The sequence below is a fragment of the Mobula hypostoma genome, chromosome 13 (genome assembly GCF_963921235.1).
Source record: "Mobula hypostoma chromosome 13, sMobHyp1.1, whole genome shotgun sequence".
NCBI classification, from domain to species: domain Eukaryota; kingdom Metazoa; phylum Chordata; class Chondrichthyes; order Myliobatiformes; family Myliobatidae; genus Mobula; species Mobula hypostoma.
This window is the reverse complement of record NC_086109.1, coordinates 5,478,210-5,586,817: the sequence shown is the minus strand read 5'-3', so window position 1 is coordinate 5,586,817 and position 108,608 is coordinate 5,478,210. Positions and strand designations below refer to the sequence as shown.

The 108,608-nt window shown below is 46.2% G+C and overlaps 1 protein-coding gene across 1 annotated transcript; it reads right to left on the bottom strand.

The window, feature by feature from the left end:
* Nucleotides 1–46,277: 46,277 nt before the first annotated feature.
* LOC134355384 (uncharacterized protein C6orf132 homolog) lies at nt 46,278–107,548 on the bottom strand. Its single transcript, XM_063065181.1, has 5 exons — nt 106,156–107,548; nt 74,861–74,970; nt 67,169–67,262; nt 61,814–63,935; nt 46,278–47,784 (listed from the first exon to the last, which is right to left on the bottom strand). Exons 1-5 carry the CDS (start codon nt 106,253–106,255, stop codon nt 47,682–47,684), a joined length of 2,529 nt encoding a protein of 842 aa, XP_062921251.1. The 5' UTR covers nt 106,256–107,548; the 3' UTR covers nt 46,278–47,681.
* Nucleotides 107,549–108,608: the final 1,060 nt, after the last annotated feature.

The window sequence follows — 108,608 nt, the reverse complement described above, 5'->3', positions numbered from 1 at the left end:
GTGCACAATGTGGTAGTTTTGTCTCAGACCTGCTCACCTGATTTGGAACATCTAGCGGACAAATGCTGTACATTTTATCTGCCAAGGAAGTTTTCCACCATCATCCTGGTAGCAGTGTACATTCCACCTCAGGCCAACGTCTGGCAGACAGTGGAGGAGCACAGCAGCATGATCAGCAGTCATGAATCAGCACTTCCAGATGCCTTCCCTATCATTGTGGGGGATTTCAACCTGGCCAGCTTGAAGAAATCTTTGAACTATCATCAGATGAAGCAGAGGAGCCAACATACTTGACCACTGTTATACCGCTGAGAACATTTACTGTGCCATCCCACGCTCACACTTTGGAAAGTATATTCTTCTGGCTGTATTTCTATTCTCAGTGTATAGGCAGAGACTTAACGGCCACAGCACTAGAGGTGAGGACCAAAAAGTTCTGGTCAAAAGAGGTGAAGGAGTGCATTTACCCATATTGATTCCCAAACCAAGAACCAAGAACTAGAAGGCCCAGGTTTAAAGCAAGAGTGGAAAGATTTAATAGGACCTTAGGGGCAATTTTTTCACAGACAGGGAGGTGGGTATATGATACAAGTTGCCAAAGCAAATGGCTGAGATAGGTACAAGAACATAATTTTAAAAGACATTTGAACAGCTAGGTGGATTGGAAGGGTTTGGCGGGATATGGGTCAAATGTGGACAAATGGAATTAGCTTTTAGAGATCTTGGTTGGCATGGATGAATTGGGCTGAAGGGACATTACTATGCTCAATGAGTCTGTCCCAAAGATTGGTAGGTCAAGTTGAGCAGACTGGGACTTAATTCATTTGAGAAGAGGAGACTGGGTGGGCCGGGGTGGGGGGAAGAATCTTAAAGAGGTATATAAAATCATGAGGAACATGGATGGGTGAATACACACAGACTGTTTACTAGGGTTCTGAAATCAAGGACTAGAGGGCCTAGGATTAAGAGAGGAATTAGTTAATAGGAACTGGAGAGACATTTTTTCCACAGAAATGTGTGTATAATATGAACTACCAAATGACCACTGTAAATCAAAGTTCAAAGTAAGTTTATTGTCAAAGCACATACATGTCATCATATACAACCCTGAGATTCTTTTTTTTGTGGGCATACTCAATGAATCTTTGGAATATTAACCATAACAGAATCAATGAAAGACCATCCAACTAGGACGTTCCACCAGAGTGCAGAAGACAACAAACTGCAAATAGAAAAAGAAAAATAATAATAAATAAATAAGCAATAAATATTGAGAACATGAGAAGAAGAGTCCTTGAAAATGAGTCCATAGGTTGTGGAAACAGTTCAGTAATGGGGCAAGTGAAGTTATCCCCTTTGGTTCAGAAGCCTGATGGTTATGAGGTAATAGCTGTTCCTGAACCTGGAGGTGTGAGTCCTGATGGCAGCAGAGAGTACGCCCTGTGTGGTGGGATTCCCTGATGATGGATGCTGCTTTCCTGACACAACATTTCATGTAGATGTGCTCGATGGTGGGAGGGCTTTATCGATGATGCAGGTGCATGATAGATAATGTGGAAGGATTGCTGAGAATGTGCGGAGAATCAGCTGGGATTGGTGTAGTGGTTGATATGGTCTTCAGCCAAAGGACTCGATAATTCCATGCTGTATTACACTATGGCTGAGACGCCAACAAAGTGCACATAACCCCCTTCAGGATGTTACTGCCATTGACAGGAGATGAATAGACCTATATCTGTGAACTGAAAGCTGATGCACGGAGTTTTGTGTCAGAAACAGAAACGACATACGAGTTCACTCCCTCTCTGCCATTTCATTTTGGTTCACCTGAAAGTGAGGGTGGGGAGCAGATTTACTGCCCCCCCTGAAAGATCTGCTCCAGTGAAAGGCTTAGAGCTGACTTGGAGAGGATATAATGTTACTTACAGATACAGCAAGCAAGCGAGTTATGCCACCCAGCAATCTGCTGATTTAACCCTAGCCTAATCACAGGACAATTTACACCGACTAATTAACCTGGTTATTATTTCGACAGTGGGAGGAAACCCATGTGCACACAAAAAGGGATGTACAAACTTGCTTTGAGAAGACACCAGAAATAAACTCCAAACTTTGACCACCAAGCTGTAATAGTGTCATGCTAACCACTAAGTTATTGCAGGCCCCAATGTTTCCAATAATGGGACAGTTAGGACCAGAGGACACAGGCTCGGAATAGGACATCCCTTTTGAACAGAGATGAGGGGGAATTCCTTTAGCCAGAGGATGGTGAATATGGGAAATTCATTGCCACAGGCAGCTGTAGAAGCCAAGTCATTGGATATATTTAAGACCATAAGACAAAGGAGCAGAAGTTAGCCATTCGGCCCATCGAGTCTGCTCTGCCATTTTATCATGAGCTGACCCATTCTCCCATTTAGTCTCACTCCCCCGCCTTCTCACCATAACCTTTGATGCCCTGGCTACTCAGATACCTATCAATCTCTGCCTTAAATATACCCAATGACTTGGCCTCCACTGCCGCCCGTGGCAATAAATTCCATAAATTCACCACCCCCGGCTAAAAAAAATTTTGTCGCATCTCTGTTCTGAATGGGCGCCCTTCAATCCTTAAGTCATGCCCTCTCGTACTTGACTCCCCCATCATGGGAAACAACTTTGCCACATCCACTCTGTCCATGCCTTTCAATATTCAAAATGTTTCTATGAGGTCTCCCCTCATTCTTCTAAACTCCAAGGAATACAGTCCAAGAGCAGACAAACGTTCCTCATATGTTAACCCTCTCATTCCCAGAATCATTCTAGTAAATCTTCTCTGTACCCTCTCCAACGTCAGCACATCCTTTCTTAAATAAGGAGACCAAAACTGCCCACAGTACTCCAAGTGAGGTCTCACCAGCGCCTTACAGAGCCTCAACATCACATCCCTGCTCCTATACTCTATTCCTCTAGAAATGAATGCCAACATTGCATTCGCCTTCTTCACACCAACTCAACCTGGAGGTTAACTTTAAGGGTATCCGGTACGAGGACTCCCAAGTCCCGTTGCATCTCAGAACTTTGAATTCTCTCCCCAGAATTTAAAGCAGAGGTTGCTTGGCTCTTGATTAGTAAGGGTATCAAAGGTAATGAGGACAACGCAGCAGAATGGGATTGAGAGGGATAATAAATCTGCCAAAACGAAATGGTGGAGCAGGCTTGATGGACTGAATGGCCTCATTCTGCTCCTATGTCATATGAACAGTGAAAGTGCTAAGTCACACCGGGTTACCCGTTCAGCAGTGGTTACAGTGAATCTGCTATTCAATGGCTTCTTTTAAATTTGTATTTATTTGGTGTCATTAATAAACTACAATGTGGAAGATCAGCAACCAATAGAAACCGCAGTACCATACCAGGCAGCAAGCAGAGCCAGCTAGCTGGCAAGGATCTGTAAGTACCTTTAAACCTCCCATTCCCATGGAGAACTGAGCTTCGTGATCACAAATCTTCTCTTTCTGCATTGTTACAATCAGCGTAAGCTGAAGTAATAACCACTTTACATGAAAAAAACTTTTTTAATTTATGCTAAAATTTTTAAATTTATATTTACTTAGAGTTACTTCCTTAGAAGTTTGCTAAGATTCAGCATGACATCTAAAACTTTGACAAACTCCTATGTGTGTGTGGTGGAGTACATTGACTGTCTGCATCAGAGCCTGGTATGAAAACACCAGTGCCCTTGAACTGAAATTCCTACTAAAAGTAGTGGATACAGCCCAGTCCATCACGGACTCACTCTCCACCATTGAGCACACCTATTTGAAACACTGTTGCAAGAAAGTAGCATCCATCATCAGGGACCCCCACCACCCAGGACATGCTCTCTTCTCGCTGCTGCCATCAGGAAGAATGTACAGGAGCCTTGGGACTCACACCACCAGGTTCAGGAAGCTACTACCCATCAGCCATCAGACTCTTGACCAGCGGGGATAACTTCACTTGTCCCATCACTTGTTCGCACAACCTGTGGACTCATTTTCAAGGACTCTTCATCTCATGTTCTTGATATACATATAGTTTATTATTTATTTATTTTGGTATTTGCAAGGCTTGTTGGCTTTTGCACACTGGCTGAATGGCCAAATCAGGGTGGTCTTTCATTGATTCTATTATGGTTATTATTAGAAACAGAAAACCTACAGCATAATACAGGCCCATCGACCCAAAAAGCTGTGCCAAACGTGTCCTTACCTGAGAAATTACCTAAGGTTACCCATAGCCCTCTCTTTTTCTGAGCTCCATATACCTGTCCAGGAGTCTCTTAAAAGACCCTATCATATCCACCTCCACCACTATCGCTGGCAGCCCATTCCACGCACTCACCACTCTCTGTGTAGAAAAACTTACCCCTGACATCTCCTCTGTACCTACTTCCAAGCACATTAAAACTATGCCCTCTCATGCCATTTCAGCCCCGGAAAAAACCTCTATCCGCACGAACAATGCCTCTCATTATCTTGTACACCTCTCATCCTCTGTCACTCAAAGGAAAAAAGGCCGAGTTCACTCAACCTATTCTCATAAGGCATGCTCCCCATTCCAGGCAACATCCTTGTAAATCTCCTTTGCACCCCTCCTATGGTTTCCACATCCTTCCTATAGTGAGGTGGCCAGAACTGAGCACAGTACTCCAAGCGGGGTCTGACCAGGGACCTATTTTCTGTGGATTTATTGAGTATGCCTTGAAGACAATGAATCTCAGGGTTGTATATGGTGACATAAATTTACTTTGAACTTTGAGCTTTTAATAGGCCCTTCCAGCCCAACAAGCCCATGTTGTCCAATGTCACCCATGTGACCAATTAACCTTCAAACCGGGACATCATTGAAATGAAAATTCTTAAGCCTATTTCTCCAAACTTGAGGGATAGCCATAGGCACTCGCATGGGCCCCAGCTATGCCTGCGTCTTCATGGGCTATATAGATTAGCCTATGTTCGAAGCTTTCCCCGGTTATTGTCCCCAACTCTTCCTCCACTACATTGATGACTGCATTGGTGCTGCATCATGCACCCATGCTGACCTCATCAATTTTTTCCATTTTTGCCTCTAACTTCCACCCCACCCTTAAATTCACTTGGTTCATCTCCGACAGCTCCTTCCCCTTTCTCAATCTCTGGAGACAAACTGTTAACTAACATCTTTTATAAACCTCCCAATTCCCACCTCTTCACACCGTATTGCCTGTAAAAATGCTGTTGTGGGCACGCTGATACGCAACGAGTGAAAGCAACACACTGAGTCGAGCAGGGTCTGGTTGAACTGTTTACTGTTTCAATCCGCGCACGCTTAAGTGCCCGCTCTCAGCATCCCCCGCCCTTTGCGGGGCAGAAGTAATGTCGGCCTCCAGGCCAAGGTCTGCCCTGCACTTAGAACCCACTCGGTTGCCGCTGGCTGCGGGCTCGCCCGCGACTGCTGGAGCCGGTTCGCTTGCCGCGTGGGTGAGCCACCACATGACCCCCCCCCACCCCCCCCCCAAGAACCGGCGCTGGGAGGTGCAGAGTCCACAGCCTGCACACTATCAGTTCTTTTAGGTGGCCGGCCTCGTCGTTGTGGGGGTGGTACCGCAACCAGGCGTTCAAGGTCTAGATGTGCCAGTTTGAGACGGTCAGTGGTAAAAGTCTCTTCACGACTGCCGATGTCGAGAACGCAGGTCGCTTCATTATGGCGCACCACCTTGTAGGATTCTTCGTATGGTCGCTGCAGGGGTGATCTGTGCACGCCTTGGCGAACGAACACATACTTGCTCTGTTGTAGGTCCTTGGGCACAAAAGAGGGTGTTGTTCCGTGATGGGACATCGGGACTGGGGCAAGTGTTCCAAACTGGTCCCGGAGTTTAGTTAGGATCGCCATAGGTGTGTCCTCCTGGCCACAGGGTGCTGGCACAAACTCACCGGGAACTGTGAGTGGGGCACCGTAAACCAGTTCGGTCGATGATGTGGCCAGGTCCTCCTTGGGTGCCGTGCGGACGCCGAGCAGCACCCAGGGGAGTTCGTCAACCCAGTCTGGCCCTCAGAGACGTGCCATCAGGGCTGACTTCAAGTGCCTGTGGAAACATTCCACCAGGCCGTTAGACTGCAGATGGTAAGCAGTCGTTTGGTGGAGCTGGGTTCTGAGGAGTTGTGCCAGCGCAGACCACAAAGCCGATGTGAACTGCACACCCCTCTCTGAAGTGACGTGGGCTGGGAGTCCGAACCGTGCCACCCAGGTGGTAATCAGGGCTCCGGCGCATGTCTCCGTGGCCGTGACAGTGTTAGTGAGTGGGATAGCTTCTGGCCACCTCGTGAACCTGTCCACCATGATGAACAGGTATCTCGCTCCTCTCGAAACCGGCAGTGGGCCAACGATGTCCACGTGGACATGTTCAAACCTCCTATGTGTCGGCTGGAAGGGTTACAGAGGGGCCCTCACGTGCCTCTGGATTTTGGAGGTTTGCCAGTGTATTCATGTCCTGGCCCAGTGCCTGAACTCCTTGTGTAGGCTGTGCCACACAAACCTGTCTGCGATCAGCTCGATGGTCACCTAGATGGAGGGTGGGCTAAACCGTGCAAGGCGTCGAAAACGCAGCGCTTCCAAGCAGACGGGACAATGGGCTAAGGTTGCCCGGAGGACACATCGCAAAGGAGCTCATTACCTTCGGGCCCAATGGATATGTCTTCGAGGTGGAGTCCTGAGACTGCGGTTCGGTACGCCAGCATCTCGCTGTCCAGTCGTTGCGCCTTAGATAACGCCGCATAATCCACCCCCGGAGACAGAGAGTGCACTGATTGGACGGAGGTGCGTGGCAGCGCCTCGGCTACCATGTTGTTCTTCCTGGAGATGTGCTTGATCGTGGTGGTAAACTCCGAGATGTACGACAGGTGGCGTTGCTGGCGGCCCGACCACGGGTCCGACACTTTGGCAAATGTGAAAGTGAGGGGCTTGTGGTCTGTTGAGAAAAACTGTGGCGTGATGATAGATGGGAACTCCGATAACACTCTGGCGAACTCGTTGTTGGAATTAGTGACGGAGTCCAGGTGCGGGGCCTCACCAAGGGAGAAAGTCTGGAACGTCTTCGCATTGACCAATCGTCGTCCCTTCAAATCCACAAGCAGGCAGTGCATGAGGAAATCCGCACCCATCAATGGCTGTGATACTGCGGCGAGCGTAAATGTCCATGTAAAGCGGCTGGAACCGAACTGCAAGGGGATGGTTCTTGTGCAGTAGGTGCAGATGGTGCTGCTGGAGGCTGCTGTAAGTTCCCGTCCTGTTCTTCTAGTTCGGGTATCGTGGCTCGAGGGGGTTAGGACACTGATTTCCACCCCCGTGTCCACCAGGAATCTTCGCCCAGAGAGCTTGTCCCAAACGTAGCAGAGGCTATCACGGTGACCAGCTGCCGTAGCCATCAGCGAAGGCAGGTCCTGGCATTTCCCTGGAACGAGCATGGCGGTCGGCAGCGGCGGGCCCCGGAACCCCACCTTTGATGATAAAAGCACCAGGACTCAGAAGCGGTGCCGTCCCTTGGTGTGGGTGTTCGGTGCTCCGCTGCTGGGGTGTGGGAGGGCTGGGCTTTCGGCCGTGCCGCAGCACTGATTCCGATGGTGGTTCTGCCATTTTGTTTGGCGCACCAGAGCACGTCCGCACGGGCAGCCACCCTGCGTGGGTCGCTAAAGTCTTCATCTGCTAGCAGGAGGCGGATGTCTTCTGGCATTTGCTCCAAGAAGATCTGTTCAAACAGCAGGCAAGGTTTATGGCCGCCTGCCAGAGCTAGCATGTCGCTCATCAGGGCTGACGGCGCCCGGTCGCCCAGGCCGTCCATGTGCAGTAACCGCGCGGCCCGTTCGCGGCGGGAGAGGCCAAACGTGCGGATTAACAGGGCCTTGAGCGCCTCGTACCTGCCTGTCGCCGGGGGCTGATGCAGAAAGTCGCTAACGCGGCCCGCTGTCTCCCGGTCGAGGGCGCTCACCACGTAGTAATACCTGGTGGTGTCTGAGACAACTTGCCCGAGCTGGAACCGGGCCTCGGCTTGCGCGAACCAGACCACGGGTTGGGCGGTCGAGAAGGTCGGCAGCTCAAGGGGAACTGCATTCTGCAGAGCCGAGTCGTTCGTGCTGGGTCCAAATGCCGTCGGACCGTCGGGGTCAGCGATGTGGTGGCGCTGATACGCGCCGAATGAAAACAACATACTGAGTCGAGCAGGGTCGGCTTGAGCTGCTTTCGGTTTCAATCCGTGCGCGCTTCTGCGCCCGCTCCCAGCATCCCCCGCTCTCTGCGGGGCGGAAGTGACGTCGGCTTCCGGGCCGAGGTCTGCCCCGCACTCCGAGCCCTCTCGGCTGCCGGGGGTTCGCCGGCGACTGCTGGAGCTGGTTCGCTTCCCGCGTGGGCGAGCCGCCACACTATTCCCGTTTCTCAGTTCCTTTGCCTGTGCTGCATCTGTTCACAGGACACCACTTTCAATTCCAGGAGATCAGAGATGTCCTCCTTCTTTAAAGAACGGTGCCCTCTCTCTCTACTATTGATGCTGCTTTCCCTCGCATCTCCATTTCTCGAATATTCGCACTCACCCCACCTTAACATAAACTCTTATCCTCATTTACCAGCCCCTCAGCCTCCTCACCCAGCACATGACGAAGGGTCTCGGCCTGAAACGTCAACTGCACCTCTTCCTAGAGATGCTGCCTGGCCTGCTGCGTTCACCAGCAACTTTTATGTGTAGTACATGATCCTCCATAACTTTTGCCATCTCCAGAGGGGTCCTGCCACTGAATATAACTCAATATACAAGTTTGCTGATGGCACAACAATTGTAGGCCATATCTTGGGTAATGAATGATGGGTTTGAGTACAGAGAGGAAATTAAGAACCTGGTGGCATGGTGTGAAGACAATAACCTATCCCTCAACGTCAGCAAGGCAAAGGAATTGGTTGTTGACTTCAGAAGGAGTAGTGGACCGCATGACCCAATTTACATCGGTGGTGCGCAAGTGGAACAGGTCAAAAGCTTTAAGTTCCTTGGGGTCAATGTCACAAATGACCTGACTTGGTCCAACCAAGCAGAGTCCACTGCCAAGAAGGCCCACCAGCACCTTTACTTCCTGAGAAAACTAAAGAAATTTGTCTCGTCCCCTAAAACCCTCACTAATTTTTATAGATGCACTGTAGAAAGCATTCTTCTAGGGTGCATCACAACCTGGTATGGAAGTTGTCCTGTCCAAGACCGGAAGAAGCTGCAGAAGATCGTGAACACAGCACAGCACATCACACAAACCAATCTTCCATCCTTGGACTCACTTTACACCGCACGCTGTCGGAGCAGTGCTGCCAGGATAATCAAGGACACGACCCACCCAACACACTTTTCGTCCCTCTTCCCTCCGGAAGAAGGCTCAGGATCTTGAAGACTCATACAGCCAGATTTGGGAACAGCTTCTTTCCAACTGTGATAAGACTGCTGAACGGATCCTGACTCGTATCTGGGCCATACCCTTCAAATATCCGGACCTGCCTCTCGGTTTTTTTGCACGACCTTACTTTCCATTTTTCTATTTTCTATTTATGATTTATAATTTAAAATTTTATATTTACTAATTTTTACTGTTTTTAATATTTAATATTTGTAATCCAGGGAGCGGGAAGCGCAGAATCAAATATCGCTGTGATGATTGTACGTTCTAGTATCAATTGTTTGGCGACAATGAAGTATAAAGTATCTTTACCTTCCCCTCTCTGCTTTCTGCAGGGATTGTCCCCTCCGTGATTTAGAGTTCCTCCGGCATTTTTTGTGTGTTGTTAAGCATGTTTTGCTCATTGTTTACAGTGTTTCTCTATTCTTCTCTGGACTGTGGGAATGCCAATACTTACTGGTGGTGTGGTAGTGTAGCAGTTAGTGTAACACTAGTACAGCCGATCTAATCAGTGATCGGGGTTCAAATCCCGCCACTGACTGCAAGGAATTTGTACAATCTCCCTGTGACCGCATGTCCGAAGACATGCAGGTTAGGGTTAGCTGTGGGGATGCTACGTTGACGTCGGAAGTTTGGCGAGACTTGTGAGCTGCCCCCCACACATTCTTGGACTGTGTCAGTCGTTGCTGCAAATGACGCATTTCACTTTGTTTTGCTGTACGTATGACAAAATAAAACTAATCTCTCAATTTGAGCAACACATGCAAAATACTGGAGGAACTCAGCAGGTCAGGCAGCATCTGTGGAGGGGAATAAACAGTTGATGTTTCAGGCCGAGACCCTTCATCGGGACCGGAAAAGGAAGGAGGAAGAAGCCAGAATGAGAAGGTGGGGGTAGGGGAAGGAGTACAAACCAGCGGGTGATCAGAGATCACAGAGGGGGAGCAGTCGGATAGGGTCTCACCGAACCCCCGTCGAAAAGAAAAATTAAACTCATTCATGGTAGACATACCTCGTAGAGACTTCGCAACGGAGCAGCAAATTATAAGCAAGAGATTCTGCAGATGTGGAAATCCAAGGCAACACACACAAAATGCTGGAGGAACTCAGCAGGTCGGGCAGCATCTATGGAGAGGAATAAACAGTTAACATTTCAGACCGAGACCCTTACGTTTAATCTTCATTGCCTATCACTACCTTCCCCTGACATATTGAAATGATTTGGAGCCACGGCAGACCGCGGGGCGGCGCAGTAGCGTAGTGGTACCAGCAACCGGGGCTCAATTCCCACTACTGCCGGTAAGGAGTTTGCAATTTCTCCCTGCGTCCACGTAGGGTTTCCTGCAGGTGCTCCAGTTTCCTCCCACAGTCCAAAGATGTACCAGTTGGTAGGTTAATTGGTCATTGTAAATTGTCCCAGGATTAGGCTAGGATTAAATCAGGAGATTGCTGGGTGGTATGGCTTGAAGGGCCGGAAGGGTCTATTCCACAATGTATCTCAATAAGTGAAGATGTGCCCAAAGTGTTTGAAACCCATAAAAAAACAACAATTAAATTTAAAAAAAAAACAAATGCTGAACATACTCAACAGATCAGGCAGCATCAATTAAACTAGAGCTGAATTTCAGGTTGATCACCTCCTCCAGTAAACGGTTCCAAGATGATAATGAACTGTGTGATGTCTTCAAGTTATGACTGTGTGTGACTTAGACAATGACGTGGGCAAGCTGTCTTCTCAAAGAAAAGATTTATTTACATATTTATAATGTGCATATTTCCAACAATATATTCAAAATTCAAATGAAAATGCCATCACACTCGTCCAGGATGCACGCCATCCTCTGTGACACCAACCCTTCCCAGAGAGAAGGCCTCCAGAGAGTCTGGGATGCTGCAGTCTCCTCCAGAGATAATCAGTTATAGATTGATTAATTGTCAGTTATCAGTAAAGGGCGGGCGCTTGCCTTGGCTGGAGCCCTCAGTGGCCTCACTGCCTGGACCGGCAAATGGTCACCTCAGCAAGGTCCAGGAGCAGGCTGATGAGGAGGTCTCCCGACCAGCTGATGATGAATCAAGTGAACATTTGGGATGGATACTGGGGAGCCGATGAAGAACAGACACGAGATCCTGCGGGTGCTGGAAATATTGAGCCGCACGCACAAAATGCCGGAGGAGCTCATCGGGCCAGGCAGCACCCATGAACAATAAACAGCCAACGTTCTGAGCTGAGACCCTTCATCGGGACAGGAAAGGAAAGGGGAAGAAGCCAGAGTAAGAAGGTGGGGGTGGGAAGAGGGGCGAATGGAAGGAATATTAGCCGGCACAAGTACAAGAAGGAGGGATATTGGTTTGTCATTGGGGTACGCTAGTGCAGCGGTTAACGTGACACCAGCAGCCCCGGTTCAATTCCCGCCACTGTCTGTCAGGAGTCTGTATGTTCTCTCTGTGACCTCCACTTTCCTCCCACATTCCTAAGATGAACACTGGTGTAATTGGGCTGCAAGGGCTTGATACTGTATCTCTAAATAAAATTTTAAAAATCTCCCTCAGTAGAAAGCACTTTTCAATACACTGCTCTGAAGTATTGGCCTTGATAGTTAAGGTGTAAACCACATCTTAATTCTGGAGGCGTGACTACAGTTACCGTGTCTGCTGTTAGCACTGGGTGCCCCTGCTTATCAGTACCGTCTCCCGTACGGACATTAAGCGCTTCCTGAGGAGAGCCTGAAGATGGCGCTGTTGAACAAGGGGTCACTGTAGTTAGTGCTGAAGTCAGCAGACTGGACAGCATCTGTGGAGAGACAACCGATGAATGTTTCATCTTCATCTCTCCTTCCACAGGCGTGGCTTGTCCTGCTGAGTATATTCAGCACTCTCTGTTTCGGATTTCCAGCACCTGCAAATTTTTGTAAAGTGTTCATTAGTAAGCTGGGTCTCAATAAATAAGAACCAGAGTGGTAGATTACATTTTGCGATGTGTTTCTGTGGCTTTAAGGCAAGGGTTCCCAATCTGGGGTCCACAATCTCCTTGGTTAATGGTATTGGTCCATGACATGAAAAAGGTTGGGAACCCCTGCTTTAGGTGATTTAATATCCATTTTAATTGCTAAAACAATCCTCTCAGTGCAACTTACTTGTTACTTGTGGCCAACCATAAAATATAATTTATTTATTGAGATGCAGAGATGTGGTTTTTGAGGAGGATGCAAAGAATATCATGGACGAAACAAATATCTAACGAGGATGCCATGAACAGAGCAAACACAAAAATAATGTATGAGATCATGAAAAGGCAACGTAACTTCATTGGACATGTGATTAGGAAAGAGGAGTTAGAATGCACGGTAATTATGGGAAAGATTGAAGGGAGGAAAGCAAGAGGAAGACAAAGACAAATGATGATGGAGACAGCAGCCAGAGAACTGGAAATGAATACCAATGAATTGATCCACTTGACCCGAAACAGGAGTGTGTGGGCCATGGCAGTCAAAGCTCAAACTGGGCACGGCACCTGAAGATGATGATGATGATTGAGATACAGTGTGGAATAGACCCTTCCGGCTTTTCAAGGCACACTACCTAGCCATCCTCAGATTTAATCCTAGAATAATCACAGGATAATTTACAATGACCAATTAACCTACTAACTGGTATGTCTTTGGATAGTGGGAGAACTCAGAGGACATCCACACAGTCACAGGGAAAACGTACAAACTCTTTACAGACAGTGATGGGAATTGAACCCTTTTCGTTGGTACTGTGAAGCATTGAGCTAAACTCTACACTGCCGAGCTGTCCAATATTCTCAAGATAAAAATGACATCTTAATATGTGTTCATGATACTGGCCTACCTGATTAACCCCTGACTTAACAGGCTTACTGCGTTCTTCGATCCCGTGGGCAGAAGGGGGTAAGTCACAGGTACACCGAAACATGGTGAAATGCATCGTTTGCGTCAACAACCAACACAGTCCGAGGATGTGCTGGGGGCAGCCTACAAGTGTCGCCATGCTTCTGGCGCCAGCATAGCGTGCCCACAACTCACTAGCCCTAACCTGTGGGTCTTTGGAATGTGGCAGGGAACCGCGGCACCCAGAGGAAACCAATGTGGTCACAGGAAGAATGTACAAACTCCTTACAGACAGGTCAGAACTCAACCCGGGTGCTGGCGCTGTTATGCTGTTACCTTAACCGCTATGCTACCGTGCAACCCATAGCCCATTGTCATTTTTAATGATAAATCAGAGGTTTGATCATCGCTTTCTCATTATCTTGTGTTGGGCACGTGGCCAAGTGGTTAAGGTTTTCGTCTAGTGATCTGAAGGTCGCTAGTTCGAGTCTCAGCTGTGGCAGCGTGTTTGTGTCCTTGAGCAAGGCACTTAACTACACATTGCTCTAGAGTCTGTGAGAGGACCACACAGACTTCCAATCTGCGCCTTGTGAGGCATGAAAATGCCCAACGCAGGCCTCTGAGTCGACGTTCCCTCCCTCCCTTCCCATTATCTAGTTTCATTTTTAAATACAAAAGCAGGCAGCTTTGTATGGGACCTGAGACCACACATGAAATACCGTACAATACTGGCCTCCTTGTTTAAGAGAGAACACAAACGCAGTGGAGATGGACATAGAACAGTACAGCACAGCAACAGGCCCTTCGGCCCATTGAGCTGGTGCCAAAATAACGTTAGGCGATGCGGTAACATCGCAGTTACCAGAAGCGCCGGTGACCTAGGTCCAGTTCCACCGCCGTCTGTAAGGAGCCTGTAATTTCTCCCTTGGGACCACGTGGATTTTTGCTGAGTGCTCCGGTTTCTTCTCACGTTCCAAACACGCATGGGTTAGTGCTGGAAAGCTGTGGACGTACCATGGCGACACTTGTGGGCTGCCCCCAGCACTTCTCCGGACTGTGTTGGTCGTCAACACAAACGACACACTTCACTGTATGTTTCAACGACTAAAGCTAATCTAACTAATCCTTTCGACCTACATATCTATCCACTCTCAGCACGTCCATGTTCCTATCTAATCTATCCGGTTGGCTGGGACCCAGCGGAGACTTGCGGCCAGTGAGACAGCGAGTTGGACCAATATGAACACATACACTCAGTTGCTCACTGATGATGCCACCTTGACTGATGATGAAATGTTTGCGACCTAACCTCCAGGCTTGGCGAACAACCCTACAAACAAGTCACTATCGTACTTACCTCCCCTACCAGCCCTGACAGTGCATTCCTCACATTCCTCAAGAATGGTTGAAAAGAGATAAATATTTAATGCTGGTGGCTGGTAAAAAGACCCTTACCAGGAAATGATTATCACAGGAGAGCCCAACTTTAAATGTATGGATGAAAATTACAAAGGACATTTACAAAATGGAGAAGATAACAGCATCTGTTAATCATAAGTTGGAACAATTTGATTCATACTGTGAAAAATGGTTTAACTACATAACATCTCATAGGCCTGATTTTATTCTCACAAGTTAATGAATACGTTGTAAAAAAAGATCACTCCCTACTTTGTACATAGTTTTCTTCTTTCGATTGTTCTTTCTTTCCTCTCCTTTCTATAAGTGTATACCTCAGATAAATATTATGTGGAGATTTGTGACAAATATGACTATATGATATATATGTACAGTATCTGAAATACATCTTATGGAAATGTTTGTTTGATGATGAACTTCAATAAAAAATAAATTACCAAAAAAAATTCCCTGCCCATCTCCTTTGAAATTACCCCTCTGAATTTGAAATGAATGCTCTCTAGTATGAGAGATTTTGACCCCAAGTGAAAGATAACCAGCTGTCTATCTATGCCTCATAATCTTATAAACCTCTCAATTTCTAATGATTAGACTAATACCAGGAATTACTCTAATCTTTAGGTTGTTGTTTTGAGGAACTGGGATTGGAGGACCTGAGTTATAAGGAAAACTAGAATAGGTTAGGACTTTATTCCTTGGAACGTAGAAAACTGAGGGAAGGTTTGATAGAGGTATACAAAATTATGAGGAGTATAGATAGGATAAATATAAGTAGGCTTTTTCCACTGAAGTTGGGTAGGACTACAACTAGAGGTCATGGGTTAAGGGTGAAAGGTGAAAAGTTTAAGGGGAACATGAGGGGAAACTTCTTCACTCAGAATATTATGAGAGTGTGGAATGAGATGCCAGCACAAGTGGTGCATGTAAGTTTGATTTCAACATTTAAGAGAAGTTTGCAGAGGGACATGGATGGTAGTGGTGTGGAGGGCTATAGTCTGGGTGCAAGTCAATGGGAGTAGCTAATTTAATTGGTTCGGCATGGACTAGATGGGCCAAAGGGCCTGTTTCTGTGCTGTACTTTTCTATGACTCCATAAATGTGTTTGTATTTTGTAGAGTTTGGGATATTAATAGGGTTGATATGGAGCTGGTGCTGGTTGAGTTGGTAGTAAGGAAGGCAAATACAACATTAACAATCATTTATAGGAGTATATAAGAGCAAAAATTTAATGTTGTTGTTTTATAAGGCATTGGTCAGACTACAGATGGACCATATTGAGTAGCTTTGGGCCCCTTATCTAAGAAAAGATGCACTGGCATTGGAGAGGGTTCACAAGAATAATTCAGAGAATGAAAGGGTTAATGTATGAGAAGCATTTGACGGCTGTGGTCCTGTATTCGCTGGAGTTTAGGTGAATGGGTGGGGGGATCTCACTGAAACCTATTGGATATTGAAAGTGCTTGATACAGTGAATACAGAGAGGATGTTTCCTATAGAGGGGGAGACTAGGACCAGAGTAGAGGGACTTCTGTTTAGAACAGAGATGAGGTGAAATTCCTTTAGCCATAGGGTGGTGAATCTGTGGAATTAATTGCTACAGGTTGCTGTGTAGGCCAAGTCATTGGATATATTTAAAGCCTCGGTTTATTGGTTCTTGATTAGTTAAGGTGTCAAAGATCACGGAGAGAAGGCAGAAGAATGAGACTGAGAAAGATGGTAACTCTGACAAGATTGAATGGTAGAGCAGACAACAGGCCAAATGGCCTAATTCTACTCCTATGTCTTATGGATATTTTTAAGACATGGCTCCTCAATAAGGTGACATCCATCACGAAGGGCCCTCACCACCTGGGACATGCCCTCTTCTCATTACTACCATCAGGGAGGAGGGATAGGAGCTTGAAGATTTTAGGAGCAGCTTCTTCCCTTCTGCCTTCCGATTTGTGAATGATCCATGCACGATTCTTCATTATTCCATTTTTGCACCCTGTTTATTTTTATGTAGAGCTCTGCACTGCTGCTGCAAAATAACAGATTTCATGATATTTGTCAGTGATTTTAAACCCTCTTCTCATTGCTACCATCAGGGAGGAGCTACAGGAAACTGAAGACACACACTCAATGATTCAAGAACAGTTTCTTCCCCTCTGCCATCTGATTCCTAAATGGACATTGAACCCATGAACCTCACCACCTTTTTTTTCCCTCTTACACCAGGACCTCGGCCTGAAACGTCAACTTGTTTATTCCTCTCCATAGGTACTGCCCGATTTGCTGAGTTCCTTCAGCGTTTTGCGTGTGTCACTCTGGATTTCCAGCAACTGCAAAATCTCCTGTGTTTACAGTATTTCGGTGTGTCACTAATCCAGCTGCACGGAGACTTGCTTAATGGTGAACTGATGACTCACTGTTACTGAATCGTGAGTAACAAACTGTGGTCAGATTTATTTATAGAATTGTAAGAAAGCTGCACTATCATTAGAACATCATATGTACATGGCAAATATGGCTGGGGAACATTAGTGGATGTTTACTCTGCGTATGTGAAATTCATTCCATATTTGGGGAGTGATCCTACTGTCTATGAGCTGTCGTGTAAAAATAAACCCAGTTGAATATATTCCCGTTTGCCATGGCAACATGCAAAGACTGAGGAGAGCCCGAGATCAGAGGCCTGACGTCTGTGAGTCTGGGGCCAGGGACTAGAACTTGGATGCCCAGTGTTGTGAGTCACGGCCAGGGACTAGAGGTTGAAGGCCCAATACCTCCTGAGAGTTTGGGGACAAGGCCTAGAGGGAAAGAGGGGGCCTGTGCCTGTCTGTTTGAGTGGATGGGTGGGCGGGAGAGTGGTAAAGAGGCTTGTTTTGCTGTTGTTATCTTACATAGAAACATAGAAACATAGAAAATAGGTGCAGGAGTAGGCCATTCGGCCCTTCGAGCCTGCACCGCCATTTATTATGATCATGGCTGATCATCCAACTCAGAACCCAGCCTTCCCTCCATACCCCCTGACCCCTGTAGCCACAAGGGCCATATCTAACTTCCTTTTAAACATAGCTAATGAACTGGCCTCAACAGTTTGCTGTGGCAGAGAATTCCACAGATTCACCACTCTCTGTGTGAAGAAGTTTTTCCTAACCTCGGTCCTAAAAGGCTTCCCCTCTATCCTCAAACTGTGACCCCTCGTTCTAGACCTCCCCAACATCGGGAACAATCTTCCTGCATCTAGCCTGTCCAATCCCTTTAGGATCTTATACGTTTCAATCAGATCCCCCCTCAATCTTCTAAATTCCAACGAGTACAAGCCCAGTTCATCCAGTCTTTCTTCATATGAAAGACCTGCCATCCCAGGAATCAATCTGGTGAACCTTCTTTGTACTCCCTCTATGGCAAAGATGTCTTTCCTCAGATTAGGGGACCAAAACTGCACACAATACTCCAGGTGTGGTCTCACCAAGGCCTTGTACAACTGCAGTAGTACCTCCCTGCTCCTGTACTCGAATCCTCTCGCTATAAATGCCAGCATACCGTTCGCCTTTTTCACCGCCTGCTGTACCTGCATGCCCACTTTCAATGACTGGTGTATAATGACACCCAGGTCTCATTGCACCTCCCCTTTTCCTAATCGGCCACCATTCAGATAATAATCTGTTTTCCTATTTTTGCCACCAAAGTGGATAACTTCACATTTATCCACATTAAATTGCATCTGCCATGAGTTTGCCCACTCACCCAACCTATCCAAGTCACCCTGCATCCTCTTAGCATCCTCCTCACTGCTAACACTGCCACCCAGCTTCGTGTCATCCGCAAACTTGGAGATGCTGCATTTAATTCCCTCATCCAAGTCATTAATATATATTGTAAACAACTGGGGTCCCAGCACTGAGCCTTGCGGTACCCCACTAGTCACCGCCTGCCATTCTGAAAAGGTCCCGTTTATTCCCACTCTTTGCTTCCTGTCTGCTAACCAATTCTCCACCCACACCAATACCTTACCCCCAATACCGTGTGCTTTAAGTTTGCACACTAATCTCCTATGTGGGACCTTGTCAAAAGCCTTTTGAAAATCCAAATATACCACATCCACTGGTTCTCCCCTATCCACTCTACTAGTTACATCCTCAAAAAATTCTATGAGATTCGTCAGACATGATTTTCCTTTCACAAATCCATGCTGACTTTGTCCGATCATTTCACCGCTTTCCAAATGTGCTGTTATCACATCCTTGATAACTGACTCCAGCAGTTTCCCCACCACCGACGTTAGGCTAACCGGCCTATAATTCCCCGGTTTCTCTCTCCCTCCTTTTTTAAAAAGTGGGGTTACATTAGCCACCCTCCAATCCTCAGGAACTAGTCCAGAATCTAACGAGTTTTGAAAAATTATCACTAATGCATCCACTATTTCTTGGGCCACTTCCTTAAGCACTCTGGGATGCAGACCATCTGGCCCTGGGGATTTATCTGCCTTCAATCCCTTCAATTTACCTAACACCACTTCCCTACTAACATGTATTTCGCTCAGTTCCTCCATCTCACTGGACCCTCTGTCCCTTACTATTTCTGGAAGATTATTTATGTCCTCCTTAGTGAAGACAGAACCAAAGTAATTATTCAATTGGTCTGCCATGTCCTTGCTCCCCATAATCAATTCACCTGTTTCTGTTTGCAGGGGACCTACATTTGTCTTTATCAGTCTTTTCCTTTTTACATATCTATAAAAGCTTTTACAGTCCGTTTTTATGTTCTCTGCCAGTTTTCTCTCATAATCTTTTTTCCCCTTCCTAATTAAGCCCTTTGTCCTCCTCTGCTGAACTCTGAATTTCTCCCAGTCCTCAGGTGAGCCACTTTCTCTGGCTAATTTGTATGCTACTTCTTTGGAATTGATACTATCCCTAATTTCTCTTGTCAGCCACGGGTGCACTACCTTCCTTGATTTATTCTTTTGCCAAACTGGGATGAACAATTGTTGTAGTTCATCCATGCAACCTTTAAATGCCTGCCATTGCATATCCACCGTCAATCCTTGAAGTGTCATTTGCCAGTCTATCTTAGCTAATTCATGTCTCATACCTTCAAAGTTACCCCTCTTTAAGTTCAGAACCTTTGTTTCTGAATTAACTACGTCACTCTCCATGTTAATGAAGAATTCCACCATATTATGGTCACTCTTACCCAAGGGGCCTCTCACGACAAGATCGCTAATTAACCCTTGTTTCTTTCTGTTGGTGTTGTTGTTGTTTGTGCTGTTCTGTTCAACATGGTGGGCACGTTGTGTTGGTAGCCGAATGTGTGGTAACATTTGTGCCCCCCCCACCCCCGCACATCCTTAGGTTGTTTTGGCTTTTCACACAAATGACACATTTCACTGTATGTTTTGATGTACATTTAATTTTAAAAAATCTGACTCTGAATCTGAGATTCAGCGGTAAGGCATCTTCCCACCCACCCACCCACCCACCTTCTTCTTCACCTGGTCTCACCTATCATCTGCCCGCTTGTACTCCTGTCCCTCCCCTCATCTTATTATTATGCTGTCTTCCCCCTTCCCTTTTCAGTCCTGACAAAGGATCTTGGCCCAGAACATCAATGTTTATTCCCCTCCACAGATGCTGCCTGACCTGCTGAGTTCCTCCAGCACTTTGTGTGCATTGCAAAGGATTTCCAGCAATCTGCAGAATCTCGCGTGTTTACATTTTGATATAGAACTGTGACGAGAATACACATAAATTAAGATGTTTGCTGGCCTGGGCTAGCATCAGTGGCATCAGCAGTTGGTCTGCCACCTGTCCTCAGGGGAAGGAGAGATAAGGAACAATGAAGCAGCATCTGGAGATGTGTAATGAAGGGACGGGAGAGAGAGCTGTCTGGAGCGGCTCCCCCTTTGAACCCTGAACTGTTTGAAGTGATGGACAGGCGATACCCCAGCAGGGGGATAAAAAGGGACAGGTTCACTAAGGCAGGGCACACACGACACTCGAGGTAACGAGACCCTGGAAGCGGTGCGCCTCTCACAAGTCGGTGGGAAGTATCGGGCCATAAACGCACAGGGTGGAAAGGTACGATCAGCAGGAACCCGACGTGTGTCCACCCTTGCTTGGGTGCCAGGTTCACTGCAGAGGATCGACCGCATCTGGAGGAGGGGTCACAGTCGGTGACCTCAGGTGACATCACAAAGGACCCGCCCGAAAGCTGCTTGTGAGCAATATCGCCGGTCTGTGAGTGGAAGCCGTTTTGAATGATCAGTCGTTCCCGTTCTCTCTCTCCCTCCCCCCACATTGTCCATCGCCATGGCAACGATTACTGCGAACTGAACTAAATTGAACTGGACTTTGTGTCACTTTGAAATTGGTCATTTACCCCTAGACAACGATAGAGCTTGATTGATGCTGTTACCTTAATTCTGTGCACATGTGTGTTTATCATTGCTGAACTGTTGCATTTATTATCCTGTCGATTACTGTGTTGCTTGTTTCTTTAATAAAACTTTCTTAGTTCTAGTAATCCAGACTCCAACTGAGTGATCCATTTCTGCTGGTTTGGCACCCAGTTACGGGGTACGTAACATAAGATAGAACATAGAACATAGAATAGTACAGCACAGTACAGGCCCTTCAGCCCACAATGTTGTGCCGACCCTCAAACCCTGCCTCCCATATAAGCCACCACCTTAGATTCCTCCATATACCTGTCTAGTAGTCTCTTAAACTTCACTAGTGTATCTGCCTCCACCACTGACTCAGGCAGTGCATTCCATGCACCAAACACTCTCTGAGTAAAAAACCTTCCTCTAATATCCCCCTTGATCTAACCTGTCAGAAGCACACTTCGTGGTTGAAACTTCCCTCTCATGGACATGTTGACTATTGGCCTCTCTCTGCTTTCAAAATGTGGTGCTTCAAGAAGGTGGCATCCATCATTAAGGACTCTCACCATCCAGGGCGTGCCCTCTTCTCATTACTACCATCAGGGAGCCTGAAGACACACTGTCAGTGATTCAGGAACAGCTTCTTCCCCAATGCTATCAGATTTCTGAAGGTCCATGAACACTACCTCATGATTTTTGTTCTCTTTTTGTACTACTTACGTAATTTTATATTTATCTATATATATAAATAATGTGTGTGTGTGTATTCAATTCAATTTAATTATCATTCAACCATACATGAATGCTCATGAATATATTATTAGATTAGATTATGAAGATACACAGTCCTCTTTTATTGTCATTTAGTAATGCATGCTTTAAGAAATGATACAATATTCCTCCGGTGTGATATCATAAAAAGGGCTAAGAGAGTTGTAAAAGAGCGCCTGAAGGCTTTATGTGTCAATGCAAGGAGCATTCGTAATAAGGTGGATGAATTGAAAGTGCAGATTGTTATTAATGATTATGATATAGTTGGGATCACAGAGACATGGCTCCAGGGTGACCAGGGATGGGAGCTCAACGTTCAGGGATATTCAATATTCAGGAGGGATAGACACGAAGGAAGGGGAGGTGGGGTGGCGTTGCTGGTTAAAAAAGAGATTAACGCAATAGAAAGGAAGGACATAAGCCGGGAAGATGTGGAATCGATATGGGTAGAGCTGCGTAACACTAAGGGGCAGAAGACGCTGCTGGGAGTTGTGTACAGGCCACCTAACAGTAGTAGTGAGGTCGGAGATGGTATTAAACAGGAAATTAGAAATGTGTGCAATAAAGGAACAGCAGTTATAATGGGTGACTTCAATCTACATGTAGACTGGGTGAACCAAATTGGTAAAGGTGCTGAGGAAGAGGATTTCTTGGAATGTATGCGGGATGGTTTTTTGAACCAACATGTCGAGGAACCGACTAGAGAGCAGGCTATTCTGGACTGGGTTTTGAGCAATGAGGAAGGGTTAATTAGCGATCTTGTCGTGAGAGGCCCCTTGGGTAAGTGACCATAATATGGTGGAATTCTTCATTAACATGGAGAGTGACGTAGTTAATTCAGAAACAAAGGTTCTGAACTTAAAGAGGGGTAACTTTGAAGGTATGAGACATGAATTAGCTAAGATAGACTGGCAAATGACACTTCAAGGATTGACGGTGGATATGCAATGGCAGGCATTTAAAGGTTGCATGGATGAACTACAACAATTGTTCATCCCAGTTTGGCAAAAGAATAAATCAAGGAAGGTAGTGCACCCGTGGCTGACAAGAGAAATTAGGGATAGTATCAATTCCAAAGAAGTAGCATACAAATTAGCCAGAGAAAGTGGCTCACCTGAGGACTGGGAGAAATTCAGAGTTCAGCAGAGGAGGACAAAGGGCTTAATTAGGAAGGGGAAAAAAGATTATGAGAGAAAACTGGCAGAGAACATAAAAACGGACTGTAAAAGCTTTTATAGATATGTAAAAAGGAAAAGACTGATAAAGACAAATGTAGGTCCCCTGCAAACAGAAACAGGTGAATTGATTATGGGGAGCAAGGACATGGCAGACCAATTGAATAATTACTTTGGTTCTGTCTTCACTAAGGAGGACATAAATAATCTTCCAGAAATAGTAAGGGACAGAGGGTCCAGTGAGATGGAGGAACTGAGCGAAATACATGTTAGTAGGGAAGTGGTGTTAGGTAAATTGAAGGGATTGAAGGCAGATAAATCCCCAGGGCCAGATGGTCTGCATCCCAGAGTGCTTAAGGAAGTGGCCCAAGAAATAGTGGATGCATTAGTGATAATTTTTCAAAACTCGTTAGATTCTGGACTAGTTCCTGAGGATTGGAGGGTGGCTAATGTAACCCCACTTTTTAAAAAAGGAGGGAGAGAGAAACCGGGGAATTATAGGCCGGTTAGCCTAACGTCGGTGGTGGGGAAACTGCTGGAGTCAGTTATCAAGGATGTGATAACAGCACATTTGGAAAGCGGTGAAATGATCGGACAAAGTCAGCATGGATTTGTGAAAGGAAAATCATGTCTGACGAATCTCATAGAATTTTTTGAGGATGTAACTAGTAGAGTGGATAGGGGAGAACCAGTGGATGTGGTATATTTGGATTTTCAAAAGGCTTTTGACAAGGTCCCACACAGGAGATTAGTGTGCAAACTTAAAGCACATGGTATTGGGGGTAAGGTATTGGTGTGGGTGGAGAATTGGTTAGCAGACAGGAAGCAAAGAGTGGGAATAAACGGGACCTTTTCAGAATGGCAGGCGGTGACTAGTGGGGTACCGCAAGGCTCAGTGCTGGGACCCCAGTTGTTTACAATATATATTAATGACTTGGATGAGGGAATTAAATGCAGCATCTCCAAGTTTGCGGATGACACGAAGCTGGGTGGCAGTGTTAGCAGTGAGGAGGATGCTAAGAGGATGCAGGGTGACTTGGATAGGTTGGGTGAGTGGGCAAACTCATGGCAGATGCAATTTAATGTGGATAAATGTGAAGTTATCCACTTTGGTGGCAAAAATAGGAAAACAGATTATTATCTGAATGGTGGCCGATTAGGAAAAGGGGAGGTGCAACGAGACCTGGGTGTCATTATACACCAGTCATTGAAAGTGGGCATGCAGGTACAGCAGGCGGTGAAAAAGGCGAACGGTATGCTGGCATTTATAGCGAGAGGATTCGAGTACAGGAGCAGGGAGGTACTACTGCAGTTGTACAAGGCCTTGGTGAGACCACACCTGGAGTATTGTGTGCAGTTTTGGTCCCCTAATCTGAGGAAAGACATCCTTGCCATAGAGGGAGTACAAAGAAGGTTCACCAGATTGATTCCTGGGATGGCAGGTCTTTCATATGAAGAAAGACTGGATGAACTGGGCTTGTACTCGTTGGAATTTAGAAGATTGAGGGGGGATCTGATTGAAACGTATAAGATCCTAAAGGGATTGGACAGGCTAGATGCGGGAAGATTGTTCCCGATGTTGGGGAGGTCTAGAACGAGGGGTCACAGTTTGAGGATAGAGGGGAAGCCTTTTAGGACCGAGGTTAGGAAAAACTTCTTCACACAGAGAGTGGTGAATCTGTGGAATTCTCTGCCACAGCAAACTGTTGAGGCCAGTTCATTAGCTATGTTTAAAAGGAAGTTAGATATGGCCCTTGTGGCTACAGGGGTCACGGGGTATGGAGGGAAGGCTGGGTTCTGAGTTGGATGATCAGCCATGATCATAATAAATGGCGGTGCAGGCTCGAAGGGCCGAATGGCCTACTCCTGCACCTATTTTCTATGTTTCTATGTTTCTAAAACACAGGACAGACCAAGACTGAAAAAAGCTAACAAAACCACATAATTATGGCATATAGTTACAACAGTGCAACAATACCATAACTTGATGAAAAAGTCCATGAGCACAGTAAAAAGTTCAAAGTCTCTCAAATGTCCCACATCTCACGCAGACGGGAGAAGGAAGAAAAACTCTCCCTGCCATACCCGACCACGGTCCTGTTCTGAGTAATCCGAAAACTTCGAGCTCTGATCAGCTCTCCGACACCGAGTACTGAGCGCCATCTGTATCTGAACGGTTCGACCTCCTTCTCGGTCACCAACAGTAGGCAGAGGTGGGGATTTTGAGGCCTTCCCTCTGAAAGATTCCCGACCGCGCAGTAATGACAGCAGCGAACGAGCGTTTCAGAAATTTTTCCAGATGTTCCTCTGTACTTTCACGTCTGTCTCCATCAAATCAGAATTGTCCACTGCCGCTATTTAACAGATACGATATCATTTTTCACCGGAGGGCTGCGCGCGCGCGGCGCGCTGCTTTTTCTCCTCCCACCATTTGTCTCCATACATTACTTATTTATTTTTCTTCTATATTACGTATTGCATTGAACTGCTGCTGCTAAATTAACAAATTTTGTGACACATGCCGGTGATAATAAACCTGATTCTGAAACGAGACAGCGTAACTCTGGAGTCAAGGTCCAAAACACAGTATCAATAGTCATACACAGCACAAAGCACACAGAAGGTTGCAAGCACAAATAGAATCACAATCACACAATAAAAGAGTCCAAACTCGCAGCATCTATCTAATTTGACCACAATAGAGCTTGCCTTCGGCCGAGCAAACGCTCAACATGAAATATACAGTATAGTTCCAGTTTGAAGTAACTGTGTATTGCACTGTTCTGCTGCTGCAAAACAACAAGTTTCACCACATTGGTCTCTGATAATAAATCTGACTCTAATTCTAATTCATTCAGCATTGAATTGCAATTGTTTTCCCTCTTGGATGTGTAACTTTGGGCTGGAAGATATGCTTCATTTATTATTTTAGTTCACTGTAAGCTTCCGAACTTCTAGCAATATGATCTACATATACATATTTAATCTCAGACTCTGGTCTAATGTAACAAATATTCTATCTCAAGAGGAAGCTTAAACCAAACTACTCAATCATGATTGAAGAAGATTAAAGATTAGCTTTATTTGTCACATGTACATCAAAAGATTGAAACATACAGTGAAATGTGTCATTTGCGTCAATGCCCAACACAGTCTGGGGATGTGCTGGAGGCAGCTCGCAAGTGTTGCCACTCTTCCGGTGCCAACATGGCAAGTCCACAGCTTACTAACCCTAACCCGTGCGTGTTCGGAATGTGGGAGGATACCGGAGCACCCAGAGAAAACCCATGTAGCCTCAAGAGAGAAATTACAGGCAGCGATGTAATTGAACCTGCGTCACTGGCACTTTTGGTAACCGCAATGTTACCGTGTTGCCCAAAGTTACTTTGGCACAACCTCATGGGCCGAAGGACCTGTTGCTGTGCTGTACTGTTCTGAATCTCCTGACAGAGAGCGGTGGCAAAAGAACCCTGATTGAGGTCATTGGCATTAACCCCTACGTCACCCTGCCAGTACCGTGCGTGGGTGGGTGATGGCTCTGGAAATACGAGCCAAAGCTCAACATAGGGAGCTGGCTTTTCATGACAGATGAGAAAGAATTTCCTATCCCAGACACTGGTAGATCTTTATCATTTGCTACCAAATTCTGAACTGCAGAGATCCATCACTGACCTTCCGAAAGGTCAAGGTCAAAGTCAAGTCAAGTGGTAATTGGCCACTCTAGATTTGTGTTAGAATCTGCAGGGAACTGATGGGAATGTGGGGAGAACTTGTTTATAAGGAAAGATTGAGCAAGTTAAGGTTTTTCTCTCTGGCGTGAAGGAGGAAGAGAGGTGACTTGATAGAGGTGTAAAAGATGATAAGAGGCATAGATAGCGTGGTCAGCCTTTCTCCCAAGGTGGAAGTGACTAATAGGAGAGGGCATAACTTGAAAGAGACTGAAGGAAGGTATTGGGGGGCTGTCAGAGATATTTTTTGTTTTACAGAGAGAAACTGGTGGGTACGTGGAACACACTGCCAGGGATAATGGTAGAGGCAGATACACTGGGGGACATTTAAGAGACACTTATATAGGCACATGAATGGCAGAAAAATGCAAGGCTATGTGTGAGGAAAGGGTTAGATTGATCTTGGAGTAAGTTAAAAGGTACTGTGCTATAATATTCCATGTTCTATAGAGTCATAGAAAAGTACAACACAGAAACAGGCCCATTGGTCCATCTAGTCCATGCCAAAGCATTTAAACTGCCTATTCCCATCAACAAGCACTCCATACCCCTACTATCCATGTACCTATCCAAACTTAAATGTTGAATCTGTGCTCTACGTTAAAAGGTTACTGAGAAAAATTAATAGAGGAAAGGAATGTGTTGTGAGGTAACGAAGTCTTGTGGGCCAAATGGTGTCTTTTTATGTTATATGGAAAGACTGACTGATCTGGCGGATGCTAACTGAATCAAAACGTTGGTGACGCTGCACATTGTGACTTGGAGCAATGGGTTGTGTTTTTGTTTCTCTCGTATAGGAAAGACGTTGTTATTTGGAAAGAGTGCAGAAAAAAGATTATAGACATGTTGCCAGGACTTGAGGGACTGAGATATAGGGAGAGGTTGGACAGGGAAGACTTCATTCCTTGGCGTGTAGGAGACCGAGGGATGACCTTATAGAGGTATTTAAAATCATGAGGGGTATAGATAGGGTAAATATACTCGGTGTTCTCCCCAGGGTTGAGGAATCAAGAACTAGAGGGCACAGGTTTTAAATCAGTGATAAAAGGGAACCTGAGGAGCAACTTTTTCACCCAAAGAGTGGTCAGCATGTGGAACGAGCTACTAGAAGGAGTGCTTGAAGCAGGTATATGGACAATATTTAAAACCAATTAAATTGGTTTGAAGGTTTAAAGTAAGGGTTCCCAACCTTTCTAATGCCATGGACCCTAAGTTGGGAACCCCTGGAAGCGATATGTGTTAAACAGGGGCAAATGGGATTAGATATGGTATGGATCAGTATCGATGAGTTGGGCCGAAGGGCCTGATTCTGTCCTGCCTGATTATATGACATAAGGTTGAGCTAAGAGATCAGTCATTATAGTCATAGTCATACTTTATTGATCCCAAGGGAAATTGGTTTTCGTTACAGTTGCACCATAAATAATTAAATAGTAATAAAACCATAAATAATTAAATAGTAATATGTAAATTATGCCAGGAAATAAGTTCAGGACCAGCCTATTGGCTCAGGGTATCTGACCCTCCAAGGGAGGAGTTGTAAAGTTTGATGGCCACAGGCAGGAATGACTTCCTATGACGCTCTGTGTTGCATCTCGGTGGAATGAGTCTCTGGCTGAATGTACTCCTGTGCCCACCCAGTACATTATGTAGTGGATGGGAGACATTGTCCAAGATGGCATGCAACTTGGACAGCATCCTCTTTTCGGACACCACTGTCAGAGAGTCCAGTTCCATCCCCACAACATCACTGGCCTTACGAATGAGTTTGTTCATTCTGTTGGTGTCTGCTACACTCAGCCTGCTGCCCCAGCACACAACAACAAACATGATCACACTGGCCACCACAGACTCGTAGAATATCCTCAACATCGTCCGGCAGATGTTAAAGGACCTCAGTCTCCTCAGGAAATAGAGACAGCTCTGACCCTTCTTGTAGACAGCCTCAGTGTTCTTTGACCAGTCCAGTTTATTGTCAATTCGTATCCCCAGGTATTTGTAATCCGCCACCATGTCCACACTGACCCCCGGATGGAAACAGGGGTCACCGGTGCCTTAGCCCTCCTCAGGTCTACCACCAGCTCCTTAGTCTTTTTCACATTAAGCTGCAGATAATTCTGCTCACACCATGTGACAAAGTTTCCTACCGTAGCCCTGTACTCAGCCTCATCTCCCTTATATTTTTGAATGCTGGAGGATGAGGGGCTGAATGGCCTGATCCAGTGGTTCTTCCTTGTGCTCTGCTATTCTGAGTTGAAGTAAATGGCCGTGACGTTATGTTCAGCCAAAGATTTGCATCACTTGGGTCACACGTTGTTTCTGCACGGGGTCTGTGTTGGGCTGCAACGTTGGCACTCACTGCTAGAGAGCGCAGTTTAACAACGAACCAATACCCGACACAGGACGTGCTAGGGCAACCTTTATCTCACGGGACCGATAAGATTAATCCCCACTGCAGCAGCAGGAGAAATTATCAGCTGTGAATTACGCAGTCTGGAATAATAGCTGGCAATGCAACCATCTGCGGTGTTCGAGGAGTTGTCTCCTACCCCCTCCTCAAGGCCAGTTCGAGTTTTGGCCTGATTAGTGGTACCTACCCTGATCAATGTTAGAATCACGTTTATTATCACTGACATATGTTGAAATTATATTATATTATGAAATTGTACTCCATTAAAATGTGAAATTTGCTGTTTTGTGGCAGCAGTACAGTGCAAAACATTAAAACCCTATAAGTTACGTCAAAAATAAATAGTGCAAAAGGGAAATAGTGTATTAAAAATTGTAAAAAGAAAAATAGTGTACATGGGTTTATAGTGCATTCAGAAATCCAATGGTGGAAGGGAAGAAGCTGTTCCTAAAACATAGAGTGGGGCTTCAGACTCCTGTACCTCCTCCTTGGTGACAGTATTGAGAAGAGGACACGTCCCAGATGATTAGGGTCCTGAGTGATGGCTGCCACCTTTTTGAGGCATTGCTTTATGACTCTGTCCTTGATGGTGGGAGGGTTGGGTCTACGATGGAGCTGGCTGAGGTTACAACCCACTGCAGCACGGGGTTCCCAACCTGTTTTATGCCCTGGAGCCTCGCCATTAACCGAGAGGTCCGTGGACCCCTGCTGGTCTGCAGCTTCTTCCTACCTTTCGCATTGGCACCTGCACACCAGACGGCGATACAACTGCTAGGATGCTCTCCACGGTACATCTGAAGAAATTAGCTAAAGTGTTTGGTAACAAACCAAATCTCAAAGCTCTAATGAAATAGAGCTGCTGGTGTGCCTTCTTCATGATCCTCTGAGATGTTTAAAAAGCTGTTTGGGATAATCTGGTGTTGGAGCTGGGTGACTGCTGGCAAACTGCTCTCTTAAGACTGCAAGACATTAGGTCATTTGCCATTCCATCAAGGCTGATTTATTATCCCTCTCAAACTTTATTATCCCTACTGGCAAAATCCAACCAATGCAGCAGCCAGGCTGACACTACAGTCCTGCAAGACCCGGCAAGTTCCGCCCTTGACACCTTTTCTCCGATTACTGGCAAACTCTGACCTAGCCGCCCACCAGACCCATTGTACAGCACCGCAGCACCCAGCAGATTTGCCCCCTAATGGAGATTACCCCTTTCCAAATACCGGCCAGTCATTCTATGACCATGGTTGTTCTTGGCAAATTTTTCTATAGAACTGGTTTGACATTTCCTTCTCCTGTGCAGTGTCTTTACAAGATGGGAGACCCCAGCCGTTATCAATACTCTTCAGAGATTGTCCGCCTCGCGTCAGTGGTCGCATAACCAGGACTTGTGATATGCACCAGCTGCTCACAAAACCATGGCTTCACGTGACCCTGATCAAGGGGTTGGGGGCTAAGCAGGTTCTACACCTTGCCCAGTGGTGGTCTGCAGGCTAGTGGAGGGAAGAAGCACCTCACACCTCCTTTGGTCGAGACCCCGCAACCCATTACATCAGTTATAATCATTGCACTATTTTAATTCTCAATACTATGACTTTAATAATTCCTAACAATGTTCACCTTGTCCCCCTACCTGCACCGCACTTCCTACATTCTGCATTCTGTTACCATTTCTCTTTTTGTATGACCTCAGTGTCCTTATGTTTTGAAAGATCTATCTGGATGGTATTGTGTACCTAATATACAGTAACAAACTACAACAAATTTAGAGTGGGTCAAATTATAAGCGTATTTTATTACTCGCAAGGGGAGATCTACCTCCATAAGTTAAGTCGTTTGGAAAGTAGCTTCAATCAGAACAAACCATTTTGTACATTTACAAAGTCCAGTAATTCATCAACACTTTATCTGGATCTGTCGCTGGTTCACGACATCTGTTCTTTAATCAGTCCATTTGCCTTTTGAGGTTTTTTCTTCATGATGGCTGTGTCCTGTTTTTCTCTGTTCTCAACACATTCCATTGCCGTATAACACACACAGACTTCCTGTAAGCCTCCATCCAAACCAGCAAAGCACTCTGAGCTCACATAGGTTCCATTTTGTCACATTTTATTTTACAAAGAAATCTATAAAGTCTTGAAGACTTAGGGTTACAGAAATATTTCCACAATGGCACGCAAACAAAAGCTTCTCACTGTATATGTGACAATAATAAACCAATTATCAATTCCAGCTGAGTTTAGTCATCTTGAAGACCAGAGGCTCCTCTTAGTAGAAAGAATCGCTAGTTATGACATTTACCACTGCCAAATGGTGATGTGGGTCTGATCGCAACACTTCTGTTTCGGGCACCGTGGGAGTGTGGCAATTAGTGCAACACTGTTACAGCTCCTGGTGTTGGAATTTGGAGCTCATTTCTGGGGCCATCTGTAAGGAGTTTGTACGTTCTCCCCATGAGTACGTGGGTTTACCCCTGCTGCTCCAGTTTTCTCCTACAGTCCAAAGATGTGCCAGTTAGTAGGTCATTATAAATTGTCCTGTGATTAGACCAGAGTTAAATCAGTGGGTTGCTGGGCAGCACAGCTTGAAGGGCTGGAAAGACCTGTTCTGCTCTGTATCTCTAAATAAATAAAGTAAATTGTTTATTTTAATTATTATAAGTAAAATATAAAAGAGAAATTTGGAGAGGTACATTATTGGGAGGGGAATGGAGGGCTATAGCCCTGGCGCAGGTTGATGGGAGTAGGTAGAATAATAGTTCAGCATGTACTAGATGGGCTGAAGGACCTTTTCTGTGCTGTAGTGTTCTGTGACTTAATACATATTTCTGTATTTTATTTACAGATAGACCTATATATCCAACATTCCCTCTAATTTTTTTTTACAGCTGCATGGACCAGCCATTGCTCTGAACAGGAAATACTTATGCAGCCCGAAAACTGCATGGCTCTTTAATTTTGACATGATACAAAAGAAAACTCCTGCTGTGCAACAACAAGGGCTATGTTCACAGATGCATTTCAGCTACCCTGCAGCCTTGCACCCGCCAGCTTCAAGGGAACATATCCTTCTGTGGAGCTATTTTGGAAGTATACACCTTAACGCTGCTTATCTGAAAGATATTCATGCAAAATAGAGTGCAGCACACTGCACCTCCTTGGTTCGTTAACCTCCTATCTCATCCCTTCGCTTGCGGCCACACCTCGATTTCTGAATTCCTGCAGTCCCACAATCTACCTTCTCCACCCTCCCACCCTGACTGCAGCCCTAGTGCCACTCCTTCCCCCTCTTCTGGTTCGAGCTCTAATTGTCACTCACCACTCTCCCCCCCTTGCAGAGTCCTCCTTAAAGCTGGCCTCCAGCCAAGCTTCGGGTTATTTCTGTGAGAGCAGAGATACCGGAGGAATTAATAACAAGAAGCAGTTTCGTTTGATTTGGTGCAACGGAAGCAGAGATTAACACTTCATTTGCTCTTTTCTCATCCGTAAGACCATAAAAGTCTGAGAGTCTGAGTGGGAGTGCCGAGAAAGACATTTTTGAAATTTTCGATATTTTTTTCTCCAATGGCGTTCTGAGAGGCGGGACTGCGCAGGCGTGTGACGTCGGGCAGTGCAGCGCGGCAGATTTAAAAGGAACAGAGCCTCATACAGTGGGCAGCGTAGTTTGCAGGCGGCGGAGTGAGCAGAGAGCAGAGTGAAGACTTAAGGGCTTCGGCTCAACGGGCTTAGGTGGAAACGGGCGAGGCGAGGAAGGTTTGGTATTCATTTTCTGTTGTTATTTGAGGAGAGGGGCAGTATGAGTGTGAGGGCAGTTTGCTGTTCTCGGTGTCGGATGTGGGAGGCCCTGGAGTCTCCAAGCCTCCCGGACGTCTACATCTGCGCCAAGTGCATCGAGATGCAGCTCCTAAGGGACCGCGTTACGGAACTGGAGCTGCAGCTCGATGACCTTCATCTGGTCAGGGAGAGTGAGGAGGTGATAGAGAGGAGTTGCAGGCAGGTGGTCACGCCGGGGCCACGGGAGGCAGACAAGTGGGTCACGGTTAGGAGGGGGAAGGGGAAAAGTCAGGTAATAAGGAATACCCCGGTGGCTGTGCCCCTTAACAACAGGTACTCCTGTTTGAGTACTGTTGGGGGGGACAGCTTACCTGGGGGAAGCGATAGTGGCCGTGCCTCCAGCACAGAGTCTGGCCCTGTAGCTCAGAAGGGTAGGGCAAGGAAGAGGAGGGCAGTTGTGATAGGGGACTCGATAGTAAGGGGGTCAGATAGGCGATTCTGTGGACACAGTCCAGAGACCCGGATGGTAGTTTGTCTCCCTGGTGCCAGGGTCCGGGATATTTCTGATCGTGTTCAAGATATCCTGAAGTGGGAGGGTGAGGAGCCAGAGGTCGTGGTACATATAGGTACCAATGACATAGGTAGGAAAAGGGATGAGGTCCTGAAAGGAGAATATAGGGAGCTAGGAAGGGAGTTGAGAAAAAGAACCGCAAAGGTAGTAATCTCGGGATTACTGCCTGTGCCACGCGACAGTGAGAGTAGGAATGCGATGAGGTGGAGGATAAATGCGTGGCTGAGGGATTGGAGCAGGGGGCAGGGATTCAAGTTTTTGGATCATTGGGACCTCTTTTGGCGCAGGTGTGACCTGTACAAAAAGGACGGGTTACACTTGAATCCTAGGGGGACCAATATCCTGGCAGGGAGATTAGCGGGGGCCACTGAGGTGACTTTAAACTAGAATGGTTGGGGAGTGGGAATCAAATTAAAGAGGCTAGGCGTGAGGAGGTTAGTTCACAACAGGGGGATGGGAGCCAGTGCAGAGAGACAGAGGGGTGTAAAGTGAGGGTAGAAGCAAAAAGTACTAAGGAGAAAAGTAAAAGTGGCAGGCCAACAAATCCAGGGCAAGCATTAAAAAGGGCCACTTTTCAGCATAATTGTATAAGGGCTAAGAGAGTTGTAAAAGAGCACCTGAAGGCTTTGTGTGTCAATGCAAGGAGCATTCATAATAAGGTGGATGAATTGAAAGTGCAGATTGTTATTAATGATTATGATATAGTTGGGATCACAGAGACATGGCTCCAGGGTGACCAGGGATGGGAGCTCAACGTTCAGGGATATTCAATATTCAGGAGGGATAAACATGAAGGAAGGGGAGGTGGGGTGGCATTGCTGGTTAGAGAAGAGATTAACGCAATAGAAAGGAAAGACGTAAGCCGGGAAGATGTGGAATCGATATGGGTAGAGCTGCGTAACACTAAGGGGCAGAAGACGCTGGTGGGAGTTGTGTACAGGCCACCTAACAGTAGTAGTGAGGTCAGAGATGGTATTAAACAGGAAATTAGAAATGTGTGCAATAAAGGAACAGCAGTTATAATGGGTGACTTCAATCTACATGTAGATTGGGTGAACCAAATTGGTAAAGGTGCTGAGGAAGAGGATTTCTTGGAATGTATGCGGGATGGTTTTTTGAACCAACATGTCGAGGAACCAACTAGAGAGCAGGCCAGTTGAACTGTTGAGGCCAGTTCATTAGCTATGTTTAAAAGGAAGTTAGATATGGCCCTTGTGGCTACAGGGGTCAGGGGGTATGGAGGGAAGGCTGGGTTCTGAGTTGGATGATCAGCCATGATCATAATAAATGGCGGTGCAGGCTCGAAGGGCCGAATGGCCTACTCCTGCACCTATTTTCTATGTTTCTATGTTTCTATTCTGGACTGGGTTTTGAGCAATGAGGAAGGGTTAATTAGCAATCTTGTCATGAGAGGCCCCTTGGGTAAGAGTGACCATAATATGGTGGAATTCTTCATTAAGATGGAGAGTGACACAGTTAATTCAGAAACAAAGGTTCTGAACTGAAAGAGGGGTAACTTTGAAGGTATGAGACGTGAATTAGCTAAGATAGACTGGCAAATGACACTTAAAGGATTGACGGTGGATATGCAATGGCAAGCATTTAAAGGTTGCATGGATGAACTACAACAATTGTTCATCCCAGTTTGGCAAAAGAATAAATCAAGGAAGGTAGTGCACCCGTGGCTGACAAGAGAAATTAGGGATAGTATCAATTCCAAAGAAGAAGCATACAAATTAGCCAGAGAAAGTGGCTCACCTGAGGACTGGGAGAAATTCAGGGTTCAGCAGAGGAGGACAAAGGGCTTAATTAGGAAGGGGAAAAAAGATTATGAGAGAAAACTGGCAGGGAACATAAAAACGGACTGTAAAAGCTTTTATAGATATGTAAAAAGGAAAAGACTGGTAAAGACAAATGTAGGTCCCCTACAGACAGAAACAGGTGAATTGATTACGGGGAGCAAGGACATGGCAGACCAATTGAATAATTACTTTGGTTCTGTCTTCACTAAGGAGGACATAAATAATCTTCCAGAAATAGTAGGGGACAGAGGGTCCAGTGAGATGGAGGAACTGAGCGAAATACATGTTAGTAGGGAAGTGGTGTTAGGTAAATTGAAGGGATTGAAGGCAGATAAATCCCCAGGGCCAGATGGTCTGCATCCTAGAGTGCTTAAGGAAGTAGCCCAAGAAATAGTGGATGCATTAGTGATAATTTTTCAAAACTAGTTAGATTCTGGACTAGTTCCTGAGGATTGGAGGGTGGCTAATGTAACTCCACTTTTTAAAAAAGGAGGGAGAGAGAAACTGGGGAATTATATACCGGTTAGCCTAACGTCGGTGGTGGGGAAACTGCTGGAGTCAGTTATCAAGGATGTGATAACAGCACATTTGGAAAGCGGTGAAATGATCGGACAAAGTCAGCATGGATTTGTGAAAGGAAAATCATGTCTGACGAATCTCATAGAATTTTTTGAGGATGTAACTAGTAGAGTGGATAGGGGAGAACCAGTGGATGTGGTATATTTGGATTTTCAAAAGGCTTTTGACAAGGTCCCACACAGGAGATTAGTGTGCAAACTTAAAGCACACGGTATTGGGGGTAAGGTATTGGTGTGGGTGGAGAATTGGTTAGCAGACAGGAAGCAAAGAGTGGGAATAAACGGGACCTTTTCAGAATGGCAGGCGGTGACTAGTGGGGTACCGCAAGGCTCAATGCTGGGACCCCAGTTGTTTACAATATATATTAATGACTTGGATGAGGAAATTAAATGCAGCATCTCCAAGTTTGCGGATGACACGAAGCTGGGTGGCAGTGTTAGTGTGAGGAGGATGCTAAGAGGATGCAGGGTGACTTGGATAGGTTGGGTGAGTGGGCAAATTCATGACAGATGCAATTTAATGTGGATAAATGTGAAGTTATCCACTTTGGTGGCAAAAATAGGAAAACGGATTATTATCTGAATGGTGGCCGATTAGGAAAAGGGGAGGTGCAACGGGACCTGGGTGTCATTATACACCAGTCATTGAAAGTGGGCATGCAGGTACAGCAGGCAGTGAAAAAGGCGAATGTTATGCTGGCATTTATAGCGAGAGGATTCGAGTACAGGAGCAGGGAGTTACTGCAGTTGCAACTACTGCAGTTGTACAAGGCCTTGGTGAGACCACACCTGGAGTATTGTGTGCAGTTTTGGTCCCCTAATCTGAGGAAAGACATTCCTGGGATGGCAGGACTTCCATATGAAGAAAGACTGGATGAACTGGGCTTGTACTCGTTGGAATTTAGAAGATTGAGGGGGGATCTGATTGAAACGTATAAGATCCTAAAGGGATTGGACAGGCTAGATGCAGGAAGATTGTTCCCGATGTTGGGGAAGTCCAGAACGAGGGGCCACAGTTTGAGGATAGAGGGGAAGCCTTTTAGGACCGAGATTAGGAAAAACTTCTTCACACAGAGAGTGGTGAATCTGTGGAATTCTCTGCCACAGGAAACAGTTGAGGCCAGTTCATTGGCTATATTTAAGAGGGAGTTAGATATGGCCCTTGTGGCTACGGGGTCAGGGGGTATGGAGGGAAGGCTGGGGCGGGGTTCTGAGTTGGAGGTTCAGCCATGATCATAATAAATGGCGGTGCAGGCTCGAAGGGCCGAATGGCCTACTCCTGCACCTATTTTCTATGTTTCTAAAATACAGGAACAGTAGTAGGCCATTCAGCCCATCTCTCCTGCAACACCATTCCATCATGGCTGATTTATCTCCCCTCTCAACTCCAATTTCCTCTCTTCTCTCTGTCGCCTTCAAGTTTCCCCAGGAGGGTTGCTGTCCCACTGCTCCTCAACAAGATCAGAATCAGAATCAGCTTTAATATCACTGGCATACGGTGCGAAATTTGTTAACTTTCCAGCCGCAGTACAATGCAATATATGATAATACAGAAAAAAACTTAATTACAGTAACTATATATATATAGTTAAATTAAATAAGTAATGCAAAACAGATCGAAATATGGAAAGTAGTGAGGGAGTGTTCATGGGTTCAACGTCCATTCAGAAATCTGATGGCAGGGGGGAAGAAGCTGTTCCTCAGTTGAGTGTGCGCCTTCAGAATCCTGTACCTCCTCTCTGATGGTAGCAACAAGAAGAGGGCGTGTCCTGGGTGCTGGGGGTCATTAATAATGAATGCTGTCTTTCTGAGGCATTGCCTTTTGACTGTGGCCTCAGAGATGGGGGTGGGGGTGGGGGTGACGGGGGGGTGCTCATGCCTATGATGGAGCTAGCTGAGTATACAACCCCTCCGCAGCTTTCTTCGACCCTGTGCGTCGGAGGCTCCACACAGCAGAGCAGACATGATGGGGTGAATGGCCTAATTCTGTTCCTATGGCTTGTGTCTCATGGTCATACCACGCGGTGATGCAAGCAGTCAAAACACCCTCCATTGTGCATCTGTAGAAATTTGCTAGATTCTTTGGTGACATAGCAGTAACGTCGACTCAGACCACGAGAGGCCTGCGTCGGGCATTTTCATGCCTTACAGGGCACAGATTGGAAGTCTGTGTGGGGCGCCACTCCTCGCACACAGACACTAGAGCAATGTGTGGTTAAGTGCCTTGCTCAAGGGCACAAACACGCTGCCACAGCTGAGGCTCGAACTAATGACCTTCAGGTCACTAGACAAACACCTTAACCACTTGACCATGTGCCCAACACTAACGCATAGCAAATCTCCTCAAACTCCAGGTGATCTACAGCCATTGGCATGCCTTCTTTGTAATTGTATCAATATGTTGGGCCCACGATAGACCTTCAAAGATGTTGACACCCAGAAACTTGAAACTGCTCATCCTTTCCACCGCAAACTCTAGACACTGGCCACTGATCCAAAAAGCGACTCGGGAATGGGGAGAAGATGGCGGTGCGATGGCAGCGCGCGCAGCCACTTTGGTGGTGATGTCTGTTATCTGTCAAGTAGGGGACCGTGTACAATCCTGATTTGATGGAGACGGATGTTAGAGCACGGAGGAACAGCTGGAAAACTTCTGGAATGCCCGCTTCGCTGCTGTTGCTACTGTGTGGTAACCGGAATCTCTGGAGCAGAAGGCCCCAAAATCCTCGGCTTTGTGTGTTTCAGCAGCCGGGGAGAGGTCGAAGGTGCTCAGCAGAGGATGGCGCTCAGGAGGCTGGTCAGAAGCCTGGAGTTTTCGGACGGATGGACTCAGTGTCGGCTGTGGTCGGCTGCTTCCAAGGCATCGGCAAGTTGACAGTGCCTGGAGGTTTATGGCAGGGAGTTTCTCCCTTTTGCCGCCTGGTATCGGGGACTCGGGAGTCGATCGACTTGGGGACTTTTGAGACTTTATTTACCATGCCCATGGTTTGTTCTTCATCAAATTATGGTGTTGCTTTGCACTGTTGTAACTATATGCTATAATTATGTGGTTCTGTCAGTGTTAGTCTTTGGTCTGTCCTGTTTTCTGTGATATCACTCCAGAGAAACATTGTATCATTTCTTAATGCATGTATGCATTTCTAAATGACAATAAAAGAGGACTGAGTGTTCTCATAATCTTAAAAAAAATTTTAAAAATAAATTTATTCCAGCTGTGTTTCGTCTGTGAGCTAATCCTTCATACATACTCAGAGCATGGAAACAGGCCACAGGGTTCATACCAATTAGAGGGCACCCATCCTTATTAATCACTGCATGATTGACTCATTGTTTTGCAGTTACTACCTCAACAATGTACAGCACAGAATTGTGTATTTAATATTTGAGTAATATTGTAAATATTGTTTGATTCAGCATTCTTTGTTGTTTGCATAATTCAGAATCAGTTTTAATATTACCGGCATATGTTGTGAAATTTGGTGTTATGTGGCAACAGTACATTGTAATGCATAAGAATAAAAAACTGTAAATTATAGTAAGTATATTATGTACATTAAATTCAATAAATAGTGTGAAAAGAGAAAAAAAACGTAGTAAAGTAGTGTTCACGTGTTCAATGACCATTCAAAAATCTGATGGCAGAGGGGAAAAAAAAGCTGTTCCTGAATCATTGAGTGTGTGCCTTCAGGCTCCTGTACCTCAGCCCTGATGGTAACAATGAGAAAAGGGCATGTCCTGGGAGATGGGGGTCCTTAATAATGGATACTACCTTTTCGAGGGATCACCCTTTGAAGATGACCTGGATACTATGGAGGCTAATGCCCATGATGGAGCTGACTGAATTTACAACTTTCTTCAGCTTACTTCAATCCTGTGCAGTGACTCTTCCATACCAGATGCAACCAGTTAGAATGCTGTCCATGGTACACCTGTAGAAATTTGCTGGTTTCTTTGGTGATGTACCAAATCTCCTCAAACTCCAAATGAAACATAGCCGTTGGCGTACCGTCTTTGTAACTGCATCGATATGTTGGGCGCAGGATCGATCCTCAGAGATCTTGACAGCCTGGAACTTGCTCAACCTTTCCACTTCTGATCCCTAAGGACTGGCATGTGCGTGCCCTCACCTTACCCTTCTGAAGTCCAGGTTAAGTATAAAAATACATGAATGTCCTATGTTATTATGACACCACATCATAAGTGTGCACCTCACTAAAGTAAAAATGAAACTAGAGTACACACATTATTCCCAGCTCTGCATTTTTCTTTCGGTTAGTTTTATGTTTCGGAGTTACAAAAGACGCGGTCCAGACCCTTTAAACTACTCCAAGATCAATCTAGCTCTTCCCTCCAACATAATCCTTCATTTTCCTTCATTATGTACTGTACTGTCAAAGAATTTCTTAAATGCTCCTAACGAATCTGCCTGTACTACCACCGCTGGTAGGGCGTTCCATGCACCCACTGCTCTCCGTGTAAAGAACCTACCTCCGGCATCCTCCCCTATACTTCCCTCCGATCACCTTAAAATGATGCCCCCTTTGTATTAGCTATTGCCGCTCTGGGACACAAAGGTGCTGGCTGCCCAATTAATCCAATGACTGCACTATCAATGTAGTCCAGTGTCTACCTAACAATGGGCATTGGGTAACTGGCCTACAGTTCCCTGCTCTCTTGAATAGCGACGTTGCGTGTGCAGTTTCCCGACCCTCACCGTCCTCCTGGGTTGAGAGGGAAATGGATTAGCTATGATGATTAGCCACGACAGAGCAGACTCATTAGAGAGCAGGTGCTGTCACAAGGGGGTGAATAAACTTGGGTCGTTTCCTCTGGAGCGTTGGAGGCTGAGAGGAGAGCTGATAGAAGTTTATACGATTATGAGAGGCACAGATAAGAGTGGACAGAGAGTATCTGTTTCCCAAGGCTGAAATGTCTAATACCAGAGGGCATGCATTGAGGGTGAATGGGAGTAATTTCAAAGGGGATGTGAGTACTGTAATAAGTTTTTTTTACTTAGAGAGTGGTGGATGCCTGGAATGCGCTTCCTGGTGTGGTGGTAAAGGCAAATACCTTAGAGGCTTTGGAGACGTTTGAATAGGCAAATGGATGTAAATAAGTTAGAGGTAAATGAACATGGTGTAGGTAGGAGGGATTAGTGTTTGGACGTTTTTCATTTGACTTTAGCTGGTTCAGCACAACACTGTGGGCCAAATGGCCTGTTCCTGTACTGTACTATTCTATGTTCTATGAGTGGCCCAAATCTGCTTCTGCGTCTTATGGGCTTATGGTCTCATTTTGTTAGATTACAACTACCACATTCACCATCTCTGGAGCTGTTTCCTGAATGACTACGATGCAGCCTATGAGGTTCTGGGAACTTGTTAGCCTTTGATCCTACCTGCTCGTAAAGAATGTCTTTTTTTTCTACAGTCGGTGTTGTAATATTGGGGCAGGGCACCCTCCATGCATAGAGTAACTTCTTCCAAACAAAGACTGAGTGATAAAGGTTAGCTTTATTTGTCACTTGTACATCAAAACATACAGTGAAAGGCGTCATTTGTGTTAACAATCAACACAGTTTGTCAATCCTTGGATTGTGTTGGTCAACGACGTAAAAATGATCCATTTTCACTCTACGTTTCGATGTACATGTAACAAATAAGGCTAATATTTTACAAATTTTAGACCAAGGATTGTGCTGGGGGCAGCCCACAGGTGTTGCCATGCTTCCGGCGCCAATGTAGCATGCCCATCATTTTACTAACCCTAACTCGTACACCTCTGGAATGCAGGAGGTAACTGGCACAGCCCGAGGACACCCACATGGCCAACGGGGAGAACATACACATTCCTTACGATTAGTGGCAGGAATTGAACCCCAACCTGTGATTGTTGGAGCTGTAACACAACAAAGGTGAAAAGTTTAAGGGGAACTTAAGAGAAAGGTTGAACAAGTTGGGTCTTTATTCTTTGGAGCGTAGAAGGTTGAAGAGGGGCCTGATAGAGGTATTTAAAATTATGAGGGGGATAGACAGAGTTGACGTGGATAGGCTTTTTCCATTGAGAGTGGGGGAGATTCAAACAAGAGGACATGAGTTGAGAGTTAAAGGGCAAAAGTTTAAGAGTAACTTGAGGGGGAACTTCTTTACTCAGAGAGTGGTAGCTGTGTGGAATGAGCTTCCAGCAGAAGAAGTGGAGGCAGGTTCGATGTCATTTAAAGTTAAATTGGATAGATATATGGACAGGAAGGGAATGGAGGGTTATGGGCTGAGTGCAGGTCGGTGGGACTAGGTGAGAGTAAGAGTTCGGCACGGACTAGAAGGGTCAAGATGGCCTGTTTCCGTGCTATAATTATTATATGGTTATGGTTATATAACATGAGGGGAGACTTCTTCACTCAGAGGGTGATGAGAGTGTGGAACCAGCTGCCAGCACAAGTGGCGCATGCATGCTTGGTTTAAGAGAAGTTTGGATAGGTAGGTGGATGGTAGGGGTATAGATGGTTATCGTCCAAGTGTAGGTCAATGGGAGTAGGCAGTTTAAATGGTTTGGCACAGATTAGATGGGCCAAAGAGCCTGTTTCAGTGCTGTACCTTTCCATGACTCTATAATGCAATATTATGTTCCTGCTGTTGTCTGTATGGAATTTGCATGTTCTCCCTCTCACTGCATCGGTTTTTCCGGGTGCTCCAGCTTCCTCCCTCTTTCCAAAGACGTACAGTCCAGGGTTAGTGAGTCGTGGGCAGGCTTCGTTGGCGCTGGAAGCGTGGCGACACTTGTGGGCTGCCCCCAGCACATCCTCAGACTGTACTGGTCCTTGACAAAAACGATGCCTTCCACTGTGTGCTTCGGTGCACGTGCGACAAATAAAACTAATCGATAAAGCTGGATGTGGAGAGGATGTTTCCTATAGTGGGAGGTGTCCAGGGCTGGCGGGCCCAGCCTCAGAATGCAAGGATGTCCCTTTACAACTGAGGTGAGGGGGAATTTCTTTAGATAGGGAGCGGTGAATCTGTGGAATTGATTGCCAATGGAGGCCAAGTCATTGGGTATATTTAAGGCAGAGGTTGACAGGTTCTTGATTAGTAAGAACATCAAAGAGTTCAGGGAGAAGGCAGGAAAATTGGTTTGAGAGGGACAATAAATCAGCCAGGATCGAATGGTGGAGCACACTTGATGGTCTAATCCTTCATCCATGACTTATAAATATTTCTTAAACACGAGAGGTTCTGCAGATATTGGAAATCCAGAGTAACATAATAATAATAATACACTTTATTTATGGAGCACTTTTTAAACAGATGCAGTTCAAAGTGCTTTACAATGGGATAAAGTGCAAACATGAAAATAAAAGACAAAAAGATGGTAGTCAAAAGCGAGGTTAAATAAATAGGTTTTGAGCTGGAGTTTAGAAGTGTCAACTGAGTCTGCATCCCTTATGGTTTTAAGGTTATTGAGTTCCACAGTTCAGGAGTGTAGTTCAAAAAAGCTGACCTGCCAATTATCTATTGAGGAAGATTGTCTAATTTTAAGAGAGAGTGGAAGAAGACCTGAGAGCTCAAACAGGCTTATAAAATGAAAATGATTCTGTGATGTTGTCTGGTCCCAAGACCATTGAGAGTTAAAAACAAGTGAGAGAACTTTAAGATCAATTCTAAATGATACAGGAAGCCAATGCAGAGTAGTTAGGATGGGAGCGATACGTTCTCTCTTCCTGGGTTTTGTTAAAAGTCCAGCAGCAGCTATCTGAATGAGTTGGAGTTTGTCAGTAGATTGCTTTGGAAAGCCAGTGAAAAGTGCCTTACAGTGATCTCTCCGTTTGATATAAAGGTGTGAGCTAAGACACTGGTGACCCCTGTTTCCATCCAGGGGGTCAGTGTGGACATGGTGGAGGATTACAAATACCTGGGGATACAAATTGACAATAAACTGGACTGGTCAAAGAACACTGAGGCTGTCTACAAGAAGGGTCAGAGCCATCTCTATTTCCTGAAGAGACTGAGGTCCTTTAGCATCTGCCAGATGATGCTGAGGATGTTCTACGAGTCTGTGGTGGCCAGTGCTATCATGTTTGCTGTTGTGTGCTGGGGCAGCAGGCTGAGGGTGGCAGACACCAACAGAATCAACAAACTCATTCGTAAGGCCAGTGATGTTGTGGGGATGGAACTGGACTCTCTGACGGTGGTGTCTGAAAAGAGGATGCTGTCCAAGTTGCATGCCATCTTGGACAATGTCTCCCATCCACTACATAATGTACTGGTTGGGCACAGGAGTACATTCAGCCAGAGACTCATTCCACCGAGATGCAACACAGAGCGTCATAGGAAGTCATTCCTGCCTGTGGCCATCAAACTTTACAACTCCTCCCTTGCAGGGTCAGACACCCTGAGCCAATAGGCTGGTCCTGGACTTATTTCATAATTTACTGGCATAATTTACATATTACTATTTAACTATTTATGGTTCCATTACTATGTAACGAAAACCAATTTCCCCCGGGATCAATAAAGTATGACTATGACTATGGCTATGAATGAGCTTTTCAGCATCATTACTTGACAGAAACGGGCGTAGCTTTGCAATATTAAGTGTAAAAATGCTGCTCTGGTCACTTTCTTTTTGTGGGATTTAAAATTCAAATCTGAATCAATATGCTGCAGGAACTCAGCAGGTCAGGCAGCATCTATGGGGAGGAACAAAGAAAGGCCTTTTTGGGTCAAAACCCTTCATCGATTTGTACTTCAGTAATGCTGACTCAGGATTGTCATTGCTTATGATATGGGGAAGGGGAATGCAGAACACCCCTGCTCTTTCTTGCCATAGATCTTTGAAAACTTTGCGAAGATAAATGGAAGCAACATACATCAAAGTTGCTGGTGAACGCAGCAGGCCAGGCAGCATCTGTAGGAAGAGGCGCAGTCGACGTTTCAGGCCGAGACCCTTCGTCACGAAGGGTCTCGGCCTGAAACGTCGACTGCGCCTCTTCCTACAGATGCTGCCTGGCCTGCTGCGTTCACCAGCAACTTTGATGTATGTTGCTTGAATTTCCAGCATCTGCAGAATTCCTGTTGTTTGAAGATAAATGGAACCTGTTTTAGGACAGTAAGTCATTGGAGCAGAATTATGCCATTCAGCCCATCGAATAGATCTTCTCTGTCAGTGGTGCACTACGGGAACCGTAGGTCCAGCTGTCTGCACTTGTCTGAAACCCAACAGCTTCTGGGCAAGAGGCGAGTTTTCAGTTCTACAGAAGAAAGAGTTAGACTCAGAAACTTAGTGAGTTCTGTTTGTGAAAAAAAAAATGAAGTCCATATAGGGATTACATTCAGACTCACAAGCATAGAAGGCAAAGAGCTGGGCAGAGGCATTGAAGAGCGGAAGACGTGTGGTGCAACTACATCCACAGACTGAGAGAAGGAGGACGGCCACCGATACAAAAATACCTAGTAGCTTCACGCAAAGTCTCCACACAAAGAAAGTTAGCCTTTCATCACGTAACAACAGGACCCACTGGGCAAAAAGATGTCATTTAAAGCAAGATCTAAGATTAGTTTTCTTTGTCACATGTACATTGAAACATACAGTGAAATGCGTCACTTGCATTAAATCAAATCAGCGAAGGTTGTGCAACGCAAATGTCGCCACACTTCCGGCGGCAACAAGCATGCCCATAACTCACCTACCCTAACCTGTCATTCTTTGGAATGTGGGACGAAAGCACAGCGCCCAGGAGAAACCCACACGGTACACACTCCTTACAGACTGCAGCGGGAATTGAACCCTGACCTTACAGCCAGTAACCTCAACATCAATATTCTGAAGCATGAACTTCTCTTATTTCTAATAGAAGTTTGGATTTGACAATTGTGGAGGACTTATATGTAAGGTGAGAGGGGGTAAGTTCAAGGGAGATGTGCAGGACAAGTTTTTTTTTGAATGAGAATGGTGGGTGATTGTGGTGGAGAGAAATTCAAAAGGGTATTCGAGATGCCCCTTCAAGCAGGCCACAGCCTTATCATTGGGTTTGGATGCCTGCGTCCCTCAATGACCCGGAGAGCTATATTGGCTGGAGTCAGGGTTTTATGCTTTGGCTCTTGGTAGGGTCACCCATGCCAAACAGGTCAAAGGGTGGAGGCCAGACTAAGAGTGGTCCACTGGTCCTCCAGGATCAGGGGTTCAGCTCAGGGCTAACAACCCTGACTGGTCAAACAAAATTGTTATGGAAACAGCACTGAAGAATCCTTCTTTATCAATGTGTGATGGTATAGACATTGGACGGATGGAGGACATTCATTGTTGCCTTAAACTCCAGTGGTGTAACGGGCGGTTAAAACAATTCAAGAGGCTCTTAAATAGGCATTTGAATGTTGAGGAAATTGGGGAATAAGGTCATCACAGAGGCAGAAAGAATTAACATAAGGCATTTAATTACTCGTTTAATTGGTTCAGCACAAAGGGCCTGTTCCTGTGCTGTTCTATGCCCCATGTCTTGTTACTGGGACATCCATGCATGTCAGAACGATGCAGGCTGATTGGTTTGGAGTTCTCCCATTCATCAAGAAGTGAAAGGCAGGCAGTATAAAATCACATTTTACCCATGATACCAAAAGCACGATAATAACTAGGGCATACATATGGCATTATAGCTGAAGCAGTTAAACAGTTTTGACTTTTTTAAAAAAATCATCAAAATTCTTGACCAATGTTTGAGACGTTATATATTTAATCAACAGCAAACATTACTAATGTAGAAGGGCAAAGGCTTTGTAAACGTTGAGAGCCTTGCACACTAAGTGCTTAATCAGTCTGACCTACCAAACTGTTAATTGACCTTTTAAAATGGAACAGGGATGTTCCTGTGTAGGACAACATCTTTGTTCAAAGCATTTTTCACAGACTTAGTCTATTACAGAGAGAGGAAGTAAAGTTAAGAGATTCATGCAAACTTGCCTAAATATACAATACATTGTTATATTTTGATTTTTATACAAAAGATAACATTTAGTAAAAATATTCCATTTGATCTTGTAATTTACATATCAAAGTTCTGGTTGGATACAGGGCACTTTCTGCTAACCCCTTTCCCAAGCTAAAGATATTTCTTTCCATTGTGATTTTTTTAACACAAGTTATAAGGTGAACAATTTTGTCATTTAATTACATGAGGATTGTAGAACAGGCTAAGCAAACAGCAATCGTTAACGATCTGCGCCATTAAAGTAGACTCACTTCACCAGACTTAGCTCCGGAGACGGATACATTGTACAAGTTAATACCTAATTACTGAGAAGTAAATTGTAATAAAAATAAATAATTTAATATATTACAGAACATTTTCATTGGTTACATGCTTAGCTTAAAAACAGGCCTACATGATGTATACACAGTGGTTCAAAAAGTGGGAAAAAAAAGAGATTTGATTGATTATATGTCAAAAATTGTACTTTTTCTATGTGGAGTTTACATGGGAATTAGGTTAAATCAACAGGTTATAAGATTATGGGCCAGAACCATGCTAAAATACTACACAGATTAGTGTTTTTGTGTTGTACAACCAGTAAAAGGGAAAATGTGCAGAAAGATACTTCAATAAATATAGTTGTCAATAACATACACCTTATATAATCCTCAGTTCAATACAAGCGGTGCTAAAAATATCTTCTGCACACTGGCATCCCATCTCATCAGGTCAGCAGGATTTTTGACCTCTCCTCAGGAAAATTGAAGCCGTTGGCACCATCCTCCGGTTAACAAGCTGATGTCTAGATGAAGCTGCCAGAAAATATCTTTCATGGCAGACTAGTTGCTTGCTCATTTGGTGGTTGAAGTGCCGACCACAGTAATTGGTTGTTTTGTACCAGGTCGGACCGTGAAGGTCTTTCCATGAAATTGTGAAAATTTTGTACTGTGGAAGCTGGAAAGAAACAAAAAAGATTTGTAAAAGCTTGCATTTTCTTTTCCAACTATCACCTCCCAACTTCTTACTTCGCCACCCCCCGCCCACCTTCTCACCACATCCCACCTTCCCGTCACCTGGTTTCACTGAACACCTGCCAGCTCCAAACACATTTTGCCTTGCGTAGGTGCTGCCTGACCTGCTGAGTTCCTCCAGCATTTCGTGTGCATTGCTCTGGATTTCCAGCATCGGCAGAATTTCACGTGTTCATACTTTCTTTTAAACTTTGTACATGTACCAAATCTTATCATCAATACAGTAGAGTGACAAGGTGAACTGGCTCAGTTACCGGTACTATGTACACAGTTAGTTCATAATTCCCAGTGAGATAAAACTCAGGACACCTTCACTTTTAGAAATTCTACAGAGATCGCTAATGTCGAAGTGTGAAAACCTATCTTTAAAATGAAAAGTTGGCGAGAATCATTTTGTATAATCAAGTTGTATAAATGTATGAATTATACATAATTATATAAATTTCAAGGCACAGAAGACTCCAGACCTAATGTGGGTGAATGAGATTACTGTATTTGGGTTCATGGGTGTTGGGGAGATACATAGAAACATAGAAAATAGGTGCAGGAGTAGGCCATTCAGCCCTTCGAGCCTGCACCGCCATTTATTATGATCATGGCTGATCCTCCAACTCAGAACCCCGCCGCAGCCTTCCCTCCATACCCCCTGACCCCTGTAGCCACAAGGGCCATATCTAACTCCCTCTTAAATATAGCCAATGAACTGGCCTCAACTGTTTCCTGTGGCAGAGAATTCCACAGATTCACCACTCTCTGTGTGAAGAAGTTTTTCCTAATCTCGGTCCTAAAAGGCTTCCCCTCTATCCTCAAAATGTGGCCCCTCGTTCTGGACTTCCCCAACATCGGGAACAATCTTCCTGCATCTAGCCTGTCCAATCCCTTTAGGATCTTATACGTTTCAATCAGATCCCCCCTCAATCCTCTAAATTCCAACGAGTACAAGCCCAGTTCATCCAGTCTGTCTTCATATGAAAGTCCTGCCATCCCAGGAATCAATCTGGTGAACCTTCTTTGTACTCCCTCTATGGCAAGGATGTCTTTCCTCAGATTAGGGGACCAAACTGCAGACAATACTCCAGGTGTGGTCTCACCAAGGCCTTGTACAACTGCAGTAGTACCTCCCTGCTCCTGTACTTGAATCCTCTCGCTATAAATGCCAGCATACCATTCGCCTTTTTCACCGCCTGCTGTACCTGCATGCCCACTTTCAATGACTGGTGTATAATGACACCCAGGTCTCGTTGCACCTCCCCTTTTCCTAATCGGCCACCATTCAGATAATAATCTGTTTTCCTATTTTTGCCACCAGAGTGGATAACTTCACATTTATCCACATTAAACTGCATCTGCCATGAATTTGCCCACTCACCCAACCTATCCAAGTCACCCTGCATCCTCTTAGCATCCTCCTCACAGCTAACACTGCCACCCAGCTTCGTGTCATCTGCAAACTTGGAGATGCTGCATTTAATTCCCTCATCCAAGTCATTAATATATATTGTAAACAACTGGGGTCCCAGCACTGAGCCTTGCGGTACCCCACTAGTCACCGCCTGCCATTCTGAAAAGGTCCCGTTTATTCCCACTCTTTGCTTCCTGTCTGCTAACCAATTCTCCACCCACACCAATACCTTACCCCCAATACCGTGTGCTTTAAGTTTGCACACTAATCTCCTGTGTGGGACCTTGTCAAAAGCCTTTTGAAAATCCAAATATACCACATCCACTGGTTCTCCCCCATCCACTCTACTAGTTACATCCTCAAAAAATTCTATGAGATTCGTCAGACATGATTTTCCTTTCATAAATCCATGCTGACTTTGTCCGATCATTTCACCGCTTTCCAAATGTGCCGTTATCACATCCTTGATAACTGACTCCAGCAGTTTCCCCACCACTGACGTTAGGCTAACCAGTCTATAATTCCCCGGTTTCTCTCTCCCTCCTTTTTTAAAAAGTGGAGTTACATTAGCCACCCTCCAATCCTCAGGAACTAGTCCAGAATCTAACGAGTTTTGAAAAATTATCACTAATGCATCCACTATTTCTTGGGCTACTTCCTTAAGCACTCTAGGATGCAGACCATCTGGCCCTGGGGATTTATCTGCCTTCAATCCCTTCAATTTACCTAACACCACTTCCCTACTAACATGTATTTCGCTCAGTTCCTCCATCCCACTGGACCCTCTGTCCCCTACTATTTCTGGAAGATTATTTATGTCCTCCTTAGTGAAGACAGAACCAAAGTAATTATTCAATTGGTCTGCCATGTCCTTGCTCCCCATAATCAATTCACCTGTTTCTGTCTGCAGGGGACCTACATTTGTCTTAACCAGTCTTTTCCTTTTTACATATCTATAAAAGCTTTTACAGTCCGTTTTTATTTTCCCTGCCAGTTTTCTCTCATAATCTTTTTTCCCCTTCCTAATTAAGCCCTTTGTCCTCCTCTGCTGAACTCTGAATTTCTCCCAGTCCTCATGGGAAGACCAGGATCGCCCCCGTCATACGACACGACACGTAATGATGATGATAATAGCTGGATGCAAGAATCTGGTATAGCACTGTAGGCTGAAGGGCCTGTATCGTGCTGTAGGTTTCCTATGTTTCTAGGTTGCTAGAGAATTTAGAACATCACAGCACAGGAACTGGCCCTTCAGCCCACTATGTTGTGCCAACTCAAATAGCCAGCTAAACTAATCCCTTCTGTCTACACAATATGCCTATCTAAGTGTCTCTGAAAAAGTCCCTAATGTATCTGCCTCTACCATTCCCGCCCCCCCCCGCCAGGGCTGCGTACTGAGTCCCCTCCTTTACTCCCCATATTACCATGACGGTATCGCCACCCACAGGTCCAATCTGCTAATTAAATTTGCCGACAACACTACATTGATTGGCCTTATCTCAAACAATAACGAGGTGGCCTACAGGGAAGAAGTCATCTCTCTGACACAGTGGTGTCAAGAAAAGAACCTCTCCCTCAATGTCAAGACTCTTTAGACTCTGGGCAGGTCCCGGCGGATTGGAAGACAGCAAATGTCACGCCACTTTTTAAAAAAGGATGTAGGCAAAAGACAAGTAACTAAAGGCCAGTTAGCTTAACATCTGTAGTCGGGAAAATGCTTGAAGCTGTCATTAAGGAAGAAATAGCGAAACATTTAGAAAGAAGTGGTTCCATTAGACAGACGCAGCATGGATTCAGAAAGGGCAGGTCCTCTTTGACAAACTTACTGGAGTTCTTGGAGGACATAATGAGTGCAGTGGATAGAGGGGAACAGGTGGATGTCATACTTGGATTTCCAGAAGGCGTTCGATAAGGTGCCGCACACGAGACTTAAAAATAAGATACGGATGCATGGAGTCAGAGGAGGTGTATTGGCATGGACAGTGGATTGGTTAACCGATAGAAGGCAGAGAGTTGGTATAAATGGGTGTTTCTCCAGTTGGCAGTCAGTGGTGAGTGGGGTGTCGCAGGGGTCGGTGCGGGGCCGCAGCTGTTTACCATTTACACTGATGATTTGGAAGAGGGGACTGAGTGTAGCGTAGCAAAATTTGCTGATGACACTAAACTGAGTGGAAAAGCAAATTGTACAGAGGATGTGGAGAGTCTGCAGAGGGATATAGATAGGTTAAGTGAGTGGGCCAAGGTCTGGCAGATGGAATACAACGTTGGTAAATGTGAGATTTGGAAGGAATAATAGAAGAGCAGATTATTATTTAAATGGTGAAAGATTGCAGCATGCTGTTGTGCAGAGGGACTTGGGAGTGTTTGTTCATGAATTGCAAAAAGTTGGCTTGCAGGTACAACAGGTTATTAAGAAGGCAAATGGAATGTTGGCCTTCCTTGCTAGAGGGATTGAATTCAAGAGCAGGGAGATCATGTTGCAACTATGCAGGGTATTGGTGAGGCCACACCTGGAGTACTGTGTGCAGTTCTGGTCTCCATACTTGAGGAAGGATATACTGGCTTTGGAGGCAGTGCAGAGGAGGTTCACCAGGTTGATTCCAGGGATGAAGGGGTTAACCTATGAGGAGAGATTGAGTCGCCTGGGACTATACTCTCTGGAGTTCAGAAGAATGAGAGGGGATCTTATAGAAACATACAAAATTTTGAAAGGGATAGATAAGATAAAAGTAGGAAAGTTGTTTCCATTGGTAGGTGAGACTAGAACTAGGGGACATTGCCTCAAGATTCAGGGGAGAAGATTTAGGACGGAGATGAGGAGAAACTGTTTATCCCAGAGAGTGGTGAATCTGTGGAATTCTCTGCCCAGGGAAGCAGTTGAGGCTTCCTCACTAAATATACTTAAGAAAAAGTTAGATAGGTTTTTACATAGTAGGGGAATTAAGGGTTATGGGGAAAAGGCAGGTAGATGGAGCTGAGTTTACGGACAGATCAGCCATGACCTTATTAATGGCAGGGCAGGCTCAATGGGCCAAAAGGCCTACTCCTGCTCCCATTTCTTATGTTCTTATGTCACAAAAACAAAGGAGCTGGTTGTGGATTACAGGAGGAATGGAGACGGGCTAACTCCTATTGACATCAATGGATCTGGGGTTGAGAGGGTAAACAGCTTCAAGTTCCTCGGCATACACATCACCGAGGATCTCACGTGGTCTGTACACACCAGCTGTGGGGTGAAAAAGGCACAACAGCACCTCTTTCACCTCAGATGGTTGAGGAAGTTTGGTATGGGCCCACAAATCCTAAGAACTTTCTACAGAGGTGCAATTGACAGCATCCTGACTGGCTGCATCACTGCCTGGTATGGGAGCTATATTTCCCTCAATCGCAGGACTCTGCAGAGAGTGGTGCGGACAGCCCAACACATCTGTAGTTGTGAACTTCCCATGATTCAGGACATTTACAAGGACAGGTGTGTTCAAAGGGTCCATAGGATCATTGGGGATGCAAGCCGTCCCAGCCACAATCTATGCCAGCTGCTACCATCTGGGAAACGGTACTGCAGCATAAAAGCCAGGACCAACAGGCTCCGGGACAGCTTCTTCCACCAGGCCATCAGACTGATGAACTCTCACTGATTTGAGTGCACTCTATATGACATTGACTGTTCTATTTATTATAAATTATTGTAAATTACTATGATTGCACATGGCACATTTAGATGGACACGTAACATAAAGATTTTTACTCTTCATAGATGTGAAGGATGCAAGAAGTAAAGTCAATTCAATTCAATTCACCCCAGGCAGCACATTTCAGGCACCCACCACTCTGTATTTAAAAAAAAGCACCCCTTTTCTTTGACATTAGCCCCTCTAATGTATAACCAGGCTTCACTATGGAAGACACTAGCAATATGGTGGAAGTTCCAGGTGTCAGGGGTCATGAAGTCTGTGAAGTTACCATAACTAGAGAGAAGGTTCTTGGGAAACTGAAAGGTCTGAAGGTCGATAAGTCACGTGGACCAGATGGTGTACACCCCAGGGTTCTGAAAGAGGTGACTGAAGAAACTGTGAAGGCATTAGTAATGATCTTTCAAGAAGCACTAGATCCTGGAATGGTTCTGGAAGACTAGAATAATTGTAATGGTCACTCCATTCTTCAAGAAAGAGAGGCAGAAGAACAGAGATTATAGGCCAGTTAGTCTGGCGTCAGTGGTTAGGAAGATGTTGGAGTCGATTGTTAAGGATGTGGTTTCGGGGTACTTGCAGACACATGATATAATAGGTCATAGTCAGCATGGTTTCCTCAAGGGAAAGTCTTGCCTGACAAATCTGTTGGAATTCTTTGAAGAAGTAACAAGCAGGTTAGACAAAGGAGAATTGGTTGACTTTGTGTACTTGGATTTTCAGAAGGACTTTGACAAGGTGCCACACTTGAGTCTGCATGGTATTACAGGAAAGATACCAGCATGGATAAAGCAGTGATTGACTGACAGGAGGCAAAGAGTCGGAATAAAGGAAGTCTTTCCTGATTGGCTGCCGGTGACTAGCGGTGTTCTATAGAGGTTTGTGCTGGGACCAATTCTTCTTACATTATATGTCAATGATTTCAATGACGGAATTGATGGCTTTGTTACAAAGTTTGCAGAGATATGAAGAAAGGTGGAGGGGTAGGTAGTTTTGAGGAAGTTGAGAGGCTACAGAAGGACTTAGACAGATTAGGAGAATGGGCAAAGAAATGGCAGATGGAATACAGTTTTAGGAAGCGTATAGTCATGCACTTTGGTAGAAGAAATGGAAGGGTTGACTATTTTCAAAATGGAAAGAAAATACAAAAATAATTGAGACACAAAGGGATTTGGGAATCCTTGTGCAGAGTTCCCTAAAGGTTAATTTGCAGGTTGAGTCTGTGGTGAGGAAGGCAAGTGCAATGTTTGCATTCATTTCAAGAGGACTAGAATATAAAAACAAGGACGTAATGTTGAAACTTTATAAAGTACTAGTGAGGCCTCATTTTGAGTACTGTATGCAGTTTTGGGCCCCATATCTTAGAAAGAACGTGCTGAAACTGGAGAGGATTCAAAGGAGGTTCATGAAAATGATTTCAGGATTAAACAGCTCGTCATATGAAGAGCGTTTGATGGTTCTGGGCTTGTATTCACTGGAATTTAGAAGAATGAGGGGTGACTTAATTGCAACCTATCAAATGAAACCTTGATAGAGTGGATGTGGAGAGATGTTTCCTATGGAGGGGGAGTCTAAGACCAGAGGACACGGCCTCAGAAAGAGGGCCATCCTTTTAGGACAGAGATGAGAAGGAATTTTCTTCTGAATTTTATTCAGAGAGTGGCAAATCTGTGGAATTATTTGCGTCAGGCAGCTGTGAAGGTTGTTTTTATATATAGTTAAAGCAGAAGTTGATAGATTCTTGACTGGTCAGGGAGTGAAGAGATGGCGGGGGAAGGCATGACATTGGGCTGAGAGAAAAAAATGGATTGGCTATGATGAAATGGCAGAGCAGACTCGATGAGCCAAATGGCCTAATTTTGCTCCTATACCTTATGGTCTTATAACAGTAATAATAATAATCCTACACATATTATGACTGATCTGTTATTACAGATAAGATAATCTATAATAACTGTCCAGATATAATACAGGATAAACAATCAAGAACAACTTACTTAATAGGCATAGCCATTCCAAACACACATTACTTACAGAAATCAATAATTGGAAAAACACCAGAAATATGCTGAATTAAAAGAGGAAATTGAAAGACTATGGAATATGAACAGGGTACACACTGTCCTGATAGTAATATCTACAAATGGTATCATCCCAAAGTCACTACACAATAGCATTAAACAATGAGGGCTACACAGCAATATCTATGTAAATCTCTAGAAAGCCACAATACTAAACACCACTAGAATAGTCTGAAAGTTCCTAGCACTTGAGAAATGAGTGTGCTTGCTATTAATGAGCCCGTACCTCAGGCTTTACCAGCTATAAGAATAATAACTTTATATATATATATATATATATATAGCACCTTTCATACATGAAGATGCAGGCTCAAAATGCTAAACATAGATTGCATGGTAGCGTAGTGGTCAGCATAAAACAGGCGATCCAGGTTCAATTCCCGCCGTTGCCTGTAAGAAGTTTGTACATTCTCCCCGTGACCATGTGGGTTTCCTCCAGGTGCTCCGGTTTCCTCCCACAGTCCAAAGACGTACACGTTGATAAGTCATTGTAAATTGTTCTGTGATTAGGCTAGGATTAAATTGGGGGATTGCTGGCCAGCATGGCTTGAAGAGCGGAAGGGCCTATTCCGTATTCTATCTCAATAAATATATCTATGTATAATAAATCAATATCGTCATAAAATGAGACAAAATTAAAAGTCACAACTAAAGACAAACATTATATATAATAAAATATAATCGAATATACCAAATTATATAAATATGTATAATCAACATTCACAAGTATTAAGTGATGCCATAAGTAGACCAAATTAGATTATACGTGCAAACACGAGAAATTCTGCAGATGCTGGAATTTCAAGCAACACACATCAAAGTTGCTGGTGAACGCAGCAGGCCAGGCAGCATCTCTAGGAAGAGGTAGAGTCGACATTTCGGGCCGAGACCCTTCGTCAGGACTAACTGAAAGGAGAGCTAGTAAGAGATTTGAAAGTGGGAGGGGAAGGGGGAGATCCAAAATGATAGGAGAAGACAGGAGGGGGAGGGATGGAGCCAAGAGCTGGACAGTTGATTGGCAAAAGGGATATGAGAGGATCATGGGACAGTGGCCACACATTTTAATTCCATGTACTATTCCCATTTTGGTATGTCTATCCACAGTCTCCTCTACTGTAAAGATGAAGCCACACTCAGGTTGGAGGAACAACACCTTATATTCCGTCTGGGTAGCCTCCAACCTGATGTCATGAACATTGACTTCTCAAACTTCCACTGATGCCCCACCTCCCCCTCGTACCCCATCTGTTATTTATTTATATAAACACATTCTTTTTCTCTCTCTCCTTTTTCTCCCTCTGTCCATCTCACTATACTCCTTGCCCATCCTCTGGGCTTCCCCCCTCCCCCTTTCTTTCTCCCTAGGCCTCCCGTCCCATGATCCTCTCATATCCCTTTTGCCAATCAACTGTCCAGACTCTGTGAAATGTTTTTATGGATTTTGGCCGTGTCATTTTCCAGTAATCTCATGGTCTTCTGTTAGTACTCTTTACATGCACAATTCTCCAGTCTCCAGTTCAGCGTCACTCACTTAAGATCTGCCACTGATCACTTCACAGCAGAAAAGGGCAAAGAGTCTAAAAGTAAACATTTCACTTTATTTATATTCAATAAATTATTTAGCTTTGGTAATCAAAAGTTTAAAAAAATGATGTTTCCACAATAAGTGCTAAATGTTATTTATGACTATTTGCAAAAATAGCCCAGTATGGAAGCACCAATGCTCCTGAACAGACAATGCTACAAAAAGTAGAGGATATGGCCCAGTCCGTCAGCGGTAAAGCCCTCCCCCATTCAGCACATCTACACGGAGAGCTGTCGCAGGAAAGCAGCATCCATCATCAGGGACCCCTGCCACCCAGGCCATGCTCTCTTCTCACTGGAAGGCAGTAAAGGAGCCTCAGGGACTCACACCACCAGGTTCAGGGAACAGTTATTACCCCTCAACCATCAGGCTCCTGAACCAGAGGGGATAACTTCACTCAACTTGCCCCAACCCTGAACTGTTCCTACAACCTATGGACTCAGTTTCAAGGGCTCTTCACCTCATGTTCTCGATGTTTGTTACTTATTCATTTATTATTATTATTTCTTTCTTTTTGTATTTGCACAGTTTGCTGTCTTTTGCAGACTGGGTGAATGCCCTGTGCAGTCTATCATTGATTCTATAATGATTATTCTATTATGGATGTATTGAGTATGCCTGTAAGAAAATGAATCTCAGGGCTGTATATGGTGACGTATACGTGATATTTGTTAATAAATTTACTTTGAACTTTGTGATAAAAATTACTTTTCATTATGAATATTTATAGTTTTTGATTCTTCCCCTTAATCAAAAAGCAAACGATTAAGAGATGTCCTAAACAGTAGTCACACCTCGTAATGACCTCACACCTGCCTCTGTCATGAAGCACTTCATTCTGAATTGTTATTGCTTTTCCCTTTGTGCTACCTCAATGGACTGTGAAAGGAAATGAGCTGTATGAACAACACACTAAACTAGCTTTTCACTGTTACCTCAGTACGTGTGACATTTATAAACCTATTCCAACCTGTTTGTTTGAGGACTGTTGATTGCGAGGTCAGCATGGGCCAGAACACCAAACACCACTTCTGTTCTTCATCAGAACAGCGCAGCATTTTTGTTACAGAAATCCATCTCCTGATCCGGTGATTAGGAGCTCAGCTTAACACCTCACCAAAAGACCATACGACATAGGAGCCCATCAATTCTGCCCCACCATTCAATCATGGTGATTTATTTTCCGTCTCAGGCTACGTCCACACTAGACCGGATAATTTTGAAAACGCCGGTTTCGTGTAAAAACGATAGGCGTCCGCACCGGGCGTTTTTGAAAATACCTCCGTCCACATTAAAACGGGTATTTGGGCGAATCTCCTCCTACTGGGCATGCGCAGGACACATCTACAGAAAACAAGTGAAGGGGAAACGGTATACTTGGTGCGCGTTTGCCCAGTTACAGACTAGAGAAACTTAAAAGGAAATTGCCAAACGACGGACAGCTGTCGGCCCTCGCGCAGGAGGACTTAAAACTGAAAAAACAGATACAGGAGCGTATGGAGGCAACCGACAGGGAGCTCACGGACAGTATGACCCGGCTGACGACGAACATTGAAAAACTGACTAACTCTGTTGCAGAGGGATTTGCAATGATGAGGAATATGATGGCTCCCCCCCAGTACTTTTCACCGCCACAATACCAGCCTCACAGCCACTACAATAGCTACACATACAGACACACGGACCCCCGCGTGGCCCCACCAACATCTTCCCCACTCCCACAGAGGGGTCACCCCAGAAACATTTCCTACAGCCATAGTCTCTTCACCGATGAAAGGGACGACAGGTTTTTTAAAACCTCCGGTTACCCCATACACACTACAACGCCCAACTGGCGTTTTCAGATTTAAACACTCTGGAGGGTGTTTTAGAAAAGCTCCGTTTTCGGGGGAGGAAAACGCTGTTTCAGTGTGGACGGAGGGTCAAAACGAAGAGAAAAGGCTTGGTTACAGATTTATCTGGTCTAGTGTGGACGCAGCCTCAGTGAAAGGTTTTTGCTTCTGTGCGATCGAGACAGATTTGAATCAGAATCAGCTTTTGTTATCACCGATTATGATGATGTAAAATTTGTTCTTTTTGCAACAGCAGTACAGTACAAAGACATAAAATTACTATAAATTACAAACTTAAAAGGAATGACAAGGTAGTGGTCATGGGCCGTTCAGAAATCAGCTGGTGGAGTCCATCAGACATAGGAGCAGAACTAGGCCATTCAGCCCCTCAATTCTGCCCCACCATTCAATCATGGCTGATTTATTTTCCCTCTCAACTCCATTACCCTGCCTTCTCCCCACAACCTTTGAATCTGCAAATGCAGGAAATCCACAGCAACACATAAAACACACAGATATGTAAGCAGATTAAGGAAATGTGTAAAAACAATAGGGTGGTTGTCTTGGGAGGTTTCAACTTCCTTAATATAAACTGGGACTTTCTTAGTACGAGGGGTTTATGTGGGCAAGAATTTGTTAAGTGTATCCGGGAGGGTTTATTAAATCAATATGGGACGGTCCAACGAGAGGAGAGGCTGTACTGGACCTGGTGTTGGGTAATGAGCCCAGCCAGGTGACTGATCTTTCAGTGAGTGAGCCATTAGGGAACAGTGACCACTACTCCTTAACTTTCAGGATAGCTATAAATAAGGATAGGTATGGTCCTTGATAAAGAGTTTTAAATTGGAGTTGGGCAAATTACAAGGGCATTAGACTAGAACTAAGAAGAATTAATTGGAACACTTTTTTTCTGGCAAATCCACAGCAGACATGTGGAGGGTGCTTAAAGATCTATAGCACAGAGTATATTGAAGGTATATTCCTGTTAGAAGGAAGGACAAGGGTGGAAAAATTAGAGATGCCCAGAGAGATGATGAATTTAGTCAAGAAGAAGAAAAAGTATATAAAGCTTCGGAAGTTGGGATCAAATGGAGCGCATGAGGTTATAAAGAAACCAGAAAAATACTAAAGAAGGGAATTATGAAAGCCAGAAGTGGCCATGAAAAATCCTTGGCAATTAGAAATAAGATGAATGCCAAACACTCTATATACACATCAAGAGCAAGAGGATAACTAGGGAGAGGGTAGGACCAACTCAAGGATAACAAGGGGAACACTTGCTTGGATGTGGGAATGTGAGTGAGATACTTAATGAGTACTTTGTGTCAGTATTCACCAAGGCAAAGGATATGGAGGACCAGGAGATCAGCGCTGAGGTCAAGGAGGAGGAAGTGTTGGGCCTCCTAATGAGTATTAAGGTGGATAAGTCACCAGAGCCTGATGGAATTTACCCCAGGTTATTGAAGGAGGCAAGACACAAGATTGCTAGGCCTTTGACCAGTATCTTCACGTCCTCTCTGGCCACAGGCAAGGTCCCAGAGGACTGGCAGTGGGCTAATGTTGTACCTCTATTTAAGAAGGGATCAAGGGAAAATGCTGGGAACTACAGACAGGTGAGTCTCACATCGTTAGGGAAATTGCTGGAGAAAATTCTTAGGGGTAGGATATATGAGTATTTGGAAACACTTGGCCTAATCAGGGAGAGCCAGCATGGCTTTGTGTGGGGCAGGTCGTGCCTTACCAACCTGATTTGAGTTCTTTTGACAATATGATGAGAGATGGATGAGGGTAGGGCAGTGGATGTTGTCTACATGGATTTTAGTAAGGTGTTTGACAAAGTCCTTCACAGGAGGCTAATCCAGAAGGTTAAGATGGATGAGATCCACGGTGAATTGGCTGCTGGGATTCAGAACTGGCTTGCGCATAGAAGACTGAGGGTAGTGGTTGAAGGGCCTTATTCGAACTGAAGGTCTGTAATTAGTGGAATTCCACAGGGATCTGTGCTGGGACCTTTGCTGGTTGTGATGTATATAAATGACCTGGATGAACATGTAGAAGGGTGGATTAGTAAGCTTGCGGATGATACCAAGATTAGTGGAGTTGTGGATAGCGTAGAAGTCTGGCAACAAATACTATGCAATATAGTTCAGTTGCGGGTATGGGCTGTGAAATGGCAGATGGAGTTTAACCCAGATAAATGTGAGGTGTTGCACCTCGGTAGGGCAAATGCAAGGAGACAGTACACTGTTAAGGGCAAGATCCTTATCAGTGTTGCTGAGCAGAGAGATCTTGGGATCCAAGTTCATAGCTCCTTGAAAGTGGCTACGCAGGTAGATAGTGTGGTTAAGAAGGCTTAGGGAATGCTTGCTTTGATTAGTCGAGGCATTCAGTTCAAAAGTCAAGAGATTATAAAACTCTAGTCAGGCGAAAATTGTGTACAGTTCTGGTCACCCCACTATAGGAAGTGGGTTGAGGCTTTGGAGAGGGTGCAGAAGAGGTCTAGCAGGATGCTGCCTGGTTTAGAGGGTATGTGCTATCATGAGAGGCTGGACAAACTTGGGTTGTTTTCGCTGGAGTGCTGGAGGCTGAGGGGAGATCTGATAGAGGTTTATAAGATTATGAGAGGCCTAGCTAGAATAGATAGGGAGCATCTTTTTCCCAGGGTGGAGATATTCAATACCAGAGGGCACGCGTTGAAGGTAAGAGGGAGTAGGTTCAAGAGGGATGTGAGGAGTAAGTTTTCTTACTCAGAGAGTGGTGGATGCCTGGAATATACTGTCTGGTATGGTGGTGGAGTCAAATACATTAGAGACTTTTAAGAGACGGTTAGTTAGACACATGAAGGTGAGGAGGATTGAGGTATATGGACATTGTGTAGGTCGGAGGGATTAGTTTTTGGAGGTTGTTGATTTACTTTTTAGCTGGTTCAGTGCAACATTGTGGGCCGAAGGACCAATTCCTGTGCTGTGCTGTACTGTTCTATGTTCTAAAATGCCAGACGAACTCGGCAGATCAGGCAACATCTAAGGAGCAGAACACACAGCCGATGTTTCAGCCTAGACTGGAAAGGAAAGGGAAAGGAAGCAGAATAAGGTGGGGCATGGGGAAGGAGTACAAGCTGGTAAGCATTCATGCTTCGCACGGTTGTGTCCTGGTGTGCTGTTTCTCTCCCTCAGCACTGCACCAGAGCCTCACAGATGTAAAGGACCTCCTTTAAACACAGGTAGAAGTTAGTCAACTCCTCGAGCACTGGATTCGATGAGTTATTCAGGAGTTGAGATGTACAGGATGTAAAGAGATGTAAAAGAACTTCCCTGAAACACAGGTAGAAGTTGCTCATCTCTAGCAGATGACCAAACTCACCTTTTAGACCCCGCATCTGACTGGGTGCTTAAAGTCTGCACCTTGGACTGCAGTTCACCAATAAGATTACTCTTCGCCAACAGACCGTTCGGTGATATTCTAGCCTCTGATTGCTTCTGCTCCAGTCTTGGCACATTTCTGTCGTGTGCTTTAGCCAGAAGGTGGTTGGAAATATGAAGTTTGCTGGAACTTGTATTCAGGGCTGCGTTGCTGGGCTTTGGTGCCAGTAATGGCTTCAATCCATTGGAGTTTGAGACAGAAGATGATGCATTTATTGATGGTCTGTTAGTGAGGTGGGTGCTTACACTGGCTGGGCTGTTACGGTGAGGGGATGTCCAGCGACCACCCCTTTCATAGGTAGGTCCTTGTACAGAGGGGCTAGAGCTGTCTGACCTGCCTCCTTCTCGCTCCGATTCCATGGAAGCACTCCCATTGTCATCGTCGTTGGAAAATTCCGCAGGCGGCGGCAGGAACGGGAGTGGGAATTCTTCGTTGTCTTCGTCACTGAAGAGAGGAGGAGGCGGAAGCAAGAGTGAGGACATGTCTTCGTCTTTGTGGGAGCTCTCGAGTTCAGTAACCCTGGGGAAGGAAAACTCAGACAAGTTCAGGCTCCTTTCTGCACCTCCGGGAGGAACGTCACCATCTCCATCCTCGCTTGGTGTCGTAATGTCTTGCTCTCCCAGTAACAACTGCTTCTGGTAAGTCGATCGTGGCATAATTTGGAACGAATTTGGATTGGTTGACTTAATGTACCGAGTGCCCCCCATGGATAGGGTCGGGGCATCCGAGGGAGATTTGGGAGTTTTGTTTTTCAGGTCTCGCTGCTTGGCAGCCATTAGAAGGGCCAGCGGTGAGCGTGCTTCAGCACTGTGCTTCAAGCCCCGTTGAGTTGGTTCTGACAAAGAATCTGGTAAATCTGCGGTTCTGGCTGCCGGGGCGCTCAACTTGACATACGGGAAATCTGACAAGCCACTTCCTGAGGAATTCCGGCTTCCAAAGTCACTCGCTTCGCTGGACTCTCCTCTCTCTTCTTCCCTCGGTTTCCCAGAAATGGGCAGATTGGTGAAAGTTTGATTGTTGTTTGAATCCTGAACTTGGTTTGAGCCCGCCTGTTGAACATCAGTGTTACCATTCCAATGGTTTTCAGTCGGACCTGAGACAAGGTAGTCCACAGGCAGGTAGGCGGGAATGTTTGGTCCTGATTTGGGCTGAACCACTGCCTGGTTCCTGCGAGCTGGTTTCTGCGGTCTGGATGCACTGGAATCTGCCTGTGCTTTGCTCATGACTGGATATTCACCACTTCCTTCTATCACCACCTTCTGGTGCATAGCAGACTCCACTGAGAAGGGCTTGGCATCTTGCATGACGATCGTAGATTTGCCTCTCACCTTGCGGTCACTTTCCGCCGAGGCTTCCGGCCCACTAACCGGATCGGAGAACCCGTAGAGCTTCGCTGTCGCCTTGGGGTTGAAGGTGGATGCAACCTTTGATGGCTCAGGTGGGTCAGCCAGAAAGGAAATGGTGTTCGAGATGGCGATCTGCGAAGAGTTGGGCCCAAATGGCGGGTGTCGCTCAGGTTTCGGGGGGTGCGTTAGATCCCTCTGCGGGGGAGGAGGGGGCTGTTTTTTAGGGGGCCTAATGTGACTGGCCCTTGAGGTTTCACTGTGCACCTTAACGTAGTCACTTGGCGGAAGAACAGGGGGGGTTGCCCTGGGGTACTGGCCAGTTGTTGGAAGGGTTTTTTGAGGGGCCATCAGCGGAGGTGCTGGGGGAGCAGAAAGGGGGGGCGCTGGGGGAGCGGACAGGGGGGGTGCCAGAGGAATCGCCGCTGGGGCCGGCAGGTGGATGTTGTCAGGGAGTGGACTGGGTGCCGGGAGGTTTGGGTGCTGCTGCAGGTGGCTGGAGTGGTGAGGGGGTGGCGGGGGTGGGGCCATGTTGGGTGGCGGTGGGACAGTCAAATCGTACGGCAGGTGGCCGCTGTGCGGACTCTGCACTGGAGGTGGCGGGGGAGGTGGGGGAGCCATGGGAGGAGGGGGTGGGATCCACTCATCGTCTGCGCTGGCGATTCCGTTGCCATAGCCTCCGAGGATTGGTTGGTCAATGCTGGACTTCCCGTCATTACCTGTGGAATAGGAACACTGTGATGAGTTCATGTTCCAGATTCAAAACTGCTTCAGTACACACGTGTAAAGGAGAACAAAATGATTGTTGCTCCGTGTCCGATGCAGATTAAAGATCACGGTAAGCATAAAGAAACTGATACAAAAGCGCAATAAATAAAAAAATTTTAAAAACCCTATAAATGACAATGTACAAATTCTATACATAGACTCACTGTATACAAGGGGTGATTGATAAATTCGTGGCCTAAGGTTGAAGGAGTCAATTTTAGAAAACCTAGCACGTTTATTTTTCAACATAGTCCCCTCCTACATTTACACACTTAGTCCAGCGGTCGTGGAGCATACGGATCTTGGACCTCCAGAAAGTGTCCACAGCAGGGGTGATTGATAAGTTTGTGGCCTAAGGTAGAAGGAGATGAGTTATACAGCTCTCGTTACATGCACATGCAGTTCAACTCTTTCAGTGATCATGCAGAAAGTTTGAAGTTAATAACTCATCAGTTAATAACACATCAGGGGTGATTGATAAGTTCATGGCCTATGGTAGAAAGAGATGAGTTATCAACTTCAAGCTTTCTAAATATCACTCAAAGAGTTGACCTGCATGTTCATGTAATGAGAGCTGTATAACTCATCCCTTCTACCTTAGGCCACGAACCTATCAATCACCCCTCATACATAAAGTGAAGCTAGGTGATGTGTGGCCCATTCACACTGATAGGAAAACCAATATTTCCTGTGGAAGAAGGGGGGGAGTGCGCATCCAGTCTACATTCCCCCACCATTGTCTCAGACAAAGACTGTTTTGTTAGATTCTGACTCGCTGCTTCCCTCCCCCACTGTCCTGGCTACCGTCGGGTTTCACAGGCCCACATCTCCGCTGATGACCCCCAGCCGAGGAATGGGCCATTCAGCCCGTTTCACACTGTCTGCACCCACCCTGTGTCCTGGGCCACCTTCCCCTAACCCCAATAAACTGATCCCAAGCAGTTTACTATTGACTTCAGGAGAAGGAAACCAGAGGTTTATCAGCCAGTCCTCATCAGGGGATCAGAGGCGGAGAAGGTCAGCAACTTTAAATTCCTCGGTGTTGTTACTTTGAAGGACCTGCCCTGGGCCCAGCTTGTAAGTGCTATTATGAAGAAAACTCAACAGATCCTCCGCTTCCTTAGGGGTTTGCAAAGATTCGGCAACATCTAAAACTTTGACAAACTTCTACAGATGTGCGTTGGAGAGTGTATCACAGCCTGGTATGGAAACACCAACGCCCTTGAACGGAAGATCCGACAAAAAGCAGTGGATACAGCCCAGTCTATCACGGGCAAAGCCCCTCCTAGCATTGAGTACATCTACATGAAACATTGTTGCAGGAAAGCAGCATCCATCATCAGAGACCCCCACCATCTAGGACATACTGTCTTCTCACTACCACCATCAGGAAGAAGGTACAGGAACCTCAGGACTCGCACCACCAGGTTCAGGAACAGTTATTACCTCTCAACAGTCAGGCTCTTGAACCAAAGGGGATAACTTCACTTGCCCTATCACAGACACATTCCAAAAACCTATGGACTCACTTCCAAGGACTCTTCATCTCACGTGTTTGATATTTATTGCTTATTTGTTTAATATTATTCTTTATTTCTTTCTGTATTTGACAGTTTGGTGTCTTTTGCCAACTGGTTGAACGCTGAAGTTGGTGTGGCCTTTTATTGATTCTGTTATGGTCATTATATTCTTTTGATTTATTGAGTATGCCTGCAAGACAACGAATCTCAGGGTTGTATATGGTGACATATATGTACTTTGATAATAAATTTATTTTGAACTTTGAAGAGGAGCCAAGGAGAGTCGCGGTAAAGAAGATCGAAATTCATGTGACTCAGTCGCCTTACTAACCTAATTCAAATAAGGTTCCTTTTGAACTTCTTCCTGAATTTATTTTAAATGTTAACCTTGTTCTTTTTTTTTAAATAAAGGTTTGTGGTCATACAGCATGGAAACAGGCTCTGGTCCATACTGACCATTCGGCCGTCCAAGCTCGCCCCATTTTGGCGCACGACCCCCCGAGCATTTCCAATCCATGGACCCATCCCTGAAGGTTTTGCTGATACCCTCCCCGTACCGGTGAACGCCCTGACCTACTTCTGCCACACTTCAGTACATCTGATTGCTGAAGGTGGAACTATTATACGGGGTGTCGTATTGCATCTGTAATAAGCCCAAGCTGACTCAACATTTTTCAGGATCACAATTCAAGGCTTGAGGTGGTTTATTGTACTTCATCAGTACACGAGTGTAAAGGAAAACAAAATGATTGTTACTCTGGATCTGATGCAGCACAAAAAACATGATAACCATAAAGAACACAATAAAAAACAGAATAAATATAAATTAAAAAGCTATCCTATAAAACACAATGTACAAATAACTCTTAGATATACAGACTGTATGTAAATAAAGTGACACCAGGTCAGGGGTTCCGAGCTTTTTTTTTATGTCATGGACCCCTACCATTAACTGAGGGGTCCGTAGACCCCGGGTTGGGATCTCCTGCACGAGGTGATGTGCACGTGGTGTGTGCGTGTCAGGGTGTTGGGGTGGGATGACGGGTTGAGGTGTTGATCAGCCTGAGGCTTGGGGGAAAGTAGCTGTTTTGGAGTCTAGTGGTGCTGGCGTGGATAGAACATAGAACATAGCATAGTACAACACATTACAGGCCCTTCGGCCCACAATGTTGCGCCGACCCTCAAACCCTGCCTCCCATATAACCCCCCACCTTAAATTCCTCCATATACCTGTCTAGTAGTCTCTTAAATTTCACTAGTGTATCTGCCTCCACCACTGACTCAGGCAGTGCATTCCATGCACCAACCACTCTCTGAGTAAAAAACCTTCTTCTAATATCCCCCTTGAACTTCCCACCCCTTACCTTAAAGCCATGTCCTCTTGTATTGAGCAGTGGTGCCCTGGGGAAGAGGCGCTGGCTATCCACTCTATCTATTCCTCTTATTATCTTGTACACCTCTATCATGTCTCCTCTCATCCTCCTTCCCTCCAAAGAGTAAAGCCCTAGCTCCCTTAATCTCTGATCATAATGCATACTCTCTAAACCAGGCAGCATCCTGGTAAATCTTCTCTGTACCCTTTCCAATGCTTCCACATCCTTCCTATAGTGAGGCGATCATTAACTGAGTTGCAGTTAGAACCTTTCCACCAATATATACCGTACCTGTGATAATCATTGTTCTTGGGATCTTCGAAAGCAACATCTGATCTTGCAGGTTTGGAGTTGGCACTGCAGGTTTTGGCCGATCAAGGAAAGGCTGTAACAGAAAGTTAGCATTAACTTCGTTTGCACCCGTTGGCTCTTAGCGCTTTATCGCAAGTGCTGGAGACAGGAACAGCCCAGTGGTATGGGCCCCCCTCCCTTCCGTTGGCTTTGACAGAACTGGAGGGTGGGGAGGGTGGTTCCCACTCAACCAGGAACAAAAACAAACTTTGCCCAACTTCTTCAATGTCATTTTAAAACGGATTCTGTTTGTAGTGGAGACACTTCCTGATCCACTTCAGACAGACATTCTGTGGATCAACACGTCCCTTCAGTTCTTCTCAGCCCCCTCCCATTCCGATGATAGGTCTTCAGCCTAAAATATTATCTGTTTCTCTCTTTGCAGACTCTACCTGACCTGCTGAGCAATTCCACATCTCCTGATCCCACCTTGAGGGCCTGAGTAATAGGGAAAGATTGAATAGGTTGGCATTTTATTCGCTGGTGCATGACAAAGAACAACTTTGCCAAGCTGTCGTCATTCCACACCATGAGCCTCTGTAATTTCTGGCCAAGAAAAATCTCCAGCCTCGCCCTACCCCTTCACTGTCAACACGAGGACATGGCCACAAATCATCGTGAGGTAGCGTTGGAGATGGACTGGGCACATGATGAGAATAGAGGCCCTCTCCATCATCAAGACAACACTTCATTGGACACCTGAAAGGCAGCGGAAATGCGGGAGACAAAGACAAATTGGTGCCGTACCGTAGAGGCAGAATTGAGGACCCTGAACCATTCTTGGGGTACAACAGAGACGATGGGCAAGGTCAGACCGAGATGGAGGAGCTTCATTGCTGCCCTAAACGCCAACAGCATAACAGGAAGTCACTAACTTATTTTCTGGTGCGAGGGAGAACGAGGGGGTAGTTGATAGAGATATACCAAACTCGGAGGGCTACAGAAAGGTGGACATTGAGGACTGCAGTAGAACAAAAGGACCTAGGAACACAGATGCATAATTCATTGAAAGTGGCATCACAGGTAGGCAGATTGGCCTTCATGAATCAGAATACTGAGTACAGGACATGAGATATTTTGTTGAAGTTCTATAAAACGCTGGTGAGACCAAATTTAGGGAATGTAGTTCTGGTCACCTGCCTACAGAAGAGATACAAGACTGAAAGAATACAGAGGAAGTTTACAAGGATGCTGCCAGACTTAAGGACCTGAGTTATAGGGAAATGTTGAATAGGTTAGGACTTTATTTTCCCTTAGGAGGAACAGAGGAGAATGAGGGGAGATTTGACTATTATGAGGGTTATAGATAGGGTAAATAGAACAAGGCTGTTTCCACTGAGGTTGGCTGAGACTAGTACTAGAGGTCATGGGTTAAGGGCAAAAGGTGAAATATTTAAGAAGAACTTGAGCGGTAAACTTCTTCACTCAGTGGGTGGTGAGAGTGTGGAACGAGTTGTCAGCAGAAGTGGGTTTGCAACAGTTAAGAGAAGTTTGGATAAGTACTTGGATGGGAGGGGGATGGAGGGCTATGGTCCAGTCGACTAGGCAGAATGACAGCTCAGCATGGTCTAGATGGGCCAAAGGGCCTGTTTCTGTGCTGCAGTTTTCTGTGACCATCAAAAAACGTGTGTTCCTGACTGTCCGTGAGCTGACAACAGCCAGCGACAAACAACACACTGAACTCCCACAGCAACAAGAGGGGTAGTTTATCCTGCCCCAACCCAATGACGGCATCCGGTACATCAGCTCCATCGTCACCAACCTCTGGATGCCTTTAACTAGGCCCTTTGCCTTCACCTCTCTCATGATTTGCTTCAGAAGTATTTTTAAAAAGTTAATTTGGGTTTTGCTTCAGGACAGCCTTAAAAGTTTTTGAACTAGTTCATTCTTTCGGCGATGACCTTACTCTGTTCTGTAAACTACTGATCATAATCTCACAGTGCAGTGATGTGGAGTTACTTCCGACCTTGCCCATATCAAAACTTCCCACAGCTTTTCACAGGAAGGTTACCAAACAACGGATGACAGGTCGTGAGCTGATACCAAGTCAGGTGAGAAAAACTGTAGCTGGGGGGTACGGTGAGAGGGGGGAAGAGGAGAAGGGTGTAGACGGTAGGGGGAAGGAGTGAAGAGGGGGTGAAGAGGAGAGGGGTGTAGATGGTAGGGGGAAGGGGTGACGAGGGGAGGGGTGTAGACAGAGGGGAAGGGGGTGAAGAGGGGGGTGAAGGGGGAGGGGTGCAGACAATAGGGGGAAAGAGTGACGAGGGGAGGGGTGTAGACAGAGGGGAAGGGGTGAAGAGGGGGGTGAAGGGGGAGGGGTGCAGACAATAGGGGGAAAGGGTGACGAGGGGAGGGGTGTAGACAATAGGGGAAGGGGTGAAGAGGTGGGTGAAGAGGAGAGGGGTGTAGACAGTAGGGGAAGGGGTGAAGAGGGGGGGAAGGGGAGGGGTGCAGACAATAGGGGGAAGGGGTGACGAGGGGAGGGGTGTAGACAGTAGGGGAAGGGGTGAAGAGGGGGGTGAAGGGGAGGGTGCAGACAATAGGGGAAGGGGTGACAAGGGGAGGGGTGTAGACAGTAGGGGGAAGGGGTGACGAGGGGGTGAAGAGGAGAGGGTTGTAGATAGTAGGGGAAGGGGTGAAGAGGGGGGTGAAGGGGGAGGGGTGCAGACAATGGGGAAGGGGTGACAAGGGGAGGGGTGTAGATAATAGGGGGAAGGGGTGAAGAGGTGGGTGAAGAGGAGAGGGGTGTAGACAGTAGGGGAAGGGGTGACGAGGGGAGGGGTGTAGACAGTAGGGGGAAGGGGTGACGAGGGGGGTGAAGGGGGAGGGGTGCAGACAATAGGGGGAAGGGGTGATGAGGGGAGGGGTGTAGACAATGGGGGAAGGGGTGAAGAGGTGGGTGAAGAGGAAAGGGGTGTAGACAGTAGGGGAAGGGGTGAAGAGGGGAGGGGTGTAGACAATAGGGGAAGGGGTGAAGAGGGGAAGGGTGTAGACAATGGGGGAAGGGGTGAAGGGGTGGAGGAGAGGGGTGTTGACAGTAGGGGAAGGGGTGAAGGGGTGAAGAGGGGAGGGGTGTAGACAATGGGGAAGGGGTGAAGGGGTGAAGAGGAGAGGGGTGTAGACGGTAGGGGGAAGGAGTGAAGAGGGGAGGGGTGAAGACAATAGGGGAAGGGGTGACTAGGGGAGGGGTGTAGACAATGGGGAAAGGGGTGAAGGGGTGAAGAGGAGAGGGGTGTTGACAGTAGGGGAAGGGGTGAGGAGGGGAGGGGTGTAGACAATAGCGGAAGGGGTAAAGAGGGGGTGAAGAGGGGAGGGGTGTAGACAATAGGGGAAGAGGTAAAGAGGGGGTGAAGAGGAGAGGGGTGTAGACAGTAGGGGAAGGGGTGAAGAGGGGAGGGGTGTAGTCAATAGGGGAAGGGGTAACGAGGGGGGTGAAGAGGGGAGGGGTGTAGATGGTAGGGGGAAGGGGTGTAGACAGTAGGTGGAAGGGGTGAAGGGGAGGGGTGTAGACAGTAGGGGAAGAGGTGAAGAGTGGGTGAAGAGGAGAGGGGTGTAGACGGTAGGGGGAAGGGGTGTAGACGGTAGGGAGAAGGGTGATGATGGGAGGGGTGTAGTCAATAGGGGAGGGGGTGAAGACAGAGGGGAGAAAGAGACTGGGGAAATTGATGGGAAAGAAAAATAGGGGAAGGGGGAGGGGGAGAAAAGAAAGAAAAAGAAGTGGTGTGGAGACTGAGGGAAAGAAATGCCAGGACTGGGGGCTGAGGACCCTGACATGACCGATCTCAGCAACAGGAAACTGATGGTCTGAGATCATCAGAAAGCAGTGGAAAGATACTTGAGGAGCTTCCAGTCTTGGAGTCGATTACAGAGATGGAGCTGAGTGAAATCATGAACTGAAGATATAGATAAACGTTAAAATACATTGTTATTTAGTGGAATCACATGGGGTAGCAGGGATGGGCCTTGCTGGCAGACTTTGAAGAACTCGAGCCTCTGGAGGGTGGACGTGGGAGTGTGGTATAGGGTGGTTATTACAGTAATCCAGTCTGGGCATTGCAAAATCAGGCTTTCAAATGGAGATGAGCTCAGACAGGCTGGAGTCAGATGACGTTATATTGGTCGCATTAGATCACCTTTCACGCGATTTTACGCGTTCACTTTTAACTCTCTGTAACCTTTGATCAGTTTATTCAGTAGCTTTCACCGGTGACTTCCCTAACAGCCACATTGCAAAATAAACTGTGTTTCCGTAACTAATTACTTACTGATGATTGGTGTAACCTCATTTACCACCATAACTCACAGGCAAATTCTTACACAGCCTACAGACTCCCGGAGGGCTTTGTCCAATTTCAACTCCCAATAAATTCAACAGCCGAAGTCTACAGTCAAATAAGGGTGTGGAACATCCCCAGCAGGTCAGACAGCATCCGTGGAGAGAGAAAGTTTTGAATGCTTTAGGGTGGCATGGTAGCACAAGACTTTGCCGTACGGGCGACCCAGGTTCAATTCCCACTGCTGTCTATACGTTCACCCCATGACCATGTGGGTTTCCTCTAAAGAAGTACCAGTTGGTGGGTTAATTAGTCATCGTGAATTGTCCCGTAATAAATAAATAAATAATCAATCAATCACCGGCCTTTCACTAGAACCCTTGTGAACATTTAGAACACTGCAGAACGTACAACCTGGAATGTGGGAGGAAATCAGAGCAGGCAGAGGAATCCCACAAGGTCATGGGCAGAACGTACAAACTCCTTACAGAGAACAGCAGGCTTGAATCATGATGGCGGGCACTGTTATGCAAGCCGCTAGGCTAGCGAGAGGAGAGGAGAGGAGCCGGGCGGGTGGGTTGGTTGTAAAGGGGTCTGGCAGTAGCTGCCACTGCTTATAAAAACTTCCCCGTTTTCAGCCAGTGAATGGAAGTGCACACATTGAAAGCCTACACATGTTTCACTGTGAGTGATTAAGATGAATTTCTGGTCCTTCACATGGATTTGGTACTGGAGTTGGTTTACTCAATACACTGAGCACAGTGAAAAGCTTTGTTTTGCATTGCAGGGTCATAGAAAGGTACAACACAGAATCAGACCCATCGGCCCATCTAATCCGTGCTGAACCATTTAAACTGCCCACTCCCATCGACCTGCACCGGGACCGTGGCCATCCATACCCCTGCCACCTAGTACCTATCCAAACTTTGCTTAAACGTTGAAATCGAGCTTGCACGCACCACTCGTGCCGGTAGGTCGTTCCCCACTCTCAGGACATCGTTACAGATAATTTCATTACAACAGCATATTGAGATAGCACGGGGTAAGAAAACAGGAACAGAGAGCAGAATAAAGTGTTACAGTTACAGAGAAAGTGCAGCGTAGCTAGACAATAAGGTGCAAGGTCATAACGAGGTAGATTGTGAGGCCATTGGCACAGCAAGGTCAGTCAGTGTGAGGTATTTACGCAGTGTGCCTTTCTGGGTCCGTGTTGTGTGAGCCTAGTTCACCCAGTCACAAAGCCCTCTCCACCATCGAGGATATCTTCAAGAGGCAGTGTTTGAAGAAAGTGGCACCTTTCACTAAAGGTCCTCACTATTTGGGACTTGCCTCCTTCTTGTTACGAGCACTGGGGAGGAGGTGCAGGAGCCCAAAGACCTGCACTCAACAATTCAGGACCAGCTTCTTTCATTCTTCCATCAGAGTTCCAAATAGCCCACAAACACAGACATAAATCCATCCATCTTTCTCTCTCCCTCTCTTTCCACTTATAAGCCACAACCCAATGTAATGTAAGGGGGTTTCATCTCTTATGTTACTGTGTAGGCTAATTAAAATGGCTTCTTTGTTATGTTATACTTGGGAATGCTTCTTTGTTATGTTAAACGCTAAGAAAATCCTTCCCGCCAGCAGTTTGTTGAATCACGTTACTGATAAGAAGATGTTATGAACCAATTGGGATAGTTGTTATGTTTTTGGTGTATTTGAAGATATTGTATGCGCGGGGTTTTGGACAGAAGGCGGGAGAGAGAGACAGAGAATGGACCAGGTGCTGTGAGTTCGCTAACGGGTTCGGCGAGGAGGGGAGACGGAGACGGACTCGTGTGGAGCGTCTGGTCGACCACCGTTATTGGTCCCAGGCGGCCGGTCGAGGTGGTCCGAGGGGTCGCAGGGTGAAGAAGAAGGGTCCCGAGCTCCAACTGTTTGTGCACGAAGAGATTGAATTTTTATAAGTGTGGTGCCTTTTATTTTCCTTTTATATTTTATTCTCTATTAATTATATAGTTCCAGCAATATCTATAAACAGTAAATCATTTAATCGTATCTGGGGTATTGTCTGTTATTTGGGCGGGGTGGGGTACATCACACAGCATCCACACAAACTAATTACCCAGTTTGGCAGGGCCGAGGCTGTTTCCCTAGACGACAGCGAGCCGAGTGACCCTGAGGGTGGCCAGGGGGGCTACAGTAACAAAAGTCAGCAGGACAGAACTGCCTGTGTGGAGTTTGCAAGCTCTCTCGGGTTGCTCCTCATCCCAGAGACATGCAGGATATAATTGTCTGGATTATCAGATGTTCGTTGGCTGGTGTAAATACACAGCTCCGTGTGGGTGGGTGAGAGAATCTGGGTGGGGGTGGTGGGGAGGGATGGGAGATGTTAATTGGTTAGTGTAAATAGCTCCATGTGGGTGGGTGATAGAATGGGGTGGGGTGGGGGGTTGCGGAGGGAGTGGGGGGGGATGTTAATTGCCAGTGTGAATAGCTCCGTGTGGGTGGGTGATAGAATTGGGGTGGGAGTTTATGAGAACGTGGGACAGAATACTTTACAGGGGAATAAGTGGGGAGGTGCATGGGACCAAAAGCCAGTAGAGAGTTGATGGGCTGAGTGGACTGCTATGTCATAAGGAAAACGAATCCGAGTCTTACAGAAACAGAACGGCATGATAGCATAGCAGTGTGTGTGTATATATACACACACACACACATATTATCTACATATCTATCTCTATATATACACACATACATACAACACACACAAATGGCCTTGCCTGGTGTCTCAGGGCTGGGTGTGTCTTGCACCTGTGCAGCCCCAACCCCCACGCCCCATCAATCCTCCTCTGCCACCCCTCCCATGGCGCCCCATCCTCACCATTTACAAACTCAATCTCAGCCCCACGTTGATAAATACAGTGCTGTGCAAAGGTCCTAGGCAACCTAGCTACGTGCACGTGCCTAAGACTTTTGAACAGAACTGTAATTGTCAGCGTGGAGTGGAGAGCGAGTTTGTAAATCTGGTTGCAGCAGAGGGTATTGGGAATGACAAAGGGTGGGGGACAGGTGGCAGAGAAGGAGTGGCAGGAATTGGGGGGGACGGTTCTGCACCCTAATAAGATGCCAGCCAAGGTCATTTGATTCCAAACAATTGATTTATTGAACATTACTGCATGTCTCTCTGGTGCTCCCCTCTCCCTTCCCCTTTTCCCAACCATGATTCCCCTCTCCCTGCTGCCTTCCCACTCTCAGTCCACAATAGAGACCCAGATCAGAATCAGGGTTTCAGTGAATGATAGGAAGGTAAAATGATCTGTATTTTGCTGTACAGTGAAAGTTGGAAATAGGAACTGAGATGAAACATTACAATGCCAAGCTTGACAGTTGGTCTCTGCTTCACTTTCGCAGTTCCGGAGTCCACGATCGCATTTGGTGCCCCTTCCCCAGACGTCAGCACTGAGATCTCATTCAGTTTATCTGAAAACAAGAACAGACCACAAACATCAATCACAGACACTCAAATTCTTAAGTTCACAACTGTTCCCAAACCCATTCCCACGCAAGGATCAGGAGAAGGTGTCTAATCAGCCCATCCAGGATGTCGGGGTGGGGCTGACAAGAGAAGTCAGAGCCAATGTAAAAGCAAAAGAGAGGGCATACAAGGATGCCAAAGCTAGTGGGAAGATAGAGGATTAGGATGCTTTTAAAAACTTGCAGAAGGAAACTAAGAAGGTCATTAGGAAGGAAAAGATGAATAATGAAAGGAAGCTGGTGACTAATATCATAGAATACACTAAAAGCTTTTTAAAGTATATAAAGGGTAAAAGAGAATCGAGGGTAGATATAGGACCAATAGACAATGACGCTGGAGATATTGTAATGAGAGATGCAGAGATGGCAGGGGAACTGAATGCATATCTTGCATCAGTCTTCACAGTGGAAGACGCCTGCAGTATACCAGACATTCAAGAGTGTCAGGGAAGTGATGTTTGTGCAGTGGAAATTACGACTGAGAAGGTACTCAGGAAGCTTAGTGGTCTGAAGGTGGATAAATCTCCTGGACCTGATGGAATGCACCCTTGGGTTCTGAAGGAAGTAGTTGGAGAGATTGTGGAGGCATTAACAATGATCTTTCAAGAACTGATAGATTCTGGCATTGTACTGGATGACTGGAAATGTTACTCCGCTATTTAAGAAGAGTGGGAGGCAGCAGAAAGGAAACTATAGACCTGTTAGCCTGACATCAGTGGTTGGGAAGTTGTTGGAATCAATTGTTGGGGATGAGATTATGGAGTACCTGGTGGCACATGACAAGATAGGCCAAAGTGAGCACGGTTTCCTGAAAGGAAAATCATGCCTGACTAACCTAATGCAATTTTTGAGGAAACTACAAGCAGGGTAGACAAAGGAGATGCAGTAGACATACTGTACTTGGACTTTCAGAAGGCCTTTGACAAGGTGCCGCACATGAGGTTGCTAGTGAGATAACAGCCCATGGAATCACAGGGGAGTTACTAGCATGGATGGAGCAGTGGCTGATCGGCAGAAAACAGAGAGTGGGAATAAAGGGATCCTATTCTGGCTGGTTGCTGGTTACCAGTGGAGTTCCACAGGGGTCAGTGCTGGGACTGCTGTTTTTTACGATGTATGTCAATGATTTGGATTATAGGATTAATAGATTTGGGGATAAATTTGCAGATGGTACAAAGTGGAGGAGTGGGTAGTGTTGAGGAAACAAAGAGCCTGCAGAGAGACTTAGATAGTTTAGGGCAATGGGCAAAGAAGTAGCAAATGAAATGCAATGTTGGAAAGTGTATGTTCATGCACTTTGGTGGAAGAAATAAACAGGCAGATTATTATTTAGATGGGGAGAGAATTCAAAATGCAGAGATTCAAAGGGACTTGGGAGTCCTTGTGCAAGATACCCTAAAGGTTAACCTCCAGGTTGAGTCGGTGGTGAAGAAAGTGAATGTAATGTTGGCATTTATTTCCTGAGGTATAGAATATAAGAGCAGGGATGTGATGTTGAGACTCTATGAGGCACTCGTGAGACCACTCTTGGAGTATTGTGTGCAGTTTTGAGCTCCTTATTTTAGAAAGGATATACTGGCATTGGAGAGGGTTCAGAGAAGATTCACGAGAATGATTCCAGGAATGAAAGGGTTACCATACAAGGAACGTCTGGCAACTCTTGGGCTTTATTCCCCTGGAGTTCAGGAGAATGAGGGGGGAATCTCATAGAAACATTCTGAATGTTAAAAGGCCTGAACAGATTAGATATGGCAAAGTTATTTCCCATGGTAGGGGAGTCTAGGACAAGAGGGCATGACTTCAGGATTGAAGGACGTCCATTTAGAACAGAGATACGGAGAAATTACTTTAGTCAGAGGGTGGTAAATCTGTGGAATTTGTTGCCACGAGCAGTTTGTAAGATCGAGTCAATGGGTGCATTTAAGGCAGAGACAGATAGGTTCTTGATTAGCCAGGGCACCAAAGGGTATGGGGAGAAGGCAGGGGAGTGGGGATGACTAGAAGAATTGGATCAGCCCATGGATTGAATGGTGGAGCAGACTCAATGGGCCGAATGGCCTACTTCTGCTCCTATGTCTTATGGTGTTGTAAGTCTCTACCAAAGGAGGTGTGAGATGCTCCTTCCCTCCGCTAGCCTGCAGGTCATGGTTAGGTACTGATTAGTCCCCCCAGTCAGGGTCATGTGAAGCCATGGGAACAGGTGGTGGATGGTCGTATGAGCAGCTGGTGCACATCACAAGTCCTGCTTATGCGACCACTAACATTAGGGAGACAATTTCTGAAGAGTATTGATAATAGCTGGGGTCACTTGTCTTGCAAAGACACTGCCCAGAAGAAGGTAATGGCAAACCACTTCTGTCGAAAGATTTGCCAAGAACAATCACTGTCATGAAAAGACCATGATTGCCCACGTTATATGACATGGCACATAATGAACAAATGAGCTCATTTCATCTTTGAATAAATCATGGTTTGTCCAACCAATCGTGGTGCCTCTCTTCTGTCCTACTCTCCCCTCCACTTGACTCCAGAATCTATCTGATTATGACCTTACACCATATTGTCTGCCTGAACTGCTCTTCATGTGCGAGTGGGTGGGAGGATGGGAGAGAGGCTTGTTTCCCTATTTTTGCTCTTGCTTGTTTGCTGTTGTTTTGTTGAATTTCAAGTTGCTGGGTATCAATATCTCTGAGGATCGATCCTGGATCCAAGATATCGATGCAGCTACAAAGAAGGCACGACAGCAGCTATATCTCCTTAGGAGTTTGAGGAGATTTGGTACGTCGCCAAAGTCACTCAGATTTCCACAGATGTACCGTGGAGAGCGTTCCAACTGGCTGCATCACCGTCTGGTATGGGGGTGCCACTGCACACGATCAAAATAAGCTACAGAGTTGTAAAATTAGTCAGCTCCATCATGGGCATTAGTCTCCGTAGTATCTAGGACATCTTCAAGGAGCGATGCCTCAGAAAGGCAGCGTCCATCATTAAAGAGCCCCATCACCCAGGTCATGCCTTGTTCTCTTTACTACCATCAGGAAGGAGGTCCAGGAGCTCAAAGGCACACGCTCAACCCTTCAGGAAGAGCTTCTTCCCCTCTGCCATCCGATTTCTGAATGGACACTGAACCCATAAACACTACCTCACCATTTTTTTAATTTCTCTTTCCGCACGACTTATTTAATGATTTTATATATATACACACACGCACTGCAATTCAGTTTTTTGCTATTATTATATATTGCAATGTACTGCTGCCACAAAGTTAACAAATTTCAAATTTCACAGCATATTCTGGTGATATTAGACCTGATTCTGATCCTGTTGTTGTTTGTGTTGTTCTGCTGAACGTTGTGGGTATGCTACATTGGCACCAGAATATGTGGCGACACTTGCGAGGCCGCTCCCAGCACATCCCGAGGTGCACTGGTGGTTAACGTGCTTCACTGTATGTTTTGATGTACATGTGATAAATAAATGAATCTAAATCTGACCCACAAGAAGTAGGGCATTTAGAATACAGAAATCCCTTCAGCCTACAATGTCTTTGAGAAAGTAATTAAATTAGTAAGCAAGTGTCTAACTAAACTAATCCCCTCTGCCTACACAATGAATCATAATCAGATTATTATCGCTGACATATGTCATGAAATTCGTTGTACTGTGGCAGCAGTACACGGCAATATATTTCTTTTTTAAATTACTGAAAGTTACACTAGGAAAATATATTAAACTTCATAAGTAGTGAAAGAAGAGCAAAACAGCGAGGTGGTGTTCAGAAAGCTGATGGCAGAGGGGAAGAAATGGTCCCTAAATCAACGAGTGTCTGATGCTTCCGGGTGAAAGTCCAGGAGTGGCCCGGACAATGCCCAGTGGTATGTGTTAGGGGAGCCAGGATGTTCAGAGGTTGAGAGAGGGAGCAGATCTACTCATCAGCTTCAGAGTGACAGCGCTGTGCTGGGGACCAACTGAACATACAAGGCCATTTCACTGTTAACCCACTGGTCCAACTACACCAATAAAAATCCTCCCAACGTCTGGACCTCCTCCACATCTCAGCTTCCACCATTAATAGCCCCAAGCTCCAACACTCCCTCCCACAGCCTCCCCAACAAATATTTTCACCAGCCCGTGTTCAGCTCGTGACTCTCTGACTGGTTTCATCAGGACCAGGTATGGAAACTCCAATGCCCAAGAATGGAAAAGCCTGCAGAAAGTGATGGACGCAGCCCAGTCCATCACAGGCAAAGCCCTCCCTGTCACTGAGCACATTTACAATGGAGCGTTGCCACAAGAAAACCACATTCATCAAAAACCCACACAATCCAGGCTATGATCTCTTCTCGCTACTACCATTGGGCAGGAGATAGATACAGGAGCCTTAGGTCCCACACAACCGGGTTCAGGAACAGTTACTACCCTTCAACCATCAGAGTCCTGAACCAACGTGGATAATTTCACTCACCTCAACTCCGAATCTGCTCCACAAACTACAGACTCAATTTCAAGGGCTCTACAACTCATGTTCTAAGTATTATTTATATTTTTATTTGCATAGTTTGTCTTCTTTTGCATATTGAATGTTTGTCAGTCTTTATACATAGCTTTTCATAAATTTTATTGTATTTCTTTACATTTATAAATGCCTGCAAAAATGAATCTCAGGGTAGTATATGGGGACATTAACGTCATTTATTAGGTGGTAATAAATTCACCTTGCACTTTGACAGTGAACATCATGGACATTGCATAGCAAACCATCCAGCCAGTAACACAAAGAAACTGATCATTGACTTCTAGAACGTGGTGGGGGTGGTGCACACACTCCCGCCTACACCAATGGTGCTGAGGTCAAGAGAGCTTCAAGTTCCTCGGAGTGGACATCATCAATAGGCTGTCTTGGTCCAACCACGTAGACACCACAGTCAGGAAAACTCACCAATGCTCCCACTTCCTCAGGAGGCTAAAGAAATTTGGCATGTGCACTTTCACACGCACCAGTTTTTAGTCAATACACCATAGAACACATCCTATCTGGATGCATCACAGCTTGGTACGTCAACTGTTCTACACGTGACCACAAGAAACTGCAGAGAGTTGTGGACACAGCTCAGCACATCACAGAAACAAGTCTCACCTCCATGGACTCTATCTGTACCTCTCACTGCCCCGGTAAAACAGCCAACATGATGAAAGACCCCAAACCCAGACATTCTCTCTTCAACCTTCTCTCATCAGGCAGAAGATACGAAGCCTGAAAACACGTATCACCAGGCTCAAGGTCAAACTCTATCACGCTGTTATAAGGTTACTAAAAAAAGTTCAAAATAAATTTATTAACAAAGTACATAGTTGTCACCATATACAACCCTGAGATTCATTATCTTGCGGGCATACACAATAAATCCATGATAGAATAAAGAACACAATAGAATCAATGAAAGACCACACTGGACTGGATGTTCAACCATTGTGCAAAAGGCAACCAACTGTGCAAATTGAAAAAAGAAAGAATAATAATAATAATATAGGCATCTGTTAGTCTTGTGAGACCATGGATTTGCGCCTTGGAAGGTTTCCAGGGTGCAGGCCTGGGCAAGGTTGTATGGAAGACGAGCAGTTTGCCCATGTTGCAAGTCTCCCTTCTCCACGACACCAATGTTGTCCACGGGAAGGGCATTAGGACCCATACAGCTTGGCACCAGTGTCGTCGCAGAGCAATGTGTGGTTAAGTGCCTTGCTCAAGGACACACGCGCTGCCTCAGCTGAGGCTCAAACTAGCGACCTTCAGATCACTAGACCGACACCTTAACCACTTGGCCACATGCCAACACAATATATTATAATAACAATAATAATAATAATACTTCCAGTTAAGATGGTGCCTGCGCACAACACTCCTTCAGTTGACATCTTCTGGAAAGATCACGAAACTATGTACTGATGTGTCTGTTCCATTTTTTGTTCATTTTTTGTGCAGGGAGGGGGATTTGGGGGTCAATGATCGTGCTGCCTTTCTCTTCTTTTTCTCTCTTGGTTTCATGGCTACCCAGGGAAGAAGAATTTCAGAGTTGTATACTTTGATAATAAATTAACCGTTGAACCCTTAGAATAAATAAATGAACAATAAATATCGAGAATGAGATGAAGAGAGTGAGTGAAGTTATCCCCTTTGGTTCAGGAGCTGATGATTGAGGGGCAGTAACTGTTCCTGAACCTGGTGGTGGGAGTCCCGAGGCTCCTGTACCTTCTTCCTGATGGTAGCAGTGAGAAGAGAGCATGGCCTGGGTGGTGGGGGCCCTGATGATAGAAGCTGCTTTCCTACCCCCACAGATGCAGCTTGGCCCACAGGGGTTCCCAACCTTTTTTATGCCATGGACTGCTACTTTTAACTAAGGGGTTCATGGGCCCCAGGCTGGGAACCCCTGCTTCAGATTCCTGCACCTCATGGGCTTTACTCTTTGGAGAAGAGGGTGAGAGGTGATTTGATCGAGGTGTACAGGAGGGTGAGGGGCATAAATGACGTGGACAGCCAGAGACTTTTCCCCCCCGGGGTGGAAATGGCCTAATATGAGGGGGCACAACTTTGTGATTGGAGAAAGGTCCAGGGAGGGGATGTCAGAGGGATATTTACTTTTTACACTGAGAGTGGTTGGGTGTGTGGAATTCTCTGCAGGCATGGCAGAGATGCGGATATATTAGGGATATTTAAGAGACTCCAAGATAGGCACATGGATGAAAGACAAATGGAGGGAAGAGTTAGATTGATCTCATAGTAGGTTAATAGGTCAGCACAATATCACGGCCTGAAAGGCCTGTTCTGTTCTATGTCCTACCTGTAGTCTCTTGCATCTCCACAACTCCCTTTGACAGTAAACCAAAAAACACAGAAACGAACAGTGTCGGCCACTCGGCCCAACAGGCACGTTCTGCCTTTAATACGATCAAACAGATTCAGCCCCATGTTCCTGCTCTTCCCCCCACCCCAAGCCCCCTCCACATTCCAACATGCCTTCAATTTTCAGACTTCTGTCATGACTTGGCCTCGACTGCCCTCCGTGGGGAGATTTGTACAGGTTGCCACAGATCAGCTAAGGAAACTTCTCCACATCTCAGTCCTAAAAAGACGACCCAATATCCTTACACTGTGACCGCCACCCGCCCCCCCCCAGCCCCACACCCTCCAAACTACCAGGCAGAAGCAAAGTCCTCCCTGCACCGAGTCCCTCCTCTCCTGCGCGGGGTAATTACAAGTTCTAGTAAGAGTCGCTCTCCTTCTGAACTCCAGCGAATGCAGTCCCAATGGTTCAAATCCCATCAGTCTAGTGAACCGTTGGCGAGCTACCTGACTAGGACAAACATCCTCCCTTAGACCCAGAGAGAAGTGTACGCAGTGCTCAGGGTGTGGTCTCAGCCGACACCCAGTACAATTGTGGTCAGACATCCCTACGCCTGAACTCATTTCCTCTTGCTGTGAAGGCCATATGCCTTTAACCACCTGTGTGCCTGTCCTCGGCAAGTGATTCCCAGGAACACCCAGGTCTCACTGCTTCTTCCCCTCTCCTTTAGATAGTAATCTGCTTTCGTAGTTCTAGCCCCTCACGTTCATCCCCAGGTACAGAGGGCACTGTAGCCCCAAGATTTCATCAGGAGGAGGTGAATCAATCTTGTCGTCACTCCAATCTGCACCAGGAACCTGACACGCATGGTTTATCCACGGGAATCACAGCTTGTTTCGGAGGCTGGGAAATAGTATGAGGGGTGGGGAGAGGAGGGGGGATATTCTGCACTGCTGTGGTGGGGAGAAGCACCGTCTGCCTCTCTTCTCGAACCACCCGCTCTCAGTAGGTGTAAAATCCTGTGGTGTCACTGGAAAGCTGCTGATGGAGAGATCCCGGGCCCCTGGGTTAGCGATGATCCCTTAAGCCAATGGTTTACCATTACAATGCAGGTTGAGGGAGCTTGCTGTGCCAACACTGGCCACTGCCCGTCCTGCACGGTGCCACGCTACTGGCTTTGAGGTCAGAAGTTGAGACTGACGCGGTACTTTTCTCTGCACGGACGGAGCCACGTTTGATGACAGGTGGTGTGCAGGAGGGTTGAGAATTCCCTGATGTTTGGCGGGGCAGGGATCACTTTTCCTTGCCCCTCCCCTCTTCTTCGATTCCCCACCCCGGCCTTCTACCTCTTCTCGGCTGCCTATCACCTCCCCCGGGCCCCCTCCTCCTTCCCTTCCTCCTATAGTCCCCTCTCCTCTCTTATCAGATTCCTTCCTCTTCAGTCCTTTACCTTTCCCACCCACCCGGCTAAACCTATCACCTTCTAGCTATCCCTCTTCCTCTCTCCCCACCTTTTTATTCTGGCGTCTTCCCCCTTCCTTTCCAGTCCTGAAGAGCGGTGTCGCTCTGAAACGTCGACTGTTTATTCATTTCCACAGGTGCTAGTCATTGGGTAGATTTAAAATGAAGGTCGATAGGTTCTTGATTAGTTGGGGCATCGTAGCTTCAGGGGAGAAGACAGAAGAAAGGTACTAAATCAGCATTGAATGGCAGAAAAGACTTGATGGGCTGAATGGCCTAATTCTGTTCCTCTGTCTAATCACCTTATGAAAACTCCTCTCCCTGCTGGTATAAACATCGATTCTAAAGTGTGGGCAGGGCAAAAATGCCCGTGGATTACAATTACAGAATTTCCTGCAGATTCCAACAAAAAACCTTTAACAAGAGTGACCTTTCAAACCCTTGGTTTAATAAATGGCTACGCCCTTTAGGGAACAAGGCTGTAAATCAGGCTGACGACTGCCGGTGACTCTACAGGCCAAATATGATACCAAAACCTCAGCAAACATTTGGAACTCGGCAAGCAGAAGCCACTCCCTCCACACTGCCACTTTGAAGATGAAAGTGCAGATCTTCTGGCGTCTAAACCAAGCGTGAATAAAGAGCTCAAATAACAACAAATTAACTGTTTAAAATTTTTAATAGCCCGGAGGACGCAAGTCCCCAAGTCACCGCTCACTGGTTCATTCCAATTCCCTGCTCACCTCTCAGCCTCACACCCCATGACTAAAGAACTGTGCTAAACTGTTGCGGTACATAGACCAGTGCAGGCCATTCAGCCTGCAATGTTGTGCCAGCCTTTTATTTAGCGAATCAGCACAGAGTGGGTCCTTCTGGCCCTTCGAGTCACGCCTCCCCAGCAACCCCACAATCCTGACTTAACCCCGGGACAATTTTACAACGACCGATTAACCAGCCTGGTACGTCACTGGACTGTGACAGGAGACCGGAATACCAGGGAAAATCCCATGCATTCCACAGGGAGAACGTGCAGACTCTTCGCAGCATGGCACCGGAATTGAACTCCAAACTCCGGAATGCCCCGAGCTGTAACAGTGTCACGCCACGGGGGTGCCCCCTATTTTACCCACTGCCATGCTGACGTTGCCATCAGATAGTGGCACTTCACCCAGTATTACCTCCTCTCCCTTCCTTTCTGGCAATTATTCGAGAGGTCTAGAATACAAGAGCAAGGATGTGATGCTGAGGCTTTATAAGGCACTGGTGAGGCCTCACCTTGAGTACTGCGAACAATTTTGGGCCCCTCATCTTGGGAAATATGTGCTGGCATTGGAGATGGTCCAGAGGAGGTTCACAAGGATGATTCCAGAAATGAAAGGGTTAACATACGAGGAACGTTTGATGGCTCTGGGTCTGTACTCGCTAGAATTCAGAAGGATCAATGTTGATCCCTTTGAAACCTTTTGAATGTTGAGATGCCTAAACAGAGTAGATGTAGAAAGGATGTTTCCCGTGGTGGGAGAGTCTAGGACAAGAGGGCACAGCCTCCGGATAAGGGAGCGCCCTTTCAAAAACAGAGATGTGGAGAAATCTCTTTAGCCAAAGGGTGGTGAATTTGTGGAATTTGTTGCCACATGCAGCTGTGGAGGCCAGGTCGTTGGGTGTATTTAAGGAAGAGATTGATAAGTTCTTGATTGGACATGGCATTAAAGGTTACAGGGAGAAGGCTGGGAACTGGGGTTGAGCAGGAGATTTAAAAAAAAGGATCAGCCATGATTGAATGGCGGAGCAGACTCGATGGGCCAGATGGCCTAATTCTGCTCCTATGTCTTATGGTCTTTATGGTCTTATAACACTTAGTTCCTGAATTGTTAGTTATCCAGCCATCTTTTTAGTTTGTTCATATCCATCCAGCTCCTCCCTAGGAATTATTTACTCTACAGATACAGCAGCTTAATGGTTCTCCCTTCTGTCTATTTTGGTTGGAGCTTGGGGTAGAAATTCACTTGAGGTACTCAAACTGTGTCTCTTACCAACTTGTACAGATCCATCAAGTCACATCACTTCTTTCTCCCTTTCAAAGGGAAAAGCCCTAGCTTGGGCCTAGGGGCGAGGCAGATCAGCCTCTTGAGTGGTGTCATAGCTACAACCTTGCACTCAATGTCAGTAAGACCAAGGAATTGATTGTGGACTTCAGGAAGAAGAACTTGAGGGAATGCACACCAGCCCACGTCAAGGGAACAGAACTGGAAAGGGAGAGCAGTTTCAAGTCCCTGGGTGTCAACATCCTGACGATCTATCCTAGGTCCAACATATCAATGCAGTTACAAGAAAGCACGACAACAGCTACATTTCATTACTAGTTTGAGGAGATTTGGTATGTCATCAAAGACACTCGTAAATTTCTACAGATGTACTGAGGAGAGCATTCTAACTGGTTGCATCACCGTCTGGTGTGGAGGGGCTACAGCACAGGATCAGATAAAGCTGCAGAAAGTTGTAAACTCAGCCAGATCCATCATGGGCACCGGCCTCCCCAGCGTCGAGAACATCTTCAAAAGATGATGCCTCAGAAAGGCAGCATCTATCACTAAGGAACCCCATCACCCAGGACATGTCTTCTTCTCATCGCTACCATCAGGAAGGAGGTACAGGAGCCTGAAGGCACACACTCAGTGATTCAGGAACAGCTTCTTCCCCTCTGCCATCAGATTTCTGAATGGACACTGAACCCACGAACACCATCTCATCCTCTCTTTTTGCACCCTTATTTAATTTATTTGTTATGCATACTTATTGTAAATTATAGTTTTCATTTACTAAGTATTACAATGTTTAACGTGCACTTGATGTTGCACTCCAAGAAGCACACGATACTTCATAAATCAACCAACTCATTCCAATGGCATGGAAACCACGACGACTGGAGCTGATGGATTTGTTGCAGCCTCCATCCACCTTCACAGCCGTTCAGTTCGAAGTAACTTCGTCCGCCTGTTCCACCGTTGAGGTCTTGGTTGGATTGTTCCTTGTCAGGGACCTCATCCTCGACCTTACCGCCATGGGTGACCCTACCAGGAGCATAGCTCCAGACGGCATTGCTCTCAGGATCTCAGGACCACACAAGCTTCTCCACTGCGACAAGGTGACAGTCCATGGAGAGGCGCCTTCGCTCTGTGGCCACTTCTTCAGAACAAAGACCATCATCCTCGACCTCGGGGGATAGCCACGACAACGACGATTATAATGTACCGCTGTCGCAAAGCAACTAATTTCATGACATATTAAACCTGATTCTAATTCTGTCCTCATAAGACATGCTCTCTAATCCAGGCAACATCCTGGTTAATCTCCTCTGCACCCTCTCTAAAGCTTCCTCACCGTTCCTATAATGAGGCAACCAGAAATGAACACAATTCTCCAAATTTGGTCTCATCAGGGTTCTGAAGAGCTGCAACATTACCTCGGGGCTTTTGAACCCAATTCTCTGACTGACAAAAGCAAACACACCATACGCCTTCTTAACCACCTGATCAACTTGTGCAGCAACTTCGAGTGATCTATGGACGTAGGGGGATGAAGAAGGGGCATAAAGCGAGGAGATGATAACGGACTGAAGGAGAGCGAATTTAATTGGAGAGGACAGTGGATCATGGAAGAAAAAGGGAAAGAGGAGGGTCACTAGAGACAGGTGAGGAGAAGGGGTAGAAGGGGAACCAGATTGGTGAATGGAAAGGAAGAGAACTAGGAGGGGAAGGAATTACCAGAAGTTGGAGAAATTAATGTTCATCAAAGCTGTCAGGTTGGAGGCCATCCAAAGGGAACATGAGGTGTTGCTCATGCAACCTGAGTGCGGTTTCATTGTGGCAGTAAAGGAGGCCGTGGACCGACATGTCAGAATAGGAATGGGAAGTCAAACTGAAAAGTGTGGCTGATGGGACAAGTGCTTGATGACGCAGTCCCCCAATTTGCGTTGGGGCTCACCAACGTAGAGGTACAGTGGATGACCCAGGGCAGACTTGCGGGTGAGTGTCGCCTCACCTGGAAGGACTGTTTGGGGCCCTGAATGGTGGTGAGGGAGAGGTGTAGGGGCTGGTGCAGCACTTGTCCCGTTGCAGGAGAGGCAAATGGGCAAGGGAGTCACAGAGAGAGCAGTCCCTCTGGGCAGCAGCAGATAGGGGGAAGGGAAAGATGTTCTTCCTGGCAGGATCCCATAGTTCAGGAGAACTAGACATTGATAGGCTGTTTCCCATGCAACTGAATTTGATACAAAAAGCCTAGGTTTAAACACTGAGAAGTGTGCACTTGTGATAAGACTACTCTCTATACTGATGAAACAGGAGAATCTGCAGATGCTGGAAATGCAGAGCAAAATGAAGCAGTGGAGGCTACCTCAGTAAATATCTTTAAGACAAGATTAGATAGATTTTTGCACAGTAGGGGAATTAAGGGTTATGGGGGAAAGGCAGGTAGGCACAGATGAGTCATGATCTGATTGAATGGTGGAGCAGGCTCGATGGGCCAGATGGCCTACTCCTGCTCCTATCTCTTATGTTCTTATGTTCTTATGTTCCTATGTGAAACACATACAAAATGCTGGAGGAGCTCAGCACGGGAGCAGAGTGGTTAGCACAATGCTTTACAGTACAGGTGACCTGCGTTCGATTCCCACCGCTGCGTGTGTAATTTGTACATTCTCCCTGTGGCCACGTGGGTTTCCTCCAGGTGCTCCAGTTTCCTGCATCTCAATGAACAAATAACTAAATCCAGAGAGAGGAATAACCGGTTAATGTTTTGGGCCGAGACCCTTCATCAGGACTGGTGAAGGGTTTCAGCCCAAAGCATGGGCTGTTTATTTTTCTCTGTAGATGCTGCCTGCCCTGCTGTGTTCCTGCAGCATTTTGTGCATATTTCTCTACACTGAAGCAAGGCTAAACCCAAGATAACGTCAGCATGGAGACACAAGTGGCTGCAGGTGCTGGAATCTAGACCAACAAACAATCTGTAGGAGGAACTTGCAAAGATAACGTTAGTGCGGCTCATTATGCAGAAATGGAAACCATCTCCAATGTTGGCGTCTTCTGCGAACAGAAGGCTGAAAAATGTTGCTAAACTAAAAATATTAGCTCATCGGAAGAGCATGTCAGAGGGTGAGAGAGAGATTCAATCTAGTCTGACTGGAAATGTTTCTCATAGCCAAGAATGGAGTCTAACCGGGTAAATCAGTAAGGAGTTGTGTACAACAGGCTCACAGCAAACAAGGAAAGATGTCCAAGTATGTGATTAGATACTAAACATTTCTGGTTGATAGCCTTCTATCAGAATGAGGAATAGTTAAATGTAAAGTAGATGGCTTTAGAGGGTAGAAGGTGGGAGGTGGGATGTGGATGTCGGGGAGAGGTGAGTGTTGGGAGGGAGGTGGGTTTGGGTCAAGGCCACAAGGGAAAGACTAAAATGGGAAGAGTCTGAAGGGCAGTCATTCCTGTCAAGAGGGGAAGGGGAAAAATCAGGGAAACAGAGACTGAGATTGGTTTGAGATTTGGTTTCATGAGCTGGTTTACACGGTCCCTTCTGGAGCCCAAGCCGCAGATGCCAGAAATCAGAAACAGAGCCAGGACACACTGGCAATGCTCAGCAGGACGGGCAGCCTCCTTGGGGGAGAGAAACAAGCTGAACATTTTGTGCCCAAAGGTCTCAGACAGAGCTGTGGAAAGTCAGAGATTGGGAGAGAGTGGGAGGAGGGAGGGAGGGAGGGGGAGAAATAGGGGGAGATTGGGATGGGGAGGGAGGGGTAAGGAGGGTGAGAGGGAAGGACAGAGAGGGAGAGAGGAAGAGAAAGAGGAGGGGAGAGACAAGGAGGGAAGAGGAGTGGAAAGCGAGAAGGGGAGTGGATGAGAGAGGGGGAGAGGGTAGAGAGAGAAGGGGGAGGGAAGGGACAGAAAGAGATCAAGGGGAGAGGGAGGGAGAGGGGAGTTGGGAATAGAACAGCAGAATTGTATGTAATAGGGTGGAGATTAAATGTGATAGGATTTACCCAACGCTGTCAGAACACTATGTCGCCATAGCTGTAATGTGCAGATGGATGACCATGTGTTGTTTATTGAACTTACACTGGACACATTAGGGGTCTTGGAGTTGGGGGTGAGGGGGAAAGAGAGACAAGAACCAGAAATGCGGGATCACCCCGGACTGACAGAATCCCAGATCTTGGTGGGACGAACCACCCCCCTCACCCAACCCCACCAGCTACATCTCGTTGACCTCAACGGTACTGATGTGCAGGAGTCTGTGGACAGCAAGGTGCAAAGAGGATATCAGTGACCAGGGCAGGACAATGGCAAATTTATAAAGGGTCATATTCAAAGATAAGGTTGATTGGTTCCTGATAGTGAGGGCATCAAACAAGAAGGCAGGAGAGGGAAAATAAATCAGTCATGGTCAAATAGCAGAGCAGACTCAAAGGGCCGAATGGCCTGATTTTGCTCCTATATCTTATGGTCTTAAATGGAAATTAATTCAGAGTTGGAAAAGGGTGTGCAAAATGATATTCAATACACGTAGGGCATACAGAGATGCGAAAGAGCACTGGGGTCCTGGAGCATACCTCACACACAGCTGGTCAAGTGAGTAAGTGGTTAAAAACATGTATGTCTTGTTTTTCTTCACAAGCTGAGGCAGGCAAGGGCAGGAGGTCCTGCTAGAGCTGTACGCCACACTAGTCAGGCTGGCAGCTGGCTCTCCGAATCTGTGGCCGCACACGATCTGCTGGAGGAGCAGCAGGTCGAGCAGCGTCTGCGAGGTGGAGGGAACTGTCACCACGCTGAGATGAAAGGCTGCGTCAGCTCTGGGAGTGGAGAGGGTCGCTGGGAGGAGATTCCCAACCCCTCCCACACACCTGCCGAGTTCCTCTAGCAGATTGGCTGTTGCTCCAGATTCCAGCATCTGAACTCTCTTGCAGCTCGAACACTATTTACAGTTCCGGTCACCAGTGTAGGAAAATTGCAATCGCACAGGAGAGGGTGTGGAGAGGACTGATGAGGACCAGATAATTGTAGCAACAAGGAAAGACTGGAGAGGCTGGGGGTGTTTTATATAGAATTAAGGAGGCGGAGGGAAAGTTTCTGTGAGATTCAGAATCACGTTTAATATCACTGGCATATGTCATGAAATTTGTTGTTATGCGGCAGCAGTACATCGCAATACATAATAATATAAACTATAAGTTACAATCAATATCATATATGTATATATGTTTTTATGTATAAGTATTTCATCAAGTGCATGTCGTATGACATGTGTCATCATGATCTCATGACCATGATTGTTCTTGGCAAATTTTTCTAACAAAGTAGTATGCCATTGTCTTCTTCTGGGCAGTGTCTTTACTAGACGGGTGACCCCAGCCATTATCAACACTCTTCAGAGACTGTCTGCCTGGCGTCAGTGGTCACATAACCAGGAATTGTGATGTGCACCAGCTGCTCATACCACCATCCACCACCTGATCCCGTGGCTTCACGTGACCCTGATCGGGGGCTAAGCAGGTGCTACACCTTGCCCAAGGGTGACCTGCAGCTAGCGGGGGGAAGGAGCATCTTACATCCCCTTTGGTAGGGACGTATCTCCATCCCACCACGCAGTACTGTATATATAAACTGAAATTAAATCAGTGCAAAGAGAGCAAATAAAGAAGTAAAACCTACAGTGAGATAGTGTACATGGGTTCATTGTCCATTCTGAAAACTGATGACAGAGGGGAAGAAGGCTTCAGTGAGGTTTATTACATGAACAGAAAAGACCTATTGCCCAAAGTCGCTGCAGGACCGGATGGTGTCAGTACCAGGGTGCTCAAAGCCTGTTCCCCTCAGCTATGTGGAGTACTTCGCCATGTCTTCAACCTGAGCCTGAGGCTCCGAGGGTTCCTGTGCTGTGGAAGACGTCCTGCCTCGTCCCTGTACCGCGCCCCAGCGGCCTCAATGACTACAGACCGGTGGCATTGACCTCCCACATCATGAAGACCTTGGAGAGACTTGTTCTGGAGCTGCTCCGGCCTATGGTCAGGCCACACTTAGATCCCCTCCAGTTCGCCTACCAGCCCCGACTAGGAGTTGAGGATGCCATCGTCTACCTGCTGAACCGTGTCTACGCCCACCTGGACAAGCCAGTGAGCACTGCGAGGGTCATGTTTTTTGACTTCTCCAGTGCGTTCAACACCATCTGCCCTGCTCTGCTGGGGGAGAAGCTGACAGCGATGAAGGTGGATGCTTTCCTGGTGTCATGGATTCTTGATTACCTGAATGGCAGACTACAGTACGTGTGCTTGCAACACTGTGTGTCCGACAGAGTGATCAGCAGCACTGGGGCTCCACAGGGGACTGTCTTGTCTCCCTTTCTCTTCACCATTTACACCTCGGACTTCAACTACTGCACAGTGTCTTGTCATCTTCAGAAGTTTTCTGATGACTCTGCCATAGTTGGATGCATCAGCAAGGGAGATGAGGCTGAGTACAGGGCTACGGTAGGAAACTTTGTCACATGGCGTGAGCAGAATTATCTGCAGCTTAATGTGAAAAAGACTAAGGAGCTGGTGGTAGACCTGAGGAGAGCTAAGGTAATGGTGACCCCTGTTTCCATCCAGGGGGTCAGTGTGGACATGGTGGAGGATTACAAATACCTGGGGATACGAATTAACAATAAACTGGACTGGTCAAAGAACACTGAGGCTGTCTACAAGAAGGGTCAGAGCCGTCTCTATTTCCTGAGGAGACTGAGGTCCTTTAACATCTGCCGGATGATGCTGAGGATGTTCTACGAGTCTGTGGTGGCCAGTGTGATCATGTTTGCTGTTGTGTGCTGGGGCAGCAGGCTGAGGGTAGCAGACACCAACAGAATGAACAAACTCATTCGTAAGGCCAGTGATGTTGTGGGGATGGAACTGGACTCTCTGACGGTGGTGTCTAAAAAGAGGATGCTGTCCAAGTTGCATGCCATCTTGTACAATGTCTCCCATCCACTACATAATGTACTGGTTGGGCACAGGAGTACATTCAGCCAGAGACTCATTCCACTGAGATGCAACACAGAGCGTCATAGGAAGTCATTCCTGCCTGTGGCCATCAAACTTTACAACTCCTCCCTTGGCGGGTCAGACACCCTGAGCCAATAGGCTGGTCCTGAACTTATTTCCTGGCATAATTTATATATTACTATTTAACTATTTATGGTTTTATTACAATTTAATTATTTATGGTGCAACTGTAATGAAAACCAATTTCCCTCGGGATCAATAAAGTATGACTATGACTATGACTATCAAGCTGCAGAGAATTAAAACTATTATCAGAAAAGGTATGAGCGGAAACGAGGAGAAAATTTTCACCCAGAGGGGGAGGGGGTTCTGGAATGGGACTCTCCCCATATTTAAACAGCACCCAGTGTATAGTTGCAGAGTGTCAACATTTCAGAGGATCTGTTGTGGGCCCAACACATTCATGCAATCACAAAGGAACCATGACGTTTCATTAAAATTTTGGGAACTTTTTGTATGTCACTGAAGATTCCAGCAAGTTTCTATAAATGTACGGTGGAGAGTGTTCGAACTGGTTGCATCACCATCTGGTATGGAGGCTCGAATGCACAGCATCGGAAGAAGCTGCAAAGGGATGTAATCTCAGCCAACTCGAGCCTCCTCCCACCAATGATATCTTCAAAAGCCAATGCCTCAGGAAGGTGGCACCCATCTCTAAGGACCCTCACCATTTAGGATATGCTCTCTTCTCGTTACAGTCATCAGGGACGATGTGTAGGAGTCTAAACAGCCACACTCAGAGATTCATGAACACCTTCTTCTCCTCCGAAATCAGGTTTCTGAATGGACCATGAACCCATGAACTCTACCTTACTATTTTACTTTCTTTGTACACAACTTATTTTTTTATATTTCTTATTGTAACTTCAAGTAATTGTTACGTATCGTACTGTGCTGCAGGTTTCATGAGATATGCCAGTGATAATAAATATGACTAATTCTAGAACAAGGGAGCTTTGTTCTTGAACAAGGAGCTGCCCATTTCAGATGGGCATGAGGAAGAAAGTTGTCTTTCAAAGACTTATGCTGTACTGCTGCCAAAAACATCAAATTTCACAACATATGTCACTGATAATAAACCAGATTTTGAAGGTTGTATTAGCTTTACACACAGTAAAATCCATTGTTTCCCTCAAATCAAATAAGTGAGGATATGCTGGGGGCAGTCCGCAAGCATCACTATGCTTCCGGTGCAAAGATAGCGTACCCACAACTTACTAATCTTAACCCGTACGCCTTTGGAATGTGGGAGGAAAGGAGCGCCTCGAAGGAAACCCACACAGTCACAGGGAGAAACACACAAACTCTTTACAGAAAGCAGCAGGAATCGAACACCGACAGGAGAATGAAGATTATATTAAAGAAGGTTATAAAGTTATGAAAAGGCATTGAAAAGACGGATTGTAACAATCTTTTCCCCAGGGTTCATTTGTTCGTTATGTGCCGTGTCATATGACTTGGGCAATCGTGGTCTTTTCATGACCATGATTGTTCTTGGCAAATTTTTCGACAGAAGTGGTTTGCCATTGCCTTCTTCTGGGCGGTGTCTTTACAAGACAGGTGACCCCAGTCATTATCAATACTCTTCAGAGATTGTCTGCCTGGCGTCAGTGGTCACATAACCAGTGATCTGCACCAGCTGCTCATACGAGCATCTACCACCTGCCCCCACGGCTTCACATGACCCTGATCGAGGGGATAAGCAGGAGCTACACCTTGCCCAAGAGTGACCTGCAGGCTAACGGAGGGAAGGAGAGCCTTACACCTCCTTTGGTAGAGATGTATCTCCACCTCTCCACTCACCTCCCAGGGTAGGGAATCCAAAACTAGAAGGCATAGGTTTAGTGCAGGATTTCCCAACATGTGGTCCACAGACCCCTTGCTTAAAGATATTGGTCTATGGCATAAAAAAAGGGTTAGGAACCTTTGATTTACGGTGAGAGGGGAAATATTTAAAAGGGGCCTAAAGGGCAATGTTTTCACCCAGAGGATGCTGAGTATATGGAACGAGCTCCAGAGGAAGTAGTTGAGGCAGATACAATCGTAACATTTAAGAAATTAACTGTTTCTTCTGAAAATATCTGGTTTGATCTCCTACAATGGATAATATTTCGACAGAGATGTAGACTAATCAAGCCTAGGAACTAATGAGTAAAGGCAGGAACAGTCTGAGAATACAATCCCTGAAAAAGCTGCAGAGATGAGAATATACACTGGGTCCTTGCCTTTCTCTCCACCCATATGAGTCACCTGGCACGTGAAGTGTAGCATGGGAAAACGGGAGATGACTTGCTGGCAGAAACACATAGCAAGTTATCTAAATGGCAAGAGAGAGGCAAGAGATGGCAGAGATATTTGACAAATGCTCAAAGAACAGTGCAGGCCAGGCAGTACCTACAGTATGGAGAGGAATAAACTGTCAACGTTTCAGGCCGAGACTCTTCACTGGGGGAAGATGCCAAAATCAGCTTTAGTATTATTGGCATATGTTGTGAAATTTGCAGCAGCTTTACAGTGCAAAACATACTAATTAAAAAAAAGACAAATATATATAAAATTGGGCAGGCACTTATTTGGGACAAATCTTAAAGAACAAAAACTAATCAAGAAAATAGCCGGGATTCCCTTCGTTTATTTGGGACACTATGCTGCTTAATTGGGACAGCAGAGGAGATGCCTGCCGAAGCTTCTAGCTTGCATCAGTCACGTCCAATTGTGTGGCTGTTAGACACTACACTGGGCTTAGAGTGAACAGCTTTTAAATAGCATCAGTTGTGCGTGTTTGTGTTCAGAAAGCAGTGATTTTTGTCACTGATAGCTGGCAAGAAATAAGCAGCAAGACAATCCAGAACTGTTTTGCTCACTGTGGCTTCAAGCACTCAAGCTAGGAGATGCCAGAAATGGCCGGGAGTGAAAATGAAACAGTGGGAGGAGTGTGTGGGTGATGGACAGATGGGAACAGTGGGGGGAGGGGACCCAGTGGGAGGAGTGTGTGGGTGACGGACAGATGGGAACAGTGGGGGGAGGAGACCCGGTGGGAGGAGTGTGTGGGTGACGGACAGATGGGAACAGTGGGGGGAGGAGACCCAGTGGGAGGAGTGTGTGGGTGACGGACAGATGGGAACAGTGGGGGGAGGGGACCCAGTGGGAGGAGTGTGTGGGTGACGGACAGATGTGAACAGTGGGGGGAGCGGACCCGGTGGGAGGAGTGTGTGGGTGACGGACAGATGGGAACAGTGGGGGGAGGGGACCCGGTGGGAAGGGTGTGTGGGTGACGGGCAGATGGGAACAGTGGGGGGTGGACCCAGTGGGAGGAGTGTGTGGGTGACGGACAGATGGGAACAGTGGGGGGAGGAGACCCAGTGGGAGGAGTGTGTGGGTGATGGACAGATGGGAACAGTGGGGGTGGGGACCCAGTGGGAGTGGTGTGGGGATGACAGACAGATGGGAACAGTGGGGGGAGGGGACCCAGTGGGAGGAGTGTGTGGGTGATGGACAGATGGGAACAGTGGGGGGAGGGGACCCAGTGGGAGGAGTGTGTGGGTGATGGACAGATGGGAACAGTGGGGGAAGGGGACCCGGTGGGAGGAGTATGTGGGTGACGGACAGATGGGAACAGTGGGGGGAGGGGACCCAGTGGGAGGAGTGTGTGGGTGATGGACAGATGGGAACAGTGGGGGTGGCGACCCAGTGGGAGTGGTGTGGGGATGACGGACAGATGGGAACAGTGGGGGGAGGGGACCCAGTGGGAGGAGTGTGTGGGTGATGGACAGATGGGAACAGTGGGGGTGGGAAGGGAGAGAAACAGGATGATGGGGGTTTGGGCGAGTGTTGGAGGAACTGGATAGATCAGGAGGAGACAGAAAAGGGACAGAGGGTAGGGGTGGTGGCATACGCCTAATATTGACAGGATGTGGCTCAGTTAGAGCAGACATTGGTAAGACCACACCTGGAGGGCTAGGTAGAGTTGTAGACTCCTTATTTAAGGAAGCATTAAAAGCAGTTCGAAGATTTACTCGACATACATCTGGTTCAGAAATCAGATCAGCCACAGTCTTAGTGAAGAACAGACAGAACCTGTCCCTGTTCCTCGCCCACTGCATTCTAATTTCTGCACCAGGACCTGTACTTATCACAAGTCCCGGTTATGCAACCACTGACGCCAGGCAGACAATCTCTGAAGAGTATTGATAATTGCTGGGGTCACCCGTCTTGTGAAGACACTGCCCAGAAGATGGCAATGGCAAACCACCTCTGTAGAAAAATTTGCCAAGAACAATCATAGTCATGGGAAGACCATGATCGCCCACGTCGTACGACACAGCACATAATAATCAAGTGACCAGGAAAACATATTCGGCTGCTGTAGGAATTTTCTTGGCTGACTCTTACATAATGACAAACCTATTTTTTATAAACTCTATCAAAAATAAATCACATCAGGCATTGATGCACAAATCCCTGAACTGCACAGCGAGGGTGATCATTATAAATAATCAAACATTAGTTGATATTTAATAGCTTAAAATCTCATGGGGTTTACAGCGCAGTTTGCTCATTGCAATGCACGTTTCCCAGGCAACCTGAGCGACTAAGCAGTGTGTAACATACACATTCAACTGGGAGAAGAGGCAAACAAACTATTAGCTTTATTGGCAGAGGGAGAAGTACAAAAAAAAGATTGGTATGCTGTTGAATAATGCATCAGTCACATCACGTCTGGGAAACTGGGTGTAACTCTGCTTGCTAAAGGAAAGGACAGATATTGGTCTCCATGAACTAACATCTGTTTCATAGCCACAGGCCATTCAGCCCAGTCAGACTTACATTTACTAACTTTCTCTCAACGTAATCCGTACATCATATTCCCACCACCCAGGACATGCTCTCCCCTCGCTGCTGCCATCAGGAAGAAGGTACAAGAGCCTCAGGGATCGCACCAGCAAGCTGAGGAACAATTATGATCTCTCAACCATCAGACTTTTGAACCGGAGGGGATACCTTCACTGAACTTCTCTTGCCCCATCATTGAACTGTTCCCACAATCCATGGATTCACTTTTAAGGCCTCTTTCATCTCACGTTCTCCATATTTATTGCTTTTTAAATGATTATTTCTTTAATTTTAATTTTGCACAGGTTGTTGTCTTCTGCTCTCTCCGGTTGAATGCCCCAGTTGGACGATCTGTCATTGATTCTGTTATGGTTGTTATTCTATAGATTTATTTCAGCATGCCCGCAAGAAAATGAATCTCAGGGTTGTATATTGTGACATAAATGTAATTTGTTACTAAATTTGTTTTGATATACACCCAGTGGCCACTTTATTAGATACACCTATACAGCTGCTCGTTAATGCAAATATCCAATCAGCCAATCACGTGGCAACTCAATACATAAAAGCACGCAGACACGGTCAAGAGGTTCAGCTGCTTTTTCAGACCAAACATCAGAATGGGGAAGAAATGTGATCGAAGTGACTTTGACCGTGGAATGATTGTTGGTGCATCTCAGAAGCTGTTGATCTGCTGGGAGTTTCACACGCCAACAGTCTCTGGAGTTCACAGAGGAGGGTGCAAATAGCAAAGAACAGCCAGTGAGCAGCAGCTCTGTGGGCGAAAACGCCTTGCTAATGAGAGAGATCGGAGCAAAATGGCCCAGATGGGCTCAAGTTGACAGGAAGGTGGCAGCAACTCAAATAACTACTTGTTACAACAGCAGTGTGCAGAACAGCATCTCTGAACGCACAGCACGTCGAACCTTAAAGTAGATGGGCTACAGCAGCAGAAGACCACAAACGTAGACTCGGTGGCCAACTTATTAGGTACAGGAGCTTCATAATAAAGTGGCCTCTGAGCACAGAGAGATACAGCACTGAAACAGGCTCTCTGGCCCATCTGGTCCATGCAGACTAAGATGCCTATCCAAAATAGTCTCATCTACCAGTGTCTGGTCCAGAACCTTCTCAATCTTGTCTACCAATCTACCTGTCCAATTGACTTTTAAATGCTGTTAATGTTCCTGCTTCAACCGCTTCTGCTGACAGCTCGTTCCACAGAGATATCACCCTTTGCAGGAAGAAGTTACCCCTCAGGTTCCTATTGAATTCCTCCTCTCTCAGGTTAAACCTATGCCCTCTAGTACATTGAAGATGGAGATTTTTAAAAAAAAGATTAGCTTTATTAGTCACACGAACATCGAGGCATACAGCAAAATGAGGCGTTTGCGTCAACAATCAACACAGTCCAAGGACGCGCTGGGGGGGGGGATAGCCCCCAAGACTTGCCACACCTCCAGCGCCGACATACCAACCCTAACCCATGCGCCTTTGGAATGTGGGAGGAAACCAGAGAACACCGAGGAAATCCACGTGGTCAAGGGGAGAACATACAAACTCCTCATAGGCAGTGGTGGGAATTGAACCCAGGTCACAACGCTGCTGTGCTCTCCACTGTAGGGGCACAGTGGATGCTCCTCCACTGGAACTGCTCATTCAGGTAAGTAGGAAATACCTCACTAAACTCCTGCTCAGCACTAACAAGGAAGTGCATCTGACCATCGTCAAGTCAAGTCACCTTTATTGTCATTTCAACCATAACTGCTGGTACAGAACATAGTAAAAATGAGACAATGTTTTCCAGGACCATGGTGCTACATGAAACAATACAAAAACTGCACTGAACTACGTAAGAAAAAACACAAAAACTACACTGAACTACGTAAGAAAAAACACAAAAACTACACTGAACTACGTAAGAAAAAACACAAAAACTACACTAGACTACAAACCTATCCAGGACTATATAAAGTGCACAAAACAGTGCAGGCATTACAATAAATAATAATAAATAATAAACAAGACAATAGGCACAGTAGTGGGCAGTAGGTTGGTGTCAGTCCAGGCTCTGGGTATTGAGAAGCCTGATGACTTGGGGGAAGAAACTGTTACATACTCTGGTCGTGAGAGCCCGAATATTTCGGTGCCTTTTGCCAGATGGCAGGAGGGAGAAGGGTTTGTATGTGGGGTGCGTGGGGTCCTTCATAATGCTGTTTGCTTTGCGGATGCAGCGTGTGGCGTAAATGTCTGTGAAGGCGGGAAGAGAGACCCCAATGATCTTCTCAGCTGACTTCACTATCCACTGCAGGGTCTTGCAATCCGAGACGGTGCAATTTCCGAACCAGGCCATGATGCAGCTGCCCAGGATGCTCTCAATACATGAACAGTTATAGAAATTTAAGTTACGTTACTCAGAAGTCAGCTAGTTTTTATATTATACTTATTGAGATACAGTGTGGAATAGACAGTTCTAGCTCTTCAGGCTGCACTGTCTAGCAACCCCCGACTTAACCCTCACCTAATCACCAAACAATTTACAATGACCAATTAACCTACCAACCGGTGCATCTTTCGACTGTGGGAGGAAACTGCAGCTCCTGGAGGAAACCTGCGCCGTCACGGGAAAAACATGCAAACTCCTTACCGACCGCGGTGGGAATTGAACCTGCCACCATAAAGCATTGTGCTCACCAGCACACTGCTGTGCCACCACGGTCAAGTTCAGCAGAGTTTGTTGGGAAACATTTGAGCACTATATTGGCACTTTATGAAGCTGACACTGCAATCATTAAAGCGGCTTTTGGCAGTCAAAGCCTGATCAAAAAGTGCTCCAACCTGATGCTATAAATATCGATTTCTCTTTCTCGTAAAAAAAATTCCCTCTCCCCTCCCCTCTTTTTCTATTCCCCACTCTGGCCCCATACCTCTTTTCACCTGTCTGTCACCTCCCCTGGGTCCCCTCCTTCTTCCACTCTCCTCTCCTATCAGAGTCCTCCATTTCCAGCCCTTTACCTTTCCCACCCACCTGGTTTCACCTCTCACCTTTTAGCTATCCTCCTTCCCCACCCCAACCCGACCTTTTTATTCTAGTGTCTTTCCCCTTCCATTTCAGTCCCGAAGAATCTCGCCCTGAAAAGTCAACTGTTTATTCATTTCTATAGATGCTGACTAACCTGCTGAGTTCCTCTGGCACTTTATGTGCTTTGCCTTAAGCATCTTCCTGTTGGGTTGTGGCTCATGTCTAGATCGGCAGGCAACAAGAGTTGGCCAGAGCTGGAGCCGTGTCTGCAGGTCTGGTCACCGTAGTACGAGAAGGGTGTGAGGCTACTGAGGGAATGACAGGGCTATCACCAGGACTGGAGACTTCAGACTGCTTCTTCACTTCCAAAGATGCTGTCTGACCTGCTGAGTTCATCCGGCATTTTGTGTTTGTTAGATTGAGGAGTCTCCTGGTTTGGTGAAAGTTGTCCAGGCCAGAGGTCTGTTCACTAAGTCCTTTACTCACCCATGGTAAGATCTTCACTCAACTTGCAGGCTGCCCAGCACAATCCTCGCAGATTTGATTTGACGCACATTACACATTTCATTGTATGTTTCAATGTACGTGCAACAAATAAAGCTAATCTTTAACCTTCAACACTCCTTATTAAACTTCCCCCAAAGCGAAAAAGAAACCAGGAGTTGCTGGAGGAACTCAGCAAGTCAGGTGCCATCTGTGGAAGGAACAGATGGTTGACATTCTGGGTCGAGACTCTTCATTTGGACAGAGGTAAAGATGAAGGGTCTGGACCTGAAAGGTTGAATGTGAATTCCCTCTCTACAGATGCTTCTTGACCTGCTGAGCTCCTCCAACAGACTGTGCTTTGCTATAGGTTCCAGCGTCTGCCGATTTGTGTGTCCCAGCTCTCCGTGACGTCATTTCCAGAGAACAGGCTGCCCAGGTTATTAAAACTAACCTCTCAGGATTAACGACTTCATCAAGTCTCCAAACTCGCTTTAATTAAACAATCTTGACGCAGAGCTCCCGTGTGGGAAATTCTGGAAAACGGCGGAGTCGGCAAACTCGAGTTGATGACATTGTCGGAGTACCCCTTATACACCGGAGAATGAGATGCAAGTGGCAGAGATTAACTATGTAAACCCAGCTCCAGTCCGTCACAGTGGATCTCGAAGGATTATGTCAGATTGCAGGGAGTTCCCTGGGCATTGCTAATTAGTCAGAGTCAAAGACTCCTAGAAATAGGCTATTTGGCCCAACCCACCTATACTCACAATTTTATGTAATTCAATCTAATCCCCTCTTAACCCTCCTCCGCTCCAAGGGGAATGAACTCAGCCTCTCCAGTCTCCTCATATCTGAACTGCTCCATTTTAGGCCATGTCATGGTGAGACTCCAGACCCTCTCCACGGCTATCACCTCCTTGTGACCAGAACTGTGCGGAGTTCGCCAGCTGAGGTCTCATCAAGTTGCAGCATACCCTGCCTACTCTTATACTGCATGTCCCAACTAATGAAGGTGGACAGGAGGCATGTGGCTGGTAAACACCCACCACCCACCCCGCAAGGCCAGCGAGTCCTGGGCTCGGAGGTCCGTGTCAATCCAGGTTCGAGGTCGGCTCGGCAGGCACTGAGGGCGGAGGCCAGCGAGTCCTGGGCTTGGAGGTCCGTGCAAGTCCAAGGCTTCTAGAGTGGGAGGTCTGACTCAATGTGTGAGTGAGTGGATGAGTTGGGAGGGGTGGGGAAGGGGCTTGTTTTGCTGATATTTTATTTTGTTGTTGTTGCCCCCTTAAGTGTGTTGGTTGTTAATGCAAATGACACATTTCCACTGTATGTTGCAATGTACATGCGATAGATCAATCCGAATCTGACTTCCTCACTGTTACCTGTCGTCTACTTGATGTTTGAGTAATCTTGTAAACAACAAAGGATCAAACAATACATTTACGTAATTCATTACAGATTACACGTAAAAGTATGTGAATGGCACACGTTATCACACTACCACATGACAGGTATGCACCTCACTTAAAGTAAACACGAAGTTATGCTCACATTTTGGACTCCTGTGTCTTCTTTTTGAATTAGTTTAATGTTTTGAAGTTACAAAACATTATCTACCTGCACTGGCTTTTCAATAAAGCATCGATGTACTCCAAGGTCCCTCAATGTCTCAGTACTCCCCAAGAATCTACTACTCAAGATATATATCATGGCCTGATCAGTACTCCAAAAATGTTCTGCCTTACATTCATTGGGATTAAACTTCATCTGCCATTTCTCAGCCCCTTTCACCAACACATCGACATCTCTTTCTATCCTAATACTACACTCCAAACTGTTAACATCTCTTAAACACAAGAGATTCTGCAGCTGCTGGAAATCCAAAGCAGCACACACAAAATGATGGAGGAACTCAGCAGGATAAGCAGAATTCATGGAAATGAATAAACAGTCAACGTTTCGGGCAGAGACCCTTCTTCACGACTGGAGGAAAGGGGAAGAGGTCAGAATAAAAAGGTGGAGGAAGGGGAACGAGGCTAGTCAGAAGGTGATAGGTGAAGAGTTGGAAAGGTAAAGGGCTGGAAGTGAAGTAATCCGATAGTTGGAGAGTGGACTGTAGGAGGAAGGGAAGGAGGAGGGGCACCAGAGGCAGGTGAAAGGCAGGTGAGAAGAGGCAAGGGGCCAGAGTGGGGAATAAAAGAGGGGATGGGAAGGGAAACATTTATTACCAGAAGGAGAAATTGATAGTCACGCCATCAGGTTGGAGGCTACCCAGACGGAATATAAAGTGTTGCTCCTCATCTTGGCACTGATTCATCAGCACTATTCTTCACAGGTCCATCAGAACAAGGAAACATGCAGTGAAATGACCCACACAGTCCAAGGATGTGATGGGGGCTGCCCACAAGAGTTGCCACGCTTCCAGTGTTAATATGGCATGCCCACAACCTACCAACCATAACCTGTACCTCCATCAAAAGTGGGAGAAAACCAAAGCACCCAGAGGAAATCCAAGCGGTCACAGGAAGAACATACAATCTCCTTACAGCGAGCAGTAGGAGTTGAACTCCGATCTTACCACTGGCGCTGTTATAACATTACGCTAACCGCTTCACTACTGTACCACTGTTATAGCGTCACGCTAATCGCTACACTACCGTACCACTGTCACAGCATTAAGGTAACCGTTAACCGCTTCCCTCCTGTGCTGTCCCTGTCAATTGCCCAGTCAATTTTGGATCCAGTTTGCTAACTTGACCTGGATCCAATTGGTCCCAGCCATTTGAACCAGTTTCCCACGTGGGAGCTGTCAAAGGCTTTACCAAAGTCCATGTAGATCACATCTACTACCCTGCTCTCATCAACATCTGTCCGCTCTTCAAACAGTTCAACCAAATTACTGAGCAAGATCTGCCCTTCACAAAACCACATTGTTTGTCCCTGCCTTCCCAAGAGATCATTAATCTCTCCAGTACCTTCCCTATCACTGAGGTTACTACAGCCATCAGGCTTTTTCCTACTTGCAAAGTGGTGCCGTATTGCCATCCCCGAAGCCCGACGGTCGCTCAGAGGTGTGGAAGTCAAACCTGATGTTGGAAGCCTGGAGTCTGGACCTGTCCTGGAATTGGAGGACAGTGTGTGTACATAAAGGGGCTCATTTTGCTGTTGTTGTTTTATTGCTTGTTGTGCTCTGCACTGATTTACCAAGCATTGTGGGCAGGCCACGATGGCGCCAGAATGTGTGGCGACACTTGCAGGCTGCCCCCAGCACATATTTGGGTGCAGGTTGTTAACACAAACAACACATTTCACTGTATGCTTCAATGAATCTGAATCTCCAGTCACCTGGTATCTCACTGGTGTTCAAAAAGGATTTAAAACATCTTAAACAGAGCCCCAGAAATCTCCTCCCTTATTTCCCATAGCTGTGTGCAATAAATTTCATCCATAAGACATAGGAGCAGAATTAGACCATTCGGCCCTTCGAGTCTGCTCTGTCTTTCCATCATGGCTGATTTATTATGCCTCTCAACCCGACTCTCCTGCCTTCTCTCTGTAATTTGTGATATCCTGACTAATCAAGAACCTATCAACCTCCGTTTCAAAATGGACCCAATAACTTGGTTTCCACAGTCGTCTGAGGCAATGAATTCCGCAGATTCACCGGTCTCTGGCTAAAGAAATTCCTCCTCATCTCTGTTCTAAAGGGACATCTTCTATTCTGAGGCTGTGTCCTCTGGTCCTAGACTGCCCCAATGTAGGAAACCACCCTTCCCATGTCCACTATTCGATGGGTTTCAATGAGATCCCGTCTCACCCACCATCATTCAAAGTGCAAAGTAAATTTATTATCAAAGCCCGCACATCATAAGAGGAATAGATAGAGTGGATAGCCAGCGGCTCTTCCCCAGGGCACCACTGCTCAATACAAGAGGACATGGCTTTAAGGTAAGGGGTGGGAAGTTCAAGGGGGATATTAGAGGAAGGTTTTTTACTCAGAGAGTGTTTGGTGCGTGGAATGCACTGCCTGAGTCAGTGGTGGAGGCAGATACACTAGTAAAGTTTAAGAGACTACTAGACAGATATATGGAGGAATTTAAGGTGGGGGCTTATATGGGAGGCAGGGTTTGAGGGTCGGCACAACACTGTGGGCCGAAGGGCCTGTACTGTGCTGTACTATTCTATGTTCTATGTTCTATCATCATTCACAACCCTGAGTTTCACTTTCTTGTGAGCTTATTCAATAAACCCATACAGTATTAGAATAATAATCACAATGGAATCAATGAAATCCAGGCACCAACTGGGCACTCAACCAAGGCGCAAAAGACAACAGACCGTGCAAATACTAAAATAAATTAATAGTAATAATAAATAAATAAGCAATGAATATTGAGAACATGAAAGAGTCTTTGAAAGTGAGTCCATTTGTTGTCGGAACATTTCAATGATGCAGCAAGTTAAGTTATCCCCTTCGATTCAAGAGTCTGGCGGCTGAGGGGGTAATAACCGTTCTCCTAAACTCCAGCGATCACAAGTCCAGAGCTATCAAACACTCCTTATACGTTAACCCTTTCATTCCCAGGATCATTCTCTTGAACCTCCTGTGCACCCTCTCCAACGCCAGCACGTCCAGGTCCTGAGGATTCACCCATCCTTATGCCCACTGAGGTGTCCAGTACCTCTTTCTTATTTACGGAGACCTACACCTACCCCTTCAATGAATCTTCAAACTATAAAGTCCAACTCTGGGAGCTTGCTATGGACTTGTAGTCTGGTACGTACGCTTCATTATAACAGTGGCTAGGTTTTGTAGGTAGTCCTGGGCGGTACAAATCTGAGAAAACCGAGGCCGTAAAAGGGCGCTATAAAAATGCACGCCTTATCTATTTCAAGTGAAATTTTGGTTGGGTGGGAAAGGGGTCAGGCAGACCCCGTGGGACACAGCGGACAGACCGGGGAAAGGGAGTCTCCGGACACTAACAGGGGGGAGTTTAGTCCAACGAGCGGACTCGGCGACCACCGCAAATTCGGCCGCGAGATAAAACGTGTGGGAAATTCCAGCCACCGACCCGGCTACGACACTTCGATCGCCGGGATCCGGCGACCCGTAACATGTAAACTTTCCATTCAGGGGCCCCCGCGACATGCAAATTCCCCCGCAATACGCAGTTAATCCTCCTCACTTGCGCCGTGAGCCCCGCGATACCAATCAGACACACCATTTGCGTCATAAACCCAGAGACACCCCCACCCCCCCGGGAACACCGCGATACGGAAACCCCGCGGTACGCAACACCTACCTCCCCCCCACACACACACCCCCCGCATTCCCCGGGACCCCGCAACTGGCATCAGCGCTCCGGGCCCACCCTCCCCACCCAAGGGGGGCGGATTCCACTCACCAGGTTCCCGGTCCGACACCGGGGCCACCGTGTACAGCGAGGGCGAGCTCCGCCTCCGCAACAGCCGGCTCAGGGTCTCTCCCGGCCCCGACTTTCTCATCGCCGCACGTCCGCGCTGCAGCGCATCGCTTCCAGAACCAGAACCAGAACCAGAGCCGGAGCCGGACGCGAACCAGTCCCTCCGCACCTGCAGCGCACCTCGCCTGCCCGTCAGTCGGTCACTTTCCCTCCTCACGCCAACTCAGCTCTCTGTAAACACACTCTCTCCCTAAGCCGTCTCCCTCTCCTTAAACCGCCCCTCTATTCGCTCTCCCCCCCTCCCAAACTCAGTCTCTCCCCTCTGAAATCTCCGGCAATCTCCTTCACTCTTTCTTCCCCTCCCTTTTAAACTCGCTCTCCGTGACTGTTTCCCTCTCTAAACTCAGCCTCCCCTCTCTTTCAACTACCTTTCCCTTCCCCTCCCTGAAAACTACCTTGTTCCTGCGCCCTCTCTAAACTCGCGTGTCCCCGTGCCTGCCTCTCTGACGACGCCACTCGCCTCTGAGCTGCACGGTACAGTATCTGCACTGCCCCCTCGCAGCCGACACCGGAGAGCGCTGGGAAAACCAGCCGGGGACCTGATCGTCTACATTCCAGAGTTCTGAGCGAAGTGGCTCAGCGTGATCATCTCCGAGAATACTCCAGATTCCGGAGCGGTTCCTGCCGTGAACAGTGAGCGCCTGACGTCTGTCCACCCTCCCAGGGCAGGGATTAGTCAAAAACCGGAGAAAGTCTGCAGATGCTGGAAATGCAGAGCGACACAACACACACAAAATGCTGGAGGAACTCAGCAGGTCAGGCTGCACCTATGGAAAGGAATAAACAGTCGACGTTCTGAGTCGAGACCCTTTAGGACTGGAAAGGAAGCAGGAAGACTCCAGAGAGGGGGGAGGAGGACTAGCTGGAAGGTGATAGGTGAAGCTGGGTGGTAGGATGTTAAGTTATTGGGCGTACCTGCATACACAGGGTATGGACACCATTAAAGTACTGTATGCAATATGGCTTTGTTAGGGGAAAAGATAAAAGAAATTAACATCAATGCTGGAAATCTAATATAAATTGGGATGGGTTTATCTACACAAAAGCGTAACACTTCACCGCACCAGAGGTCACTGACTGGGGTTCATCTTCTGTTGCTCTCTGTGAGGAATTTGTACATTCTCCCGTGGCTGTGTGGGTTTCCTCCGGGAGCTCTGGTTTCCTCCTGCATTCCGAGGACCTACGGGCTAGGGTTAGTAAGTTGTGGGCATGCTGTGTCAGTGTTGGAAACGTGGCGACTCTTGCGGGCTGCCCTCACCACATCCTCAGATTGTGTTGGTCGTTGACACAAAATGATCCATTTCACTGTGTGTTGCAATGTTTCAATGTACATGTGGCGAATAAGCCTACTCTTTCTATTGCCGCATCTGCAGTAATGTGCAAACGCCTTGGGTACCCAAACTATATATACTGTATATACGTGCCTAAGACTTTTGCACAGTCCTGTTGTCATTTTATGATTTACACTGTACTGCTGCCCCCCAAAAAAACCCAAATTTCACAACATAAGTGGGTGATGATAAACCTGATTCTGATCTGGGTCTCTATTGAGGACTGAGAGTGGGAAGGGGGCAGAGAGAGGGGAATCGTGGTTGAGAAAAGGGGAAGAGAGAGGGGAGGGAGCAGGAAGCACCAGAGAGACATTCTGTAATGATCAATACACTAATTGTTTGGAATCAAATGACCTTGCCCGGTGTCTCAGGGCTGGGTGTGTCTGCACCTGTGCCACCCCTGCCCCCGGCACTTCTCTGCTACCTGTCCCACACCCCTCCCATGGCGTTCCACCCTTGCCATTCCCAACACCCTTTGCTCCCGCCAGATTTACAAACTCATTCTCTGCTCCACGTTGACAAATACAGAACTGTGCAAAAGTCTTAGGCACGCTATCTATATATATGTGTGTCTAAGACTTTTTGCAGTTCTGTCGCTACAGTGTAAAGCATTATTTTGGACGAGTCACAGAGTATTACAGCCCTTTGGCCCAACTCCTCCCTGCTAATCCAGGTTGCCCATATTTGGCCCATCGCCCACCAAGCCCCTCTCCTCCATGTACCTATCCAAATGACTCTTCAATGTTGCAATTGTACCCACTTCCTCTGGCTCCTCATTCTGGGTACTCACTACCCTCTGTGCAAAGAAGTTTCCTCTTGGTAATGTTCCCTCTATAATTTGTAATGACCAGTGTGTGCAAAAATCTTGAGCTGTGAAATTTTTTGCCCAGAGACAGCAATATATGTGCACTGAATTTTATATATAGATGTATTCATATATATATATATTTTATATATAGATGTATTCATTTTAATAGCTAGCTAATAAAAACGTTGATCTCCTCTGAGTTTGATTGTTTTCGCCCTCGTTCATCTGCACTCTCA

What these genes read in the sequence shown, in the direction of transcription:
- LOC134355384 (XM_063065181.1), bottom strand. Translation starts at nt 106,255, where the DNA reads ATGAGAAAGTCGGGGCCGGGAGAGACCCTGAGCCGGCTGTTGCGGAGG. An exon ending in CAACTGTCAAGCTTGGCATT is followed by an intron (nt 67,263 to 74,860) that starts GTAATGTTTCAT and finishes TTTCTGTTACAG; the next exon opens with CCTTTCCTTGATCGGCCAAA. An exon ending in TCAGATGCGGGGTCTAAAAG is followed by an intron (nt 47,785 to 61,813) that starts GTGAGTTTGGTC and finishes GTTTCTTTCCAG; the next exon opens with CTTCCACAGTACAAAATTTT.